This window comes from Cherax quadricarinatus, chromosome 2 (assembly GCF_038502225.1).
Source record: "Cherax quadricarinatus isolate ZL_2023a chromosome 2, ASM3850222v1, whole genome shotgun sequence".
In the NCBI taxonomy this organism is placed as follows: domain Eukaryota; kingdom Metazoa; phylum Arthropoda; class Malacostraca; order Decapoda; family Parastacidae; genus Cherax; species Cherax quadricarinatus.
This window is the reverse complement of record NC_091293.1, coordinates 43,373,534-43,501,274: the sequence shown is the minus strand read 5'-3', so window position 1 is coordinate 43,501,274 and position 127,741 is coordinate 43,373,534. Positions and strand designations below refer to the sequence as shown.

The 127,741-nt window shown below is 44.7% G+C and overlaps 1 protein-coding gene across 2 annotated transcripts; it reads left to right on the top strand.

Annotated features, from left to right (window-relative positions):
- Nucleotides 1-6,784: 6,784 nt before the first annotated feature.
- Nucleotides 6,785-70,366, top strand: LOC128706619 (uncharacterized). 2 transcript variants are annotated; one of them, XM_070088055.1, is made up of 45 exons: nucleotides 6,785-6,843; nucleotides 28,006-28,095; nucleotides 28,215-28,368; nucleotides 28,457-28,588; nucleotides 30,448-30,626; nucleotides 30,766-30,897; nucleotides 31,091-31,188; nucleotides 31,490-31,583; nucleotides 38,538-38,682; nucleotides 38,786-38,959; nucleotides 39,076-39,188; nucleotides 51,949-52,059; nucleotides 52,235-52,369; nucleotides 52,468-52,653; nucleotides 52,803-52,950; nucleotides 53,030-53,115; nucleotides 53,206-53,452; nucleotides 53,653-53,835; nucleotides 53,914-54,042; nucleotides 54,120-54,304; nucleotides 54,576-54,753; nucleotides 55,219-55,373; nucleotides 55,688-55,801; nucleotides 56,064-56,280; nucleotides 57,518-57,646; nucleotides 58,069-58,245; nucleotides 58,651-58,863; nucleotides 58,966-59,063; nucleotides 59,174-59,354; nucleotides 59,782-59,954; nucleotides 60,459-60,617; nucleotides 60,692-60,773; nucleotides 60,848-61,002; nucleotides 61,083-61,195; nucleotides 61,505-61,694; nucleotides 62,072-62,282; nucleotides 64,638-64,707; nucleotides 64,807-64,916; nucleotides 65,871-65,998; nucleotides 66,127-66,231; nucleotides 68,029-68,160; nucleotides 68,427-68,546; nucleotides 69,611-69,775; nucleotides 69,940-70,074; nucleotides 70,153-70,366. In XM_070088055.1, exons 2-45 carry the CDS (start codon nucleotides 28,030-28,032, stop codon nucleotides 70,330-70,332), a joined length of 6,387 nt encoding a protein of 2,128 aa, XP_069944156.1. In that variant the 5' UTR covers nucleotides 6,785-6,843; nucleotides 28,006-28,029; the 3' UTR covers nucleotides 70,333-70,366. The 2 variants fall into 2 exon arrangements, with proteins under 2 accessions (XP_069944156.1, XP_069944166.1); XM_070088065.1 differs by lacking the exon at nucleotides 6,785-6,843 and adding an exon at nucleotides 6,950-6,972.
- The last annotated feature ends 57,375 nt before the right edge of the window (nucleotides 70,367-127,741 follow it).

Genomic DNA, 127,741 nt, shown 5'->3' with positions numbered 1-127,741 from the left:
GAAGAGCATCACCATATCTGGTCTGGAGGTACGCCTGCGGGATGCCTCAAAATACTACACCTGGGTGAGGATCCACAACGTTCCTTTCGAGGCAGACGATGTGGATATCAGAAGTTTCAACGATATGGCGAGGTGCATGCAATAACTTTAGGCCGATGGACGGAGGGAATCTATGCAGGGATGCCGGCTGGATCTTACACTGTCAAGATGACATTGAGAAAACCTATTCCCTCTTATGTTGTCCTGGAGGATTTTAGGACAGATGTATGTGACCTACGCGGGACAACGCAAGACGTGTCTCCTGTACGGCGCTCTTGACCACATGGCGGCTGGGTGTGGTAAAGCAGCAGCGCCGCGGCCTTGGGAATGACAAGTAGTCACAGTCTCCCCGGCGGCACCTCTGCCGAAGACTGAGTGCAGCAGGCAAAGGTAATTGGGCGGACGAAGTGGAGGGCGTGGAAGAGAATTGCGTGACGCTACCAGTGGCTTCGGATGCTCAGCCACAGAGACCCGGGAGTTGAGCAGCAGCCTGTGGGGGTGGGAGAGGCCGGTGACCTACAGGAGTTATCTACGCCCCTACAGGAGATGATCAAGTCTTTCCTGGATGTGTCTGCGGAGGAGAACCCATCTACAGACAGGAGAATTCTGATGGTTGAGAAGGACTTGATTGAGCAGATTCCAGGGCCTCCGTGGTCAGAGTCTGGCATGTTTCAGTTGCTACAGGTGGAAGCAGAGGTGCAAAAGGGGAGTGGAAATACTGAAATGGAGTTTGAGGGTACATCTAGAAAGAGCTGAAGGCTCGTCGGATGAGGTTATAACACCAGCTCAGCGTTCTGGGAAGAAGACGTGGGCGGGAGTGATTAAGAAGGGGCAGGGTAGTGCACAGGGGGAAGAGATGGTCCAGGCGGGAAAGAGTGCATAGGAAAAGACAGAAGCAGCAAAAAGTGTAACAGACAGGACAGAGGAAAGCCACCCTTTCTGAATCTTTAAGTGTAACGATAAACATGAATGGCCTTAAAGCCGACTGTAAACGAGTATGGTTGGAGGATGTTTTGCGGCGTTTTAACATTGATGTGTGTTTTATTCAAGAACACAATTTTAAGTGTGGCAGAGAGTTGAGGCTGAATGGCTTTAGGATGTATGCTGGTAGTTCAGGGAAATTGAAGGGTGGGGTGGCAGTGAGTCCAGCCCATTCCACGTGCTCAAGTGGGAAGAGGGGGGGAGGGGAGGGGAGGGTGGTGAGGGTGGAGGGGATATGGGGCGAGATTAGAGCGTTTTCTGGGGATATATATGCCGGCAGATAGTAACATACGGGTAAAGGTGAATTTTGTAAGGGAGGTTTTGCTTTTCTACATGCGGGGTTTACCCATGGTTTCTATAATAGGTGGGGATTGGAACTGTGTAATCAGGAATAAGGATGTGGAGCCAAGAGGGGCAGGGCGTGTGCTTGGGGTATTGAGGGATTTGTTGTGGGATGCAGGGGTTTATGACAGTCAGGGGCGATGGGTGGAGAGTAGAGCACACGTTTATGCGGAGGGGTTATGCTGCCAGGTTGGATCATATATATAACTCGAGATATAACAGTAGAACGTGTAATGACGATAGATTTAGGTTTTTCGGACCATCGTGCTGTTTTGGCAGAGATGGCATGGGAAGGGATGGTTCGTAGGTATGTGGGTTATTGGAAAATGAATGCGAGGCTACTTCAGGGGGAGGGGGAGAGGTTGTTTTTTAGGGAATGGTGGAGGAAACTCTGGGAGGTTTGCAACAAAGAGGATGTCGTCTTGGAATGGTGGGAGAAGCATGCTAAATTGCAGATTAAGGAGTATTATCAGCATAGAGGACGGGATGAGGCGAGGTGGAGGTTTGGTTTACAGAAATATTTTGAGGGGCAGCTAAATGATTGTTATGAAGGGGGAGGGGGGCTAGACACTGAGAAATAGAGGTTTTAAGGGGAAGATTGAGGGATATACAAAATTCTCGTTTTGATACGATAAGTGTGAGGGAAGGTTTAGAGAAGGTTCTATGGGGTGACAAACCGTCAGGATGTGTTTTGAGGAGATTTAGTAATAGGCAACAGATGACCACGATTATGGGATTAGAGGTGTGTAAAGGGGTGGGGGGATATAGGGTGGGGCAGGTACTTAGTACCACCGATGGAATGAGCAATTATGCTGATTATTGGTTTAGGGATAATTTTAAGCAGGGGAGGGAGGAGGGAGGGAGAGATTCTAGGAGAAGGAATTCGGGGTATTTTAGGGGAGGAGGAGAGAGTGGTAATAGAGGGTAGGATCAGTGAGGAGGTGGAGGAGGCGGTAATGGGCTTGAGTAGGGGAAAAGTGCCGGGCATTGATGGAATTCCTAATGATTTCTGTATTACACATTGGGATTGTATGAAGGAATGTCTGGTCTCGTTTAACTGTATGAAGGAAAGGGGAGTGTTATGGGAATCTCAGGGCACGGGGGTAGTTGTTTGGGTCTAAGGGAGGAGTTTACCTGGAGAGAGTTTCGGGGGTCAACGCCCCCGCGGCCCGGTCTGTGACCAGGCCTCCTGGTGGATCAGCCCCTGATCAACCAGGCTGTTGCTGCTGGCTGCACGCAAACCAACGTACGAGCCACAGCCCGGCTGATCAGGAACTGACTTTAGGTGCTTGTCCAGTGCCAGCTTGAAGACTGCCAGGGGTCTGTTGGTAATCCCCCTTATGTGTGCTGGGAGGCAGTTGAACAGTCTCGGGCCCCTGACACTTATTGTATGGTCTCTTAACGTGCTAGTGACACCCCTGCTTTTCATTGGGGGGATGGTGCATCGTCTGCCAAGTCTTTTGCTTTCGTAGAGGGGGGAAAGACCTTGGGTGCTTTTAGGGCGATCTCCCTCATGTGTGCTGATTATAAAGTTTTTGCGAAGGTTTTAGGTAATCGTATGAAAAAGGTGCTTGACAGTCCTACACAGAGGACAGTGTGGGATTCCAGGTCGAAGTATGCGTGAGGGGCATGGAAGAATTAAGGATTTTGTGGAGGGTAGACAAGGGGGGAGGATCTTGGGGATTGATTGGAAGCAGGCTTATGACAGTGTAGATACACATGTGGAGTATTTTACAAAAACAGGGTTTTGGGGATGAGTGCGCGCTGGGTGACTTTGTATACGCCTGCGACGGTCAGGGTACAGGTTAATGGGAAGTTAGGGTTGCTGGTGCAGTTGGGGATGGGTTTGCGACAGGGTTGCCCCCTTGTCTCAAATCCTCTTTGCATGCATGCAGGACCCTTTTTATAGGCTTATAGAGGAAGGAGTGTGGGAACAGGGAGAGGTGGGTCCTGGCAGATGTGGTATTGTGGGGTATGTGGATGACACCACAGTTTTGGTGGGAGGGGAAATAGGATTGGGGAATGTGGGACGTATAATAGAGATTTTTGCTGGGGCGACAGGGATGAGGGTTAATGGAGCAAAGTCAAAGTTATTAGAAGTAGGCACGTGGGTGGGGGGGGGGGGAACTGTATGGGTGGAACGTAATGGATAGAATTAAGATATGTGGGGGTTGTGTATATGGCAGACACTGTGGAGGCGCAGAGAATAAATTGCGAGGAATTTGCGAGTAGAGCGACGGATAGGATGCACGGGTGGAGGGTTGGGGATGTAACATTGCAGAGGGTGGTGGTAGTTAACACTTGTGTACAGTGAAGTGTGGGGCGTGGCAGAAGTATATCCCCTGAGGTCGTGTGATATTCAGGAACTGGATATCAAAAATTACTATCAAAATTACTATCTATATATTGTTATAAGTTACTTATGTTAGTTCTTATTTTATACGTTTTAAGTGAAATGTAAGGTGTTGTGACGTCTAGTGCAAGTGGCATTTATCTTGCACTGGGGAAAAGGAAAAGTAATTTAATTATGATTGGATCATAACGAAACGTCACTGGATGTATGTACACTATTTAGAAGACGGGAAGGATTGTGAGGATTGTCAATATATGTATTAATTCTTATGTAAATTTCATGGAATTCAGCGTGATAATGTAAACCTATTAGTCGGATGATAAGTATTGATATGTTTATGCTTATTGTAATATAAATTTGATTGATGAAATGTATAATCTGGTATTTAGCTTTGGAGTAGAGATAAAAAGCATAGGGGATGGGGGATATTTTGTGTCAGCACAAAGATGAATCAGCAGTGTATTTAGAAAAGTGGAAAATTTTATTTATATGTGGCGGAGTCGATAAGGGGTTCTTATATTCCTTTATTTTATTGTATTCTAATGTATATTTAAATTCAATGACTGAAGGTGGTTATGAGTGGTGACGGCAGACTTACTAGGCATGTGGGGAAGGGGTTGATGTGTCAGCGGTAGTGTATTAAACCCACCACCGTGCACGATATTGATTATTATCATGGGGTATATGAGGGTTAGGGTGTGGATTGTTTAATGGTGGATGTGTGCCATCATGTTCAGACATTCCTTGTATTATAGTCAGCCTTTTAGATGGCTGGATTGTGTTTATATATGTTGTCAATGAAGTCCTTAATGCTCTTACAAATGTATAAGATTTGTCAGTGAGTATACTAAGGTGAAAGTGGTATGTTTTCAAGGGAGGGAGTGTAAGCATTACTAGGTAGGACTATCGTTTATTATAAGACCAACTTTTCACGTGAAGCACAGTACATAAGAGCAGTGTTTGATTGGAGTGCAGCAGCCAGTTCTGATATCATTATATAAGTGCTTCTCCGGTATTTGTGTAGTCTGCAGATTGTTTCACTGCCTGTATCTTGTTACATATTGATTATGTACCCATATATTTTGTACCAGAGTTTTAAATAAAATATAAAAAAAACTAGGTTAACTTTGATCACCGAGCGATCCCAGGAACGTAAGCGTCTCACACCCCCCTTCTTCCCCACAATTACTTCTCTGCTTCGATGTACACAGAAGGAATTTTAAGAGGATGTCAAAAATATAATGCAGCAAATATGCAAATTGGTCTGTATGTGCATACTTGTACGTACATAGTTAAATTTATACATGTTCACGTACATGGGTGTACACATGTGCATATGCAAAAGGGTGTACATACTGGCAAAGGCTTTGTGCAAATATATAATTTATATATACATATACATTATACAAGATATCTATCAATCAATGAGAGTATATGTATTTAGAGGGAAAAAATCATGGAAGTGAAAAGTATCTTTCAGCAATATCTAATTACATACGCCGCCAACGGTTGACTTAAAAGGTTAAAACCTGTTTACTAAAACTTAATAGCCGTTTTAACGAGTACCGCTACTTAAGAATACTCTGTTTAATACATTAAAAACCACGGAATACAAGTAGATGTGGCCTTGTAGGTACCTCTTCACGCGATCTACTCATTTCCGTATGGCATATCGACTAATTACATGTACTCATTTCAGTTAATTTAACCCAGAATTTTGTGAGAATAAAATGTAATTCCTTGGGCTTTAAAACTAGCCACTGCAAAAAAATCTGTATACTTATATACAACTAATCAACACTTAAATCCTTATTTTGCCTGGAATTAAATAAAATCTTCTTAACATCTACTATACCTTACACTGTGACCTCGTTAACAGACGCAGGAGAATAGGTTTAAGTTCCTCATCACTCCTCAAAAACTAATAATGAGCATTAAGAAAACTCACTTTGACATATCAGTTCATGGCATCAGGATAATAGTCTAACATTTAGAAAGTAGATGGCGGTAGGTTTGCATATAACTATTTACATCGCCAGAAAGATTCTGTATAAATAATATATTATTTTCTTCTAGATATGAGAGGCGTAATTTATTTTTGTTGACATATTTAATAAAAATATCTTTGCTGGGTAATTCTTGGATATTAAATACCTCTTATTCGCGGTGTCTTAATAGCGATAATGTGGAAGAAACAGTCTGGTAACAATCTGAATGCTGAGTATTTGTTTTGATGTCTTAAATCTATTTACCCATATATATATATATATATATATATATATATATATATATATATATATATATATATATATATATATATATATATATATATATATATATATATATATATATATATATATATATATATATATATATATATATATATATATATATATATATATATATATATATATATATATATATATAATATGCTTACAACAGTGGCATGGATGTAATATTAAATGCTCGTAAAAAACTATACCAGTGAAAAAATAATATAACACGTTGGTTCGTTGAAGCCTATCGGTTGTACGAGGTCCATAAGACTGCATGGAACCTGTTTACCACCAGTCAAGAATACTTTTCATCCCTGAAAAAAAAAACTTAAATTCCGACTGATAGACATAGACCTCTCAGTATATGAATAAGAAACAATATGTTCTGAACCATATATTCTGTCTTATTAACATACTTGTCGGTGTATATATCATTGTACAGAACATTACTACCTCAGCTGGTTCATGTTACCACACACATCGTCAAATTTCCTCTGAAGATATATGTAAATATATGTGCGAATACACGTAAGCACTATGCTATTTTTGTTTTGTGTTTAGCGCCGTGGTAGATTTGCGTAATTGCTTTCGCACTTTCATTGGGATTTCTTTCTTTAAATACTCATTTTCGAGAAAGGGACAAAATTGAAATTAATATGCAGAAATTCTCGTAGTGCCACGCCATCTGTTGATGAATTTGGCAGCGTCACCATAGGGACGCTAGGCGTCGCGGATTGAGGTTCCAAATGCTGCTAGACACATAATTTTTGTATTATTTTGCACTTGTCTTGCAGTGCTTTCCCTGGATTAACACACATTCGTTCCTCTGGCACAGTGGCAAGAGCACTTGTGGTTAGTACTTTGTATTTATAGATTTGTTTGGGGCTGTTAACCTTCAAATTTGTTTTATCTCGGATATATATACACACAAAAAAGTGTGCAGCTTTTAAAATTGCAGGATATTTCCTTGTTAATGCCCAGGTAAGCAAGTTCTGAAACAATTTCGGAAAAGGGCTCTTGGTCGAAGGAAGCAATACTTTTATAAACCTGGTTTCCTCCGATTTCGCATGCTCTCGTAGAATTCTACAGGTTTAGTGCTTACCCTCGTGTGTATGTGTGTATGTGTATGTATGTGTATGAAACTTTAAGTACATAATATATATGTCGAACATGCCTAAAACGACATTATTGTTGGTAACATATACTAAAGCTCCACCTCTCCAATAAGTAACAACAAACACGTACATAATAACGCTAAATATAATTCTCATTCGTACAACACCAGATCCGCACAGCATAATCAGCTGTCCTAAAAATACCATGATCACATTACTTCTCAATCGTGATGCACCAACACTACACGGATAACACATTCCACAAAGGCTCATCTCGTGCACACCACTTCCTAACTGCCCCTACAATGGCACATATCGTGTATTGGAAATTTGTTACAAATAAGTCGTCCTCCAACAAGTATGAAAATACAGTATAATTTTTTTTTACTTCATTGAAAACGATACAATACATTAAATAGATAAAAGAACAGTATCAATTCTTACACAAAATTATAAATTTCATTGTCTAAATACAGACGATTAACGTTGTGCTGTCAGTCCCTCATCCCCTATGCATTATATCCCATACACCTATGTTAAGCAAGGATACACAAGACATGACTATGCATTATTATTATAAGCAAAAGACTCAAACCTACAATCTGCATTATTTTTTCCACTGTTTTATATATTAATCCTTCATACAGAATTCTTACAAATGCCATAACTGATTCTGTAACTGTTAATTTTATATTTCCATGCACTTGTCACGATTACAGTTAATTTTGATAGATCTGATCCTGGCAAAAAAGTTTTTACTAATCTTCCTTCACCCCGAAGCAAAAATACTAATATCGCCAACAGATTGGGATATACACAAACTTTTACTAGAGTTCATCAAATGTTACATTGCTATTTTGACAATGGATTGTATCACCACCCCTAAAAAGAATTTACATTATATTTCCCTAAAAAAACATTTACTATACGTGAGTTGTTTAATAACCACTAACTTGTTTATCTGATATTATGAACTCAGCCATAAAGATAAATTAACCCTAGTCGCCAGTTTACTGTACATTGTATCATGTTTTCCTCATAATAACTCCAAACACAGGGAGCCTTCTTATCGTTGAGAAAATTACATTAATCACCACACTACATTTACACGTGCACCTCCATACCCAGAGCCATTCACACTTGAACACCCAGGTGTTCTTGTGCCATCCCTGCATCAACTAAACGTTGCACCATTACAAAAAAGTTAAACAAGCTAAGTGAATACAAAATTAAATATCTATAAAACTTTGTACACAAACACCACTTTTTATTCTTAATTTTTTGTGGCATATATACAAACTTTTACCATCATCCATCAGATGATACATTACTAATTTGACACAGGAGTGCCTCATCACTCCAAAAGTAGTTACATTAAAGTTAAGTTAACCCTGAACACCATTTTACCTGACATCTTGATTTCATCATAACACCACACACCGGGAGCTTTCTTATCTTAAAGAACATTACTTTTAACACTACATTCACACACATTCACCTCCATACCCAAAGCAATCCACACTTGCACACGGTTTTACTTGTTCCATTCCTACAACAGCAACCGAAATAAGACTAGTTACCACCCAACCATAATCAGTTACACTACATAGCATCCACCCATCCATGTCATTCGCTAAAACCATTCCCATACACGCCACCACCACTGAAAACCCGTGAAAACCCGACTACCAAAGAAAACCAGTCCCCTACATGGTTATCACTGTACCAATTGCAGGAGACGACTGACTGTAAGCTCTGTAGTTCTGTGAAAACAAGCTCCCCACTGACTCGCATAAATAAGTTTGTTCCTACCAGCAGTCCTGTATATATGCGCTGCAATTGCCTTAATTCGAATCCTACCCCCAGCATCTCTCATTCCCCAGGAAATACAGAAAATCCACTACCACATACATAATCGCCCTTTTTACCTCTCGTGTTACCCCTTTTACCTCTAATGTTAAAGCTCGCAGGGTCTCTACATTACCCCCATCTAACAGACTAAAAACCCTCGCCCACCACATCCGTACCTCCCTCAATTCTTCACAAAAAATAAACCGCATGAAATGCCGTTTCCAGCTCACCACACTGACTGCAGGACGGTTCCCTCACCAAACCCATTAAACTCAAAAACTGCTTTTGAAGCTATGATCCCCATCATGAATCTGTATACTAACTCGCGTACCCTAGGCATTAACCTGAGCCTACGGAAGTCTTCCCATATCGTCCCCCAATCATACAATGGATAGACCGATAAGCCCTGCAGGATTTCCGTCGTCCCACTCGATGATACCAAACGCCCCACTTTAAGTCGCTCAACATCTTTAACCAATAACAAAACCCTCAGCATATCCTCACGTTCAATTAACTCTTTACCTCCCCACCATCTCTGCACATCCCCCATCACCTTCCCCACTTTTACCCCTTTCCCCTCCAGCCCTGACGAATGACTGTTTTACATATATTGCTTTTACCCTCTGCCCCAATGCTAAAAGACCCACTCCCCCTCTGTGCACATTTGACATCACCACTTCCCTGTTCAGCCATGCCCTCCCAAAACCCCAAACATAACGTATAGCTCGTCTCTGTATTTCTTGTACGTCCTGTGTTCTCAAAGGATACACTTCCGCTATACCCTAAACCTTGCTGTAAACCAGCGAATTAACTATTACCGCCCTCTGCTGTAATGTGACATCTCCTGCCCGTAAACCCCTTAATCTACTCTTTCTCCTACCCTCTCTGAATTTACCTGCCTAGCCTCCTGCGCATTTGCCATGTATATAACTCCACATCTTCAAATTATCCACCACTGCCCACCCAAACTCCAACCCCAAGCCCCCCCCCCCACCCAAGCACCCACCTCCAGTAAACACTATTTCGCCCTATTTACTCTCATGCCAGACGCCTCCCCAAAAATCCCCACTGTACGCAGTCCCTCCACCCCTTCTATCAGGATAGTGGTATCATCCACATACCCCACAATGCCCGAGTGCCCTTCCCTCTCCCCATTTAATGCTCCCACCCCCTCAACGAGCCCATAGAACGGATGTTGCATGCACGCAAACACAATTTGTGAAAGAGGGCACCCCTGCCGTAATCCCATCTCCATTTTAACCAGCCTTCCCAATCTGCCATTAACTTGGACCCGTACCATAGCCGATGAGTATAGCGTATCGACCCACCGCGCCACTCCCAGTCCAAACCCCAGATGCAACAAACAAGTCCTCAAAAATTTTCTATTCATTCTCCCAATCAATACCCAAAAGTCCTCCCCCCCTCGCAACCCTCCAAAAAGTCCCTTATGTGCCCATGCCCAACTCTCATACTTTGTCCCGGTATACCCATCTGACCCCTATATACAACCCCACCAATTACATTCATCCTATTACCTAATATCTTTGCAAAAATCTTGTAGTCAGAACACATTAGTGAGATACCTCTATACACACTTAACACTCCCCACTTGTTTTTTGCGAACCAATACCACCACTCCAATACTTTGTCTGACTTAGCTTGCCCTCCTGCAGCATACAATTCATGACCTCCATCAGACAAGTCTTAATATGCTCCCAATGAACTCTGTAAAAATCATTTGAAATCCCATCGATGCCTGGTGCTTTTCCAGTACTCATGTTAAACACTGCCTCCTCAACTTCTCCAACACTAATCGCTCCTCCCATCTCCATCCCCTATACTTCTTTCTGCCCTAACCCACACCCCCCCTCCAACACTTCCTCAAAAGCATCGCCCTCCCCCCCCCCCTTTCTCCATTTCTCTTGAAACCAGAAATCTGTATAATTACTCGTGCCTTCTGTAGTAGTAAGCACCTGACCCTTATGATATCCACCCATATCCTCACTCACCTCGAATTGCAAAACAGACGACTCCTTCTGCCTTGCCCTAAAACGTCTTGAAACACTTCCCGAAGGTTTATCCCCCACAATACAGCCTCCAATCCTGCCCTCACATGCACGGCACCAAATCTGTCTTTGGGTATCTCCGCCAGTCTACCTTTAAGTTGCTCCACTGTCCCATACTGCCTCCCCACTTCCTCATAACACTCGTTCAGCTGACATTCCAAATAATTCTGTAACCCATACCTCCACCTGGCCTCTTCCCATCCCCTATTTTTAAAGAATCCAGCAATACTCGTCGGCTTAGCTCGCTTCTCCCACCATTCCAAGACACACGACCCCACATCCCTTGATCCCCGAAAAGTGCCACCAATCCCCAAAAGCCTCACTCACCCCCTCCCCCTTCACAAGTCTCACATTTAATTTCCAATAACCAGTGTTTATCCTAACCATACCCTCCCAATCAAGATCCGCAATAACCGCCCCGTGGTCCGAAAACCCCACACCCACATCGAAGGTCCTAACTCCCAGACCTCGTATCGCCTCCGTAGCAGAGCCTATCCAGTCGTGCAGCATAACCCCTTCGTACATATGTACTAAACCCTCCAACCACCCCTCCCCACTACATCTAAAACTCCCACATCCCCCCAACACTGCATAAAAACCCCAACACACACCCCGCCCCCCCCCCTCGGTTCCACATCACCCTGTCGTATGACCATTCCAATCTCCTCCTATTACAGTAACTAAAGGCAATCCCATCAAATAAAAATGCAAAACATCCCTCACGAAAGTTACCTGAACTGCTGCATTTCCATCCGCCGGCATGTATACTCTTATAAAACAAACCCTTGTCTCGCCCCACTCTCCCTCTACCCGCACCACCCTCCCACCCCCACCCTCCTCCCACCCCAACACACGCAAGGGACTAGTTTCCTTCACAGCCACAGCAACCCCCCCCCCCCTTTTAACCTCGCTGATCCACTCTCGTATAACTTGTATCCCTTCAAGCGCAACCCACATCCAAACTTGTAATTGTGCTCCTGTATGAAACACGCATCCACATCAAATCTCCTCAAAAACCATTCCATCCACTCTTAACCTCGGCTCTCAGGCCGTTAACATTAATGGTGACCACCTTGAATTATTACAATAAAGGCGGCTTTCCCCGCCGCTTTTGAAGGTTGGTCGAAAGATGTAGCTGTTGACTATAGCCACGTTTGTCACGATCTATCCAGACCTCCGATCAACCCCTTATACTTCGACCCTTGCAGCACCACAGAACCGGTGCCACCATTCCCCGGGAGCTCTAGCCCGGTCTTCCAAGGTTTCTTTCCAGATCTCTGCCCTGGCGTTAAGACATCTTCCATATCAGACGTCCCAGCTGCTAGCTTACGTGTGCCACCTCCACACGTTGCCTCAGCATCCATGTCCTCCTGGTGCACATCAACCACCACAGTGTGCTGCTTACTCTCGTTGCACAGTGTGTTCTCTCACTCCTGTGCAGATGCTACCCCCTCCAATACCCTCCCGTCCTTCTCCCCTTCTCGATTGTCTTCCACCTCTCCCAAGAAGTCTTTCAAGACCTCGTCCAACAGACCATCCTGTTGTAAGTCACTTCTATAAACCGTCGCATCTGTAGATGGTCGCTCAGTTCCCACAGGTAACGCGGTGCACGCTCCCAACTCCACTGTGTACTTCACTCCAACTTCCAGACGCGTGTCTTGCAGCTTCACCTGTCTCAGGTGCAAAGAGCAGCTGTCGTTCCAGTTGTTGGCGCCTGTTCCCTCCGTCCCTGCCTTTGACGACATTGGGCCACCATATGGTCATAAGATCCGCACAGACTACATGTCCGACGCTGTTCTGCATAATATGCATAAACCTGTGTTCTGAACTCTTCCATCAGAACGTACGATGGTATAGGTTGTCCTTCATCTTCAATGTGAAAGATCCCTCTGGCAGCCCCATATAAGGCCCATCCTTCCACACTCCCAACTCTGCCGAATGGATCTTGCCATACCTACGGAATACCTCCACATCATATTCCAAGGCCTCAAAGGGGACATTTCTCACCTTTACCCACGTTACATAGCTTGATACGTCATGTAGGCAGACCTCCACTGCAGAATTAACGGAACGTGTTGACTATGCTGGAGTAAAACCCAGCACTCTTGAACTTGAAGATCCTGGGCACTCCATTCACTGCTACACCATACAACTCTTCGTTCGGTATGCCGTACACATCGCGGATGATACTTGGCAGAAGCACCTGCATTGTAGAACTACTCAGGGCACCACGTACGAACTCCACACAGTCTTTACCCTGCGTCCATGTCTGTCCACCATTTTGATTGCTCAAAACGGGAAAACCGCAGAAAACCAGATTCGGGGGCTACTGCACAGTCTGTCCACACGGCCCGGGAGCGATGAGGACAATTACAGTATCATTGCTTGCACCCATAACGTGAATACCCCACTACCCCTGCAGAGTAACCTACCTAGGAGCACATACCCTACCCACGACAATAACAAATACAGTACCTCCAATGGCAGCAGTACTTGTCTGTCCAGTGTTACATAATAAATACTTGTCTATACATTAATACACCGGTAATGTTAAGACACAGCAATGTGACGTTAATACCAGCCTAACATTACACATCTTACCCTCAAATCTTACTTCCTCGCCGCACTATTGCGCACCCATTCCAATACATATTAATAAATCCAGTAGTATATTACATCCTCTCCGACTTGTACAGCATCCTTCCACCAACCACCCTTACAAAGGTTGTCAACCCATCCACATGGTGGAAGCACGCTCCACTGATGTCACCATTACTTCACACCCTTTAAACCAGTTATATTACACCTTGAAAAGCTCTAACCCGAGAGACTAACTTATCATACCACCTCCCCAAGACTCTAACCCCCCAGAACAGGATCCCCTGAGTCAAAGCGCTAATGGACCCCCTATGTTGATGTCCCCATAACCACCCAGAAGACTTGACCCCCACTTACTCCCATACATGACCCTATTTCTATACTTCGTTCTATAAATCTTCACTGCTAGTTTGACTTTCCAAATCCTAGTCTTCTCCCCCCCCCCCTAAACACCCACGTGATAAAAACAATCTGTAATCACGTACGCCGCTGCCCTCGCCTGACACCTCGCTAACAAACTTGAGCTCCATCAAAACTGACGTGCTTCCCCCCCCCCCCATTTAAAAAAAAAGAGCAATCACCCCCTTTAGCCCCTCAGGAACTCAGAACATGAAAAGCAGTCATCCTCCCCCACAATCACTCAACTGCTCACATTGGCGAAAACAGCCACACCGAAGTCTTTCAAAGTACCTCGTACACCTTCCCTAGGTACCCCTCCTCCTTTTCCTTAAATCTCTGGCTTGCATCACCATCCTTCAAAAATGTATGCACATCACCCACATACGAAGGTCAAACAATCCTAAACCACTACCTCTCGCCGGCAACATAACCACCTCCCTCTTCAGCCAATCACACATGGACACCCAAGAGAATTGAAATGCCCTCGCTCGAATTCGACCCATCCCTTCCCTAGGGAGTGGGTAAACGTTAGACCTAACAAGCCTTACTATACAGGACATTTGACAACGTTAGTGCACTCAAACGATGATAAACGATAGTCTGCAATTTATGCACTATGAATTAACCTCCCTTGCCCTATCCATATCGCCTGAATACCATATTCCACAAATCTTTAATAATCTATGCATAGTTTTTACAACAGTGCAACCCCCACACTTCATGGCCCTCCAACTCGCCATACCAGTCGCCCCTCTATACATCTCAACGACCCCATCCAGCATGTCCAGCTTCGTATATTTAAACAATGTGGTGTTGTCCACATAGCCATCAATCTCCAGATAAATCCTATCCACCCCCCACCAATATGCCACCTGAAATCTTTTCCTGCACAGACCTATAAAAGGAATCCTGTACACACGCGAAGAGCATCTGAGACAGCAGATACCCCTGCCTTGTTCTTCCCCATGTCCACAACTCTGCCCAATCTACCATTAATCTGAACCCTCGTCTTAAACCCCTCCCCCCAGTACAAGTCAACCAAACGGTTCTCCTCCAACCCCTGGCTAAGAATTCTTCGTATGGCATCCCTTTCAACAGACTCGTATGGCCTCCGCTCTAATCTAGGGCTAATAAAGCTCCCTTTCTCACCCTCCTAGTCTCCTACAAAATCAATGATAAAATGCCCAGAAAGTATTGACCTACCTGGAAGGCCTTTTTGTTCCAATGACACTTTCATGATGGAGCTGTTTCCCAACACCTTGGCAAACAATTTAGTTGGCACACGACAAATCTCCATAATCCCCAAGACTCCTCTTCCTCTTCCCCTTCGGCACCAACACTACCACTGCCGTTGACTGCACCGAGCCCAACTTGCCCGTCCTTCATCTCCTTCAGCAGTCTCCAAAAACCCAAGCAAAACGTTCCAATGTTGTACATAAAATTCCATTGGAACCCCCATGCAAGCCTGGGGATTTACCTTTTGCCCTTACCATCAAGGCACTCCAAATTTCATCAATCACTGCCTTCTCTAATGCCTTCCTCTCACTACCCCAGGTTGCACGGTATTCCCCCCCCCCCATACTTTCACCACTTCCCCTCCCCCACACCTTTTTCCACCCCAAAAACCCACATACCACCTATCTGCAAAAATTCCCATTGCCTCAGTATTGAGGAAGCTACCCCTCCCTGTATTGCCTAAATTTGCAATGTACCTCCAAGCTCGGTATGATAGTTTCCCATCTCTGCTGCTGCCGCCCCCTCAAAACACAAGCTGAAGGATTCTTCCCATAACACCACCTCTACCGCCACCTGGACACCTCACTGCACTTAACCCATTCCTTCAATCCCTCAATCTCATCCACAGGGTACACCCCTGTCACAGCCCCCTGCCTATGACATTGCCTGTCTTTCATATTAACCCTTCTTCCCTCACCCTCACAAAACTTGCATATCGCTGGTTTGGCTTGGCCACCTCGTCCCAACACCACAACCCCACCCCCTTTCTCGCTCTACCCTCCACCACTAGGCCCATCACTCAACACCCTTGTTTATTTTCCAATTCCCTGTCTAAAGGCCAGATACCCTCCCCACCTAAGCAATAACTGCCCAATTTTCGGAATAAGCAGCTGCTATTGTACTCTTCAAACAAGTTTCACGAAAAACTACATAAATCACATCCAAACGTGCTTCATAACTTTCCCCTTCCCTCAGAAGTATGATCTGGTACCACCAGTCATGTCTCGCACATCTTTCAAAGTTCACATTGTGCATCAATTCATTCAGCACTGGGAAACAATGCCCCCCCCTCTTAATAAAACTATTCTTCTATAGCCAACTGTCAGACCCAAGAAAATAGACTAATGAAGGCATTCTCAACCTATACATCCCCATCCACTGGCACCTACATATATGCTAAAGACGTACGTTCATCCTGCAAACTTCCATCTCCATTTTTACTATAGTGGTATACAAATGGGCTTGCTTCACTTACCAAATGGCCCCACTCCCTTTTAAATGCACAGTACGTACTGCATATACCACAACCATTTACTGTTAAATTCCAATCCTCCCTAATGTACTACTGCAGAAGTAAAACTTCCTCATGATTCCAAAGCATAAACCTCCCAAACCAATCACTTTGCCTTCGCACGAACCAATCACGTTGATCGTCATACACCAAAGGCCGGCAGTTAAAATATTGTTCCACATTGCCTGATGCAACCCTTCATTTTAGCACCCTTGACTGTATGGCTCACTTTACCCTTCACCCCCAAGCCTTGTTCATGTGAGCTCTTTAGCTTCCTGTTTATTCCTTCTGCTTCCTGTATCCTTGGCCACCTCCACCCACGCCTTTTCTCCCTGCCTTTGGGCAGGCATCAGGACATCAGATGCCATTGCCGTCCTTTTCCTCGTACCCATGTCTTCCACAACAAACATGTCCAGGTCTGCCTCCCAATGCACCTCCACTGCCAGATCTGCTAAATGGAATCCTCCTTCAGGCGCATCTCCCTCGTCGTGCTCGAGGGTTGCCACTTCCACTTCCACCTCACATCCACGACGCGACTTGCAATCCCACTACCAATGTCTCCGACGATTTCCCCTCCCATTGGGGAGGGAGAAACATACTCGGTAATGACTTTTCCAATTCCTGACTTAAGCCAACATCTTCAGCCTCTGGCCTTTTTTTTTCTTCCCCCCCCCCCCATGCCCCTCGTCCAAATGTTCCACCACCACCTCAGTCTGAAGCTCGCCATCCAGCTTACCATTTGATAGTCTTCTCATCAGTCCAGTTTCCACAGCCACCATGCGGGTCCATAGCATGTACCTTCCTCCTGTGTGACCCTGTGTACATCCTGGGGATATTCTCGTCCTCTGCACTCTGCCGCCACATGATCGTTCTCTCCACATATCCTGCACATGCAGTGTTCTCCTGAATGTCATCATACCTGTGTACGAGTCAGAAACACGTATGAAGGCACAGGGTATCACAACATCTTGAGGGGGAAAGTTCCTTCCGGCAAACCTGCACACACAATCAACCCAGTTGCCCTGTTGCACCACGTGCACTATTCCATACTTGAATACCTGTTTGAGATAAGTTTCGTCCACCTCAAATGGCACATTCTGCAACTTAATCCAGGTGTAAGGCTTGAAACGTCTGACTCTCCAGAACAGTCACGTCCATCACTACGTCTTGATATTTCTCTACAATCTCATACTTTCGTCGACAGCAACTTCACGTATAGGTGAACTGCTCCATTCAGAGCTACACCATACAACTCTTCTGCAATCCTGTACATGTCCGTGATTTTCGGCAATAACACTTACGACACCTCTGGGGTGATGGCCCCACGGAGCTGCTTAATGCCCACTGTCTACTAATGACCTGACGCCAGGTCATGTCATTTCCTTTCATCGAGGCCCTCGCTAACATCATAATCATTACATTTGAGTGCTAAACCCTCGGACTACACAGCACCTGGGGGGAATGGAGGGTGTTCAGGTTCAATCCATGGAATGGAAGAGCAGACCTAGCTCCTTTAATCCAGTCACCCAAACGTAAGTGGCAGTCGCACTTGAGTTTGCCCAGGCCGCCGTCCACGCAGCTGAAATAAGTGAGTTTTCGGGATTTGTAGGGTTTGCATCCATTTTAATTTAGCTCTGTTTTGAGATACTATAATTGTGGCTAAAATGTGTAAATTGTATACAGAAGGATGATGGGGTACTAGTGATGGGTAGCAGTATAAAGGAAAACGAAGTAATTTCAGATTTTCTTTAGTCGATCGTGTAATTATGGAACTGCGATATACTAGATGGGTTAATCAGGCCACATTGGTTTGATCAGTGGATGAGATCGTTACCTTAACGAATATAAATTTATTTTCCATGTTTAGTTTTTCCAGCAGTGTAACCAGCTTTAAAACTTGAAAGAGGTCAAAGTACTTGAAATGGCAAATTAAAGCTGACAGGGTAGCTCCTATATCTTGATGCTGGTTTACCCACTAGCCTTAAGGTAGCTTTGTCTGATTCTAGTGGCTATTTTTCACAGCATTAGTTCTGTCGAGATGATAGTTTCAAAATTAAATTCGGTCCCCTTGTTAAACAAGGACTACACATCCTTGACACACCCGTTGCTTCCTTCCTTGATCCACTACAATACTTTAACTGCCATTTCTGCCTGCTCTAGTTTGTCTTGTAAGATACTACTGCTTAATTTGCATTACCTTATCGAATACATAATTTTCTAGGTACTCTATTCTTCTCGTAATCTTTTATAACCTTATCAATATTGGTATTAATTTGTAAAATCTGACTCATAACCAGTTTCAAACTGGTTGTTAAAAATCACTGCTAGTTAAGTTCTTGTTCCCTTTTATGGAAACCGTGGAGAGCTGTTTCGACTATTATCTAGTGCACTTGATATTTTCTTCACATCCTCCAGTTTGTCAAATACTCATTGGTATACCCTCTTCGACCTTCAGTATTCCTGATTCCGCTGAGAATACCTAAAAATTTTTAGCTCCTCCAGACTGCTTGGTCATTCCTAAAGCTCTCCTCCTTCGTATTACCTGGTCCGTCAGTTTTCCCTTCTGTTGTCTGTACATTATTTTTTTCTCGTGCGCTTTCACTTACCTTTCCTCTTTTCACCTCTGGGGTGAACCATGGGCTTACTTTATTCTTTCCCATACTTCTGCATATGAAATTTTATTCTGGTATTTTCTAGATACAAAAAAAAATTAATTTGCTGTCTTTCATTTTGGTTGCGTTCCCATGAGCCTGCCTAGGAGTTGCCTTGTACCATTAGTACTTTTTAAACTTTCGTCCTTTCTCAATACTGTTCCTCATCGCATTCACTTCTACAAGGTATTTAAACCTCGGTAATGTAGTCTCCATCACCAACCTGCCCTCTGATTCGATATCTCCTAAACTGGCTGTTTATGGTGAACACCGGGTCCAACTTTACTGGTTTGTCCCCTCTTTGGTTGTCTTCGACGTGTTTACACAATTCAATCACTACCTCCAACATTGTTTCCAAGCATTTGTGGCTCTACTTTGCCAGTCTACTTCCTTATGGTTGAAGTTTACCCATGATCGGAAGTTTTACATTGACCATGTGGGATCTTCTTGCCACCTCGTATTCCTGTCCTGTTATTCCCTTTCCAGATCAGTAGTTATTATGCAGTCATCAGATCTCTTCACTTATTACATTACTCTTACAATCTCCTGGATCTTGATCAGCAACGATACTCCACCTGCTGTTTTTTTCCTTTCATTGCTTTATCGTATCTGCTTTAATTAGCCAGTTACTTCATTATTGGGGTGGGGAGGTCTATTAAATGGTTACAGGTGTATTTTTCAGCTTCTGGCTCTACTTTTTCGCCGGAAGAATTGCTTTCAGATAAATTTTATAAAGATTAATGTAACCAATCATTCAGTACCAGTTGCTGAACTGGCACACGTACCCCATCCCCCGGGAAAGGGGTGTTATTCTAATCGAAAAATTTCTTTTGCGGGTTTTTCCCATTGATTTGCATTCAATGTTTACTAATATGCAGCCCTTGTTTAATAAATTGGGCAACTTTTACATGGTGTCTTTTGCAGATTTCATGGATGACTACGTCTCGGGATGCTCTTTAAACATTGAAGAGAATATGATCAACGGTAACGCTGAGCCGGCCATAGCCCCGTGTTGCCTTAAACATGTTAAGATTTCCCGTAACTTGCCTAGTTTTTATAAATTATCTTTATTTACAAGTACATGTACATGGTATACAGGCTTAGCTGATCTATGACGTACTACTATACAGAAAGCCCCCCCTTGTTATGCTGAGCATTTCGCTCCAATTAGGTCAGTTTTGTCCCAGGATGCGACTCAAACCAATAACACCCAGGTACCCATTTTGCACTGATGAGTGAACAGGGACAGCTGGTGTCTTATGGAAACACCCCGGACCTCAGTGTGAGTGCGCTAGCGATCGAGCTACAGGACACCCTATTTTATTAATAACCCAAATTTGCGTGACTTTCTTTTATGGAGGATTGCTTTACTTCTGGTGCTCCTTCGCCCCGAATTTTCCCTGACAGCCAAAGTGCAAATGTATAGTGTACTGATTAACTAGCACTTTATTCCTAAAATGTTTAAGAATGTCTTTAGTGTTACACTTTAAAGATTGTTGGAAAATTTCTTTGGCTGAACATCCATAGTGTACAGAGGTCTTACTTATTGGCTAATATATGTAGTTTAATCCTGAAGACTAAACCGTTGATATATAACCTTTTGTAAAAGAAACTGCTAGTGTTACAGAACTTATCCACACTATGCACCTAATGTTGCACAGTGGCACCTTTCACGGCGATGTGATTTTAGAACTAATCTATGGATGAAATTAAGATAAACCTGAAATGAGGGAGGGCGGGGACCAAGGCGCTTCGCTAAAATAAAATGTAGAAATCAATGTAAGTCTTTACAAAAACTACATAACTACATGCCGCAATGTAGAGAGCTTGTGAGCTGCATGGTGGTAATTTGCTGTCTTCCACTACTGTGTATCCCAGGATGGACGATATACATGATTAGTGTTTGAATTCTAAAGTCTAGAACAATGTGAAACTAAGAAAAATTAAGTATCGGCTACGAGAGTTTAAGATTGTTAGTTTTACTTGTAATGTGTTCTTGGATAGTCACAGCACGTGCAGGAAAATTCAAGTTGCATTGTCCTGGGTCCGATCGTGAGCTTACGTAATCCTCACTGCTCTTGTCCTGATAGACGGCTTTGTTTGATATGGTCGGTACTCGGAATGCTAATGCCTGGTTTGTCCCATCTCAATGCTTTAGTCCTTTTTGTGGACCCAGTCAAATGGTGACTACACAACATGCCTGGCACAAGGATAAGAGTTGATGCCGGGGCGATATTGTTCCAGGCAGATGCCAAGATTACTGTAACCAAACCTGCACCTTGATTAGTGACTTTGAATCGCAAACAGCTCTATAGAATTTGTATAGTTCGGCAAGCCATAAGAGACTATACTTTGGAAAAAAAAAAAAAATTTGCAGACTAATCTGTTGCTTTTTTTTTTTTTTTTTTTTTTTTTTTTTTTGGGGGGTTGCTTGGCGGCGGCACACCTAGTCCATAGTTGTTAGTGCTCTGTACTTCCCCTGTAGCTAGTGTACAGCTTACTAGGTAACTCTTAATATACTTTTAGCATTGTCCTCTTCGCTTTCGGGCTGAGTGGACGCACTGCGCAAACAGCTCTTGCTTTCTCTGGTGCGCAACTTCCTGTTTTCACCAAGATGGCTGCCAGCTACCGCAGGAGGAGCAACACCGTGTGTGTTGACCTTGTTAAAGGGGCAATATACCCCACGAATGCCCCTGTTTTATTACCAACGATTATACGGGACACGTTTGGCATTGATGTTGAAGACTTACACGGAATAGCACTGAATGGATCATCACGAATCTTCATAAAGTTCTGCACAGTGGAGGCATATGAAAGGACGGTGACTCAGTACCAGGAGAAGAACATCATCGTATCATCTGGTCTGGAGGTACGCCTGCGGGATGCCTCAAAGTACTACACCTGGGTGAGGATCCGCAACGTTCCTTTCGAGGCAGACGATGTAGATATCAGAGACATTTCAAAGATATGGTGAGGTGCATGACATTACTTTAGTTCGATGGACGGAGGGGATCTATGAAGGGTTGCCGGCTGGATCTTACACCGTCAAGATGTCTTTAAGAAGACCTATTCCATCGTATGTTGTCCTGGAGGATTTTAGGACACAGCTGTACGTGACCTACGCGGGACAACGAAAGACGTGTCGCCTGTGCGGCGCTTTTGACCACATGGCGGCCGGATGTGGTAGAGCAGCAGCGCCGCGGCCTTGGGAGCGGCAAGTAGCCACGGAGTCTCAGGCGGAACCTTTACCGAAGAATTTGAGTGTGGCAGGCAAAGGTAATTGGGCGGACGAAGTGGAGGGCGTGTTGGAGAATTGTGTGACACTACCAGTGGCTTCGGATATTCCCCCGCAAGCGGGCCCGGGAGTTGAGCAGCAGCCTGTGGGGGTGGGAGAGACCGGTGCTCCACAGGAGTTATCTACGCCCCTACAGGAGATGATTAAGTCTTTCCTGGACGTGCCTGCGGAGGAGAACCCAGCTACAGACAGGAGCATTCTGACGGTTGAGAAGGACTTGATTGAGCAGATTCCAGAGCCTCTGGGGTCAGAGCCTGGCATGTTGCAGTTGATACAGGTGGAAGCTGAGGTGCACAAGGGCAATGGAAATACTGATATGGAAATTGAGGGCACATCTAGAAAGAGGGCTGGAGGCTCGTCGGATGAGGTTATAACACCAGCTCAGCGTACAGGGACGAAGACGTGGGCAGGAGTGATTAAGAAAGGGCGGAGTAGTGTACAGGGGGGGGAGGGGGTACAGGCGGGAAAGAGTGTACGAGAAAAGACAGAAGCAGCAAAAAGTGGAACAGACAGGACACAGAGACATAGAGGAAAGCCACCCTTTCTGAATCTTTAAGTGTCTAACGATAAACGTGAATGGCCTTAGAGCTGACGGTAAACGAGTATGGTTGGAGGATGTTTTGCGGCGTTTTAATATTGATGGGTGTTTTATTCAAGAACACAGTTTCAAGTATGGCAGAGAGTTGAGGCTGAACGGTTTTAGGATGTATGTTGGTAGTTCAGGGAAATTAAAGGGTGGGGTGGCAGTGGCAGTGAGGGAGTCCAGCCCATTCCACATGCTCAAGTGGGAAGAGGGAGGGGAGGGTGGTGAGGGTGGAAGGGATATGGGGCGAGATTAGAGTATGTTTTCTGGGGATATATATGCCGGCAGATAGTAACATACGGGTTAAGGTGAATTTTGTAAGGGAGGTTTTGCTTTTCTACATGCGGGGTTTACCAATGGTTTCTATAATAGGTGGGGATTGGAATTGTGTAATCAGGAATAAGGATGTGGAACCGAGAGGGGCAGGGTGTGTGCTTGGGGTATTGAGGGATTTGTTGAGGGATGCAGGGGTTTATGACATAGTCAGGGGCGATGGGTGGAAAGTAGAGCACACGTTTCTGCGGAGGGGTTATGCTGCCAGGTTGGATCGTATATATATAACTCGAGATATAACAGTAGAACGTGTAATGACGATAGATTTAGGTTTTTCGGACCATCGTGCCGTTTTGGCAGAGATGGCATGGGAAGGGATGGTTCGTAGGTATGTGGGTTATTGGAAAATGAATGTGAGGCTACTCCAGGGAGAGGAGGAGGGGTTGTTTTTTAGGGAATGGTGGAAGCAACTATGGGAGGCTCGCAACGAAGAGGAGGATGTTTTGGAATGGTGGGAGAAGCACGCTAAATTGCAGATTAGGGACTATTACCAGCATAGAGGAAGGGATGAGGCGAGGTGGAGGTATGGTTTACAGAAATATTTAGAGGGGCAGCTAAATGATTGTTATGAAGGGGGAGGGGGGGCTAGACATGGAGAAATAGAGGTTTTAAGGGGAAGATTGAGGGATATACAAAACTCTCGTTTTGATGCGATACGTGTGAGGGAAGGTTTAGAGGAGGTTCTATGGGGTGACAAACCGTCAGGATGTGTTTTGAGGAGATTTAGGAATAGGCAACAGATGACCACGATTATGGGATTAGAGGTGTGTAAAGGGGTGGGGGGATATAGGGTGGGGCAGGTACTTAGTACCACCGATGGAATGAGCAATTATGCTGATTATTGGTTTAGGGAGAATTTTAAGCAGAGGGAGGGTGGAGAGAGGGAGGGAGAGATTCTGGGAGAAGGAATTCGAGGGTTTTTAGGGGAGGAGGAGAGGGCGGTAATAGAGGGTAGGATCAGTGAGGAGGTGGAGGAGGCGATAATGGGCTTGAGTAGGGGAAAAGCGCCGGGCATTGATGGAATTCCTAATGATTTCTATATTACACATTGGGATTGTATGAAGGAATGTCTGGTCCGGTTGTTTAACTGTATGAAGGAAAGAGGAGTGTTGGGGGAATCGCAGGGCACGGGGGTAGTAGTTTTGGTCTATAAGGGAGGGGGGGGGGGGGAAGACCTTGGGTGCTTTTAGGGCGATCTCCCTCATGTGTGCAGATTATAAAGTTTTTGCGAAGGTTTTAGGTAACCGTATGAAAAAGGTGCTTGACCGAGTCCTACATAGAGGACAGTGTGGGATTCCAGGTCGAAGTATGCGTGAGGGGCATGGAAGAATTAAGGATTTTGTGGAGGGTAGACAACGGGGGGGGATCTTGGGGATTGATTGGATGCAGGCTTATGACAGTGTAGATAGACATATGTTGTGGTGTATTTTGAAAAAACAGGGTTTTGGTGATGAGATGGTGCGCTGGGCGACTACTTTGTATACGCCTGCAACGGTCAGGGTTCAGGTTAATGGGAAGTTAGGGTTGCCAGTGCAGATGGGGATGGGTTTGCGACAGGGTTGCCCCTTGTCTCAAATCCTCTTTGCATGCATGCAGGACCCTTTTTATAGGCTTATAGAGGAAGGAGTGTGGGAACAGGGAGAGGTGGGTCCTGGGAGATGTGGTATTGTGGGGTATGTGGATGACACCACAGTTTTGGTTGGAGGGGAAATAGGATTGGGGAATGTGGGGCGTATAATAGAGATTTTTGGTGGGGCGACAGGGATGAGGGTTAATGGAGCAAAGTCAAAGTTATTAGAAGTAGGCACGTGGGTGGGGGGGGTTTGGGGGAACAGTATGGGTGGAACGTAGTGGATAGAATTAAGATATGTGGGGTTGTGTATATGGCGGACGCTGGGGAGGCACAGAGAATAAATTCCAAAGAAGTAGTGAGTAGAGCGATGGGTAGGATGCGCGGGTGGAGGGCTGGGGATATAACATTGCAGCAGAGGGTGGTGGTAGTAAATACACTTGTGTACAGTAAAGTGTGGGGCGTGGCAGAAATATATCCCCTGAGGTCGTGTGATATTCAGGAACTGGAGAGGGTGGTTTTGAGGTATGTGTGGGGTTATGGGAAGCCATGGCTACGGAAGGAGGTGGTGACGATGGGCGTGCGGCAGGGTGGGCTGGGTCTTATACCTTTGGACACACGAGTGAAGGCAGTGTATGTGAAGCAGCGATACTTGAGGGTGGGAGGGGAGAGGGGTAGAAGGGTGGGAGAGGTCATGAAGGATGTGCGAAAATGGTGGAAGGGAAAGGAACTACTGGAGTGTGAAGATATGGTGCGAAATTTGTTGGCAGTAAGGGAAGCAAAAAAAGTAAGGGTAAGTAGGCTTGGGAGGATAGGTAGGCAGGGTACAGTGATACAGTGATACAGGGAGTAGCTACATACCCAATGTATGATTGGAGGGGCATTTGGGAAGACTTTCGGAAGATCAGATTAAAGCCAAGGGTTCGTGAAGTGGTTTATAGATTCTTTATGGGAATTCTAGCTACAAGGTCAGTGTTATATAGAATGGGTTATGTAGGTGCTGGCACTTGTTTGCATTGTGAGGAAGAGGAGACGGCTTTTCATGCCATATATTTTTGTGAAACCTTGGGTTTTGTAAGGGCTTGGTTAGCGAGAGTTCTGGGTATAGTGGCGGGAGGGGCAAGAAACATTTCGACTTTGAGGGCTTTGCATTTCGATGTGGGAGGGGTTTCCAAGGACATTCGGAGGGCAGTGATGTATATAGTGGCAGATTTTTTGTATGTGTCTTGGTGCATGCGGGAGGTGGGGGGTGAATATAGGGTGCGGGCGCTTGCGGCGAGTGTGTATCGTACAGTATGCAGAAATAGGCTACTATATGGGAGGTTGTGGGTAAATAGTTTTCCCTTGGGTTATCGTAATCTATCGGTAGGTGTAATGTTAGGGTTGGGTGTAGTTTAGAGCTGGATTGGGCTGGTTCTCCCTAAACTGGCATTTTTGTTCTTTTTTGAGATTAGTGGAGGATGGAAGGTGGAATAAAAGTGTGTGGTAGTGGAGCATATGGGTGTAAAGTCGTTAGGAAAGGGGGGGGGGCGTAGGGGGGGTGAACTGGTGACATTTGGTTGAGACAGGGGTTTTATGACTTTCGACGTCAGGTACGAACTTGAGCATGGAAGGGAACGTGAGTTTGTGTTTTTTTTTTAATACAGATAGCATGGGGTCAGGGGATGGCAGGGGGTGGCTTTCTGAAGTGTCTTTTGCCAGGTTGGTTTTGTTCATGATTGAGGTAGTACTGCCCGGTACATGTTTTATTAGGAGCCATAAGTTATATTGTGTAACTTAGTGCATGACAGAGTAAGTCTGATATTGCTCTGGAACATTGTTTAAATGGCTTTAGATTTAAAGGCATAATACATCTATAAGTTTGCATGAAGTGTATATACTAGACTTAGTACTGAATCTAACATTGTATAAAACTTTTATATTTAGCATAAGATGTTTTTGACGTTTTTGTATTGTGTAAAAGTTATTGTTGGTCCATTTATTTGAACAATTTTTCATATTTTGTTAGTTGTTTGTTAGTTTTTAGTTATTTATAACTTTTATAAAATGTAAGTTAGTAAATGCTAAGATCTGTTAGTTTGTATGTACTAACTGTCAAAAAAATAACATGATTCTTTTTGATTTAGGTTATACACTTTTGTCATGTCATGTGTATATATGTACATTGTTTCAGGCTAAGTACATGAAAAGGGGGGTTACCACTATTATGTGGCTGCAAGGGTTTATCATCCTGCACATTGAAAGGGATTGAGAGAGAGATACTATAGTGTAAGGGTTTAGTTCAATGGATTAGGTATATTTTGTGGTGAGATTATAAATTGTGTAAGTTTTGTTTTCTTGTCTTTTGACAAAAACAGTTTTTATGTCTATTTTGGTACCATGTAAGTTTTCAATAAAATATAAAAAAAAAATATACTTTTAGCCGAGGCCTGCTGACCTCTGAAACTGAACTTCCTGATATTAATTTATTTTAAATTTGATTTTTATTTTGTACATGTCAAAAGGGCCTAAAGAGCTACACTAAGTGCCCCCTCAAATATAAACTTGCATTCTGATGGAGCAAGTTCGGTTCCTATCACCTTTAAAGTTGTAAAGGGAAGCTCATGGGTATTGGCTTGGGATGCGTGCATCCTGAATGAAACTAGTATAATACTTAAAACCAAGTTAATCAACTTACTAACTTATTGACAGCCGCAGTCAGCACGTCCATAATGGTTCCTGACTAATGAAGGCATTAAAATTCTTCCCTCTACTATAACGGCACTAGACCTTCCTCAGTCAGCACTAGGTGGCTTAATTTTCTCGAGCTGAAGTCTCTTCACATAATCACTGAACATGTGTATCCTAAGCTTTAAATCTCTGCTTGGGTATTAGTTGCCTTTGAATATGAAGATTGCTTTAATTGGGATTTAATCCTAAGATTAAATGGACTAAACTGTTTTATTAGAAAGGTAAACTTAGTGTAGAAATATTTTTGCTGTAGCAACTGAAGATTCGACAGATTTTTTAAGCTTTTTCTTTTCCAGGATTCGTGCCAGCAGTACTTAATCATGCTTGCACGTACCGCTAAGGGCGTGCTGGCCTTGGGTCTGCTGCTCCTAGGGGTGGTCTATTCGGTAAGTACTTTGAAAGTCCTGAAGTCGCAATATAACAAGTTTTTGTAGCCTGAAATTTAGCAGTTTCTCAAATTTTGTTCATATATCCTTTAGGCCTGTATTAAATTCTTTAATTTCAGGTGGAGAGCGTACCTGCAAGGGCTAGGTTACCTGGTCACGAGAACCTCGGTGACGGAGCAGATGAAGCGGAGGACGCTGGGGTGCTCCAGAGGCTGTGGTCTGGCATCAGCACTGGGTTCGGCTCGCTAGCAGGATTTGGAAAAAGTGACATAGGCAAGTTTGCATTAGTTCAGTTTAATTTGATGCAATATATCTTTCAAAAGTAAACTACAGCATCTAATGAATTAAAATTTGATTGCAGAAGAACGTATGGAAAGATTCCAAAGTGATAGCCTGGATACACTACAAAACGAAATTAAAACATTACTGAAGGTGCACAGGAGGCAGCGGCGTTCCCGTGCCCATGATAAACCTCTCACCAGAGATGACGCAGGTAACGTCTGACTAAAATTTTCCTGAACCATTGTATGAATAAAATTATTTTTAAAACTTTGTACTAATCGATAAGCCTCCCTTTCCATCAAGGGATAGTTTGGCCTAAAGGTCACGAGTGGTACCCGTGAAAATAGGTGGAAACTCGGCGCAAATCTTTGATCTGCTTGACACTTCTACCTTTCAATTCTCACCAGAACAGTCAGAATGCACTGACGTTTCAATGCAGTTACCTGTAGATCTTGTGACAAACTCGGAGGAAGTATCTGAACTCCCTCGCTAATTTTTTTTTCTCCTCAAAGGTCGGGACTTCCCCTGCATCTAACTTTTATGGTAAATTTCCCTTTCCCCCTTCTTGCTACAAGGGATGATTATGGGAAAGGATGGAACTGCCATTTAGTCTCCTTGTTTTCAGCTGCAATAATCTGGAACATCCAAGAGGATATTCTGCTAGTGTGGACCATCTGATTGCACATGTGGTTGCTAGGTTGCTGGGACACCTAAGGTATCGAGGTTTGAATGATAGCTGCATTAAGAACCCAGTGCTCTTCCGGTCTCTTTCGGCTTAAATAGCCGATTCACTTCCTTTAGTCTACCTTCACCCCCGTGGGAAAAGAACTAGTAGCTAGGCTGCTATCCTTGGACTCGTGCCATTTACAATGTCGAGGTGGTCCACATCACCCATAGGGGATTGTATTTGCAAGGTGGCCCTTCTGGTGGACTACCTGGTAGTGCTCTGGGTAGTTCACCCCTGGCTATAGGTGGCGAAAGTTACAACCTGAAGTCTGATTACAAGGATGTTGACTGCTGGTGAGCAGCTCGCGGTTCTCTTGCAGGTTCGCCCTCAGTCATTACTAGTCGAATGCTGCGGTTGCCTTTGGCGCTTCTGACAGTCTAATACTTGGGAAGTTAGTACTGGGTCAGTTGTTTCAGGACTGACAGGATACAAATATAGTTGCCGCAAAGACTATCGGCACTGCATGTCGCATTGCAGGGCGAAAGGACTTGTAGTTGAGGGGAGGGGGGGGACCCCTTTTTTTTTTTTTTTTTTTTTTTTGTAGGGGGCAGTTGATGTCTTCAGGTTTGCTCTGCTCTTCTGTATCACATTTGAGGGAATGGAATACGGCGTTCCCTGGACTTTGAGATGTAACTGCTAATGACTCCTGCATGGACTTTGGCTGTCATTGCCATAGCCTGTGTCTGCCAGGCTTTCCAGTGTTATCTTGTCAGATATATCAGTGGGGTGTATTTTAACGAGTTTGTATTTTCCTCATTACAGGCTACATGGTTTTAGTTTCGTGCAGTCATTGTTCTGCGACAAAAATCTCATCCAGCCAGACTAACTTTGGCATGTCATCTCTACACTAGTACAGATAGCAGATTAAGTAGCAGTGGTGGTGGCGGCTCAGCCTCAGTTGGTGCTTGGAAGAAACTTCAACCTACCTCTCCAGGGCCATTGAGCAGGAAAGCCACTTGGCCTGTGTCAGTCTGGCTCTGACAGGCTGAGGATAAATTTGTAGCAGCAGTTTGAGGTACAATGTGACGAGTAGCATCCGCCAAATATCACATTCTGATGCGAACTTCCAGCCCTACGTGGGCTGGATCTCTTGTATCATGACCCAGTGGAGAATGCCCTAAGCATTTACTCCCCTTCGTCTGTGTTGCAAGTGTTTCACGGGTTAAAGGTTTGAAAATGTGTGGTATATTCTATCTTCTGCAACGGTTTTAAACTGTTGGCATTATACAATAGCTTAGAAGTTTAAACTTAAAATTCCAACTGGTTATAGCTAGAAGTTCTCTGGAGTTGTAATTTAACTCTTAAACCTGGTATTTGTAAACTTATAAAAGTTCACTTGGCAGGCTACTACAGACTGTTGGATATTGACGATAACGTTAACCACTACCTGAAAGACTTCACTGCACCTGAAAACCCGATCTCGATGGTGGTATTCGAACACCAGAACTTCATCTTCTGGTTTATTACAGACAGCTTCACTTCAAACAACCCGGGGCGATTACACGTTTATGCTCTTCAAATGGTATGACGCCTGAGATATTGTATACATGTATGCTGGTAAATCTAAACTCCTTTCAAAGTCCTTTGGGTTTTTGTCTTCGTGGGAGAGGACCACTTTGGTTGAAAAATGCAGTACATAATTTCTCATTTTTTCTCCACAGGGAAACTTCCTTCAGTACGAATCAGTAGATACAATGGGTGCCATAAAGTGTATGCCAATTCTCCTCATGGAAAGTTTTGTGGAGTTTGCATGTGTTGAATCCCAAGGAGAAAGAGCCACAGACAAAACGAAGGTTAGAATATTTGAGTTGTTGAAAAATCCATCCTGGAATTGTCATCTTCCATAGGGATACATTATATTTACAACTACTGTTGTCATTTAATGTAATGATTATTCATTGTCCACGTAATTGGTAAATTTTAGTGTACTAGAAGCTAGTACTATTTTGAAGTGGAAATCATAATTTTTTCCTTGGTGCATTCTAGGTTGGATGTGGTGTCTACAGGTTGACGTGGGAAGGTGGTTTAGCGGTAAATTTCCATCGTTCTCTGCGTACCGATGGTGCCCACGATGTTGCTATATGGTAATTGCTTTAACTTATATTTTGTGTAACAATGACACTTAAACATTAACTATTGGTCTGACAACGTTAACAATATTTTGGCCGCGAGAAACTACGGGGTATTAAATGGAAACTTCAATGTCATCTTCGACAAGAACTTGTTAGTAAGAACCTTTGATACACCATTATATTCTTTGCCTTTTATTACCCTCATCCCCTATAGGTTTGCACTGTCTAGTATACACTGAATTTAATTTACTTTTTTAACTCCCATAAAAGCACAGAAAAATCAGGGTGCTTTAAACCATCTTCCTTATTTCAGGCAACTTGGGAGCAACACTTACCTGGCATTCGCAAATTCATATAACAAGAGACTACAGACTGGAGAGATTTCGAACAGTTTATTTAAACTACAGGTACGTTTCGTGCTTTTCTTAAACCAGTGAAACGGAACAATTATAAATACACATTCGTCGCTCAACCTCTGGGACGAGCGGACGTGAGCCGAGCCTGCCCTCTGCTGTCAGCCGGTGACAACTTGGTTTTCTCAATGGCGCAGCAGGCAAGAAGGGTAAACACTGTCTGCATAGAAGTAGTGCGTGGGGCTGTGCATGCCCACTCAGCTCAAGTTTTATTACCTGCCATCATCAGGGACACATACGGCATTGCCAACGAAGAGCTGTATGGTGTAGCCTTGAACGGGGCATATAGAATTTTTGTGAAATTTCTCAATGCAAGTGTATACGAGGACAGTCGCCAGGTTCCAAGATCTTTGTGTACCAGTGAATCCTGCAGTGACGGTAAAGCTACACGTGTCCCGCCATTATACGTGGGTGAAGATCAGAAATGTACCCTTTGAGGCTGATGAGGCAGACCTACATGCCGTCTTCGAGAAATTTGGGACTGTTCATATGGCGACATTGGGGAAATGGAAGGAAGGATTGTATTCTGGGATGCCTGAAGGAAGTCTTTCCTTAAAAATGACATTGAGGCATCCTATTCCTTCCTATATTTTCCTAGACTTCAGGACTCGAGTAATGGTGACTTGCGCAGGGCAACGACATACCTGTCGATTATGCGGTGCCTATGATCACATTGCTGCACAGTTACACAACAGGGTACACAGGCGAAGGAGCAGCATAAGGAGGCATCAGAGGACCTTGAGACGTTGAATTTGGCACTACCTGAGTCGGGTTTCCTTGAACAAGGCTTGGAGTGTGGTCGTCGAGGAGGCCTTGAGGGAGGAAGAGTGTGACTCTCTTCAGAGAGTCTTGCACTGCCAGGCAGGCACGGGAGACCAAAGATGTGGTGTCGCTGGGTGAGGACAGGGCCGTGGAGGCTACCATTGATTCAGTCCTCCACGACCTGTTAGGGACCCCAGGAGAGGTCAGTTGAGGGGCTTGTGGGTGCCCTGGATGCTGCTGGGGTTCCAGGTGGTGAGAGGGGGGGGAGGCATGTCAGAGACCCGGGTTGAGGATGGGTTGCAAATTGTTATGGTGGTGGAAGTGCACGGGGATGGCTTCCGGGTGGAGGCGGGGAGAAAGGCTCGAGTGTCACGGAAGAGAGCGGCAGTGCCCTCGGACGTGGACGATGTGCTCACTCCGGCACAGCGTTCGGGCAAAAAGGTTTGGGCTGAAGTGGTTGAGCATGGACCTGGGGGATCCAGGGGCAAGAGGCATGTGAAAGCAGATCACAGAATGGTGATAGAAGATCAAGGGCGTATAAAAGGGAAGGGGGATAAAGGTGGTGCAATACGTAAAGGAAAACCTCCATCGACAAATTAGTCTCTATAAATGTTAATGGTCTGAAAAATTCTAGGAAGTGTATGGTTTCATAAGATGCTCATTAGGTATGGTGTAGATGTAGTGTTTGTGCAAGAGCACAACCACAAGCTGGGTTGTTTGTTGATTGAGGGGTATACTGTGTATGCGGCACACTCGACGAGATTGAAAGGAGTGGCTATTTTGGCGAGGGAGGCTAGCCCGTTTACTGTACATCATTGTGAGGAGGGGGTGAGGGGAGGGTTATAAGAGTGGATGAGACATGGGGAAGAGATAAGATGTCTTTTGTGTGTTTATGGTCTGGCGGAGGGGGACAGTCGAGTGAAGAATGAGTTTGTACGTGAAGTGTTGGTGTATCACTTAAGGTCACTTCCAGCATTAGCTGTGGTGGGAGGGGACTGGAATTGAGTTATACGCCGCAAGGATGTGGAACCTAGGGGAGCAGGATATTGTTCTGGCGTTCTGAGGGACCTGTTAACCGGGGTGGGGTTGGTGGAGGGGGGGGTGGCGTGGGAGGTGCAGCACACCTTTGTGAGGCAGGGGTATGCTGCACGACTGGACAGGATATACGTGACAAGGAAAGCAGTGGTGTGGAGTGTAAGGGTTTTGGATGTCTTTTTCTGATCATAGAGGTGTTTTGGTGGATTTGGGATGGGAGGGTCGGCCGAACAGGTACAAGTTATTGGAAATTGAATGTACAGTTGCTTAAAGATGTTGAGGGGAGGGTCCTATTTGCACAATGGTGGAAAGGCTTATGGGAGGGGATGGAAGTCAATGGGGATGTGTTGAGATGGTGGGATGTGATGGCGAAGACGAGGATTCGAGAGTTCTATGTCCGACAGGGAAGGCACGAGAATCGGTTGGCTTATGGGCTTATTAGGTATCTTGAGGGGCAGTTAAGGGAGTATTATGAGAGGAAGGGGGGAGGATGGGAGCCCAGTGGCTGACATAGAGGGAGTGAAGGAACGCCTAATGGAAGTGCAAAATGAGAGGTTTGATGCGGCAAGGGTTTTAGGGGGGTTGGAGGAGGTCATGTGGGGTGATAGACCATCGGCGTGTGTCCTGCGAGGGCAGGGGCACCGGCACGTTGCAATGGAAATGGTGGGTTTGAGAGTTCTTGAGGACATCGGGCTGTATAGTCCTTGTGGCTTAGCGCTTCTTTTTGATAATAATAATAATTGAGGACATCGAGGGGTATAGGGAGGGACAAGATTTGGTGATGACGGAGGGGATGGGAGGGTATGTTGATGCTTGGCTTAGTGCACATATGAGGAGTGTGGGTGTGAGAGAGGGGGGCTTTAAGAGAGATGGGGGGATGGGTGCGGTGTGTGCTGGACAGGGACGACAGGGAACAGTTACAGGGGCCTATTGTGGAGGAAGAGGTGTGGAGGGTAAGGCGCTGGGGGATAGATGGGCTGCCTGCGGAGTTTTACATACAGCATTGGGAAGTATTAAAAGATTTTTTGGTGCAATTATTTAAAATCATAAGAGGGGTGCGTTGGGACCTTTGCAGGCGACAGTGCTAGTAGTATTGGTGCCAAAGGGTGAAAGTCGGTGCAGTGAGAGATTACCGGATATCGCTCATGTGTGCAAACTACAAACTTTTTGCAAAAAATTTGGGAAATCGTATAAAAAGTCATTGGAAAGGTAATAGTGAGGGGTCAATATGGGATTCCGGGGAGATCAATGTATGAGGGGCATGGGGTTTAGAAAGTTTGAGGGTCTGCAAGAGGGGGAACGAGGGGTATTGGCGTAGGATTGGAGAACGGCATACGAGTGTCGAGAGGGAGGCTCTGTGGAGAATCGTGGAGCGGCAGGGGTTCGGGGAGGACATTGTGAATTGGGCACGTACTTTATATCGGGGAGCTGGGATGTGTACAGATTAATGGGAGGGTGGGGTTGCATGTGAAAATGGGTAGGGGATCGAGGCAGGGTTGCCAGTCGTCACAAATATTTGCATGTTTACAGAATCAGTTTTATAGGGCAGTGGAAAGGTGCATACAGGAGGGGGTAAGGGAGGACATACGAGGTGGGAGTCCCTGTATCATAGGTTGTTGATGACACAACTGTCCTAGTGAGTGGGAGGGAGGGATTGGAGGGTCTGGAGGGTCTGGAGAGTTATACATGTTTTTGGGATGGCAACAGGTATGGCAGTGAATGTGCATAAATCAAAGCTCATGAGATTGGGTGAATGGGATGGGCGGGAGGGCGAGGTGGAGTGTCGTGGACCAGGTGAAAATTTGTGGAGTTGTGTATATGGGTAATGCTCAAATGGCGAGGAAGAATAATTCAAAGGGTGTGGTAGATAGGGTATTGGGAAGATTGTCAGGATTGAGGCAGACACATCTTATGCTACACCAGAGGGTCATTGTGGTCAATGTGCTTTTGTACCGCAAAATATGGCATGTGGCAGCTTTGTACCCTTGGGTGTATGGGGATGTCCAGAGATTGTTGAGCAGAGTTTTCCCGTTTTATCTGGGGTTCGGGATGCGATTGGTTGTAAAGGGAGGTGGTAACACTTCCGGTGACCTTGGGAGGGCTGGGGTTAATTCATTTGGAAAGAAGGTTGAAGTGTGTATGTGAAACGGGTTGCTAAGGGCTCGGGGGGGGGGGGAAGGGAGTGGAGGGTTGGGGATGCTGCAGGGTGATCTTTGGAGATGGTGGAAGGGACAAGATTTGAGAGATGGCGAGTTGTTGTTGTTGCGACTATTGATGGTCAGAGCGCCGAGAAACATGAGGGTAGGGTCCATGGAGAGGAAGATATGGCCTAGGGTGGTAATGGCAACGGAAGGAGAGTACCCGATGTATGCATGGGAAGACATTTGGGGTCGATTAAAAGGGTTACGCATCCGGCCACACGTGAGGAAGGTAATGTATAGGTTTCTTCACGGAATATTGCCGTCTGGAGTTGTTTTACGAAATAGGCGAATAAGGGAGGGTGGGGAGTGTCAGGTTTGTGGGGTAGATGAATCAGCTTTTCGTGTAGTTTATTTTTGTGAAAACCTAGGGATTGTGCGGGAATGGTTAGGGAAAGTAATCCGGTATGTGGGGGGGGGGGAGGGAAAGGGTTGTCGGTTTTGAGAGCGCTCAGTTTAGATGTAGGTGGGGTTGGGGTAAAGGTTCAAAGGGCAGTGGCTTGCTTAGTGGTTGATTTTGTGTATACATCATGGGCAATGAGAGACAAAGGGGCGGAGGAACGTAGGATGGCCATAGCAGCATCCTTTTATAGAACAAAGTGTCGCAACAGGGAAATATATGGTAGGAGGTGGGAGAGGGATTTCTCGGAGGGCTACAGGGACTTTCTTTTGAGGGATTTATGGTCTTTATAAGCGGTCAGGGGCATGAACGGGCTGGCCTTCCCAGGGGGGTTGGGGGGGGGGGGGGGAGGGGTGTGTGATTGTGTGTGTGATTGTGTGTGAGAGAGATTGTGTGAGATTGTGTGTGTGAGATTGTGTGTGTGAGATTGTGTGTGTGAGATTGTGTGTGTGAGATTGTGTGTGTGAGATTGTGTGTGTGAGATTGTGTGTGTGAGATTGTGTGTGTGAGATTGTGTGTGTGAGATTGTGTGTGTGAGATTGTGTGTGTGAGATTGTGTGTGTGAGATTGTGTGTGTGAGATTGTGTGTGTGAGATTGTGTGTGTGTGAGATTGTGTGTGTGTGAGATTGTGTGTGTGTGAGATTGTGTGTGTGTGAGATTGTGTGTGTGTGAGATTGTGTGTGTGTGAGATTGTGTGTGTGTGAGATTGTGTGTGTGTGAGATTGTGTGTGTGTGAGATTGTGTGTGTGTGAGATTGTGTGTGTGTGAGATTGTGTGTGTGTGAGATTGTGTGTGTGTGAGATTGTGTGTGTGTGAGATTGTGTGTGTGTGAGATTGTGTGTGTGTGGGATTGTGTGTGAGGGGGATTGTGTGTGTGTGAGGGGGATTGTGTGTGTGTGAGGGGGATTGTGTGTGTGTGAGGGGGATTGTGTGTGTGTGAGGGGGATTGTGTGTGTGTGAGGGGGATTGTGTGTGTGTGAGGGTGATTGTGTGTGTGTGAGGGGGATTGTGTGTGTGTGAGGGGGATTGTGTGTGTGTGAGGGGGATTGTGTGTGTGTGAGGGGGATTGTGTGTGTGTGAGGGGGATTGTGTGTGTGTGAGGGGGATTGTGTGTGAGTGATTGTGTGTGAGTGATTGTGTGTGTGTGATTGTGTGTGTGTGATTGTGTGTGTGTGATTGTGTGTGTGTGATTGTGTGTGTGTGATTGTGTGTGTGTGATTGTGTGTGTGTGATTGTGTGTGTGTGTGATTGTGTGTGTGTGTGATTGTGTGTGTGTGTGATTGTGTGTGTGTGTGATTGTGTGTGTGTGTGATTGTGTGTGTGTGTGATTGTGTGTGTGTGTGATTGTGTGTGTGTGATTGTGTGAGGAAAGGATGTTGAGGTGATATTCAATGTGATATTCAATGTAATGTGTCTTGGTGTTATTGTGAACACCGATGATTATAATTTATCTAAGGATTCCTTCATGTTTGGTAAGGATGTACATAAGCATGTTAGTGTATAAGCATATTTTAACCTGTAATTATACATGTCTACCTATATATGAGCAATGTAACTTGTCATAATAATGAGGCATTCATACCTGTTTTTTAACTAGTGGAACGTTTTGGTATTGTATATAATGTAAGATCTTGCCTGGGGTGTTTTTGCTTTTATATTAGATTTTTTTTCACATTTTCATTATACATGTTCAAGTGAACGAGTTTTTGATCTTGTGTATAGCCAGGTGAAACTAGACAGTTTTTCACTTGGGGGGGGGGGGAGGAGTTTAAGTTCTCTGCAATAGCAGGTCATGTGACACACGTCATATTTTAGATGTCTAATGTTGTCCATTCTCTGTAGGATGTGATGTATAGATTATCTCCGGCAGTGTAAATAATGTTTGCAGGAGGGAATGTGTAAATTTATTTATTTATTGTGGTAGGTTTATGTGCATAGCGTGTTTTTTAGGGTGATATAAGACGCTAATTACCATCAATGACTGTTGGTGGTTGAGTGGTGACGGCAGACAGTTAGGCATGTGGGAGGATGGGTTGAAGCGTCAGCGGTAGTGTCTTAAACCCACCACCGTGCACGATATTAATTATTACCATAGGGTATATGAGGGTTGGGTGGATTGTTCTATGGTGGATGTGAGCCATCAGGTTCAGACATTCCTTGTATTAGTGTCAGCCGTTTAGCTGGCTGGATTGTTTATATATTTTGTTAAAGTTTTTAATGCTTTTACAATTGTATAAGTAAGATTTGTCACTATCTAAGGTGAAAGTGACACGTTTTCATGGGGGGGGGGGGAGTGTAAGCATTACTGGGTAGGTTCTATAGTTTTTTATATGACCACCTTTTCATGTGAAGTACAGTACGTACAAGCGGTGTTTGATTTGAGTGTAGCCAGTTCTGTCATTATATATGTGCTTCAGTATTTGTGTAGTCAGTTGATTATTGTTCACTGCCTGTATCTTGTTACATATTATGTACCCATATATTTTTGTACCCGAGTTTTAAATAAAATATAAAAATTATAAATACAAAAATAATTTTTTTTATTTGGCCAGATTACTACCCTTGGAGAGAAGGTTTACACAACCTACGATAGGCTGGACAGTGCTACCTTCGGAAGCATGAATGCTCGTGGTGTAGAAGCCTTCAAAATTGTATCGCGTCAGTTCTTGGCCGTCGCCAATCATGCTGATGACCTGGGTAGGTGGTATTACTGTGGTACTGACACTAGTTCTGAGCTTCGCTATCAGTTTTATTTGCACTTTAGATTGTACAGCCTATTTAAAATTAAATATTCTTCCAGGTAACGTAGAGATTGAGAGCGACATCTTCGTGTATGACGTGACCCGTGGGTCACTAAAACCATTTCAGCGCATTCGGACAAGTGCTGCCAGTGACTGGACAGCGTTCAGCTTTGTGTCTGGACCAAACTCAGAATATTTCTTAGCTGTAGCTAATGAATACAATTACGATGAAGGTAAAAATGTTGCATAATGCAGCCTTTCTATAATTATATATATGTATGTAATAATATTCACAACACTTTTACTAGCTTGCAGTTTGTACCAGTTTTAAAAATATTCTCCCCAACAGCTGGTAACAAGAACTTTGAAGTAGATTCTGTTATCTACAAGTATGACGATGGAAAGTTTGTCCCATTCCAGTGCATAAGAACCTTCGGCGCCAAGGAGTGGCTTTACTACCAGGTGAGTTTAACTACTTGCCTTTATCAAACTTGTTTTGCAGAAAACTAGCCCTTACCAGCAAAGGCTTTGTCAAAGCTTTTCTTTAGGGAAAATAATTGGTTCATACATGCAAGTCCTTCACCGCGGATTTCGTCCGTTACATCCAGTAAAGCTTTTGATATCAGACTGAAGGGCTGGGAAGTGAAATATACTTAACCTTAATGTTAGGTTCATATAAAGGGTAAATATCTAAAGGAAGGAGGGATGGGGGGGGAAGGAACTACAAATTACATGGCACGGTAATAAGCGAGTGTTAGGCCCTTCCTTAATCAGGATCTATCATTGACGTGGTTGGGTATTGAGGACTGGTCACAAATAACCTATTCCAATGATCCTGGCTGGCTCTGCTAGCTGGAGGCTGAATGATCCTGGCTGGCTCTGCTGCCAGGCGGCTGAATGATCCTGGCCGGCTCTGCTGGCAGGCGGCTGAATGATCCTGGCCGGCTCTGCTGGCAGGCGGCTGAATGATCCTGGCCGGCTCTGCTGGCAGGCGGCTGAATGATCCTGGCCGGCTCTGCTGGCAGGCGGCTGAATGATCCTGGCCGGCTCTGCTGGCAGGCGGCTGAATGATCCTGGCCGGCTCTGCTGGCAGGCGGCTGAATGATCCTGGCCGGCTCTGCTGGCAGGCGGCTGAATGATCCTGGCCGGCTCTGCTGGCAGGCGGCTGAATGATCCTGGCCGGCTCTGCTGGCAGGCGGCTGAATGATCCTGGCCGGCTCTGCTGGCAGGCGGCTGAATGATCCTGGCCGGCTCTGCTGGCAGGCGGCTGAATGATCCTGGCTGGCTCTGCTAGCTGGAGGCTGAATGATACTGGCTGGCTCTGCTAGCTGGAGGCTGAATGATCCTGGCAGGCGGCTGAGTGATCCTGGCCGGCTCTGCTGGCAGGCGGCTGAATGATCCTGGCAGGCGGCTGAATGATCCTGGCCGGCTCTGCTAGCCGGCGGCTGAATGATCCTGGCCGGCTCTGCTAGCCGGCGGCTGAATGATCCTGGCCGGCTCTGCTAGCCGGCAGCTGAATGTGACGAATGTTACGTTTGTCAGCAGTTTAGGCCTTCATTAATTGTTCTTAAATACCGGGGTGCCTGTAGCAACTATAGGACTTTTAAGCCTATTTTTTTAATTGCGCATTATGTTTTGTAGTAGCCTAAGTCTCAAAATTCACAATCACCAAAGAGGTGCGTTGATGCTTAATATATCTATGTAATGACTTCGTGCAGTTTATCATGGCTTACAAAATTGTAGATGGACATTTTCTAGGAAATCAGGTCAGGTCATAAGATGGAGTAAAGAAAATAAATCGAATTGAATTGCATTTGAGACTCGGTTATTGAAAAATCAGACACCCGGACTTTTACTGTCGCTGAAGAACACTTGGAATGCCTATAGATTGATCTCGAGGACTTCTAAAAGCCTGAAGTCAGTTTATGCGTGACCTTTTAATCAAAATGTTGCCAAAAAAAAAACAGGGTTTTAAAGAAATGTAAAGAGAAACTTGGCATACATTTGGCTAATCTTTTAAATATATCGCTACAAGCTGACAGTGCCAGACAAGGGGAAAAAATGGCAAATGTAATACTTTACAGGGCAGGTGACAGGTCCCTAGCTTCGAACTATAGACCAGTAAGCCTTACCTCCATAGTGGGAAGTTATGGAATCAGTAATTGCAGAAGCCATTCGTAGCCATCTTGGAAGGCATAAATTGATTAATGAATCTCAGCATGGTTTTACAAAGGGGCATTCTTGTCTTAGGAATATACTTTCTTCACTAAGGTATTTGAGGTAATCAAGGTATTGAATGTTGTGTATGGACTTCAGTAAGGCTTTAGATAGGTCCACATCAGAGACTATTGAGGAAACTTAAGGCACACAATTTTTTTTTTTTGGTAACTGTTGACAAATAGGCAGCAGTTTGCATAAATGGAGAAATCAGAATGGAGACACGTCAAACGGTGTTCCATAGGGGTTAGTTGGGCTCCTAGTTCAGTTTACACAAACGATAGATGAGGGAATAAATAGCGACAAAAGCAAATTTGCTGACACCAAAATAGGCCATCCAATTCATTCTAATGACATAGCACTCCAGAATCCGAGTACTGATACAGTGGTCGGAGAAGTGGCAGATAGTTTAATGTAGACAAATGCATGTTCTGAATGTTGGACAGGAAAATAGCCATGCCACAAACTAATTTAGATCTTAATATTACTGATTGCGAAAATGATTGTTCTGGTTAGCAGTAATCTGAAACAGACAACAGTGAATTAGTGTTCGCAATAAAGCTAACAAAATCCTTGGCTTCATATCAAGACTGTCATCAGGTTGTTCTTCTGTTAGGCTTCATTTAGATTGTGCAGTTTTGGTTACCATATTACAGAATGGATATAAATGCACTGGAAAACGTACGATGGAGGATGACGAAGTTGATCCCATGTATGACATCTTCCCTATGAGGATAGACAAGTGACCTGAATCAGCGCACTAGAAAGGCGTAGAATTAGGGGGGAATATTATGTATCAATGGAAAACAGGAATTAATAAAGGGGATGTAAATAGTGCTAAATATATCTATCCTGGAAAGGACTTGCAGCAATGGTTTTAAGTTTGAAAAATTCAAATTCAGGAAGGATGTAGGAAAGCACTGGTTTGGTAAGTTGTGGAGTGGAACAACCTCCACATTACCGTCAGAGGCTAAGACGTGTAGTTTTGAAAATATTAGATAAATAAGAGTGGGTGGACCCGACTAGCTTTCTTTACACTAGGTCAGATGCTGTGCTCCCTTGAGTGAATGTGACTGACCTGACAAGATTAAGGCATTGGCTTAAGCCGGTGGGAGAACTGGACTTGCCTCGCATGTCAGACCTGAAGTTTTTGTTCTTAAGCACGAGCAATCGATCAATAATCCAGCACCTCTGTTGCTGTTCCCTCCCCCCCCCCATTAACGCTGTCAACACTTAATGGAAAGTATTTGAAGTTCCAGGTTGTATCTGGTCAGTCTGATAATGTTCATTTAACTAATAAATTTTGGAACCCACCTCAAAGGGAATGCTTATGACCTTATCAAAAGACTAGACCCTCGTGAAGTTTAGAGCTTGGACTAATAATAACCAAAGGACCATGACTGTTAATTATAGGCATGCTATGGAAGTCCTGGAATTTAATTAGCGATAAGAATTGATTACAGCCAAACAGGTTTATAATTAGTTGACCTACCACCACCTTCCTCTTGTTTGCAAGATTTGCAAATTTCCAGAATATATCTGAACAGCAGCAGTGAGTTAGTCATCTTTGAACGTTGCCGGCAATAAGAGTTAGATCACCTCGTACAAAGGAAATTCAGACAACAGTTGCGCATTTGAATGTGCAATTTATAATTTGCTGATAAACTTGAATTAGCTAGCTTACAAATTATCTAAATGCAAGCAGTTGTGAAGAAATTCCGCCCAACAAATAGCAATTAAAGGCCCATGTATCCTCATTGGTGCCTGTCGGTACTACTTAATGACAATCTGCATATCAGGCTAAGAAATGGCTTCAACCACGAGAGTACGAGCTTGTGACGGGACACCATAGCCGTTACAAAACAGTAACTGCTCGCATGCAGCGAACAGTTAAAGCTCTTAAATATCTTTGGTTATTCTGAACATAATGTAGGAACACTGCAGAAGGCCTACTGGCCCATACGAGGCAGGTCCTTATCAAAACGACATCTACCTAAAGCTACCCAAGAAATAACTCCCGTACCCCATGACACCAATCAAACCCAGCCCCTCCCACTCGTATATTTGTCCAGTCTCTTCTTAAAGCTACCCAAGGTCCTAGCCTCTATCACCCCCCTGGGAAGACTGTTCCACAGGTGGGTGTCACCCTGTGTTGGTGACCACAACACTTCGTGCATTAACACTACCATGGAAAATGCTATAGTAGTAGTAGTAGTAGTAGTAGTAGGCTTTTTCCACAGTAATTAGGAAAAACACTCGGCTTCCCCCACCTCTTCTCTGAAGAGGGGGGGGGGCTCCTTGGCGTAATGAAAAAGCTCTTGGTCTGAGGAATTAGACCTATTGATCTCCTTCCTCAGACCGAACCTAATTACCCCTACCCTGTCCCATCATCCCTTTTCCCCCTTTCCTCCTCCCCATCCCTCTATTCCCTTCCTCTTTTCAGTCTTTGCTATTTTTCCCACAGGCAATCTACTTCCTAGGTAGGGGGGAGGGTACCGGGGTTCATTCCATTCCATAGGTCCTTGGCAGTGGTGTAGTTTGCCGTGGAATCTGGATCACCTGGGAATGTCCCGATCCCTCAAGTCTCCCAAGGGGTGGCTTTGGGTGTCGAATGTATCTCTGGAAGCTGCCGGTCAGATTCCAGGGGGTGGTAGCAAAAGGAGGTATGCTTTGTGGCGGGTGTCCGGCCGCCTTCTCTTGGCCACCGAGGTGGCTCGGTAGACGCGAGGTTCCTATCCTGGATTGCTGGTTTACTGGCATGAAGGGTAGGGTATGGCATGGGCTCCATGCTGCATCTGCAATAATTGGGGGTCGTAAGGTCCTCTTGGGCACAGGAAGATTTGCAGGCCTTTTTGCCTCCTAGAAGCTACTAAAGTTCCCCCTTTTTTCTAAAGTGATCTAACAATGGAGTCTCCAATCCATGAACCTGCTACCCTCGGGCCCCTTCTTGATACTGCACTCTGTTCTGACCCTGCCTCGTTTTTTGACCACTCTTTGAACATTTCTAATGCCCCTGTACCTCTTGCTGGTGGTGTTTCATCACCCACTCCAGGTAACAGGGTTTAGACTGACTACTTGCAGCACTTGCCTGTACTGCATCTATGCCTGTCACCATTTGTGATTTAAGACTCCCTAAGTGTTTTACAGGCTATACGAAAATTTGATACCTTAGGGGTCCCTGGTCATGTTTACGTACAGGGCAATGAATAGGCAGACACTGCTTCGCAATCAGCAGTACATGACCTCCCAGATTCGTATAGGAATTCCATTCACGCACTATTTTCCTGTAATTGATACCCACCTTCGCACCCATTGGCAACGTTGGTCAGATCTGCTCTAACAAACTGGCCATCTTGTCGATGTTAGGAGACTACTCTCTCCCATCTTTGCATCGGCTGCACTCGTCTTACGGGTATCTCGTGGAGAGACGCCCTGTTCCTCTGAGAATTGTCAAGTTCCAATGTGTTAGCCACATTGGACTACCCACTCTATCAACAAGCACACAGAATTTACCTCCAACGTCGCCTCTGATCTGCTGCTCTTTCTTCACCTTCCCTTCTTGCTGATGGACTCTCCTTCAATCTGGGCTCATTGACTTTTTTGACAACTGATTTACTACACAAACTCGTACCTTTAGCACTCCCCTCGGCCCTTTCTACCTCAATCTCTTGCTACCCTCTACCCATGCACTACCCACTGCCCTGCTGTCCTCCATAACCTACTAAGTGTGAGGGTGACGACTGGAATGTGTAGAGCGGCTGTGTGGAAGGAGACATGGCAACATGAAACAATGGCAGTGACATGAAGTAGAAGAGAAGGGTGAGGAGCAAGGTTTGCCTTATTCGACTCTGCCTACGCAAGGTGGGTCCTGGAGTGAGGAGGTCGAGTGGAGGAGATGGAGTCGGCAGGTGTGACAAGGGGGGGGGGACACCCCTTCAATGAACGTAGATCAGGTGTTGGAACAAAACACCCCAGATGTGAGTGATAGCGACGTGGAAGACTCATTAACAAAGTCTTTGAATGTGTTATTGGACGACAAGAGTATTGGGCAGGTGGAGTCCAGGCCTAGTTCTTGGGCCTGCTGTGGTTCAGGGCATGGAACAGGATAAGCATTCAGTGCAGTGTGATGTCTTGATGGTGCAAGCAGTGGAGGTCCACCGGGACACTAACAGACAAGATGCAAGCAGAGGGAGCGTCACAGAAGTGCGCTGCTGCGCTCTGACTCGAAGGAAGTGCTCACACCTGCTCAGCGCACTGGGAAAGTCCTGGGCGGAAATTACGCAGAGAGGACCCAGCGGCCCTAAGGGGCAGGAGTTGGTTAAGAGCGTTCCTAAAGGGGGGGGGAGAGGTGTCACGAAACTATCTGGTGGCAAGACAGTACCAGGGCCAACAAAAACCACTCTGTAGGCTTCAAGTGCATGACGTTGAACAATAATGGATTGCGATCAGTGTATGGTTTAGTGAATATTTGGTGCATAATAATGTTGATGTGGTGTTCGTGCAGGAACACGACTACAGACCAGGCTATGAGTTGAAGGTGAATGGATATAATGTTTGTGGAGCATGCAACAAGGTTGAAAGGAGTTGCCATCCTGGTAAGGGAAACTAGCCCGTTTGTAGTGAGGCATTGTGAGGATGGGGAGGGTGATGCGATTCGTGTGGATGGGTGGTGGGGTAGGGTACAGATGAGTTTGGTGTGTATGGTCTGGCTGAGGGAGATGTGCATATTAAGAATAAATTTGTGAGGGATGTCCTAGTATATTTGCGTGCTTTGCCAGGTGTAGCTGTAATTGGTGGTGATTGGAATTGTGATAAGGCGTAAGGACGTGGAACTTAGAGGGGCAGGGTATTGTTCGGGGATTTTGGGGGAATTAAATGGGGTGGGGTTAATGGACGTTGGGGGGGTTTAGAACAGTTTTGTTAGACATGGATATGCAGCTAGGCTCGATTGCTTGTACGTGCCCCGAACAGTAATAGTGAAGAGTGCGTGTGGTAGACGCGTTTTTTTCGGATCACAGGGGAGTACTGGTGGACATAGAATGGGAGGGATTGCCTAGAAGGGGTCAAGGTTATTGGAAGTTAAATGAGAAGCTGTTGCAGGGTGAGGAATGTCATCAGTCTTTTGTGCAATTGTGGGAACGGTTGGTGGATGAGGCACCTGGGGATGATGCTCTGGTAAGTTGGTGGGATTCTGTGGCTAAAACTCTCATCAGAGAATATTATATTTGTCGTAGGAGGGAATCTAATCGGTTAAAGTATGGGTTTCGAAGATATCTTGAAGGTCAGCTGCGTGACTATGCACGAGGAGGATTAAGCTATCCAGTGCAGGACATTGAGGGTTTAAAGGAGAGTATTAAGGTATTACAAAACAAGCATTTTGATGGTGCGAGAATTATCGGAGGATTAGAAGTGGTATGGGGTGATCGGCCGTCGGCTTGCATGTTAAGGGGCCAGAGAAAGAAGTGGCGACGTAAATGATGGGGTTAAACGTACATGTAAGGATGGAAGGGTACAGTGGTAACGACGGAGGGTACAAGTGGATATGTAGAAGGTTGGTTTGTCATATACGCAAAGTGTGGGCATCTGTGAAGTGGCATTAGGGAAAATGGGAGGGTATGTGCAGTGTGAGCTTCATGGTCAAGATCGGGAGGCATTAGGTGGTCCTATTACAGAGATTTGGCAGGCGTTGTCAGGGGTGAGCTTGGGAAAGGCGCTAGGTATAGGTAGGTTGCCAAATGATTTTTAAGTAAAGAGTTTGAGTTCTGAGGGTTTTTTTTAGTAAGGTTGTTTAACATACTTAAGGCGGCTGTAGTAATGGGAGAGCAACGGACGGCCATTGTGGTGTTGGTACTGAAAGGAGAGCAGTCAACGGTAATGGATTATCGGGCTCTTTCGCTTGTGTGTGAAGATTATAAATTGTTTGCGAGAACATTGGGGAACAGAATCAAGAGGGTGATAGGCAAGGTAATTGATAGGGGGAAATATGGAGTGCCAGGAAGGTCAATGTATGAAGGGCATGGCATGATTCGAGAATTTATAGAGAAACTGGGGGAGTTAGGTGATGGTGTATTGGCATTATATTAAAAGGCTGCTTATTATAGCGTGGAAAGGGAAGAGTTGTGGAGGTTCATGCGCTGGCAAGGTTTTGGGGGAAGAAATATCTTAGGCAAAATTATTGTATCAGGGGGCATCGATGAGGGTGCAGGTTAATGGGAGGCTAGGAGTTAAAATAGATGCAATGGGGACTGCGCCAAGGTTGCCCACTATCGCAACTATTGTTTGAGTGTATACAGGATCCATTTTATTGGGCTATTCGGAGGTGTTGCGGGAGGTGGGGAGGGTAATGAATGGGGGGTGGGGGGGGCTGGTATCGTAGGTTGTGGATGACACTACTGTTTTGGTGAGAGGTAATAGGGACTTGCTTAGGGTGGGTAAGGTGGTGGATGTTTGGGGAGGCTTCAGGGATGAAAATTAATGTTGAGAAGACTAAGTTTCTGGACCAAAGGGATAGTACACATGGGGATGAGGTGGTAGGGGGTGGGTGGAGTGTGGTGGATTAACTATTGATATGTGGGATAGCTTGTGAGAGATACACGGGCGGCTCAAGAAGCGAATTCGGTGTGAATAGTGGATGGAGTATTGAAAAGACTTGGCGACTTGAGGGCGGCACAACTAAGGCTGCATCAGTGACTAACATGCTATTGTACAGCAAGTTATGGCATGTGGTTGTCATGTACCCGCTGATGCAACGTGAGGTAAAAAGTTTAAAACATGATTTTAGGTTTATATGGGGATCGGGTTGCGAATGGTTAAGTAGAGCAGTGTTAACACTTCGGTCAGTTGGAGAGGGCTGGGGGTTGTACCTCTGGAAAAAGATGAGCTTTACCTAAAACTTAAGTGTTATAAGGAAGGGGGCGGGAGGGGAGGTGGACTTGAGAGTATGTAAGGATATGCAACGGTGGTAGGGGGGGGGTAGGGATTTAATAGTTGGTGAGGCCATGTTGAGGTTTTTAATAACGGTGAGGGACCAGTCATGTGTTAAATTGCGGGTCCTCGAAGGAGTGGAAGGTAGGTCAGTGGTAGCTGCTGTTGAAGGGGCATACCCTATGTATGCGTGGAGCAAAATACGGAAGTCTAAAGCAATTACGTGTAAAACCGGGTGTTCGGCAGGTTTAGATTTTTACATGGTATTTTGCCGTCTCGGGGTTGACCTATTCAATAGGAGGATAGAGGGAGGGGAATGTAGAGCGTGTGGAAGCATGGGGACAATTTTTCATGCGGTATATTTTTGTGACTGTATAGTTGTGCGGGTCTGGTTAGGAAAGGTGTTTAGGTTAGTGGGAGGGGGAGGGTTGCAGGTGTTGCAGGTGTTGCGAGCTTTGTTTGGATATAGGTGGGGTGAGTAAGATGGCGGAGAATGCAGTGGCGTATTTGGTCACTGATTTTATTTGTCATGGGGCCATGAGGTAGGTGGGCGTGGATGAAAGGATTAAGGTGTTAGCTACGACATTTTACAAAACTGTCATAATAGGGAAATTTATGGAGGGAGTTGGGAGAATGCTTTTACTGAGGGCTATCGGAGTTTTAGGTTGAGGGAGTTATGGTATTTACCTGTTATGTAAGGGGTTGCGGCGGGCTGGCTCCCCGATAAGGATGGTGTGAAAGGGTTTTGTGTGGAAGAGAATGAATATAGTACTGACACAAGTACCTTTGATTGTGATGAGCGGGTTGTTGTGAACGATACAAGTTCAGTTTAATTATTAATTGTGCAATTGTTAAAGGAAGACAGATGTCGTAGTGTGATGGAATATTATATATATATGAAACTAAATTATTGGTATGTGTAATGACATGACAAAGTGGGTGCACTGTGAATGCAAAACCTATTAGGCATTGTGTGGTAGGAAGACATCAGTATTTATCGAAGTGTGAAGGTCATGCACTGTTAGGTATTATGTAATAAGAATTACATCTTAGTAGTGGTTTTAATGAAGGGTTGAACTATTTTTTAGAAAAGCTTGACTCATCTTGTGTTTTCATTACATAGTTTTTTCATGGGAGCTCTATAGAACTTGGAGATGACATTTATTGTATGGTATTTGATGGAGGACATGGGATTGGGTCTTTTACTGATTAACTGCATGCTTCATATGTATCCATTTATCACCTTCCTCTAGAAGGGGGTATGTTTGGGTGTCTAGTAGATATGTTGTGCATGAATCTTGTAGAATTGATTTTTATATCTCAATATATTGAGTAAAACTGAACGTATGTTGTTCAGTATGGAATAATGCAGGAATTCATACAATATAAAGTTTAATAGATTGTCAGGTGGCTTGACACGAAAAAGGGGGGGGGGTATTGTTCAGAATGTAAGGTGTACACTCCGTGGCAGCATGTACAATCAGGAATTAATGTACCTGCCAAGGGGTCTTTAGGTTTTAGTGTTCCAGGCATAATGTCATTACTTCAAGGCTTGGAATAGTTATTGTTTACTGTACAGATTTGTCTTTCAGATGTACCATATCACTTGGAAAGTACATGTACTATGAAGAATTTTGCAACATATATTGTAAGACTTATTGTGGTAATTGAGATGTGTATAGATTTCTTTTCTTTTTCACCACTTCTCGCTATGTAATTTGTAGTTTTGCTTTTATGTACTATGTACGTCTTTTAAATAAAAAAAAAAATCCCTCTTGCTACCCGATACCCTCGCATCCTTCACTTCCCTGCCCTGCAGTGCTGTATATCCGTTGTGGTTTAGCGTTTTATAATAATCACCCTTCCCCTCAGACTCTGCCACTATGGGGTTAACATTCAGGAGCGTAGTAGTTTAGACGGACGGGGGCATCACATCAGAGCAGAATTAACAATGCTTGTTCCTCGGCCAAACTTACCAGTTACTCGTCATGCTTTACAGAATGGGCGACAACCTTGGATATTTTCCTATTTAATGACCCAGATATCCTTTGAGTAACAGTACTTTAAATTTTACTTAGCGGCATCTTGCTGCAAGATAAAACTGGGTTTTCCAAAGTCTTGGCAAGCAGTTGTATAATCTAGGTAGGTTCATAGGTTGCCTCTGCAACCAGAAAAAATTAGAGCAGTAGTGAAGAATTAGCTAACTGCTACCCGATGTTTAGGTATCACTGCTGCATTGAAGGCTAGTGTGGGGACTAGTTAGATTTAATTAGAAAGTCATCACTAGATCTGCTCATTGGCAGTGTAAAGTGTGCAGGAAGCAAGATTCCTCTGCTGCCCACGGCAGGTGGTAGCGTGACTTTTGGTGCGTGACATGGTCTTGCCCAGAATAGCTGCCAACCTCGCTCCCTTGACAAAAGTCTTGTAAGAGGACTGAGCCAGTGGACAGGTTGTGGAATCTGGTTAATATCGATGGCAAACTGTCTTTAGTACTACAACGAATACTTCACCAGTAACAAATGCCAGGGCGTTGTATATAGTTCTTATTTGACTAATAACTTAGTCGTTAGTCAGCGTTATGGTACCAGCCAGTGTTTAGCTTTTCGTGTGGGCTTCTCCCTTCTACAGGGCTGTTATCACTGAGCACGCTGGGCATTGGCTATTTACTAACTTTGTCCTTTATATCTGGCGCGTAAGACCGACCAGGTGGGTCTATGCTGCGTACGGTTGACTCTTGATCAACTTTAGGACTGACTCGTTAATTTGAATCGCCACAGTTTTACTTGTACAAGGCCTCTATCGACCTTCCACAATATAATGGCTTGCAGTCTATTTACTTCTACACAGCAGACTCCCCCCCAAGTTAGCTGTTGATGGGCCTAGGTACTTGGACAAACTCGTCAGTGACGTCTTTTCTCGGTTCCTAAAGGTTTAGTACTACTTATTGATACAATAATCATACGTGGATCTTGGTGCTTGTGTTTCTTATCTTTTACCCTTTGCATTTGACCATTGGATTTTGTTCTACTAGACCTTTGTGATTTTTCTACAGTAGCTGGGTTTGAAGAGTCAAGGTAATGATCACACTAGCAAAGTGACTCTAATCACAACCATATCTGATCTTGATTGATAAAGCATTACCTAGGCATACATAAAATATTTGTAGGGTTTACTGGTTCCCGACTCTTGGTCAGGGGTGATGAGGCTTGTGCTTAGGGGCCATTTTCTAGGTTGGTTGGTTCTTGAACTCGTTATCTATTTAGCAAAGTTGATATTTTCACCTCGTTTAAATTTACTTTTCAGATAAACGAATTATGGTTGAATTATGGAATGAAACTGAACTTTGGTTTGTAGTGATAATTTCCAAGATTGTGCAAATGTGACAGCTGAAATACCTGAAGTGCTGAATAACGTTCATTGTTTTGTAAATAAGCACCACTAAGTGGCCTGCCACCGGCGTCAATCTGCAATATACTTATAGCGGTGGGCTGCTTGTTTCCTAAATTTACCAGATCCCGAGTGATGCAACCTGTTGCTCGTGTGCTATGGTGTGGTTCCCTAAGAGCGAGTACAACTAGAATTGACTAGTCTTGTGCCAAATGAGAGGTACTCGCCATACCTTGAGGCATACAATGTTCTTCCAGTATGAGGCCTTCTGCCATTCCGTTGTCAGACCTATGATAGTCGCAGGTTACCCAATCTACCTGCAGCAGTTATGCTGGTGCCTGGCCCGTAGAGTTCTTGGCGGTTGTAGACTGAGGCTGTTGTAATAAGCTTACGCTCTAGCAAACTTGGCTCTGGCTTAGTGATCACATGGCCCCCATCCCTCTAGGGGCCCGGGGACAAGGGTAAGGAAGTTGTATATTGTTTACAGTTGCTGTTAGGCACTTAGACATAAGTCAACTGAGGATCGTACATGACAATATTCCCATTGCCACCTGGTTTGCCGGTCCTCGTGACCATTCATGCGTAACTTGTGCTGGAGACTTCGAACATTCTAACTAAGGTTTGTTTTCAGCAGTTTTTATAACTTGTACTACCTTATTAATATACCTGTTAAAATCTTTTTTTTTTTTTTCAGGGTCCACGTAGCGAATTCGTATTGGCAGTGGTGAACAGTCAAGCTGGAGTCTTCTTCTACCAGTATAATGGTTGGAGATTCGTCCGTAGCCCTTTCAAGGTTTCCACTGCAGTACGTAAATATACCAAATACCTGTGCATATTGTGCACTTTGCAAAGAATTTCTAGTTCTGTTGCACAATGTTACCTTTAAGTTAGTACCTCTTTATCTTGGCTAGGGTAAGTTGTATGGATGTCTAGGCTTACGTTTTATTAAAATGTATTCTATATTTAAAATTTTCTTGTAGGGTGTAGAAAGAGCATGGATCACTTACGCACCAGAGACGTTGAACAAAGTTATCCTCAGTGTTGTTAACCCTTTCGTAGATGGAGGCCAGCCTAGCGTGTTCTACCTAACATTTGAGCAACAGAGGCCACTATCTGTAACTATTGCTAGTACTTGTACTTGTTTAAGACTTTAATAAAAAAATAGGCTAATTTTCTTCGTATGGGCCGTCTTTAACTTGTATTTTAATTTCAGGTTTACCACGACGAAACCTTAGCATGGTGTGAATCCTATAAAGGAAGTTTATATAGCTTGAACACTTTGGTTACTAGTGTACGCAATGCACCAAGGATAGATCAACCATATAGCTTCAGTAGACCTGCGACTATTCATGGGAACCTAATCGTACCCGCAGGGGCTTACTTGTCAGAAGTGAGAGATGTAAGTAGTTAAATATAAGTAAGAGAAACCTTTGACTGCACTATCGAATATTTCTGTAACCACTACCTGATAAAACTAAAAGGACTTGGTCCAGTTTTTCCATTAACGATGTCCTTCCTGCAGTGTACAAAATGTTCTACTTTATGCAGATCCACGTCAGGATTCCGGACTACAGTGTGGATCATAGTTTCACCAATTTTGCAGGCCGCATTGATGGCGTCAATAGTGCTTTCGAGAGAGTTTCTAGAGCTAAAGTTACATTAATACAATCTAGAAAGCTCAACAGTCCCAATTTGGGTAAGTTAGTTAAAAGTAATTGATAAATTTCTATAATGCATTTAAACAGCAATGCTAAATGTGATTGTGTTTTTGACAGATGGTCTTCGATTCTCGAACGTGGAATTTAAATGCATGATTGGAGATCATACTGGCTGCAAGGTTGGAGACTTGCTTGTGAAGATGGTATGTATGAAGTCTAAACTAAAATGTAATGGCGCAGAAAAAAAAAATAGAACAGTATTCAAATCTGACTTCTTGCATTTTATCTTCCAGATAAATGGGATTAGTGCTTCCTTCGATGGAGCTTTAAGGCTGACAGATAACATTGAACTTGCCAACCAGAGTTTTGCTAACGTGGAAGTGACTGAAGGAGCCGTAGCTAGCGTTTCGTATGTCAGTGGTCCTGATTTAGCCTTGACTCCCACTTCAGACCTGGTTACCCTCAGTAGTAATCATAATATTGTTGGAGAAAAGACCTTTGGTGTTCTAAAAGCTAATAATCTGCAAGTGTCCGACACAGGTGAGATTATGTTGTATACCAGTAACTTAAATACAGGTGGGAGAAGGAATCTGTGGAGACTGGCTAAATTCAACTAAGCTTCATCTACACAGTAGTGAAAGGAAGTCAATAATGACTAATTAAAATTTCTTCCACGAATGTTCTTAGTTGAAATGGAAAAATAATATTCAGGTGGCTACATGACTTTAATTCTGTTTCAGTGGATTCGGTTCGTATTGATGAAAGTGAACTACTGCTCACTGTAGACTATCAGAAAATTTCTTCAGATATTACTATTGAATCTCTCTCGTCGCATAATATAGCGACTACAACGCTTAATGGCAGAGACTTCCAGCGTTTCCTGAAAACTCTGGTTCTCAACAACACCAGCCAACATATACTGGGTAAGCGCATGTTTCTTTAATATACATAAACATTTACTGAACTACTTTTTTTTTATAATTTTCATATTTACTTCGCAGGTTCTTTGGTGGTCAATGGAGACTTAATAACTCAGTCTATACAGGTTAACGTTCCAGCACCACTGGATCCTCTCTCGATAGTGAACCGGGCCCTCTTCCACACCACTGAAGACTCTCAAAAAATAACTGGTAATTGATTAACACGTATGAAAGATAGATAGGCTTCAAATAATTATGGCAGCACGAGTAACCCTAAATTTCTGCAGGTGCTGTCAAGATTGGAGGTTTGACAATACAACGTGGTCTGTCAGTCTGGGGCCGGATTAACGGAGCAATGATTCCACATGAAGTGTTCATGAGGAACTATGAAGAAACTATAAGTGTTCCGACCACCTTTGAGAGACTTCGTGCAGACACACTAGTGGTGAAACAGCAGCTTGGTAATGTCAAGGTTTGTAAATATCTAAGTAACTTTCTGTATGGAGTAAACTTTCAACCATTGTTTTTAAAGGGTAATAAACCATACCACAGGTGGGGGCTTGAACCCGCGGTATAGTTGGTCTGCAATAGTATCATTAAGATTTCGCGAGTAGTTAAAGGATAATACCCTGCCCCAGGAAGGTTTAAATATTCTCGTATTTAAATACTAGCCGATTGGCTTAACTAAGGTTGAGTAGGGCGTACCCAGAAAGCCAGGATTTAACTATCGCTTCTTATTACAGGTTATAAATGGAGAATTAGACCTATTATTTGTAAATGGTGATCAGGAAGTAGTTGGCAAGAAATCCTTCGTGAGCATGATTCTTCGGGACCATTCGTCTGTTGCACAGACTGTATCAGGATACAGACTAGAAGACTTCGGGAAGATTTTGTCTACAGATTTTGTGACTGGCGTGAACTGTAAGTTTCTCTTCATAGTGTTTGTATATAATTCATAGGTAATAGATTCATTGAGAACAATCACCCAGGGAGGTACTACCCTCCTGAAGTGTTCAACTGAATCCTGTAATTTTTTGCACGATGGTAGGTTTGCTGGGGTTTTTCTTCCACTAACTCGTGTCATAAGCACGCGGGATTCCAGGTAAATCTTGCTGCTTAAGTCACACTACACATAAATGTTCGCACATATATTTACACCAACTGCGTTTTTCTTGCATTTTCTTGAGTTTTTCTCATCTCCCTGGGGAAGTGGAATTGTTCCTTAAGCCATGGGTGTTGCAAGAGGCAACTAAAATGCCGAGAGCAAGGGGCAAGTAACTGTTGTATTAATTGCTAATTTTAAAACTTGCCTGTTTGGATCACCCTACCACTGTGAGATACTGCCGCTTTGTTGAAAATATTTCTTAAGGATTTTAACTTTTGCAGCTGGTCGGATGATAAACGGTTCTGTGGACTTCTTAGACAAACTATACGTGAAGAGTGGTATTGTGGATGGAGTTAAACTATCTGATATACAGAACAGTGCTATACCCCTTGACACTAGAATTTCTTCCACGTTCATATTCCAAGGCGCTGTAAAGGTAAATGTCGCATATTGCTATGAACTTCGATAACCGATTTGAATGTCGGTATCTAAGTTGTACTGGATTTATGTAGGCTTTCAAAGAATTTAAAGTAGTTTGGGTCTGAACAAGCCCATGTAATGGGTTTAGGAAGACGATCTCTGTATAGTAATGACATAAATAGGAACTTATAGAAAGACTGAAAATTCATAAAGGAAAATGTATGCAGATTAACGAGAGATGGACTCGTTGGGATATTGCGAACTTGCTTAGTATTGGCAGTGTACTGCAGGTTTTAATTAGAAGAGCAACTAACAGTTTCTATTTTGCAGGTCATTGGAGACTTTACTGTTGAATCAGAGTTAAATGGAAAAAAAACGGAGAACTTTGTTCGAAAAGGGATCTCTCACATTTTTACCAAAAATGTCACCTTCAATTCCGATTTAGTAAGTTCGTAAAATTCTTTTTAAGTTTAAAGAACTCTTGACACAAGCTACCTTCTAAAGCAGTTTTCAGCATGCTTTTCGTATTTAAAATTTATCTTCAAAAATTGAACTTCAGCTCTAGCTTGGAATTAGAAATTGCAAATTTTTAAATTAGCGTCATAATTGATGTTGGGCCAGAATGAGTTTGAAGTAGACGAGGCTACTGTTGGTACAGTCCAGGAAGCTTTGCCCAAAAGATTTAAATTAAACATTTTCCTTGCAGAAAGTAGAGGGGAATGTTCTCGCAGAAAGTGTAAATGGATTTGAATTCAGAAAGCTAGTGTCACGGTTCGTCCTAAAGGACGAGGCTCAGACAATTGTCAGTGATGTGTTCGTGCACAAGCCTGTGGTGAGTGATGTGATGGTCACGGGACTAGTTCTTATTGACGATGTTGACCTTTACGATACATTGCTGCTTACTTCTACAACTTCAATAACTGGTTAGTGGAAACAAAAATTTCTTTGGAAACATTAGCTCGTGTAATTACATGTAAAAATTGGTTAAACTAAAATCTTGAAACCTGTAGGCCCTTCTATAAAACTAAATACAGGTAACTTTACTGTTGTGGTTTTTTGTTTATCCCGTAGGATCGACTGTTCGGATTTCATGGAAATTCGTAAGTTGATGTTAAAACTGCAGTTACTTGTACTTTTCGGTTAATTGTTAAAAGGAAGATTCAAAACAGTTGATATAAACTGGTTTTAAAATTTGGTACATGTTAATTCAAAAGTTTAAAGGATTAGTGTTAACTGAAGGAAATGCACTTGGTTTTTGGTAGTACTTTCTCATTTAGAAAGTTTTCAGTTATGGTTAGTCGTGAATTTGTAAATTTGTAAGTTTAAATGTCTTGTTAAACTATTTTAATTATGGTTACATTCTACTTTATTAAAAGAATTAATGGCTGCTATTAAGTCTCCCCGAAAGGTAAAAAAGGCTGCTAGAAATTTTAGTTCATAACTTTAACTAGTACCATTGGACTCGGTCAAAACTTCATTGGGAATGGCTTAGTGACATTTGATAGAAAAATCTTGTGTAGGCTAACATGCGGACTACAGCGTATGCTAAATTCATTAATCGCTCGGATAAAACTTAGCATGGATGCACTTCGTACTTAAGCCTGTTGAGCATGTCTTAACTTTTCCAGAACGTCCGCAGAGAGTGTTAAGACTGGTACCTACTAATTTCAGTTGGCAATCTGGCTTGTCATAAGGCCTCTGCAATGGGCTTTGCATTTTAAGCTTGTAACTGGAGCTGTTGACTGAATCTGGACTAAAAAAAAAATCCTTTTCCCTCTTTACCGTTAAGTTTGAGATACTCTGCCTACGGCCTTGATTATAACTTACTTTTTATAGCAATATAGTGCCTCGATTTTGCAAAAAATGACTACTGCAAAGTATGTTAAATTATTGAAAATGGTTACTTAATGCATTGTCAGGTTCCTGAAATTTTAAATGTTAAGCGGGATTGGAATAACATAACCAGACCTCTTGCGAGATTTCAAGAAGTTGAATTTAGATTCGGAGACTCGCCAAATTTTTCAGTATTTTAGTCTACTGAAAACGGAAAATATAAGGTTGAAATGTGATTGATGGGCTTGCAGTAGAGTTTACTTCTGAAACGGAGGGCTGGAGTTGTCTTAAATGAATGATCATATAGCGCTAATTATTTTTTTCCAGGTGCAAAGACATTCACTACTCTGAAAGTTTTGTCTGGTGTGACTGCCGGAGCAGTGAACATAGCCCCTTTTGGCACTGTAGATGATGTTGATGTGGACGATCTCTTTGGTAATTCTCTTCAAAAATCCGGTAAATACTTGCAAAGCGGTATTTTGTTAGGTTTAGGCTGACTTTTCAATGATTATAGTTACAATAAAGATTACTTCAAATTAGTTTTCAATATTTTAGTGAATTTCTAACAAACCACCTGGAGTGGTTGCCTTAATTAAAACTTATTGATTTTGGAGAACAGACATAAACTTCAGTAACAAGACTGAATGATTCCAGTTAAACTTTAAAACATTATTAGAGGGGAAAAAAACTGATGGAAGAAACTCGAACCAGATGAGTTTCAAAAGAAGCTAAAATTTAGGTTCATCTGTTAATCATGGAATAAAGTAGCCAACGCAGCTTTGTGGTAGTGGTTGTATCCATACAAAGTACCACTGCTCAATTTGTCTAAAGTAAAAAATCTCAATTAGCCAGAACGTAAATTGCCTTAATGTCTTCAGGAACAGGTATACAGCATCTAGTAGGAAGATACATAAACAAGCTGACAGCATCTTCAGTCACTGGTACGGATATCGATGTCTTGGAGAAAAGTATAATTAACATGGACAGTAGTATGGAACACATTGTTGGATCCTTGACGTTCACTGGTTCAGTGACTGTCCTATCATTAACATTCAGTAAGTAATATTTAAAATGTTTCAGAATTGCAAAGGATTCTTTATAAAAGTGCACAATTAATGTTGGGGGGAGGGGAGAAAATTTATTCGGATGTAGGTACAGTTAAATCATCCAGCAGCACGTGTAATTACCTATTATAACCTGAAAAAAATCATTTCAATTCTTGATGCAGTGTATTTATAGAACTTCGTAAGTTCGTGACATTAACAGCACTGTTGGTGTAACTTCAGTTAAATTCCTCATCAATTCAAACTGAGTGTAATTTCTTATCTACATATTTGAATTCTGTTCTTGTACCAAAATTTATTGAAGTCTTTTAATTTTTTAGTTATCTCGTTAACTAGCATAAATAAAAATGCTAGTCAAAGCAGTTGTATAAAATAAAACTTGAAACTATTGTACAGAAATCTTCGATGGCGTGTCAGCTGAAGAGTACAGCTCCAGTTGGTTGACGAAGACTGCCAGCCAGTCCTTGACTGGTGTTAACGTCATGCAGAATGTTGAAACAGAAGACCTGACTTTCAGAGGAAACCTCGTTAATGGAGTAGACCTGGATTACCTTGTTAAGAATACAGCTAAGATTGATGAAGTCACAACTTTGGATCTGGTGTCCTTTGGTGAGTTTCTCCCTCTATGTAATGTTAGTTTGGCGAAGGCTTGACTTAATATGGAAAATTTGCTTGTAAACTTTTTACTTTTAAAATTTCGGTTTTTTGCAGATAAAATTGTATCTAATAGTGATGTGGTGTTGGATGGTAAAATACAAGGGTGGGATTTGAGCGAAGAAGCTGTAAGAGCAAACGTCTTTGACCAGAAGGTGAGCATTCCAAAATACTAAAGAAACCAGAATCTTCGTGTCACCCCTCGTACCATTTTTACTTTAAATTGAATATTAATACTCTCCCCTCCCCCACCCCTTTTTTATAGGTGAGTGGCCGAAAAGTGTTCGAGTCTCCCGTGCGGTACTCGGGCATATTCTCGGTGACTCGTGATGTGGTAGTGAAGAACTATCCCGATGACTACCCACTCGCAATTGATATCGGTGGCCTCTGTCTCAGTCTCGGTACACCAAGCACAGCTATCTACTTAAAGAACTGGACTATCAGGGGTTAGTGTTTGCTTACCTTCTGCAATTTAAGACTAATAGTCTTAAATTGGAGAATATTAAGAACATTAGAATTAACACTGCAGCAGGCCTGTTGGACCAGGCTGTCCAACCTATATTTAAAGCTACCCAGTGTTAGCTTGACCCTACAACTTCCTTGTGCCATACAACACTTACGAAATAAATACTTCCCTAACCCTTTCTAAATTTGTCAAACTAATATTGCCAGGTTTGTCTTCAGGCAAGTTTGGAACATTATTGATCTTCCCTTCATTACTGTTTGACACCTTTAATATCATCCCCCTAATTCACTGCCTATCCTCGCAGGAAAGCACATTTGTAATATAATTACTAGCAGAGCCCCAAAACTGTCCCCAGCTCACACCACGTATGAAGGCTCCCATTATCATTTTAATGCTTACACTTTCAGGTGATGCGTACTTTGGAGGAAGTGTAACTTTGACTGGTTCCCTCAATAGTGAAAATGTGGCTACTCTGGAAGATTTCTTCTGGTTGACAAATGTGCCGAATCAAATAGCTGCAGTTGGTTCTTTTGGATCTGTGATTCTTGGTGTCAATGCTAACCTAATGCTGGATGTGATGGTAATTTTTAATTTCTCGCCATTCCCTACCCCATTTTTTCTATAGTTGACAAAATAGCCCATCCCCCTGTAAGTTATACCTTGTAGACACTTGCAGCCTCTGAAATATTCTTAAGCATTAATTTTTTTCTCCGCAGTGTGAGACTTCAACCTCCTCCCCCCCCCCTTCCCCAGGCATTTGTAGTATATGCCAGTAAATACTGTAAAAGACCTACAGAGGGCATAATCAGTCCAGTGTTTCGTTAATCTGTGGGGAAAAGTTTAGTTAACTAGTTTTGAACGGTCTTTTACCGAAGCATAAACCTTGACTAAACTGGGGAAAACTTATGACAATTGTTTAGTACTGTATTAAAAAATTAAGCTGGTTTGTTTAAATTGCTATAATGTTACTGGGGCGAGTAGTGGCAGTTAAACCAGAATTGTGTATGAATTATTAACTTTTCGTAGAAAGGTGTAATTCTTTCAGAAGTTATAATTACTGTATTTTTCCCTTTAATGTTTTCAGGGTAAGATAAACGACTATAACTTCGATGCTGTTTGGGATCAAATGCTGAAGAAAGAATGCAGAGAGCAGATAGTGAACGCAGAATTCGCACTCGACACATTAATCACACATGTTCTGGCTACAAATATCATCAAAAATCCAGCTGATGATGTTGGTGTGGTATGTAACTAATGCAGTTAACTGAAATTTTCGAAACTGAACATTCACCTTTCTAAGCTTAACTTGTTTTACAGAATGAACTGACAAATATTTTACTGAAGGATGGATATCAAGAAATCTCTGGAAAACTACATGTACAAAGACTGGAAGCAAAAGGTTGGTATTAGTAATCCAGTGAAGGCTCGTATTAATAATCCATCTTAGCGTTTCAACTAAATAATTCTTTATAGGTGGAATTATCTTGAACGGTACTGTAAACGGGCTGAGGATCGACCATGACTTCGTTCAGTATGGGAAGGTGGCAACCATCATGGCTAGAAAAATCTTCCTTGAAGATCTCGTCATTAAGGGAGACCTGGAAGTGGTGGATGAAGGCACAATTCAGGTTTGGGGAAAAAAGTTTTTAACTGTGTATATTGATTTTTCATTAAAGTATGAAGTTACCGATGCATTAAATCTCAACAGGGCGTTGATGTGTCAGAGCTTGGCAGACTTTCCCTAAGAAAAACAAATGGCGAATACAAGATTCCTGGGCTTACTACTTTTAAAAGCTTAAGATATACTGGTCAGGATTTCTAGTAAGTACCTTCGGAAGATTTTTAGGAACATTCCATCGTACCCTTTCCTCCAAAGAAAACTTGTCAAAATGACTTTTCAAGACAAGAACACATTTTGGTTTAAAACTTTAAATTCACATTTTTAATTAGGAATTTTACTAATTTCTAATGACATTTTTATTTTGTAACAAGAATAACTTAGTTTACGAAACTGAATGTTGGTCATTAACCCACTTAGACTTAATGCTTAAACTGTTAACCATTTACGTTTAATGTATAATTTGTAAATTCTAATATGCTATCAAAGGCTAGCTTCTAACTTTATTACAGTGTGTATGGTAGTGTTGATGGCGTTCTGGTGAAGAGAGAGTCGCTACTATTAAAATCTGGCTACCAAGAGATTCTGGGGAGGCTGCTAATTAACGCTGGGTCATCTGGCATTGCTCTAGAAGCTAATTCTTTGGTTGTTCTAGACAATAGACTTAATCAAATTGACCTTAATAGGCTGATCAATGTGACGGTAAGAATACGCGATTCTGTAATTTGGTAAATTGATGGAAAATCAAACTGAAGTTTAAATTATAAGTGACTTGCATCTGATCAGTGTAAACAAACTATCAATAAATGGTTATAATAATTTTCAAATGGTAAGCCAGCAGAAGGCCTTTGTCAACGACTCGCCCTTCAAGCCGAGGGTCATGTTAAACCCAGCATCAGTTACTTGTCCCATTTCCTGACAAACCTTACTCAACACCCACTATAGGTGACAAATCTCCTATAGTGGGTGTATTTTTATTTGACACTTAATTTGGTAAATCAAATACCTTGGTTACCTTTTAAATTTCCACTCTTTAATATGCTTTATAAAAACTTGCATGCTAAATTTTTATCTTCTAGGTGAAAATGGACACGCAAAGCATAATCCAGCAAGAAATCACGTTTTTGGATATATGTTACTTCAACATTTTGACATTAGAGAACCATCTCATTAATGGTTACAATATTACTGATCTTGGATTGCTCATCAATGGCAACTACCTCGTCAACATGGGTGACCACTTGACTATTGCTCTTAACGTTGCAAGAGACACTAAGGATTTGCTTGCAGGTACGGATTTCACTCGTTTTCAGTGAAAATAAAGCCACTCGTGAAAGCTTCCTCTTCAAGGGGGGGGGGGCTCTTTGGCGTGGTGAAGAGGCTCTTGGTCTGAGGAATTAGACCTGTGGGTCTCCTTCCTCAGACCGAACCTAATTACCCCCCCCAATTCCCCCTACCTTGTCCCACCCCTTCCTATTAATCTTTTTTTTTCCACAGGCACGCTAGTTCCTGGGTAGGGGAAAGGGTACTGGGGTCCATCCCATTCCGTTGAGGTTCTTGGCGGTGTAGTAGTTTGCCGTGGAATCTTGATCGCCTGGGGATGTCCCAGTCCCTCTCAGGTCTCCCGGGGAGTGGCTTTGGGCATCTTTTGGGCAACGGGTGCATCTCTGGAGGCTCCCTCCCTGGACTTGATCCAAGCTGAAGGTGTCCCCCAGGGATGTGTTCTGAGCACACCACTTTTTCTCCTTGCTATAAATGATTTGGCCTCTAGTCTTCCCTCAAATATTTGGTCATCACTGTTAAGGACTTCTGTTGTCTGTGCAGGCGCTGACTGTCACCTCATCAGTTTCTCTCGAGCATGCGGTCGACAGTGCTTCCAATTGGGCCACCATGCATGGGTTTAAATTTTCCAGTACCAAAACTCGCCAAATTACTTTCGGAAACGCTGTCATCTCCGATCATCCTTTGTACCTCTATGGCTCCCGTATCCCTGAACGTGATAGTCAGGTTTCTGGGCCTCTTTGACCGTAGATGATCCTGGAAACCTCGCATTACCTCTCTGAAGGCAACTTGTCACAGCCGACTGAACCTTCTTAAAACCCTTTCTCATCTTTCATGGAGCTGATCGTCGAACTCCCCTTCGCCTACATTCCACCCTCATTTTATCGAAACTTGATTATGGTGACCAGATTATTCAGTGGCCTCTCCTGCTGCTACTCTAGCCTTAACCCCATTCATCACCAAGGATTACGTTTATGCCTTGGTGCTTTTCGCTCTTCCCTTGAGACTATGCAGAAGCGAACGTTCCATCCTTATCCGATCGCCATGATGCCCATTGCCTTCACTTATGTATGCTCTCATGATCTATGCAATCCTTCCATTTATAGAATGGTCACTGATATTAGTAGACATACTTTATTTGTTCGCCGCCCCTGTTTACTCCGTCCCTTCTCTCTTCGCCTACATTTGCTCTCGTCTTTTCAATTACCACCTTTCTATATTCATGTAGCATCTCACTTTTTCCCTACCCCCCCTGGGAAGTTCCAGTTGTTAGTCTGTTCTTTCTCTCCCTTGCTCGAAAGCCCAACTGTCGACAGTCTCTTCCTACTTTTTCTTGACCACTTCCACTCTCATTCTCATGCCATTGCAGTGTACACAGATGGCTCCAAGTCTTCTGACGGCGTAGGATTCGCAGCAGTGTTTCTGGACAGCGTCGTACGAGGGCATTAACTATCTTCGGCTAGTATTTTTACTGCTGAATTGTATGCCATTCTTGCAGCACTTACCCGTATTGCATCTATGCCTGTCATCATTTGTGGTTCTCAAGACACCCTTAGTGCTTTACAGGCTATACAGAAATTTGATACCTCGCCCCTTAGTCCTCCGTATCCAACTTTGGCTATGCCGCATCTTTACCAAGCATAGATAATTTTTTGTTGGGTCCCTGGTCATGTTTACGTACAGGGCAATGAACAGGCAGACACTGCTGTGCGGTCAGCAGTACATGACCTACCAGTTTCATAGAGGTATTCCATTTACGGATTATTTTGCTGCAATAGCTACCCACCTTCGCACCCGTTGGCAACAACGTTGGTCTACTCTGCTCTGTAACAAACTTCAATCTATTAAACCGAGTATAGGTTGCTGGCCGTCTTGTCACCAGTGTCGAGGTTGGGAGACTACTCTCCTGTCTTCGCATTGGCCATACTAGTCTTAATCATGGATATCTCGTGGAGAGGCGCCCTGCTCCTCTGTGAGAATTCAGGTTCCATTATCAGTCAGCCACATTCTGTTAGACTGCCCACTTTATCAATGAGCACGCAGAATTTACCTCCGTCTTCTTTGCTCCGTTGCTCTTTACCTTCCCTTCTCGCTGATGGACCCACCTTTCATCCGGACTCGTTGACTTTTTGACAACTGACTTGTTTCACAAACTGTTACCTTCAGCCCTTTCAACCTCAATCTCTTGCTACCCTCTACCCCCGCACTGTCCCCGGCCCCGCTGTTTTCTGTAACCTACTGATCATCCTTCCGCCCAATACCCTCGCTTCCTTCCCTACCCTGCAGCGCTGTATAGCCATTATGGCTTAGCTATTTTTGATTATAATCGTGAAAGCTTGTACAGTGTCTTTAAATCTCTTGCAGAAAAACCTGCAGAACTCTGGTATTTCGAAGAAACTTACATGGAGACGGTCTACAAAGTGTTAGCAGTGATGTAAGTAATGTATAACTGCCAGTCCTAGTTACTTTTACTTTAAAATTAATGGTAGTCCATGCATTACCCAGTGATCCGTAAATAAAATTTCCATTCCAGGTTACAAGGAAATTACCTGGAGGCCAAAACCTACGACACTCTAGTTGGACTACACAGGACTTTTAATTTGGTGTACACTTTCAGAATGGCTCCTGGCTTCCCTATGCTCTGTAAGTAGAGAATACCTCTGTTTTTCAGACTACATTTAAGATTGAAAAAAATATGAAGCTCTTAAATGTTTAATTTGTGGTATTAATACTGAAAAAATGGAAGGTGGGGAGAAATGATATAAATATTTGTTGGTTAACTTCTACAGAAATTAAAAACTTCAATTTAGTCTACAATTTTCTTTACAGCCCACAAATTATAATCAAAGCTGATGAAAGGAATATTAAGTAATGTACTACCTAGAAAATGGAGTTTGAAAATCCTTTGTTTAAAAAGTAATTCATCCGTTTCTATCTAAAGATAAAGGCGGAATGAAGTAGTATAAACAGTAAAGAATCTTTAATATACTACATTGACTTTACTGTTCGTATTTAGAATACTTGTTAACCTAAACATCATTGAAGATGGTAGGCTTTAATAAAATAAACAAAACAATTTGACCAGAACAATGTAGGTGATGAATAGTAATTGACGAACAATACACAAGTATCTCGCACACAGAAGACCAACACGTAAGAGTTTGTGGTAGGTGTAATAACTGGTCACACAGCGTCGTAAGTTTCTCCTATATGCGGATTATTTATGTATTCCAGGCAATTTTTTAAAGAATTTAAAATTTAATTTCTCAGAGGGGTGGGGTAAGACGAGAAGATTTCGTTCGGATTTTTAACTCCGTAGGGTTGTCCACCTAGGACAAGTCAGTGCGTCACCGAGGACCAACTTATTTCCATTGGTACTCAATCTTGTACCCCAGGATGCGACCCACACCAGTCTACGAACACCCAGGTACCCACTTGCTGCAAGGTGAACAGGACAACAGGTGTAAGGAAAAGTCGAAATGTTTCCACCCGCCGGGAATCTAGGAGGGCCCTCCTTGTGTGAAGCGGGAGCTTTAGCCACCAGGCTGTAGGAAAGTTTACTTATTGGGGCCTCCCAGCTTAGTTCAATGCTTTCAGATCCAGCTGTAAGTGTTCTGGAGCCCCTGAGCGCTGCTGGCCTAGGTAGTGGTCTACTTGCAACTTGCGGCGGTCAACCAATGAATGCTACTCCAGCGGGCGTCCCTGTTACGTCAGACTTCTCACTGGTATTTGCATTAGTTTGTGTAGATGAAATAAGTTTTAAACCAGGGAAGTTAAAATGTAGTTGGCACAATTTAGTAAGAGATTAGTTTTTGCGTACTTTGAGGCATACTAAATTTTTTTCCTGCTCCAGATTCCACTGGAAAGTGGGAGCCACAGCTATGGTCACATCTACTCTTCGGTCGGGGAAATTGGACTCGAAGCAGCATTTGGAATCGTCCAATGTAAACACTTGGTGGTAAGATTTAGTGAAAGTAAGCTGTGAAACTTATGTTTGGGACAATCTTAGTTTTTTCTTGCTGTCCACTACTTCTACTGTAACAAATGTAACTTTCAGCCGAGAGAACTTAAATTAACGAACTTGTATTTTCACTGGGGAAGGGCGTGGAAGTGGTGGAAAGTCAGTTGCTTGGTGAAATTTAACACCCCCTCCTTCAAAGTGCAGGCACTGTACTTCCTATCTCTAGGCCTCAAGTCCGGCCTGCAGTTTCCCTGGATTCCTTCATAAATGTTACCTTGCTTACTCTAAGCATAGTCTTAAACGATTCAACTCCATTCACTACCTAACAACCTCACGCATGCTTGCTTGAAGTCCAAGCCTCTCGCACAAATTTCCATTAACCCCGCCCCCTCTAACCTTTCCTAGGCCGACATCTACCCCCGCCTTCCCTACACTATTTATTCTCAATCATTCTATTTTGTTCCATCCTCTACATGTCCGAACCACCTCGACAACCTCTCCTCAGCCCTCTGAACAAGTTTTGGTAATCCCGCACCTAATTTCCAAACTACAAATTCTCTGCATTATATTTACATGGCACTCTCACATCTCCACTGCCTCCAGCCTTCTTGTTGCAACATTTACCAACCACTCTTCGCATCCATACAAGAGCGTTGGTAAAATTACAATTGTACATTCCCCTCTTTGCTCCCATGGACAGTTTTCTCATTACTCGGTAAACCACTCTCCTCCCCCCCCCCTAATTTCTGATTCGCCTCTTTCATGGACCCATCTGCTGACACGTCCACTGCTAAATATCGGAACATACTCGCCTCCATACTCTCCGTCTGATATCCAATCTTTCGTTACATAATTTTTTATCCTCGCCTTTCTTTCCTATACTTAAAATTTGGTTTTACATACCCTACCAAACTCTTCCACCAATCTCTGCATCTTCTCTTCAGAATCACCAAAGTCTCGTCAAAGAGCAACTGTGACAACTCCCACTTTGTTCATTTTTTAACCCCACACCTCTTGGCAACAAGCATTCGCTTCTGTTAAAACCTAATCTAAACATACTGAACCATGGTGACATCACACATCCTAGTCTTAAGGCCTACTTTTACTGGGAAATATCCCTCTGCTACATACTCTAACCTGGACCTCACTCCTCGTATTCCATACATTTGCAACATTTGCTACGTTATCTCCCTGTCCACCCCCTATCATTCACCTTTTCCAAATCCACAAATGCCACGAAAACCTCTTAACTGAATACTGTTCACCCGTTTCACTGAAAACACTTGGTCTACCCCCCCTACTCTTCCTAAAACCTTGTTCATCTGATATCCTGCTCTCCATCTTAATTGTTTCCATGTCTTTGTAACAATTAGCCCGGATTGTACACCATCAGTGCACTAGCAGACTCCATCCTGACCATACTCATCTCTCCGTTGACAGGGAAAGGCTGTCAAGTGATACTTCGCCCAGTACTTGACCCAACTACTAGCGCTAATTGTGTACTTTGATAAAGCCTAATGTAGGCAAAATGTGAAAGTGCTTTTAAAGATTACCTGCCATACCTCGTCAGCTAGACGATCAAACCTAGACTACAGGGGTATTTAAAGCTCAATTTAAATTTTAGCTATGCAGTGATTAATGAATTTTTCATAGCTTTAAGCAGTTTTTCTTGCTTAAATTTTGAAGCTGGTAAATTAAAATGTAGAGTAAAATTTTTAGGGAAGGTTTATTCTCCTAATGTAGTATACATTTACTTGGAAAGGTTAACCTATTGGAAAAATTTTCGTTTTTCAGAGTTTTAGACTTAAGGACAACAGGTTGTGCCTTGCTGTGCTAGACTATGTAGCAAGTTCGACAGTGCTGTGTGGGCTGCCGGCTTCAGGATTCAGCCTTATGAACTATTTGGATACAAAGCGGGCTGTCAAGGTAATTATCCCTGTCCCTAGCTTTTACAGTTGTAAGTGGTAATTACACGACTCGTGACTATCTTTTGCAAAGTTTTGCAAACCAGTGCCTTGAGCTTTTACTTTCCACTCTTCGTGCTTCAGATTCATACTGGACAAAACCCAACCTTTCAAGGCCGAGACTTGTGGCGGGGGGGGGGGGGTGAAGTTTCCACAATAGATACAAAGGTGTTGTACATTTTGTTCATCTTGGACTTAAAAATAAAATGCTGAAAATTCTACCTTCAGGGAGCTTGGATGAGCCTGGGACACCACACGTATCTGTTGGTAGCTGAGGAAGAGACAGACTTCGAGCCAGCTCGCCTGAAACTCTTCGAGCATAATGAACACTTCGATGAAATGAAATTGGTCAGTTTTGAGTAACAAGCGACGTCAGGGATAATTTACTTCAACTAAATTTTGGCCCTTAAATAAGCAGAGGTTTTCACACTTAAGAGGGGAAATATTTTCAACTTTAATTTTTAAAGTATGTAAAGGGGGGGGATAAGCATTAAACTGTCACCCCTCCTGTGTGCCAGACTGCTGGTGTTAAAATGCTGATAGGTCGCAAACCCTGGGATTTCTAACCTACTGTAAATTCCACTTGTCTGCAGCAAATTGGAACTAATAGTTTAAAGTAGTAACTTTAAATGAACACTTTACATGCTGTTTAATTTCATTGCACTATTGCCCTTTCAGTACAGAAATATGAAACTCCAACTTCCTCTTTGGAGTGCTGATTGAAAGAACTGCGTGCTCATTTCTATTGTCTTTACCTACATTCCCCTCTAACTGCAAACTACAATTTTTAAGTTGATGCCTGTACATAAATTTTAAACTGGCCCGTTCACACTGGGGATTTGGGAAGCAGCTTGCCAGTTTTTCTTCCAGGTGGAGGGGGGGGGGGCAGTGTTCCATCTTTCTCTTAATTAAAAGGTTAAAAAGGGCAGTTGAGGTAAATAAGTCTTGATTTATTTTCTTGAACTTGATTAAATCTATGATGAAAGCATGTCTTGGCATAATTTTTACTGGTTCATATTTGCCACTTTAGGATCCTAAAGTCCAGTGGCCCTGGGGACAAGCCGTGTATTTTCTTGCCCAGTGTGGCTGACGCTGCTGTATGTTTATTCTGTTGGAATTTTAAGTGTTGAGAGATGAGGAAGCAATGTTTTAGTTTAATGAACCATTTTCACCCTCTTCCCCCCCCCCAACCTCAATTTATTAAACCTGCAATGAACTCTTCAAATTTGCCAACAATCACCCCCTTTCCCCCCTTTTTTTTTTTTTATTTCAGCTTAATTAGCTAGGGAAATTTCCAGTAAATTCTTTTCAAATAGATTACGTACTGGGTTTGGAGTACAGTATGGCACGGTTAAAAGCTAGCTTCAGGATGAAAGGGATAGGTACTAAGAATAGCAATTTAACATTTTCAGGTAAGTAGTACAGAGGTTGCTGGTGCTTCTGACGTGGATGTGCTGGTACTGAAGTCTCTGGCAATTGTTGCAGTCACAACACTACCAAATCGCATCTGTAATTCATCTATACTAATCTTTAGCATAAAAGTCGATGTTAAGATCTTGGAGATGGAAAGCCTTCAGGTAATTCCAAGTCTTTGCAAACATTAAAATGTCACGGGGAAAGACTCCTGTACTAGATTAGAGCTATGGTTCATTATATATTTGCTAGGAAAAAAAAATTATACTTTAGCTGTTAAGCTCCGTCCTACCATAAATTGTCAAATAGTAATTAAATATTTTTACAGAAATTGGAAATCGAAGGGGCTGTACACAGCAGCCTGAGTCTCACTACAGTGGGTGACATTGCACTCTTTATACAGAGACGAGAAGACCTTCTCGTATACTACATGAAGGGAGTAAATTTCGTCTTCGTCAGGAAGGTGAGAATAAGATAATGTAAATAAAATATCAAAAGTTCTTGTGAGTTTTAAATTATTTATTTTTTTACTTTTTTTCAGATAAAAACTACACCTTCGTTATGTCCCTCATCTTTCCCATTCCTGTATGGCGAGCAACGAGAGTTGAAGATTGCCTATGCTGGTCTGGGTTGGCTGGATGAAGAATACCTTGAAGACAAACTTGAAATGGTGCCATCAGTAGTGTACACGGCTGTGTACAGAGGAACTCGTAATTTATAAACAGTTTAAAATTTTTTAATAAACCTCAGATGCTTGAAGACTTTTCACATCTCCTTAGTGCTAAGAATATAGGTTTTTTCAGGCGATAGGAAAATGCAGATACAGCATAGGTAATGTTACACGTTGTGTGGCTACCGATGATAGTTGAATGTAATGTTTGGATTAAATCTTAGTTGCTGTGTGGGGGAAGCTTCTACCAGAGTGTGCTGTCCCTAAGTGCTGAAGAATCATTAAAGGTATCCACATGAATAATCCTTAGCATTTTCAGATCTAAGACCCCTCCTATCACTTAGGTTCTCAAGAATGTATGCTTGTCAAGGCTTCTAAAGTTTCTCCCCCCAAAACCAATTTGCCCTAGATTCTCCAGATACTTCATAAATGGTTTCCCCATAATTTTTATTATAGAGTAGCTAGGAGACCTCCAACCTCGGTGGTCCACCCGCCTACCAGCTCCTCCGGTGGTGCCCGCGTTTTTCGGGGTCGCCCTCGACTCTAATTCTTTCGCGGTTTTGCCCTCTGAAACCATCTTGCTACTTCCTACCTTTACTTCATCTTCTCACCCACTAGTTTGTTTGCGAGGCCTCGCACGCCTACACCTTTTTCGCGCTTCCTGAACCTCGCGAATTTGAACCTCTCCTCGCATTCATCTGGTGCTTAAAATTCCCCCAACAGTTTTCCTCTTCGGTCTCTGTACCTAGTTCTCTCCCCCTTTCCAACTCGCATGAAGGTGGTCGTGGTGTTGGCGCCTTGCTTTCTTCAGACTTTGTTCAGGCCGAGGGAGTCCCACAAGCTTTTCCTTAGCACTTGAGTTTTTCTGCTGGCTGCTAATGATCTAGTCTGTTCTTCCATCGCATATTTGGTCGTCGCTTAATGTGGACGACTTCGGTATAGCTTAAACAGGCACTGACTGTGGCCTGGTAGCAGCCTCGCTTCAGGATGTAATAGTTTCCCATTGGGCAAAATCCCATTCCATTACTTGCCCTACATGCCTTCTCGTCCCAGATACTCCATTGTACTTGCATGGCTAGTGTATCCCAGAATGTGATACGGTAAAGTTTCTTGGCCTTAAGTTCGATCGCCGGTTGACATGGAAGCATCACATTTCCTCTTTGAAAGGTAGCTTGCCATAGAAAGCTAAACTTTAAAATTTTTGCGCATCGTTCATTGAGCGCAGATCGCCGGACTCTGTTTGTATTTCGTTCATACCCTGTTGAAAGCCTCTAAACTGAGGCGAATGTTCCTTCCTTAGCCGATCGTAGTGATGCTCAATGCGTTTTACTTTGTCTGCTCTCATGATCATGTTCCTTCTACTTGTAGGTTGGTCTCGGAGGTTAGAGACCCGTTATTTGATCGGCTCCCCTGCTTACTCCTTCGTCTCCACTCTGGTCTTCTCTCCAGTTGCCTTCCTTGTATGTTCATGTAGCATCTGCTTTTTCCCTTCCCCTACAGCTACTTCTCAGTCTTTTTCTTGATCATGGACGCATGCTCATGCTGTCAATGTTATATTGATGGCTCTAAATCTAATAACCGAGTTGGGTTTGCGGCGGTGCTCCCTGATGTTCTAGGTAATTTATTAAACTGCTAGTAATTTTTAAGGCAGTTATATGCCATCCTCGTAGTGTACTTCTCCGTATTACATGTCTTTCAGCATATGTGATATTTTTGGATTCCCTCGGCTCTTTAAAAGCCATTAAACAATTTAATTCCCCTCATCCAGTGGTTCTTCGTATTCAGCTTTGGTTGCTCGTATAACTAGCAAAAACAACGTAGTTTGTTGGGTTCCTTGACACATTGGTGTGCAGAGCAATGAACAGGCACTCTGCTTCAGTCAGTAGTACATGCTCTTCCGGTTTCCTATAGAGGTATTCCGTTAAGGGGTTATTTTACAATCTACCCGTCTTCGCAATCGTTGGCAATGACAGTGGTCAGATAAGCACAATAAATTACATTCTATTAAACCACGTTAGGGTTTGTGGCTCTTACCACAACTGCTGTACTTATGAGGCTGCGCTCTACTGTCTCTGCATGGGCCATACTCGTCTTTCCCACGAGTATCTCGTGGAGTGACATCCTATTCCTCCGAGATTTGTCGGGTCCCTATTTCGGTTCGTCACTTTCTTGTAGACTGTCCGGTTTACCAGCGATCTTGTAGAATTTTCATCCACCGCCCTACCATTGTTACTTTATCTTCCCTCCTTTGCCTCTTCAAGGGGGGGCTCCTTGGCGTGGTGAAGAGGCTCTTGGTCTGAGGAATTAGCCCTGTCGGTCTTCTTCCTCAGACTGAACCTAATTACCCCCCATTCTCCCCTCCCCTATCCCACCGTCCCCATCCTCCCCTTTTTCCATTCCTCCTCCTCCTCCTCACCCCTCCCTTTTGCCCTTCCTCTTTTTGGCCTTCGTGATTTCTCCCACAGGCGCGCTAGTTCCTAGGTAGGGGAAAGGACACCGGGGTCCATCCCATTCCGTTGAGGTTCTTGGCGGTGGCGTAGTTTGCCGTGGAATCTGGATTGCCTGGGGATGTCCCGATCCCTCTCCTGTATCCCGGAGTAGCTTTGGGTGTCTTTTGGGCGACTGGTGTATCTCTGGAAGCCACCTTTCGGATTCCGGGGGTGGTGGCTGAAGGAGGTATGCTTTGTGGCGGATATCCGGCCGCCCTCTCTTTTGTCCACCGAGGTAGCTCGGCAGATGTGAGGTTGCTATCCCGGATTGCTGGTTTACTGGCATGAAGGGTAGGGTATGGCACGGGTTCCATGCTGCATCTGCGCTACTAGCGGTGTCGAGTCCTCTTGGGCGCAGAGGGAGATTTCCGGCCCTTTCATTCCTCCTGGGAACTATTCCTCCCCGCTCCCCCCTTTTTTTATTCTTTTTTTTATTTTTATTTTCTTTTTTTTTCTTAAAAACAAAAAGCAAAGGAGTAACCTAACCATGGCAGCCCTAGTCCATGAAACCACTACCCCCGGGCCCCTTCTTGATACCGCACCCCATTCTGACCCTGCCTTGTGTTTAGACCACTCTTCGGACACTCCTGATGCCCCTGTACCTCTTGCTGGTGCTGTTTCCTCACCCGCTTCAGGTACCGGGGCTTCGACTGACTCCTTCGATTTGTCTGAACTCCGCTCTCCTTTGACTATGCTTCCGGCTTCTCCCTCTACGGTACGGCAATTTTCGAATCGCCCACCCATTTCATGCCGGACCAACTCCGGTCCTACTCCTAAACGCCAACGTCAATCTCCTGATGATGCTCCGTCGTTACCTTCCCATTCTACTCGGAAACGACCGACAAGTCAAGCACTCCCTCTCCACGCTCAGTTTCGGACCACACAATGGACTAAATTCTTTACTTTAAGACCAACTTCTGCCTACCTTTCTGACCATAGTATTGCCAAAGCGCTCCTGCGTCATGTTGGCAGAGATATTTCATTTCACGCTCTCAAGAGCGGTATGCGCATCGTCACTGTCCAGAATGCTACCCAAGCTCATGATCTTTCTCTCCTTTCGAATATCGATACTACTCCTATCACTATTGAAAAACATCTTTCTCTCAATTCTTGTAGTGGTACTGTCATTCTGCCCCATACCATAGTCCAACAGAATTTCCAGTCATGTGGCAATGACATTTTTGAACAGCTGGAACTCCAGGATCTCCCAATCCTCAAAGTAGACACTTATGTCCTTCCTGCCCGGGGGCAGAGACGTTACCCTTGCAATGTGGCTAGTTTAACTTTTGACAGCCGAGAACTCCCGTCCTCTGTATGTCGCGGGACATCGGTTACAAGTTCGAAAGGTGATACCTACACCGCAACAATGTAGAAATTGCTGGCGTTTTGGTCACCCAGCGAAATATTGCAGATCTATGGCCGAATGCCCAGTCTGTGGTGCCGACGACCATTCTAATACATCTTGCAGTCAACCTCCATCTTGCCTTAATTGTAATGAAGCTCACCCTTCGTACTCCCGCCGTTGCCAGGTCTACTTAAATGAACGTGAAATCCGTTGCCTCAAAGAGGCAGAAGGTCTCCCTTATGCTATGGCAGTTACTCATCTCCGCCTCCAAGGGAGACTACCCCGTGTTTCTTATTCTCGTGTTTCCAAACGTCCCCCCACTTCTGGGGTCCCATCTTCTGCAGCCTCCTCTGTTGTTACCCCTCCCATAGCCACTACGGCATCTAATCCTTTTGCTGTCCTTGGCTCTGACGTCCCGACTACAACTCAGTCTGTTCTCACATCTTTGCGTCCTTCCTCACAAGCCCCAGTATCGACAAGACCTCGTACGACACCTAATACCAATCGCTCCTCTACTCAGAAGTCCAAAAAATCCACATTGCTCAAATCTTCTTTGCCCCTTCCTTCCCTTCTTCCACCTCAACACTTTACCTTTCCAGTCTCTGTACCTAGTTCTTCCCCTCTCTCTGGCTCTATTACAAGTGTGGAGATTCACCCTCCTCCTCGTACTATGCCTTCCACCCCCGTCCCCTCCCAAGTTTCTCCCTCTTCTGTCACCTCCCAGGTTTCTGCCTCTTCTGTCCCCCCCCCACACTTCATCTCCAGTCCCTTACACTTTTCCCTCCCCCTCTACTTTGGTACAGTCCATTACTGTCCCAATCTTTACTCACCCTCCTCCTATCTCCAATATGGTCTCCCATACATCTTTGAATTCAGAAACACTTGAAGCCATTTCAGAATATATTGCAGAGACTAAACCTTCAATGGACACTGATTCACTTCCTGTTCCTTCTCTTCCCTCTCCTCCATCTTCACAACCCCATTCTTCGCAACGCTCCGTTCCTTCGCTACTTGAACATCTTCCAATGCCACCACACGTTGACTTTTCTAACCCCTCTAGTCCGTAGGTGCCTTTACCTACAGATTCCTGATATTTTCTTCATCGCCAATCATGGCCTATTTACAGTGGAATATCCGCGGCCTCAGGGGTAATCGGGGTGAGCTTCAGTTGTTGCTTTCCAGGTTTTCCCCTGTTGGTGCTTGCTTACAAGAACCAAAATTACATTCGGCTGTTTTCCAACCTATCTCAGGCTATAATTTATTGTATTCTTCGGATCCTTTCTCAGATGGGACCTTTAATGAAAGTGCCCTTCTTCTACGCAATGATATTCCGTACTGTCGACTATTTGTCCGTACCCCGCTGCATTACACTGCAGCCCGTATCAACTTGAATAAGTGGTTTACAATATGTTCTTTACATCTCTCTCCTTCTCGAGCATTTTCTATCCCAGACTTTGCCTTTCTTGTTTCATCCTTACCACCACCACTTCTGTTACTTGGTGATTTTAATGCCCACCATTTCCTCTGGGGGGGGTCTCATTGTGACTCACGTGGCATTCAGTTGGAGGCTTTTCTTGCCTCTCACCCCCTCCATGTTTTAAATACGGATACTCCCACCCATTTTGATCCTCGTACTCATACTCTCTCTTGCATCGATCTATCAGTCTGCTCTTCCTCCACTGCACTAGACTTCACCTGGTCTGTTCTACCAGACTTACATGACAGCGATCATTTTCCGATCATTCTTACTTCTCCTTCCTATTCACCACCTTTCCGTAGCCCTCGCTGGCAATTTGATCGGGCAAATTGGGATCTTTACTCACACCTCGCTGCTTTTAGTGAGGTTCCCCTCTTCAAGGGGGGCTCCCGGGCGTGGTGAAGAGGCTCTTGGTCTGAGGAATTAGCCCTGTCGGTCTTCTTCCTCAGACCGAACCTAATTACCCCCCATTCTCCCCTCCCCTATCCCATCCTCCCCATCCTCCCCTTTTTCCATTCCTCCTCCTCCTCCTCCTCACCCCTCCCTTTTGCCCTTCCTCTTTTTAGCCTTCGTGATTTCTCCCACAGGCGCGCTAGTTCCTAGGTAGGGGAAAGGACACCGGGGTCCATCCCATTCCGTTGAGGTTTCTTGGCGGTGGCGTAGTTTGCCGTGGAATCTGGATTGCCTAGGGATGTCCCGATCCCTCTCCGGTATCCCGGAGTAGCTTTGGGTGTCTTTTGGGCGACGGGTGTATCTCTGGAAGCCACCTTTCGGATTCCGGGGGTGGTGGCTGAAGGAGGTATGCTTTGTGGCGGATATCCGGCCGCCCTCTTTTGTCCACCGAGGTAGCTCGGCAGATGTGAGGTTGCTATCCCAGATTGCTGGTTTACTGGCATGAAGGGTAGGGTATGGCACGGGTTCCATGCTGCATCTGCGCTACTAGCGGTGTCGAGTCCTCTTGGGCGCGGAGGGAGATTTCTGGCCCTTTCATTCCTCCTAGGAACTATCCCTCCCCGGTCCCCCTTTTTTTTTCTTTTTTTTGTTTTTATTTTCTTTTCTTCTTTCTTTTTTTTTCTTAAAAACAAAAAGAAAGAAGTAACCTAACCATGGCAGCCCTAGTCCATGAACCTAGTACCCCCGGGCCCCTTCTTGATACCGCACCCCGTTCTGACCCCGCCTCGTCTTTGGACCACTCTTCAGACATTCCTCATGCCTCTGTACCTATTGCCGGTGCTGTTTCCTCACCCGCTTCAGGTACTGAGGCCTCGACTGACTCCTTCGATTTATCAGACCTTCGCTCTCCTCTGACTATGCTTCCGGCCTCTCCCTCTACGGTGCGGCAATTTTCAAATCGCCGACCCGTTCCACGTCGGACCAACTCTGGTCCCACGCCTAAACGTCAACGACAATTACCTGCTGATGATACTTCTCCACCTTCACCTTCTCGTTCTTCTCAGAAACGATTGACACGTCCTTCACTACCTTTCCACGCTCAGTTTCAGACTGAACAGTGGACTAAATTCTTCACTTTACGACCAACTTCCTCTACTGCCTATCTTTCTGACCATAGTATTGGCAAGGCACTCCTACGCCATGTTGGTAAAGATATTTCTTTTCATGCTCTTAAGAGCGGTACGCGCATCATTACCGTACAGAATGCTACCCAGGCTCGTGAGCTCTCTCGTCTTTCCCATATAGATACTGTTCCTGTCACCCTTGAAAAACATCATTCCCTCAATTCTTGTAGTGGTACCGTTATTCTGCCCCATACCATAGTTCAACAAAATTTCCAGACATGTGGCACCGACATTCTCGAACAGCTGGAACTCCAAGATCTCCCAATCCTCAAGGTAGACACTTACGTTCTTCCTGCCCGTGGGCGGAGACGATACCCTAGCAATGTGGCTCGTTTAACTTTTGACAGCCGAGAACTCCCATCCTCCGTTTATATAGCAGGACATCGGTTACAAGTTCGAAAGGTGATCCCTACACCACAACAGTGTAGAAATTGCTGGCGATTTGGCCATCCAGCGAAATATTGCAGATCTATCGCCGAATGCCCAGTCTGTGGTGCCGATGACCATTCTAATACGTCTTGCAATCGATCTCCCTCTTGCCTTAACTGTCATGAGGCTCACCCTTCGTACTCTCGCCGTTGTCAGGTCTATTTAAACGAGCGGGAAATCCGTTACCTCAAAGAGACAGAAGGTCTCCCTTATGCCATGGCAGTTTCTCATCTCCGCCTCCAAGGGAGACTCCCACGTGTTTCTTATTCCCGTGTTTCAAAACGTCCCCCCACTTCTGGTATCCCATCTTCTACACCCACCTCTGTGGTTACCTCTCCCATAATCACTCCTGTATCTAATCCTTTTGCTGTCCTCGGCTCAGACGTCCCTACTTCAACGCCTCAGTCTAATCTCGCTTCTTCGAGTTCTCTCTTACAAGCCTCAGTATCGACGAGACCTCGTACGACACCTCTTCCCAATCGTCCCTCTACTTCTCAAAAGTCAAAAAAAGGTCCGGTAACACCTCCTACCCATCTTCCACCTCCTCATTTTACCCTCCCTGTCTCTGTCCCTAGTTCTTCCCCTCTCACTGGCTCGGTTACAAGTGCAGAGGTTCACCCTCCTCCTCGTAATGTACCTTCCTCCCCTGTTCCCTCCCAAGTTTCTTCCTCTTCTGCCACCTCCCAGGTTCCTGTCTCTTCTGTCCCCTGCCACGCTTCTCCAGTTCCCTCCACCCTTTCGCCCCCCCCTACCTTGGTACAGTCCAATACAGTTCCAATCTTTACTCATCCTCCCCCTACCATTCCCAATATTGTCTCCCATACGACATCTCTGAATTCCGAAACACTTGAAGCAATCTCTGAATATATTGCAGAGACCAAACCATCAATGGACACTGATCCACCTTCCGCTCTTTCTCTCTCCTCTGCTCCATCTGCGCAACTCCTTTCTTCACAGCGCACCGTTCCTTCGCTGCTTGAACATTTTCCACTGCCTCCGCATGTGGACTTTTCTAACCCTTCTAGTCCGTAGGAACCCTTACCTGCGGATTTCAAGTATCTTTATCATTGCCAATCATGGCCTTTTTACAGTGGAATATACGCGGCCTCAGGGGTAATCGGGGTGAGCTTCAGATGTTACTCTCCCAGTTTGCCCCTGTTGGTGTTTGCTTACAGGAACCAAAATTACACTCTGCTGTTATTTCTCACATCTCAGGCTATAATTTGTTGTATTCTTCAGATCCTTTTCCTGATGGGACCTTTAATGAAAGTGCCCTTCTTCTCCGCACTGATATTCCGTACCATCAACTATTTATTCATACTTCGCTGCATTACACAGCAGCCCGTATCCACTTACATAGGTGGTATACGCTCTGTTCTTTATATCTCTCTCCTTCTCGGGCATTATCTATTCCGGATTTTGCCTTCCTTGTTTCGTCATTACCGCCACCGATTCTGTTACTTGGTGATTTTAATGCCCACCATTTCCTCTGGGGAGGGTCTCACTGTGATTCCCGTGGAATTCAGTTAGAGGCTTTTCTTGCCACCCACCCCCTCCATGTTTTAAATACAGGTACTCACACCCATTTTGATCCTCGGACTCATACTCTCTCTTGCATCGATCTCTCAGTTTGCTCTTCCTCCGCCGCATTAGACTTTACTTGGTCTGTTCTCCCGGACTTACATGACAGTGATCATTTCCCAATCATTCTTTCTTCCCCTTCATATTCGCCACCTCTTCGCACCCCACGCTGGCAATTTAATCGGGCAAATTGGAACCTTTACTCACACCTGACTGTTTTTAAAGAGGTTCCTTCTTCGTCCTCCATCGATGAGCTTTTACACCTCTTCTCGTCCTCCGTTTTCACCGCAGCTTCTCATTCTATACCCCAAACTTCGGGCAGGCATTCTCAGAAATGCGTGCCTTGGTGGTCTCCTGCTTGTGCTCGTGCAGTACGTTTGAAACGCGCTGCATGGGGCAGGTACCGGTACAACAGAACCACAGAGCGACTCCTTGATTTTAAACAGAAGCGTGCGATCGCTCGCCGTGTCATCCGTGACGCTAAACGCACTTGCTGGCGAGATTATGTCTCCACCATCACCTCTGCTTCCTCTATGAGTGCAGTCTGGAAAAAAGTACGAAAACTGAGTGGTAAATATTCTCCTGACCCGGCTCCTGTTCTGCGAGTTGCCGGTGTTGATATAGCAAACCCACTAGATGTTGCCAATGAAATTGGCAATCATCTGGTCCGTATTTCTCAGGGACTCCATCTATGCCCCTCATTTCTTTCCTCAAAGTCTGCCAGAGAGTTAGCACCCTTGGACTTTTCTTCTCTCAGAGAAGAACAGTATAATGTGCCTTTTACACTTCAAGAACTGGAGGCAACACACTCAGCTTGTCGATCATCGGCAGCTGGGCCCGACGACATTCATATTCGTATGCTACAACATTTACATCAGTCAGCCCTTGCAGTCCTATTACGCCTTTACAATCTTATTTGGTCACAAGGAGTTCTTCCACAGCTGTGGAAATCCGCCATTGTTCTCCCTTTCCGCAAACCAGGCACTACGGGACATGAAACCTCCCACTATCGTCCCATTGCTCTTACCAGTGCAGTTTGCAAAGTAATGGAACGTCTAGTAAATAGACGTTTAGTGTGGTATTTAGAGACACACAACAGTCTCTCCACTCGTCAATATGGCTTTCGTAAGGGACGTTCTACCATAGACCCCTTACTGCGCTTGGATACGTATGTTCGTAATGCCTTTGCGAATAACCACTCAGTTATTGCCATATTTTTTGACCTTGAGAAGGCATATGACACAACTTGGAGGTATAATATTTTAGCCCAAGTCCACTCCTTAGGCCTTCGAGGCAATCTACCATCCTTCCTTAAGAACTTTTTAACTGACAGGCATTTCCGTGTTCGGGTTAATAATGTGCTCTCCCCGGACTTTGTCCAAGCTGAAGGTGTCCCCCAGGGATGTGTTCTGAGCACAACACTTTTTCTCCTTGCTATTAATGATTTGGCCTCTAGTCTTCCATCAAATATTTGGTCATCACTCTATGTTGATGACTTCGCTATTGCCTGTGCAGGCGCTGACTGTCACCTCCTTACAGTTTCTCTCCAGCATGCAGTCGACCGTGTTTCCAATTGGGCCACCACACATGGGTTTAAATTTTCCAGCACTAAAACCCACCAAATCACTTTCACTAGACGCTCTGTCATCTCTGATCATCCTTTGTACCTCTATGGCTCACGTATCCCTGAACGTGATAGTCAAGTTTCTGGGCCTCCTCTTTGATCGTAGGTTATCCTGGAAACCTCACATTACCTCTCTGAAGGCAACTTGTCACAGCCGGCTGAACCTTCTTAAAACCCTTGCTCATCTTTCGTGGGGAGCTGATCGTCGAACCCTCCTTCACCTACATTCCACCCTTATTTTATCGAAACTTGATTATGGTGACCAGATCTATTCAGCGGCATCTCCTGCTACTCTCTCTAGCCTTAACCCCATTCATCACCAAGGATTACATTTATGCCTTGGTGCTTTTCGCTCTTCCCCTGTCGAAAGCCTCTATGCAGAAGCGAACGTTCCATCCTTATCCGATCGCCGTGATGCCCATTGCCTGCGCTACTATGTACGCTCTCATGATCTCCGCAATCCTTCCATTTATAGAATGGTCACTGATATTAGTAGACATTCTTTATTTGTTCGCCGCCCCTGCTTACTCCGTCCCTTCTCTCTTCGCCTTCATTCGGTCTTGTCTTCTCTTCAACTACCACCTTTCTATGTACATGTAGCATCTCACTTTTCCCTACCCCCCTGGGAAGTTCCAGCTGTTCGAGTCTGTTCTTTCTCCCTCCCTTGCTCGAAAGCCCAACTGTCTACGGTCGCTTCCCGCTCTCTTTTTCTTGACCACTTTCACTCTCATTCTCATGCCATTGCTGTGTACACAGATGGCTCTAAGTCTTCTGACGGCGTAGGATTCGCAGCAGTGTTTCCGGACAGCGTCGTACAAGGGCATTTACTATCTTCAGCTAGTATTTTTACTGCTGAATTATATGCCATCCTTACAGCACTTATCCGTATTGCATCTATGCCTGTGTCATCATTTGTGGTTGTCTCAGACTCCCTTAGTGCTTTACAGGCTATACAAAAATTTGATACACCTCACCCCTTAGTCCTCCGTATCCAACTTTGGCTACGCCGCATCTTTACTAAGCATAAAGATATTGTTTTTTGTTGGGTCCCTGGTCATGTTGACGTACAGGGCAATGAACAGGCAGACACTGCTGCGCGGTCAGCAGTACATGACCTACCAGTTTCTTATAGAGGTATTCCATGTACGGACTATTTTGCTGTAATATCTTCCCACCTTCACACCCGTTGGCAACAACGTTGGTCTACTATGCTCGGCAACAAACTTCAGTCTATTAAACCGAGTATAGGTTACTGGCCGTCTTCTTATCACCAGTGTCGAGGTTGGGAGACTACTCTCTCCCGTCTTCGCATTGGCCATACTCGTCTTACTCATGGATATCTCATGGAGAGGCGTCTTGCTCCTCTCTGTGAGAATTGCCAAGCTCCATTATCAGTCAGCCACATTCTGTTGGACTGCCCACTTTATCAACGAGCACGCAGAATTTACCTCTGTCGTCGTCTTCGCCCCGCTGCTCTCTCTTTACCTTCCCTTCTCGCTGATGGACCCACCTTTCATCCGGACTCTCTCATTGACTTTTTGACAACGACTGACTTACTTCACAAATTCTGATACTTTCAGCCCTTTCTACTTGTATCTCTTGCTACCCTCTACCCCCGTACTATCCCCTGCCCCGCTGTTTTCTGTAACCTGCTGATCATCCCCCCTCCCTTCTGCCATCCAATTCCCTTGCTTCCTTCCCTACCCTGCAGCGCTGTATAGCCCTTGTGGCTTAGCGCTTCTTTTTGATTATAATAATAATAATTAGTGAGGTTCCTTCTTCATCCTCCATTGATGAGCTCCTACACATCTTCTCGACATCAGTTTATACCGCAGCTTCTTATTCTATACCCCAAACCTCAGGCAGGCATTCTCAGAAGTGCGTGCCTTGGTGGTCTCCTGCTTGTGCTCGTGCAGTACGTTTGAAACGTGCTGCATGGGGCAGGTACCGGTACAATAGAACCGCTGAGAGACTTGTTGATTTTAAGCAGAAGCGTGCGATCGCTCGCCGTGTCATCCGTGAAGCTAAACGCACTTGTTGGCGAGACTGTTTCCACCATCACCTCTGCTTCTTCTATGAGTGCAGTCTGGAAAAAAGTGAGGAAATTGAGTGGTAAATACTCTCCTGACCCGGCTCCTGTTCTACGGGTCACTGGTGTTGATATAGCAAACCCTCTCGACGTTGCCATTGAACTTGGCACACATCTGGTCCGTATTTCCCGAGGGCTCCATCTATGCCCCTCGTTTTTTTCCTCAAAGTCTGCCAGAGAGTTAGTACCCTTGGACTTTTCTTCTCTCGGAGAAGAACAGTATAATGTGCCTTTTACACTTCAAGAACTGGAGGCAACGCTCTCAGCTTGCCGATCATCGGCAGCTGGGCCTGATGACATTCATATTCGTATGTTACAACATTTACATCGGTCAGCCCTTGTAGTCCTCTTACACCTCTTCAATCTTATTTGGGCACAAGGAGTTCTTCCCCATCTGTGGAAATCTGCCATTGTTCTCCCTTTACGCAAACCGGGTACTACAGGACATGATGCCTCCCACTATCGCCCCATCGCTCTTAAAAGTGCAGTTTGGAAAGTGATGGAACGCCTCGTAAATCGACGTTTAATGTGGTATTTAGAGACTCGCAACAGTCTCTCCGCTAGTCAATATGGCTTTCGTAAGGGTCGTTCTACCATAGACCCCTTACTACGCTTGGATACGTATGTTCGTAATGCCTTTGCGAATAATCACTCAGTTATTGCCATATTTTTTGACCTTGAGAAGGCATATGACACAACTTGGAGGTATATTATTTTGGCCCAGGCCCATTCCTTAGGCCTCCGAGGCAATCTACCATCCTTCCTTAAGAACTTTTTAACTGACAGACATTTCCGTGTTCGAGTCAATGTTCTTTCCCCGGACTTCGTCCAAGCTGAAGGTGTCCCTCAGGGATGTGTTCTAAGCACAACACTTTTTCTCCTTGCTATAAATGATTTGGCCTCTGTTCTTCCACCCAATATTTGGTCATCACTATGTTGATGACTTCGCTATTGCTTGTGCAGGCGCTGACTGTCACCTTATTGCAGTTTCTCTCCAGCATGCGGTCGACCGTGTTTCCACTTGGGCCACCACACATGGGTTTAAATTTTCAAGTACCAAAACTCACCAAATTACTTTCACTAGACGCTCTGTTATCTCCGATCATCCTTTGTATCTCTATGGCTCCCGTATCCCCGAACGTGATAGTCAGGTTTCTAGGCCTTCTCTTTGACCGTCGGTTAACCTGGAAACCTCACATTACCTCTCTGAAGGCAACTTGTCACAGCCGGCTAAACCTTCTTAAAACCCTTGCTCATCTTTCCTGGGGAGCTGATCGTCGAACTCTGCTTCGCCTACATTCAGCCCTCGTTTTATCGAAACTCGATTATGGTGACCAGATTTATTCCGCGGCCTCTCCTGCTACTCTCTCTAGCCTTAACTCTATCCATCACCAAGGTTTACGTTTGTGCCTTGGTGCTTTTCGCTCTTCCCCTGTTGAGAGCCTCTATACAGAAGCAAATGTTCCATCCTTGTCTGATCGCCGTGATGCCCATTGCCTTCGTTACTATGTACGCTCTCACGATCTACACAATCCTTCCATTTATAGAATGGTCACCGATATTAGTAGACATTCTTTATTCGTTCGCCGCCCCTGTTTGCTCCGTCCCTTTTCTCTTCGCCTACATTCACTCTTGTCTTCCCTTCAGTTACCACCTTTATATGTTCATGTAGCATCTCACTTTTCCCTGCCCCCCTGGGAAGTTCCAGCTGTTCGGGTCTGTTCTTTCTCACTCCCTTGCTCGAAAGCTCAACTGCCTACGGTGGCTTCCCGCTCTTTTTCTTGATCACTTCCACTCCCATTCTCATGCCACCGCTGTGTACACAGATGGCTCTAAGTCTTCAGACGGCGTCGGATTCGCAGCAGTGTTTCCGGACAGCGTCGTACGAGGGCATTTACTATCTTCAGCTAGCATTTTTACTGCTGAACTGTATGCCATTCTTGCAGCACTTATTCGTATTGCATCTATGCCTGTGTCATCATTTGTAGTAGTCTCAGACTCCCTTAGTGCTCTACAGGCTATACGAAAATTTGATACATCTCATCCCCTAGTTCTCCGTATCCAACTTTGGCTACGCCGTATCTCTACCAAACATAAAGATATTGTTTTTTGTTGGGTCCCTGGTCATGTCGACGTACAGGGCAATGAACAGGCAGACACTGCTGCGCGGTCAGCAGTATATGACCTACCAATTTCCTATCGAGGTGTTCCATTTCTGGACTATTTTGCTGCAATAGCTACCCACCTTCGCACCCGTTGGCAACAACGTTGGTCCACTCTGCTCGGTAACAAACTTCATTCTATTAAACCGAGCATAGGTTACTGGCCGTCTTCTTGTCATCAGTGCCGAAGTTGGGAGACCACTCTCTCCTGCCTTCGCATTGGCCACACTCGTCTTACTCATGGGTATCTCATGGAGAGGCACCCTGTTCCTCTCTGTGAGCAGTGTCAAGTTCCAGTATCGATTAGCCACATTCTGTTAGACTGCCCTCTCTATCAACGAGCACGCAGAATTTACCTCCAACGTCGTCTTCGTTCTACTACTCTCTCTTTACCTTCCCTTCTTGCTGATGGACCCTCCTTTAATCCTGACTCTCTCATTGACTTCTTGACAACGACCGATTTACTCCACAAACTCTGATGATACTTTTCGCACTCCCCTCAGCCCTTTCTGGTTCAGTCTCTTGCTGCCCTTTACCCTTTCACCATCCACTGCCCCGCTGTTATCCGTAACCTGTTGCTCATCCATCTCCCTTTTGCCACCTGATGCCCTCACTTCCTTCCTGCCCTGCAGCGCTGTATAGTCCTTGTGGCTTAGCGCTTCTTTTTGATTATAATAATAATAATGTGGAAATCTGCCATTGTTCTCCCTTTACGCAAACCGGGTACTACAGGACATGATGCCTCCCATTATCGCCCCATCGCTCTTAAAAGTGCAGTTTGGAAAGTGATGGAACGCCTCGTAAATCGACGTTTAATGTGGTATTTAGAGACTCGCAACAGTCTCTCCGCTAGTCAATATGGCTTTCGTAAGGGTCGTTCTACCATAGACCCCTTACTACGCTTGGATACGTATGTTCGTAATGCCTTTGCGAATAATCACTCAGTTATTGCCATATTTTTTGACCTTGAGAAGGCATATGACACAACTTGGAGGTATATTATTTTGGCCCAGGCCCATTCCTTAGGCCTCCGAGGCAATCTACCATCCTTCCTTAAGAACTTTTTAACTGACAGACATTTCCGTGTTCGAGTCAATGTTCTTTCCCCGGACTTCGTCCAAGCTGAAGGTGTCCCTCAGGGATGTGTTCTAAGCACAACACTTTTTCTCCTTGCTATAAATGATTTGGCCTCTGTTCTTCCACCCAATATTTGGTCATCACTATGTTGATGACTTCGCTATTGCTTGTGCAGGCGCTGACTGTCACCTTATTGCAGTTTCTCTCCAGCATGCGGTCGACCGTGTTTCCACTTGGGCCACCACACATGGGTTTAAATTTTCAAGTACCAAAACTCACCAAATTACTTTCACTAGACGCTCTGTTATCTCCGATCATCCTTTGTATCTCTATGGCTCCCGTATCCCCGAACGTGATAGTCAGGTTTCTAGGCCTTCTCTTTGACCGTCGGTTAACCTGGAAACCTCACATTACCTCTCTGAAGGCAACTTGTCACAGCCGGCTAAACCTTCTTAAAACCCTTGCTCATCTTTCCTGGGGAGCTGATCGTCGAACTCTGCTTCGCCTACATTCAGCCCTCGTTTTATCGAAACTCGATTATGGTGACCAGATTTATTCCGCGGCCTCTCCTGCTACTCTCTCTAGCCTTAACTCTATCCATCACCAAGGTTTACGTTTGTGCCTTGGTGCTTTTCGCTCTTCCCCTGTTGAGAGCCTCTATACAGAAGCAAATGTTCCATCCTTGTCTGATCGCCGTGATGCCCATTGCCTTCGTTACTATGTATGCTCTCACGATCTACACAATCCTTCCATTTATAGAATGGTCACCGATATTAGTAGACATTCTTTATTCGTTCGCCGCCCCTGTTTGCTCCGTCCCTTTTCTCTTCACCTACATTCACTCTTGTCTTCCCTTCAGTTACCACCTTTATATGTTCATGTAGCATCTCACTTTTCCCTACCCCCCTGGGAAGTTCCAGCTGTTCGGGTCTGTTCTTTCTCACTCCCTTGCTCGAAAGCTCAACTGCCTACGGTGGCTTCCCGCTCTCTTTTTCTTGATCACTTCCACTCCCATTCTCATGCCACCGCTGTGTACACAGATGGCTCTAAGTCTTCAGACGGTGTCGGATTCGCAGCAGTGTTTCCGGACAGCGTCGTACGAGGGCATTTACTATCTTCAGCTAGCATTTTTACTGCTGAACTGTATGGCATTCTTGCAGCACTTATTCGTATCGCATCTATGCCTGTGTCATCATTTGTAGTAGTCTCAGACTCCCTTAGTGCTCTACAGGCTATACGAAAATTTGATACATCTCCTCCCCTAGTTCTCCGTATCCAACTTTGGCTACGCCATATCTCTACCAAACATAAAGATATTGTTTTTTGTTGGGTCCCTGGTCATGTCGACGTACAGGGCAATGAACAGGCAGACACTGCTGTGCGGTCAGCAGTACATGACCTACCAATTTCCTATCGAGGTGTTCCATTTCTGGACTATTTTGCTGCAATAGCTACCCACCTTCGCACCCGTTGGCAACAACGTTGGTCAACTCTGCTCGGTAACAAACTTCATTCTATTAAACCGAGCATAGGTTACTGGCCGTCTTCTTGTCATCAGTGCCGAGGTTGGGAGACCACTCTCTCCCGCCTTCGCATTGGCCACACTCGTCTTACTCATGGGTATCTCATGGAGAGGCACCCTGTTCCTCTCTGTGAGCAGTGTCAGGTTCCAGTATCGATTAGCCACATTGTTAGACTGCCCCCTCTATCAACGAGCACGCAGAATTTACCTCCGTCGTCTTCGTTCTACTATCATCTCTCTACCTTCCCTTCTTGCTGATGGACCCTCCTTTAATCCTGACTCTCTCATTGACTTCTTGACAACGACTGATTTACTCCACAAACTCTGATGATACTTTTCGCACTCCCCTCAGCCCTTTCTAGTTCAGTCTCTTGCTGCCCTTTACCCTTTCACCATCCACTACCCCGCTGTTATCCGTAACCTATTACTCATCCATCTCCCTTTTGCCACCTGATGCCCTCGCTTCCTTCCTGCCCTGCAGCGCTGTATAGTCCTTGTGGCTTAGCGCTTCTTTTTTGATTATAATAATAATAATTCTCTCCTTTGACTTTTGATCACTTTTTGACTGTCAACAGCTTCTTTACTATACGAACTTTTATGTATAGCACTTTGCATCCCATCCAGCTCTTCTCTTCCTTCACTTCTGATTCAGTTTCCAACTAGCTGTTTATAGACCCAGCACTATTTTCTGCCCCACAGCGCTGCACGACCCTTGTCAGTTTAGCACTTTATTTAATTATAATTTTAGGGGTTCTTGACTACAGATATTCTTCTTATGCCTCAAGTGCTGTAGAACCCCAATGGGTTTAGTTTCGTCCTATACTGAGATTTGGGAATTTTTTTTTTTTTTTTTTTTAAAGATGGAAAAAGTAATTCGGACTTTTCATTTCAAGGATGTGCTAGGCCTACCTCCAGGTGGATGGCCTTGCATGTCCTTGGATGACTGAAGTATTTCTCTAGGCTTGGTATTAATAAAGAAGCGGCCAAAGAGTTGTATGATCGCTGTGGATTTAGCGATTAGTTTTGATTATAATCTGAATTTATAAATGAAAATCTTGGAAGTTAGCCGAAGATGAATACCACCTTAGTGCTGGCTCTGCCATTAAGTCGTATTGGCTTGAAACGTTCACCAAACTGGGCAGCGCTGTATAACCTTGGTGGTTAAGCGTTTAGTTTTGATTATAACAATAACTTAACTGGTGAAAACCTCTTCAAGGGGGGGCTCCTTGGCGTGAAGAGGCTCTTGGTCTGAGGAATTAGACCTCAGTCTCCTTCCTCAAACAGAACCTAATTACCCCTCAATCCCCCCCATCCCTATCCCATCCTCCCCTTTTTCCTTTCTTCCTCCCCACCCCTCCCTTTTGCCCTTCCTCTTTTTGTCCTTTGGAATTTTTCCCACAGGCGCACTAGTTCCTAGGTAGGGGAAAGGGTACCGGGGTCCATCCCATTCCGTTGAAGTTCTTGGCGGTGGCGTAGTTTGCCGTGGAATCTGGATCGCCTGGGGATGTCCCGATCCCTCTCCAGTATCCCAGAGGGTGGCTTTGGGTGTCTATCGGGCGATGGGTGTATCTCTGGAAGCCACCTTTCAGATTCCGGGGGTGGTGGCCGAAGGAGGTATGCTTTGTGGCGGATATCCAGCCGCCCTCTTTCGTCCAAAGAGGTAGCTCGGCAGATGTGAGGTTGCTATCCCGGATTGCTGGTTTACTGGCATGAAGGGTAGGGTATGGCATGGGTTCCATGCTGCATCTGCGCTACTTGTGGTGCTGAGGTCCTCTTGTGCACGGAGGGAGATTTTTGGCCCTTTCATTCCTCCTAGACCTCTTCAAGGGGGGCTCCTTGGCGTGGTGAAGAGGCTCTTGGTCTGAGGAATTAGCCCTGTCGGTCTTCTTCCTCAGACCGAACCTAATTACCCCCCCATTCTCCCCTCCCCTATCCCATCCTCCCCATCCTCCCCTTTTTCCATTCCTCCTCCTCCTCCTCACCCCTCCCTTTTGCCCTTCCTCTTTTTAGCCTTCGTGATTTCTCCCACAGGCGCGCTAGTTCCTAGGTAGGGGAAAGGACACCGGGGTCCATCCCATTCCGTTGAGGTTTCTTGGCGGTGGCGTAGTTTGCCGTGGAATCTGGATTGCCTAGGGATGTCCCGATCCCTCTCCGGTATCCCGGAGTAGCTTTGGGTGTCTTTTGGGCGACGGGTGTATCTCTGGAAGCCACCTTTCGGATTCCGGGGGTGGTGGCTGAAGGAGGTATGCTTTGTGGCGGATATCCGGCCGCCCTCTCTTTTGTCCACCGAGGTAGCTCGGCAGATGTGAGGTTGCTATCCCAGATTGCTGGTTTACTGGCATGAAGGGTAGGGTATGGCACGGGTTCCATGCTGCATCTGCGCTACTAGCGGTGTCGAGTCCTCTTGGGCGCGGAGGGAGATTTCTGGCCCTTTCATTCCTCCTAGGAACTATCCCTCCCCGGTTCCCCCTTTTTTTTTTATTTTTTTTATTATTTTCTTTTCTTCTTTCTTTTTTTTTCTTAAAAACAAAAAGAAAGAAGTAACCTAACCATGGCAGCCCTAGTCCATGAACCTGGTACCCCCGGGCCCCTTCTTGATACCGCACCCCGTTCTGACCCCGCCTCGTCTTTGGACCACTCTTCAGACATTCCTCATGCCTCTGTACCTATTGCCGGTGCTGTTTCCTCACCCGCTTCAGGTACTGAGGCCTCGACTGACTCCTTCGATTTATCAGACCTTCGCTCTCCTCTGACTATGCTTCCGGCCTCTCCCTCTACGGTGCGGCAATTTTCAAATCGCCGACCCGTTCCACGTCGGACCAACTCTGGTCCCACGCCTAAACGTCAACGACAATTACCTGCTGATGATACTTCTCCACCTTCACCTTCTCGTTCTTCTCAGAAACGATCGACACGTCCTTCACTACCTTTCCACGCTCAGTTTCAGACTGAACAGTGGACTAAATTCTTCACTTTACGACCAACTTCCTCTACTGCCTATCTTTCTGACCATAGTATTGGCAAGGCACTCCTACGCCATGTTGGTAAAGATATTTCTTTTCATGCTCTTAAGAGCGGTACGCGCATCATTACCGTACAGAATGCTACCCAGGCTCGTGAGCTCTCTCGTCTTTCCCATATAGATACTGTTCCTGTCACCCTTGAAAAACATCATTCCCTCAATTCTTGTAGTGGTACCGTTATTCTGCCCCATACCATAGTTCAACAAAATTTCCAGACATGTGGCACCGACATTCTAGAACAGCTGGAACTCCAAGATCTCCCAATCCTCAAGGTAGACACTTACGTTCTTCCTGCCCGTGGGCGGAGACGATACCCTAGCAATGTGGCTCGTTTAACTTTTGACAGCCGAGAACTCCCATCCTCCGTTTATATAGCAGGACATCGGTTACAAGTTCGAAAGGTGATCCCTACACCACAACAGTGTAGAAATTGCTGGCGATTTGGCCATCCAGCGAAATATTGCAGATCTATCGCCGAATGCCCAGTCTGTGGTGCCGATGACCATTCTAATACGTCTTGCAATCGATCTCCCTCTTGCCTTAACTGTCATGAGGCTCACCCTTCGTACTCTCGCCGTTGTCAGGTCTATTTAAACGAGCGGGAAATCCGTTACCTCAAAGAGACAGAAGGTCTCCCTTATGCCATGGCAGTTTCTCATCTCCGCCTCCAAGGGAGACTCCCACGTGTTTCTTATTCCCGTGTTTCAAAACGTCCCCCCACTTCTGGTATCCCATCTTCTACACCCACCTCTGTGGTTACCTCTCCCATAATCACTCCTGTATCTAATCCTTTTGCTGTCCTCGGCTCAGACGTCCCTACTTCAACGCCTCAGTCTAATCTCGCTTCTTCGAGTTCTCTCTTACAAGCCTCAGTATCGACGAGACCTCGTACGACACCTCTTCCCAATCGTCCCTCTACTTCTCAAAAGTCAAAAAAAGGTCCGGTAACACCTCCTACCCATCTTCCACCTCCTCATTTTACCCTCCCTGTCTCTGTCCCTAGTTCTTCCCCTCTCACTGGCTCAGTTACAAGTGCAGAGGTTCACCCTCCTCCTCGTAACGTACCTTCCTCCCCTGTTCCCTCCCAAGTTTCTTCCTCTTCTGCCACCTCCCAGGTTCCTGTCTCTTCTGTCCCCTGCCACGCTTCTCCAGTTCCCTCCACCCTTTCGCCCCCCCCCTACCTTGGTACAGTCCAATACAGTTCCAATCTTTACTCATCCTCCCCCTACCATTCCCAATATTGTCTCCCATACGACATCTCTGAATTCCGAAACACTTGAAGCAATCTCTGAATATATTGCAGAGACCAAACCATCAATGGACACTGATCCACCTTCCGCTCTTTCTCTCTCCTCTGCTCCATCTGCGCAACTCCTTTCTTCACAGCGCACCGTTCCTTCGCTGCTTGAACATTTTCCACTGCCTCCGCATGTGGACTTTTCTAACCCTTCTAGTCCGTAGGAACCCTTACCTGCGGATTTCAAGTATCTTTATCATTGCCAATCATGGCCTTTTTACAGTGGAATATACGCGGCCTCAGGGGTAATCGGGGTGAGCTTCAGATGTTACTCTCCCAGTTTGCCCCTGTTGGTGTTTGCTTACAGGAACCAAAATTACACTCTGCTGTTATTTCTCACATCTCAGGCTATAATTTATTGTATTCTTCAGATCCTTTTCCTGATGGGACCTTTAATGAAAGTGCCCTTCTTCTCCGCACTGATATTCCGTACCATCAGCTATTTATTCATACTTCGCTGCATTACACAGCAGCCCGTATCCACTTACATAGGTGGTATACGCTCTGTTCTTTATATCTCTCTCCTTCTCGGGCATTATCTATTCCGGATTTTGCCTTCCTTGTTTCGTCATTACCGCCACCGATTCTGTTACTTGGTGATTTTAATGCCCACCATTTCCTCTGGGGAGGGTCTCACTGTGATTCCCGTGGAATTCAGTTAGAGGCTTTTCTTGCCACCCACCCCCTCCATGTTTTAAATACAGGTACTCACACCCATTTTGATCCTCGGACTCATACTCTCTCTTGCATCGATCTCTCAGTTTGCTCTTCCTCCGCCGCATTAGACTTTACTTGGTCTGTTCTCCCGGACTTACATGACAGTGATCATTTCCCAATCATTCTTACTTCCCCTTCATATTCGCCACCTCTTCGCACCCCACGCTGGCAATTTAATCGGGCAAATTGGAACCTTTACTCACACCTGACTGTTTTTAAAGAGGTTCCTTCTTCGTCCTCCATCGATGAGCTTTTACACCTCTTCTCGTCCTCCGTTTTCACCGCAGCTTCTCATTCTATACCCCAAACTTCGGGCAGGCATTCTCAGAAATGCGTGCCTTGGTGGTCTCCTGCTTGTGCTCGTGCAGTACGTTTGAAACGCGCTGCATGGGGCAGGTACCGGTACAATAGAACCACAGAGCGACTCCTTGATTTTAAACAGAAGCGTGCGATCGCTCGCCGTGTCATCCGTGACGCTAAACGCACTTGCTGGCGAGATTATGTCTCCACCATCACCTCTGCTTCCTCTATGAGTGCAGTCTGGAAAAAAGTACGAAAACTGAGTGGTAAATATTCTCCTGACCCGGCTCCTGTTCTGCGGGTTGCCGGTGTTGATATAGCAAACCCACTAGATGTTGCCAATGAAATTGGCAATCATCTGGTCCGTATTTCTCAGGGACTCCATCTATGCCCCTCATTTCTTTCCTCAAAGTCTGCCAGAGAGTTAGCACCCTTGGACTTTTCTTCTCTCAGAGAAGAACAGTATAATGTGCCTTTTACACTTCAAGAACTGGAGGCAACACTCTCAGCTTGTCGATCATCGGCAGCTGGGCCCGACGACATTCATATTCGTATGCTACAACATTTACATCAGTCAGCCCATGCAGTCCTATTACGCCTTTACAATCTTATTTGGTCACAAGGAGTTCTTCCACAGCTGTGGAAATCCGCCATTGTTCTCCCTTTCCGCAAACCAGGCACTACGGGACATGAAACCTCCCACTATCGTCCCATTGCTCTTACCAGTGCAGTTTGCAAAGTAATGGAACGTCTAGTAAATAGACGTTTAGTGTGGTATTTAGAGACACACAACAGTCTCTCCACTCGTCAATATGGCTTTCGTAAGGGACGTTCTACCATAGACCCCTTACTGCGCTTGGATACGTATGTTCGTAATGCCTTTGCGAATAACCACTCAGTTATTGCCATATTTTTTGACCTTGAGAAGGCATATGACACAACTTGGAGGTATAATATTTTAGCCCAAGCCCACTCCTTAGGCCTTCGAGGCAATCTACCATCCTTCCTTAAGAACTTTTTAACTGACAGGCATTTCCGTGTTCGGGTTAATAATGTGCTCTCCCCGGACTTTGTCCAAGCTGAAGGTGTCCCCCAGGGATGTGTTCTGAGCACAACACTTTTTCTCCTTGCTATTAATGATTTGGCCTCTAGTCTTCCATCAAATATTTGGTCATCACTCTATGTTGATGACTTCGCTATTGCCTGTGCAGGCGCTGACTGTCACCTCCTTACAGTTTCTCTCCAGCATGCAGTCGACCGTGTTTCCAATTGGGCCACCACACATGGGTTTAAATTTTCCAGCACTAAAACCCACCAAATCACTTTCACTAGACGCTCTGTCATCTCTGATCATCCTTTGTACCTCTATGGCTCACGTATCCCTGAACGTGATACAGTCAAGTTTCTGGGCCTCCTCTTTGATCGTAGGTTATCCTGGAAACCTCACATTACCTCTCTGAAGGCAACTTGTCACAGCCGGCTGAACCTTCTTAAAACCCTTGCTCATCTTTCGTGGGGAGCTGATCGTCGAACCCTCCTTCACCTACATTCCACCCTTATTTTATCGAAACTTGATTATGGTGACCAGATCTATTCAGCGGCATCTCCTGCTACTCTCTCTAGCCTTAACCCCATTCATCACCAAGGATTACGTTTATGCCTTGGTGCTTTTCGCTCTTCCCCTGTCGAAAGCCTCTATGCAGAAGCGAACGTTCCATCCTTATCCGATCGCCGTGATGCCCATTGCCTGCGCTACTATGTACGCTCTCATGATCTCCGCAATCCTTCCATTTATAGAATGGTCACTGATATTAGTAGACATTCTTTATTTGTTCGCCGCCCCTGCTTACTCCGTCCCTTCTCTCTTCGCCTTCATTCGCTCTTGTCTTCTCTTCAACTACCACCTTTCTATGTACATGTAGCATCTCACTTTTCCCTACCCCCCTGGGAAGTTCCAGCTGTTCGAGTCTGTTCTTTCTCCCTCCCTTGCTCGAAAGCCCAACTGTCTACGGTCGCTTCCCGCTCTCTTTTTCTTGACCACTTTCACTCTCATTCTCATGCCATTGCTGTGTACACAGATGGCTCTAAGTCTTCTGACGGCGTAGGATTCGCAGCAGTGTTTCCGGACAGCGTCGTACAAGGGCATTTACTATCTTCAGCTAGTATTTTTACTGCTGAATTATATGCCATCCTTACAGCACTTATCCGTATTGCATCTATGCCTGTGTCATCATTTGTGGTTGTCTCAGACTCCCTTAGTGCTTTACAGGCTATACAAAAATTTGATACACCTCACCCCTTAGTCCTCCGTATCCAACTTTGGCTACGCCGCATCTTTACTAAGCATAAAGATATTGTTTTTTGTTGGGTCCCTGGTCATGTTGACGTACAGGGCAATGAACAGGCAGACACTGCTGCGCGGTCAGCAGTACATGACCTACCAGTTTCTTATAGAGGTATTCCATGTACGGACTATTTTGCTGTAATATCTTCCCACCTTCACACCCGTTGGCAACAACGTTGGTCTACTATGCTCGGCAACAAACTTCAGTCTATTAAACCGAGTATAGGTTACTGGCCGTCTTCTTATCACCAGTGTCGAGGTTGGGAGACTACTCTCTCCCGTCTTCGCATTGGCCATACTCGTCTTACTCATGGATATCTCATGGAGAGGCGTCTTGCTCCTCTCTGTGAGAATTGCCAAGCTCCATTATCAGTCAGCCACATTCTGTTGGACTGCCCACTTTATCAACGAGCACGCAGAATTTACCTCTGTCGTCGTCTTCGCCCCGCTGCTCTCTCTTTACCTTCCCTTCTCGCTGATGGACCCACCTTTCATCCGGACTCTCTCATTGACTTTTTGACAACGACTGACTTACTTCACAAATTCTGATACTTTCAGCCCTTTCTACTTGTATCTCTTGCTACCCTCTACCCCCGTACTATCCCCTGCCCCGCTGTTTTCTGTAACCTGCTGATCATCCCCCCTCCCTTCTGCCATCCAATTCCCTTGCTTCCTTCCCTACCCTGCAGCGCTGTATAGCCCTTGTGGCTTAGCGCTTCTTTTTGATTATAATAATAATTCAGACACTAAGGCGCCTGTACCTCTTGCTGGTGCTGTTTTGTCACCCACTTCAGGTGCCAGGGTTTCATAAGAACATAAGGAAGGAACACTGCAATGGGCCTACTGACCCATGCGGAGCAGGTCCATGTTCTCCCCCCCCCCCGATTATCCCAATGACCCACCCAGTCTGGTCATCCCCACTCAAGGACAGAGCACTGTACCAGACCCAGCAGCACAAGCTAGTCAGGTCCAACTCGCACCCACCCACCCACACCCACTCATGTATTTATCTTACCTATTTTTAAAACTACACAACGTTTTAGCCTCGATAACTAACTTTACTCGGGGGCTTGTTCCACTCATCCACAACTCTATTACCAAACCAGTGCTTTCCTATATCCTTCCTGAATCTGAATTTTTCCAACTTGAAACCATTGTTGCGAATCCTGTCTTGGCTGGAAATTTTCAGCACACTATTTACATCGCCTTTATTCCTGTTTATCCATTTATACACCTCGATCATATGTCCCCCTAATTCTACGCCTTTCGAGAGTGCAGATTCAGGGCCTTCAGTCTATCCTCATAGGGAAGATTTCTGATATATGGGATCATCTTTGTCATCCTCCTTTGTACGTTTTCCAGAGCAACCACCCCACTCACCACCGCTCAAAGCCACACCACAACAATAACAAACATGGCTGCCACCAGCCCATCCTCCCCTCTCTTCCCCGGATTCAACCTACCAGGTAGTATCTCAGGTATGACCAACGATCCAGATACCCTAGTCATGCATCTCCACCTTAGTTATTGAAAATGAATCTTCGAGAGACACTAACAAAACAAAACACCAGGATGACACAACTCGAAAACAAAATCCTGTGTCTTGAACAAAAGTTATCAACACCAGGAATGACTATGGCAAGACCATCCATCCAGTCATAGATAGCCATACAGAACAAATAATCTCAATACTAAGGTTGAAGCGGTAAAAGAATGGAAGAATAACTTAGATAACCAGTTCAGTGACTACTTTGCTCTCCAAGAAAAAACTGAACAAGATAAACTATCGGACGCAGTAATAGTTAACAGTCCACTTTTCCCAGTGATAAACACAGTAAATGACCAAACAAGTGTTATTGTAACAGTCAGAAATAAAGAGAGCCAGGTTACTAGGATCCCATGGTAGAAAGTGTTATGCTTAGATTCCACTCAAATGACAGGAAAAGACTTAATTGCATCTATTAAAGAAAAAGAGGTATACATAAGTGTCTTACCAAAAAACGTCAGAACCTCCTGTATAGTCGGAAAACTTAAGGCGGAGAATGACACAATACACCAATGCTTCACACGGGATGGGAAAATTCTAGTTAAGAAAAATGTAGGTCAACTGTACACAATCTCAAACGAGAATGATCTATCACGATTTCTCAGGGATACTAATCTTAGAGAATAACTAAATGTCCAACCTAAAAGCCTACGTAGTGTGTAAGTTTTGCTCCATTATTGTTCAAATTTCATAGTACAATCTCTTGGTAATTAAATAATCAACTACCTCATTGTGATTTTTCTCTTCAAGGGGGGGCTCCTTGGCGTGGTGAAGAGGCTCTTGGTCTGAGGAATTAGAACTGTCGGTCTACTTCCTCAGACCGAACCTAATTACCCCCCAATCCCCTGTTCCCTATCCCATCCTCCCCATCCTCCCCTTTTTCCTTTCCTCCTCCCCACCCATCCCTTTTGCCCTTCCTTTTTTTTTTTTTTTTGTTTTTTTTTCTCCCACAGGCACGCTAGTTCCTAGGTAGGGGAAAGAGTACCAGGGTCCATTCCATTCCATTGAGGTTCTTGGCGGTGGCGTAGTTTGCCGTGGAATCTGGATTGCCTGGGGATGTCCTGATCCCTCTCCGGTATCCCGGAGGGTGGCTTTGGGTGTCTCGGGCGACGGGTGTATCTCTGGAAGCCACCTTTCGGATTCCGGGGGTGGTGGCCGAAGGAGGTATGCTTTGTGGCGGATTTCCGGCCACCCTCTCTTTTGTCCACCGAGGTAGCTCGGCAGATGTGAGGTTGCTATCCCAGATTGCCGGTTTACTGGCATGATGGGTAGGGTATGGCACGGGTTCCATGCTGCATCTGTGCTACTTGCGGTGCTGAGGTCCTCTTGGGTGCAGAGGGAGATTTCTGGCCCTTTCATTCCTCCTAGGAACTATCCCTCCCCGGTCCCCCCTTTTTTTATTCTTTATTTTTTATTTTTATTTTTTTTCTTAAAAACAAAAAAGTAACCTAACCATGGCAGCCCTAGTCCATGAACCTGCTACCCCCGGGCCCCTTCTTGATACCGCACCCCGTTCTGACCCCACCTCGTCTTCGGACCACTCTTCGGACACTCCTCATGCCTCTGTACCTCTTGCCAGTGCTGTTTCCTCACCCGCTTCAGGTACTGAGGCCTCGACTGACTCCTTCGATTTATCTGACCTTCGCTCTCCTCTGACTATGCTTCCGGCCTCTCCCTCTATGGTGCGGCAACTTTCGAATCGCCGGCCCGTTCCACGTTGGACCAACTCTGGTCCCATGCCTAAACGACAACGACAATTACCTGCTGATGATACTTCTCCACCTTCTCGTTCTTCTCAGAAAAGATCGACACTTCCTTCACTACCTTTCCACGCTCGGTTTCAGACTGCACAATGGACTAAATTCTTCACTTTACGACCGACTTCCTCTACCGTCTATCTTTCTGACCAAAATATTGGCAAGGCACTCCTACGCCATGTTGGTAAAGTTATTCCTTTTCATGCTCTTAAGAGCGGTACGCACATCATCACCATACAGAATGCTACCCAGGCTCATGAGCTTTCTCGTCTTTCCCATATCGATACTGTTCCTGTCACTATTGAAAAGCATCATTCCCTCAATTCTTGTAGTGGTACCGTCATTCTGCCCCATACCATAGTTCAACAAAATTTCCAGACATGTGGCACTGACATTCTTTAACAGCTGGAACTCCAAGATCTCCCAATCCTCAAGGTAGACACTTACGTTCTTCCTGCCCACGGGCGGAGATGATACCCTAGCAATATGGCTCGTTTAACTTTTGACAGCCATGAACTCCCATCCTCAGTTTATGTAGCAGGACATCGGTTACAAGTTCGAAAGGTGATCCCTACACCGCAACAGCGTAGAAATTGCTGGCGATTTGGCCATCCAGCGAAATATTGCAGATCTATCGCCGAATGCCCAGTCTGTGGTGCCGATGACCATTCTAATACGTCTTGCAATCGACCTCCCTCTTGCCTTAATTGTCATGAGGCTCGCCCTTCGTACTCTCGCCGTTGTCAAGTCTACTTAAACGAGCGGGAAATCCGTTACCTCAGAGGCAGAAGGTCTCCCTTATGCCATGGCAGTTTCTCATCTCCGCCTCCAAGGGAGACTACCTCGTGTTTCTTAATCCCGTGTTTCAAAACGTCCCCCCACTTCTGGTATCCCATCTTCTGCACCCACCTCTGTGGTTACCTCTTCCATAGTCACTCCTGTAGCTAATTCTTTTGCTGTCCTCGGCTCAGACGTCCCTACTTCAACGTCTCAGTCTGATCTCGCTTCTTCGTTTTCTCTCTCGCAAGCCTCAGTAGCGACGAGATCTCGTATGACACCTCCTCCCAATCGTCCCTCTACTTCTCAAAAGTCAAAAAAAGGTCCGTTAACACCTCCTACCCATCTTCCACCTCCTCATTTTCCCTTCCCTGTCTCTACCTGGTTCTCCCCCTCTTACTGGCTCTGTTACAAGAGTAGAGGTTCACCCTCCTCCTCGTACTGTACCTTCCTCCCCTGTTTCCTCATAAGTTTCTTCCTCTTCTGCCACCTCCCAGGTTTCTGCCTCTTCTGTCCCCTTCCATGTTTTTCCAGTTCCCTCCACCCTTTCGCCCCCCCCCCTACCTTGGTACAGTCCATTACAGTTCCAGTCTTTACTCATCCTCCCCCTACCATTTCCAATATTGTCACCCATACGATGTCTCTGAATTCTGAAACACTTGAAGCAATCTCTGAATATATTGCAGAGACCAAACCATCAACGGACACTGATCCACCCTATGCTCCTTCTCTCTCCTCTACTCCATCTGCGCAACTCCTTTCTTCACAGCGCACCATTCCTCCACTGCTTGAACTTTTTCCACTGCCTCCGCATGTGGACTTTTCTAACCCCTCTAGTCCGTAGGAACCTTTACCTGCGGATTTCAGGTATCTTTATCATTGCCAATCATGGCCTATTTACAGTGGAATATACGCAGCCTCGGGTAATCGGGGTGAGCTTCAGATGTTACTCTCCCAGTTTTCCCCTGTTGGTGTTTGCTTACAGGAACCAAAATTACACTCTGCTGTTATCTCTCCCATCTCAGGCTATAATTTATTGTATTCTTCAGATCCTTTTCCTGATGGGACCTTTAATGAAAGTGCCCTTCTTCTACGCACTGATATTCCGTACCATCAGCTACTTGTTCGTACTTCGCTGCATTACACAGCAGCCCATATCTACTTGCATAGGTGGTATATGCTCTATTCTTCATATCTCTCTCCTTCTCGGGCATTATCTATTCTGGATATTGCCTTTCTTGTTTCGTCATTACCGCCACCGATTCTGTTACTTGGTGATTTTAATGCCCACCATTTCCTCTGAGGGGTCTCACTGTGATTCCCGTGGCATTCAGTTAGACTTTTCTTGCCACCCACCCCCTCCATGTTTTAAATACAGGTACTCACACCCATTTTGATCCTCGGGCTCTCACTCTCTCTTGCATCGATCTCTCAGTCTGCTCTTCCTCCGCCGCATTAGACTTCACTTGGTCTGTTCTTCCGGACTTGCATGACAGCGATCATTTCCCAATCATTCTTACTTTCCCTTCATATTCACCACCTCTTCGCATCCCACGCTGGCAATTTGGTCAGGCAAATTGGAACCTTTACTCACACCTAACTGTTTTTAGAGAGGTTCCTTCTTCGTCCTTCATCGATGAGCTTTTACACCTCTTCTCGTCCTCCGTTTTAATCGCAGCTTCTCATTCTATACCCCAAACTTCGGGCAGGCATTCTCAGAAATGCGTGCCTTGGTGGTCTCCTGCTTGTGCTCGTGCAGTACGTTTGAAACGCGCTGCATGGGGCAGGTACCGGTACAATAGAACCACAGAGAGACTTCTTGATTTTAAGCAGAAGCGTGCGATCGCTCGCCGTGTCATCCGTGACGCTAAACGCACTTGCTGGCGAGATTGTCTCCACCATCACCTCTGCTTCCTCTATGCAGTCTGGAAAAAAGTACGAAAACTGAGTGGTAAATATTCTCCTGACCCGGCTCCTGTTCTGTGGGTTGCCGTTGTTGATATAGCAAACCCACTAGATGTTGCCAATGAAATTGGCAATCATCTGGTTCGTATTTCTCAGGGACTCCATCTATGCCCCTCATTTCTTTCCTCAAAGTCTGTCAGAGAGTTAGCACCCTTGGACTTTTCTTCTCTCAGAGAAGAACAGTATAATGTGCCTTTTAAACCTCAAGAACTGGAGGCAACACTCTCAGCTTGCCGATCATCGGCAGCTGGGCCCAACGACATTCATATTCATATGCTACAACATTTACATCAGTCAGCCCTTGCAGTCCTATTACGCATTTACAATCTTATTTGGTCACAAGGAGTTCTTCCACAGCTGTGGAAATCCGCCATTGGTCTCCCTTTCCGCAAACCAGGCACTACGGGACATGAAACCTCCCACTATCGCCCCATTGCTCTTACCAGTGCAGTTTGCAAAGTGATGGAACGCCTAGTAAATAGACGTTTAGTGTGGTATTTAGAGAGAGACAACAGTCTCTCCACTCGTCAATATGGCTTTCGTAAGGGACGTTCTACCATAGACCCCTTACTACGCTTGGATACGTATGTTCGTAATGCCTTTGCGAATAACCACTCGGTTATTGCCATATTTTTTGACCTTGAGAAGGCATATGACACAACTTGGAGGTATAATATTTTAGCCCAAACCCACTCCTTAGGCCTTCGAGGCAATCTACCATCCTTCCTTAAGAACTTTATAACTGAAAGGCATTTCCGTGTTTGGGTTAATAATGTGCTCTCTTCGGACTTTATCCAAGCTGAAGGTGTCCCCCAGGGATGTGTTCTGAGCTCAACACTTTTTCTCCTTGCTATTAATGATTTGGCCTCTAGTCTTCCATCAAATATTTGGCCATCACTCTATGTTGATGACTTCGCTATTGCCTGTGCAGGCGCTGACTGTCACCTCATTACAGTTTCTCTCCAACATGCAGTCGACCGTGTTTCCAATTGGGCCACCACATGTGGGTTTAAATTTTCCAGCACTAAAACCCACCAAATTACTTTCACTAGACGCTCTGTCATCTCCGATTATCCTTTGTACCTCTATGGCTCCCGTATCCCTGAACGTGATAGTCAAGTTTTTGGGCCTCCTCTTTGATCGTAGGTTATCCTGGAAACCTCACGTTACCTCTCTGAAGGCAACTTGTCACAGCCGGCTGAACCTTCTTAAAACCCTTGCTCATCTTTCATGGGAAGCTGATCGTCGAACCCTCCTTCGCCTACATTCCACCCTTATTTTATCGAAACTTGATTATGGTGACCAGATCTATTCAGCGGCATCTCCTGCTACTCTCTCTAGCCTTAACCCCATTCATCACCAAGGATTACGTTTATGCCTTGGTGCTTTTCGCTCTTCCCCTGTCGAGAGCCTCTATGCAGAAGCGAACGTTCCATCCTTATCCGATCGCCGTGATGCCCATTGCCTTCGCTACTATGTACGCTCTCATGATCTCCGCAATCCTTCCATTTATAGAATGGTCACTGATATTAGTAGACATTCTTTATTTGTTCACCGCCCCTGTTTATTCCGTCCCTTCTCTCTTCGCCTTCATTCGCTCTTGTCTTCTCTTCAATTACCACCTTTCTATGTAGATGTAGCATATCACTTTTCCCTACCCCCCCTGGGAAGTTCCAGCTGTTTGAGTCTGTTCTTTCTCTCTCCCTTGCTCGAAAGCCCAACTGTCTACGGTCTCTTCCCGCTCTCTCTTTCTTGACCACTTTCATGCCATTGCTGTGTACACAGATGGCTCTAAGTCTTCTGACGGCGTAGGATTCGCAGCAGTGCTTCCGGACAGCGTCGTACAAGGGCATTTACTATCTTCGGCTACTATTTTTACTGCTGAATTGTATGCCATCCTTACAGCACTTATCCGTATTGCATCTATGCCTATGTCATCATTCGTGGTTGTCTCAGACTCCCTTAGTGCTTTACAGGCTATACAGAAATTTGATACACCTCACCCCTTAGTCCTCCGTATCCAACTTTGGCTACGCCGCATCTTTACCAAGCATAAAGATATTGTTTTTGTTTGGTCCCTGGTCATGTTGACGTACAGGGCAATGAACAGGCAGACACTGCTGCGCAGTCAGCAGTACATGACCTACCAGTTTCATGTAGAGGTATTCCATTTACGGACTATTTTGCTGCAATATCTTTCCACCTTCACACCCGTTGGCAACAACGTTGGTCTACTATTCTCGGCAACAAACTTCAATCTATTAAACCGAGTATAGGTTACTGGCCGTCTTATCACCAGTGTCGAGGTTGGGAGACTACTCTCTCCCGTCTTCGCATTGGCCATACTTGTCTTACTCATGGATATCTCATGGAGAGGTGCCCTGCTCCTCTCTGTGAGAATTGCCAAGTTCCATTATCAGTCAGCCACATTCTGTTGGACTGCCCACTTTATCAACGAGCACGCAGAATTTACCTCCGTCATCGTCTTCGCCCCGCTGCTCTCTCTTTACCTTCCCTTCTCTCATTGACTTTTTGACAACAACTGACTGACTTCACAAATTCTGATACCTTCAGCCCTTTCTACTTTAATCTCTTGCTACCCTCTACCCCTGTACTATCCCCTGCCCTGCTGTTTTCTGTAACCTACTGATCATCCCTCCTCCCTTCTGCCATCCAATACCCTCGCTTCCTTCCCTACCCTGCAGCGCTGTATAGCCCTTGTGGCTTAGCGCTTCTTTTTGATTATAATAATAAATAATTATGTGATTTTACTAGTAAGCATAAGTCACCTTATGTAATTTTCTTATTTACTATAGTTTACATAAATATTAGCTGAATTGATACTTTCTCTGTCCATATTACTACCTCATATGTTTTAAATACTATTAATTGATATTAATAAAATTAATAATTACCATTTTTACTACCAGTACAATTTACTCTTAACATTTTTGACATTTAATTACCATTACTTGTCTAATTACCATAACCTGTTTTAATACCACATTTACTATCTTAGAGTACTCTTATTTACCTTGTACTGCCAAATAAGAACATAACATAAGAATATAAGAAAGGAGGAACACTGCAGCAGGCCTGTTGGCCCATACTAGGCAGGTCCTTTACAATTCATCCCACTAACAAACATTTGACCAACCCAATTTTCAATGCCACCCAAGAAACAAGCTCCGATGTGCAAGTCCCTCTCAAATCCAACCCCTCCCACTCATGTACTTATCCAACCTAAATTTGAAACTACCCAAAGTCCTAGCCTCAATAACCCAACTAGGTAAACTGTTCCACTCATCAACTACCCTATTTCCAAACCAATACTTTCCTATGTCCTTTCTAAATCTAAACTTATCTTATTTAAATCCATTACTGCGGGTTCTCTTGGAGAGATATCCTCAAGACCTTGTTAATATCCCCTTTATTAACCTCTAGTATAACTACCAGTGCAATATTGAATGAAATAAACATTACTTTTTCACTTTTTTTGTAATCATTATTACTTACTAAAATTTTATTAAACACCATATTTACTACCAGTCAATATTACTTTTGTACATCAATCATTATTTTATACTTTTCATAACATTTTGTTGCCAAATTTTCAAGTTTCTTTATTCAACTCCAACCTTTATATTATCCTTTGTACCTGTGTATCTGTATCTGTGTACCTGTGCATCTGTGCACCTGTCTACCATCTTACTATCATATTATAACCAAGTCATTGCCATTGTTATTTTTTTTTACTTATTATTCTTTTGGTACTTTGATTTGTGAATTTTATTTTGTCAATTTAAATTTGTCAATTTAATCTTGTCAACAACCTATACCAGACCCTAGTGCAATTGTAAATACCATTTTAATTTATACTTTTTATTTTATAAGTTTATATTATAAGTCCTACTCTAAGATTATTTTCATATCTTAGTGACTATTTTGTGTGCAATTAGTGTATATTTCAATTATATTATTGTTCAAGGCCCTTAACTATCTTTTGCTAATTAGTACCAACTGCCTCATATTTTTTTTTTTTTACTTTATTCTTTTGCTACCTTATCTTGTCAATTTAAATCTAGTTATACTCTAATTCTTGTAAACAACTTATATAACACCTTAGTGCAATTACTTGAGTCTTGTGCCTTTTTATATCAGATTTTTTTTATATTAAAAACGCAATACACAATTATACATGTAGACAATGTAAACAATGAAACGTAACCATATTATATATAACAAAAAGCTCCACATTCCCTACCTTAGCACTAAACTTATACATAAGAAAACACACGTTTAACTAAAAAAAGTTTGATACCCCCCCAAAAAAAAAAACCATCACACATAACATACATTTAACTAAATTAAAGACAGCCCACAGCTTCAAATACAGGTGGGTTTATTACATCCAAAACTGCAGCCATAAACACAATATGCAATATAACCCAAAGAATGTCACAGGTATTTACATTTTACATAAAACTGTATGTAAGAAGACATTCTCAATTATCCAAAATTCTTTACTCACTTATTATTGTTGTATATTAAACTTCATATACAAGTACATAATACATAACACCTCAAAAAATTGCGAAACAAATAAAGGTTAGAAAATAACAATCTCCACACCTCACCACAGAAAAACTAAACACAGTATAATATAACAAATGATTCGTTCCACTCACTTCCATGCACTACATTCATCCCACAAGCGAACAAACACTACATCATCCCACAAGCGAACAAACACTACATCATCCTACAAGTGAACTTACACAATCACGTATATTTAGTAACATTTTTCAAATATAATTTCCATTTTTAAGTAACAAACTTCTTCTACCATATAATAAAATATACATAGTCATTACTATTAAACATTAACTTAAACAAGTACTATATTCTTATTCTACAGACCGCAGCATTTCTTGCCTCACCATCCTAACCCTACTTAACACATTGTACATGAACACGTCCTTATATACCCATCACGTCAATAATATTCATTGAACTTCACCGAATACTAATATACAACCCATACTGAGTACATGAAATTCTCTTACATACTGCTATATACACTTGATGTATGATAAAAATCACACACATTACATTATCTCATTATTAGCAGTACATTTGGTACACAGACATATTTATCACGCCCGCATGTTCTTTGATACAACCACCAGTCCTGATAATACATTACAACCTATTCCAAATTTAACTTATCCATTACATACATCAGTAAACCTTCCTGAGTATGACCGTATACTTTTCACATTCACACAAATATTGCTCATTTCCATGCCCATAAAAATCTTAACTTTTCCCTTACGAACCACCACAAACTTACTTAAAACACACTCCACAACTACGCTGCCATTTCACACCATATCAAGGAACTCCTCATACGTTCCCAAATTCTGAGACGAGCTCGGTGCAACCCCTGAAATTCCTAACACATCCCACCCCCCTTTTTTTTTCTCACTCCGCCAACAAACCTCTGACATTCATACTTCGATATCCTTCAGGAAAAGCCCTTTCCCATCTACTTCCGTATATCCCCCTATTACGACTAAGTGTTTTGTACATTGTTGCAGCCAATACCTTCTTCCGCACCACCCAATCCCCATTACCCCTCATGGCCCATGATACGAAAACAAAATCCGTTATGATGTACACCAAAGCACGCTGCACAGACTCTTCCACACCTCCCACATCTAAACTCAATGCCCTTAATACCGATATCCCTCCCCCACCCACCCTCCTCAAAATCCCACCCATCCTCTCCCGTATACACTCCAAATTTTTACAAAAATATACTACATGAAAAGCTGTCTCCCTATCCCCACAGGCCCTACATACATCCTCCACCATCAACCCTCTCTCCCGAAGCACCACACCAGACGGCAATATTCCATGAAGGAAACGAAACATTACCTCTCTCACTCTTGGTCTGATGTGCACCAACTGCAACCTTATCCAAATGTCACCCCATGCATACATTGGGTATATGCCCTCAACATTCGCAATCACCCTCACCCCTACAGCACGCTCCAGAACACCCACCAGTATCCTAGACGGATCTCTAACATACAATAAAGCTCGCAGCACATCCTCACACTCTTTCATCTCTGATCCTACCCACCACCTTCGTGCCTCCTCATATAATGCTTGCACACCCTTCCTTACACGACCTTCCACTCAGAGAAACTCCCTCTTCAAATATGTACACTTAACCCTTAATCTTATATCTATTAAACCCAATCCACCTTTGTCGACCGGTAGCATAACAACACTCCTACCCAACCAGTCACACCCAGAACCCCATATGTAACGAAAAACCTTTTTTAGCATTCTTGTTTTTATGTCCGGTCCTGCCAGCGGATATACTGCTGCCACATGCCAGACCATACTATATAACATTACATTCACCACTATTACACGTTGATGTATCGTCAAATGCATGGGTCTCAGAACATTTAACCTACACACCAACCTATCCACTGCCCTCCCAGAATTAACCATCCGTGCCTCCCCGGCATTCCCCATATAAATTATCCCACACACCTATAGTCTATCCACCACACACCAACGCACAGCTGTTTCCCATCTCGCCCTCCCTACCCAATTCCCTAAGACCAATAATTTCGATTTCTCCACATTCACTTTTAAACCTGTAACTCCTTCAAAACCACCAATCACATCCTCCACCTCATATAAACTTTCCTCCCTGCTCATTAGAATTGTTGTATCATCCACATACCCTATTATTCCCATCCCACCATTCTCCACACCACGATCCACCCCTAAACATTTCCCCACTGCCCTGTAAAAAGGGTCCTGTATACAAGCAAACAACAGTTGAGACAGAGGACAACCCTGCCTTATGCCTCTACCCATTGAAACCCACTATCCCAATTTCCCATTCACCTGCACACGTACACCTACCCTATTATACAAAGTCTCAATCCAACGCACCATCTCTTCCCCAAAACCCTGCCTCCGTAAGATATGCCACAGTGCCTCTCGTTCTACGCAATCATACGCTGCCTGCCAATCCAATGCTAAGACACCTCCCCCCCCCTTTATTCTCCCCCTCCATACTTTCCACAAAATCTTTTATTATTCCATGTCCCTCATACATCTTCCTCCCAGGCACCTCATACTGACCTCTCGCAACCACTATCACGCACTTCAGCCTGTTCCCCAAGATTTTTGCAAATATCTTATAATCAGCACATAACAACGACAACGCCCTGTAGTTCTGCACTGTAGTAGGGGCTTCCCCTTTTGGAATCAAAACTACTACTGCGGTATGCTGCAACTCACCCATCCTCCCCTCACTTTTCATCACATTCATCAGGTTCACTAAAAAATCCTTAAACACACACCAATGCTTCACATAGAATTCACAAGGTAACCCATCTATACCTGGTGCTTTACCTCTCGCCATATTCTCCAAAGCTCTCCATACCTCCCCCTCTTCAATATCCCCTCCCAATGCCATACGATCACTTCCACTCATCACACAAGATACATTCTCTCCCAATCTCTCTAAATCCTCACTGTTCACTCCTACACTCCGCAAATATTTTCCAAACCAACTATCCAGAAAACCACTCATACCCTCAGTAGTTCGCAACTCCTGACCCTTCGTATACCCACCTAAGTTCTCGTGTACTACCAGCTTATCAATCTCCATTGCCAACGTGCGTCTCCGCTGGCCCCGTAACACACAGGCTGACGGCCTGTCACCCCAAATCGCCTCCTCTAACCCACCTTGCACCCTCGCCTCATCAAATCTCTCATTGTGCATATCTCTTAATTGCCACTTTAATGCTTCAATTTCCTCCATTGGATACACACCTACCACAGCACCCCTCTCATAACAACCCTGCAACCGCCCCTCTAAATACTGTTGAAGCCCATATGTCATCCATGCCTCATTCCCCTTTGCACATAATATTGCCTGATCCTCCTCTTCGCAACCCCATCCCACCACCCCAATAAATTGCTTGCACTCTTACCCCCACCCCATAAGTCCTCCCACAAACTTTCAAAATCCCCTCCCTCCACCCCCTCACCCAGTAGTCGTACATTCAGCTTCCAGTACCCCAAATATCTTTTAGGCAAACCGTCCCAATTTAAATCAGCATAAACCGCCCTATGATCTGAATAAATGACATTCACCGTCTGCACCCGCGTCACCCTCACACCCCTTGTCACATACAACCTATCTAGTCGTGCAGCATAGCCCTTTCTATGAAATGAGTGCTCTATCTCGCAGTCCCCTCCATCAACTATATCCCTCAATCCCACACCTCTTAATAGATCCCCTAAACCTGCCAAAAAGCACCCTGCCCCCCTTGGTTCCACATCCTTCCTTCGCACCACACAGTTCCAGTCGCCACCAACTATTGTCACTGACGGTAATGACCGCAAATATACCAATACATTATTCACAAATTCATTCTTTACCCTTACATCATTTTCAGCCGGCACATACACACAAACTACTGCCATCCTCTCACCTCTCCACCACCCATCTATTCTTAACACACGACCTCTTCCCCCTTCACTCCTAAGAAAAACAAACAGGCTCGTCTCTCGGATCAGGATTCCCACCCCTCCCTTCATTCGCTCCGAATACATCACAAACACACTGTACCCATCCACCTCCAATTCCCTTCCCAGCTTGAAATTATGTTCCTGCACAAAAACAATGTCTATAGCATAACATCTTAAAAATCCCTTTACCCACAAACGCTTCTCACTCGCACACAATCCATTAATATTCACTGTCATGCACCGGAAACCTACTTATGTGATTTCACCCTCTGCCCAATTTCACCTTTCACTGACATGCTTCCAGTGTGTCTGCTTCTTCCACTTTTCTCTCCACTGCCCACTTGTGGCTTCCCCTGATCCAACACCGGACCAGGCGTACCTTTAGAGCTCCCATGCACCACATCAAGCCACGGCTTTTTCCCCGGTCTCTGTGCCAGGGTCAAAACATCATCCGAGTCGGAATATGTTGCCGCCCTCTTACGGTTGACACTCTCTGCATCCATTTCCAACTCACTGGATGCCTCCCTGTGAATCTCAGCATTCACCTCAATCACTTCCACCACTCCTGGCGAGTCATCTGCCATGTTTGCCAATCTTCCAAGTTGTTCATCTTCAATCTGAACAGGACTCCTCACCATCCTCAAGTTATCCTCAGAAACCTTCTTCTCTAAGGATTTTTCCTTCTCGTTCACCAGTAGGCCTCCCTCTACCCGCACTTCACCACTCTGCACAGTCTTCCCGGTCTCCAAGGCAGATGCCTCACATCCCACTAACTGTGACAGCGATGGGCTGGTACCCACCAGTGGCAGCTCACGCTTCACTTCCTCACTCCAGGAAGTGCCACTTCTATGTACAGGTGACTCATCAGCATGACCCACCTCCGGTTCTGGCTCTTTCACCATCTCACTACCTAGTTCCTGTCTCCGCTGTCATCTCCCACACTGGGCCGCCATATGGTCATATGCACCACATAACCTACACGTCTTCTGCTGCCCAGCGTAGTACACCATTACCTCCGTCCTAAATGCGTCCAGTATGATGTAAGATGGGATGGAATGCCTCGACGTCATCTTGAGCATGAACGTACCATCCGGCAACCCGGCATACGCCCCCTCCATCCATTTACCAGCCATAGCCAGGTGTACAGTTCCATACTGTTCAAATACATTCCGCAGGTCAGTCTCGTCCGCCTCAAATGGCACATTTCGGACTTTCACCCATGTGTAATGCCTAGACACGTCGATGAGTCGAACACGTATTGCTGAATTAACGTCCACACTCCCGTCCTGGTACTTGTCAACCAGCTGTTCATACACTCCAGCTGATCTCAACTTGACGAAAATACGATAGGCACCATTTAGCGCCACACCATACAGTTCTTCATCTGCAACACCATAGGTGTCATGGATAATTTGCGGTAAAAGCACTTGTGCAGACTGAGGCGTTATTGCACCATGCACCAATTCAAGGCACACCGTGTGCACACGCCTTCTCACAGACTGCACCATGTTGTGAAAATATAAGTCTCCTCCAATGGCCAGCAGAGGGCAGTAGTCACACGTCTGCACTCTGCTCAGGTCAAGCGGCGAATGTTCTATTCTATATCAGATTAAACTCAGTTGTACTATAGCTCATTCTAGCTCAATACATAGTCAATACCAAATTCACTATATTAGACCATAGTGCAATTACTAGTGAGAGACTGGTGCTATTTTTAATTTGTACTTTTATGTTATTAGATTAAACCTAGTTGTACTATAGTTCATTCTAGCTCAATACATAGACTATACCAGTCACTATATTAGACCTTAGTGCAATTACAAGTGAGAGTCTTGTGCTATTTTTAATTTGTATTTTTATATTATTACTTTATACCTAGTTGTACTTCAACACAGACAACATCAACTTCATTATGTGTATTAGTGACTATACTCTATATGACCAAAATACTCTAGCTATATACTTGTCCAAACTTCCCACCACTACAGATATCAATACTAAAACTCAACACACAACTCAGGATATAAATAACCATAATTTAAACCTAGAAGATGATTGATCACGTTGACCCTGATCTAAACCTCCATAATCTGACAACCAATCAAAACCTATTGGAAAGTAACTGCCTTTATTATGCAGCATCACAAGCCAGCACTATCCTAAACAATGCTAAAAGTCTATCAGTACTTAGCTGTATAGCCCTTGTGGCTTAGCGCTTCTTTTTTGATTATAATAATAATAATAATATCAGTACTTAACTACAACATCAGGTCCTTAAGCAAACACTATGATGACCTGGCACTCCTTGAATTACTAAAGACACCCTTCTCCTGCATTATTCTTACCGAGACCTGGCTTAAGCAGGACACAATAGATATATACCCTCTACCAGGATACACAGCAATCCACAACTGCAGACCATACCAAGTTGGGGGTGGTATTGCAATCTATTACTCTAACCAATTATCTTGTATTAGCACCACTTGCTTTAGTGATGAATATGGGGAATATATTTTTGCTAATTTTACTGTAAAAAACCTTAAGATGCCTATAACAATCGGTGCCATTTACCGGATACCCCACACAAACATCCCAAATTTCAGTGAGAAATTAAAGGCACTAATAACAAACATTAACATTCTCTACTCGTCTGTTGGTGTGAGCAGACGTACGCCTGCTGCCCTCTCTCGGCGATTGGAAGACTTCCTGCTTTTTTCCAATATGGCGCTGAGTGTAAGGAGGAGGGTAAATACTGTGTGCATCCAGCTGGTTCGCTGGGCAATTTCACCGCAAGCTGTTCCTGTGCTGTTGCCATTAATCATCCGGGATACGTATGGTATTCAGGATGAAGAATTGTATGGTGTAGCACTTAATGGTGCATACAGTGTGTTTGTTAAGTTGTTGAACACCGGCGTCTACGAGCGGCTGGTAGAGAAATACCAGGATGTTCGAGTGGACGTCAATTCTATGGCGAGTGTCTGCCTTCATGACGTCTCCAGGCACTATACATGGGTTAGTGCGAAATGTACCGTTTGAGGCTGATGAAACGGATATACGCAATGTTTTTAAGGACTACGGGACCGTTCACCTGGCACAGCCCGGCAAGTGGGTGGAAGGTGCATTCGTGGGATACCCAGAGGGCACGTTTTCACTGAAAATGACGATACGGCACCCCATACCGTCATATGTTATATTGGAGGCCTTCAGGACTCGGCTCATGGTGTCCTATGCTGGGCAACGCAGGACATGCAGGCGTTGTGGTGGTTATGATCACATTGCTGCATATTGTGAACAACAGACTCGACTCCATGGTGTTGAATGTACTGCCGCAGGGGAACCAGGGCAAGTTGGACATGCTCTAGAGATACAGGAAGGACGTGGTCGTCTGTGGAGTGAGGAGGTGGAGGAGGCAGAGGTAGAGGCAGTGGCGGGTGCGGACCTGACGCCCCTGTGGCTGGGGGCCCTGTGGGACCCATTTTGCCTGATGGTGGGGGACGGCATGGTTCGGCAGAGGAAGCCATTGACGAGGTCCTGGAGAATGTGCTCACCTCGCTGTTTCCCCAGTCCGATGGGGAGGACGAGTTGGTGACAAGGGCTGATGTGAGGAATGCTGCAGACCTGTGGACAGCAAACTGAGCCCATCGACTTGTTGGTGTCTCATGGGGCACTGTGCCCAGAGGGTGGGAAGGTCAGACATGTGGTGGAGGTGGAGGTTTACCGTGAGGTGTCACAGGAGGTGAGGATGGGAACAGGTGGAGTCGCGCGCAAGCATGAGGCTGTGACATCGGATTCAGATGATGTCTTGACTCCAGCACAGAGGACTGGCAAGGTGGTGGTGGTGGAGGAGGATGGTGGTGGTCCCTCGGGGACTTTGGACCTGGAGCTGGACCGGGGAGGGGTTAGGGCTGCCAGTAAGAACATGCATAAAGGAGGTCCGAAAGGACATGGTGGCGTTGTGAGGAGGGTGTCAAAGCACAGGGGAAAGAAACCACCGCTGGCCTAAGGTGTATGACAGTTAACATTAATGGTTTGTGCCAGGATGTGAAGCGTGCGTGGTTTGCAAGTTTCTTGTGCCGGCATAGAGTGGATGTTGTATTTGTGCAAGAGCACAATATCAAGGTGGGGCGTGTATTGGAGGTGAATGGTTATAGGGCTTTTGTGATGCAGACGGGACACTTGAAGGGAGGGGTGGGAGTCCTACTCCAGGAGGCGAGCCCATTTGTGGTTAGTAGAAGTGAAGGGGGGGCGAGGGGCGTATTATCAGAGTGGATGGATGGTGGATGGGCGAGCGAGTGGCGTTGGTGTGTGTGTGTATGCACCCGCAGAGAGTGATGCACGTCTGAAAGCGGATTTTGTGAGGGATGAGCTCGTTTATTTTTTCTGTTCTTTACCACCTGTTGCTATTGTGGGAGGGGATTGGAATTGTGTTATTCGCAAGGCAGACGTCGAGCCGCGTGGGGCAGGGCATTTTTCCACTATCCTAGGTGATCTTCTGAGAGATGTGTGTCTACGTGACGTATTTGGGGGTGGGGCTTGGCAGGTGGAGCACACTTTTGTTAGACAAGGATATGCAGCGAGATTAGATAGGGTGTACATTACAACGCGGGTTAGTAGAGTCCTTGCGTACGGTGGAGGTGGAATATTCAGATCACAGGGCGGTCGTGGTAGACCAGTGGTGAGATGGGCTGGCCAGGAGGTGGAAGAGTTATTGGAAACTAAACACAAGGATCCTGAGTGATGAGGAGGGGCAGGGAGGATTTGCGACGTTGTGGGCAGAGCTCAGTGAGGAACGGCGGGGCATAGAGGATTTACTGGGGTGGTGGGACGGGGTGGCTAAGGCACGAATACATAAGTTTTATGTGAGGGAAGGGAAACGCATGATGCAACAATCGTATGGGCTCCTTCAGTACCTAGAGGGTAGGTTGAGGGATTGCTATGGGAGAGGTGGACACGGGGAAGTATATCCTGTAGAGGAGATAGAAACGTTGAAAGGAAGGATTCGTGAGCTGCAAAATGAATGGTTAAATGTGGTGCGTGTGCAGGGGGGGTTGAGGTGTTATGGGGCGATCGACCGTCGGCGTGTGTTTTACGAGGTCAGCAGCAACGTCGGACGGCCACAAAGGTTGGTAGGTTAATCGTCCACTCTGAAGTGGGGGATTATCGTGAGGGGCAAGTGTTGAGGACGACTGAGGGAATGAGTGGTTATGCAGATGCATGGTATGAGCAGTATTTGCGACGTAGTGCAGTGGGAGGTGCAGCATTGCATAGTGTCTGTGAGCTAGTGCCATGTTCATTGGGGCGAAGTGATCGAGTAGCGCTGGGTGGGAAGATAGATGAGGGCGAGGTTTGGCGGGCATTAGTGAGTATGCATACGGGAAAGGCTCCAGGGATTGATGGATTACCCTGTGAATTTTACCTGCAGAATTGGAAGTTAATGTGTTGATTCCTGGTGGAGTTGATGAATATCATGAAGGAGAAGGGGGTGTTGGGGGAGTTGCAAGCCACAGCAGTGGTTGTTCTGGTCCCAAAGGGAGAGGTCCAGAATACCCTCAAGGATTATCGGGTGATATCTTTGCTTTGTGCAGATTACAAATTGTTTGCAAAAATACTGGGAAATCGCCTGAAATGTGTCGTGGGGCGTGTCGTATCTGGAGGGCAATATGGGTTGCCTGGCAGATCTATGGTCGAGGGTCACTGACGTCTTAAGGGGTTTGTAGAGGGTTTGGGGAGAAAAGGGGGGGCTTCCTTGCTTTGGATTGGCAGGGAGCTTATGGCCATGTGGAATGGGAGGCGTTGTGGCAGATCCTTCTAAAGCAGGGATTTGGGGAAGAGGTTGTGGAATGGGTGGAGACGATGTATCGAGGGGCATGGGTGGGTGTGCAAATTAATGGTCGCATAGGGGAAGCAGTGTGTATGGGGCGGGGTCTCAGGCAAGGATGTCCACTATCTCAAATCCTGTTTGCCTGTGTTCAAGACCCTTTTTACAGACTCATTGAGGCACGTATCTGTGGGGGGGTGGGGACAGGGAAGGTGGGGTGTAGGCCGGGGATTGTAGGATACGTCGACGACACGACGGTACTTGTGTGGGAGGGAAATAGTTTGAGAGAGGTGGGAGAGGTCATTCATACGTTTGGGGAGGCTATTGGGATGAGGGTTAATGTGGAGAAATCTTGCTTCTTAAAGTTGGGAAATTGGAACTGGCAGGGGGATTGGGATGCTGGTGTGGAGTGGAGGGTGGTGGATAGCTTAAAGATGTGTGGAATAGTGTTTATGGAGAATCAAGTGCGATCGAGAGAGGTGAACTCAGAGCGTATTGTGGAATGGGTGCACCATAGATTGGGGAGTTTGCGCCTGTATCATTTGACATTGTTGCAGAGGGCCATCGTGGTAAACACGTTACTATACAATAAGGTTTGGCATGTGGCGGCAGTTTACCCCTTAACGGGGCAAGGAATTACGAGAATTTTAAAGCAGGTGTTTAGGTTTATATGGGGTTCTGGGTGTGATTGGCTGAGGAGGGAGGTGGTAATGCTGCCGGTGCTGTATAGCCCTTGTGGCTTAGCGCTTCTTTTTGATTATAATAATAATAATAATGCTGCCGGTACGTCAGGGGGGGTTATGGTTATTGGATCTATGGCGTTGGGTAAAATGTGTTTTCTTACGAAGGGAATATGTACAGGTCGGGTGTGGGGGGGGGGGGTTAAAGCTTCTGTATGAGGGAGTGCAGAGGTAGTATGTTGGTGCAGAGTTGATGGAATGCGAGGAGGTGCTGCGTACCCTCATGGTCCTACGGGAGCCTGGCAAGATTCGCATAGAGATTTTGGTGAGAGTAATTGGGAGCCGGGTATGGATGGGGAGATATTTGGTGTCGTTTTCGTAAGTTGAAGCTCAGACCTCGGGTGCGGGAGGTTATGTTCCATTTCCTGCATGGCATTTTGCCATCAGGAGCGGTCCTGCGGGCGAGGCGAATAGTAGAGGAGAGTGGGTGTGGAGTGTGTGGTGGCGAGGATACGGCATATCATGCTGTGTATTTTTGCGAATGTTTGGGGAATGTTAGGGATTGGATGAGTAGGATTGTGAGGCTAGTGGGAGGGGGGGCATACCGGTATTGAGAGTGCTTGTTTTGGATGTGGGAGGGGTGCCAGAGAGTACACAACGCGCATTGGTATATTTAATGGTAGATTTCGTGTACGTGTCGTGGGGTATGCGTGGGAATGGGAATGGGGATTGGGTGGCTAGGAAACAGGTACTGGCAGCTACTTTTTATAGGACGGTTTGCAGGAACAGGTAAATATATGGATCGCGGTGAGAGGGAGCCTTCCCCGTAGGTTATCGTAGTTTAACTATTGGGATCTTACTCGCATTGTAGTGGGGGGAGGGTTGTCATGGCTGGGGCAAGGATTGAGAGTGTCATCCGGGGTTTCAATGGGCTCGTCGTCGGGTGTGTGTGTGTGTGTGTGCGTGTGTGTGTGTGTGTGCGCGTGTGTGCGCGTGCGTGCGTGCGTGCGTGCGTGTGCGTGTGCGTGTGTGTGTGTGTGTGTGTGTGTGCGCACGGTGTGTTGTGGGTGTATGGCTTAGATGGAAACGAGGGAAGGTTCAGTGTAGTTAGTAGGTGTTAGGAGGTACGTGTGATGCTAGCTGGATTAAGTGTGTGATCCAGTTTGATAGTGGATAATTTAGGTTTATATCTTTGCATGCATGTCCCATGGGATGACTGTATTACCCTCTGTGTATATAATGCCTTGCTATGCTTGGTCACTTACCATCACACCTCTGTCAGAGGGTTGAGGTATATATTAGTGTTTAGAGGTATTATATGCATGTATGCAGTAAGAATGCTTGGGTGTGGTTTGTTGTGATTGAGATACTGTTGCGATGTGACAGGCTTATATGCTCATGTACAGCTGGGAGACTGAATTACAGGGAACTGTATGCTGCCGAGAGACAGTGGTGGTTGCCTAAATGAGGGAGAAGAGGGGGGGTAATAGAATGTTTTGTTATAGGAGACAGCATTGAACGTTGCCCTATTAAGGGCTCATCTCTGATTGGAGGTTAATGAGATAGGATTATATACACATATACGGATTACGGGGTTATTTTCCAAATTGTTCATACTGTGTACCTTGTGTGTGGTGAGAGGAGGCACATATCAACTTATTGTTTAATGTCACTTTGTTTTATGTAAAAATTTATATATGTTTGGTTTTGGTACATTTAAAGTGTATATTAATTTAGGTCACAACCCTGGTACTGTTTTTGTTAAGTGCTATGTTCTTGATGCAAGTTTTTCATGTATGGTTTACAGTTACATATACAGAGTTTATACATGCAAGTTTTGTAGCATTTTTTGCCACATATATTCAGGTGTGGGTAGTAAATCGTTCAGTTACAAGGATGGTGTATTTCTTATTATAGCTTCATGTTTAGTGATTTCAGTTAATCATGTATGATTACATGTATATTGTATACCTGTGCTCTAAATAAAACATACAAAATTTGGGGATGAATAGCTACGGAATGTTTAGGTACATAAAATGCTAATATTACAATGTACAGTAAGAGGCCAAAGCATTAGTTTATATATAAAAACTTTTGTATATACAGTTTTCATACAAGATATGACTACAAATGTCAGTTTTGGCTAATGGCAATTTTATTATGTATGTTCAGGGATAGGTTGTCATCCGTTAGTTATAAGGACGTTTTTTTATAAATTGTTATCATGTATTGTGATTACGTCAATGTGTGATATGCATGTATACTGTATATTTTAAATAAATAAAAAAAAATAACAGACAAATGAATAAGCACCACCTTCTCTTAGCTGGAGACTTCAACATCAACCTTGGCCTACTAGATGATCAGCCTGTAACTGATTTCATCAACAATATGAACAACACACTTCTCATACCAACAATAACTAAACCAACCAGGCTCACTGAGACAAGTGCAACCATAATAAACCACATATGGACCAATATACTAGCCCCATCCTTAAATCAGGGATAATCACAGCACTACAGACCACTACCCTACCTTCCTCTTGACAAACATTAGTAAACCACCACTTGAATACAACAAAGTTTCATTTAGAAAGTTCACAGCTGACCTAGAGACTGTTGGCTGGCCTACAGAATTCTCCAAGGCCAATGGTATTGATGACTGGACAGACATTTTTCTTAACAAATTACTTAGACTATACAATAAACACTGTCCTATAAAAACGAAACAGATCACAAACAAACGGCTTGGTTGCCCATGGCTAACCAGCACCATTCTGAAATCCATTGATAAGAAACACCAATATGAAAAGCAATATAGACAGGGCTTAATACACAGATACCTCTTCAAGGGGGGCTCCTTGGCGTGGTGAAGAGGCTCTTGGTCTGAGGAATTAGCCCTGTCGGTCTTCTTCCTCAGACCGAACCTAATTACCCCCCATTCTCCCCTCCCCTATCCCATCCTCCCCATCCTCCCCTTTTTCCATTCCTCCTCCTCCTCCTCACCCCTCCCTTTTGCCCTTCCTCTTTTTGGCCTTCGGGATTTCTCCCACAGGCGCGCTAGTTCCTAGGTAGGGGAAAGGACACCGGGGTCCATCCCATTCCGTTGAGGTTCTTGGCGGTGGCGTAGTTTGCCGTGGAATCTGGATTGCCTGGGGATGTCCCGATCCCTCTCCGGTATCCCGGAGTAGCTTGGGGTGTCTTTTGGGCGACGGGTGTATCTCTGGAAGCCACCTTTCGGATTCCGGGGGTGGTGGCCGAAGGAGGTATGCTTTGTGGCGGATATCCGGCCGCCCTCTCTTTTGTCCACCGAGGTAGCTCGGCAGATGTGAGGTTGCTATCCCGGATTGCTGGTTTACTGGCATGAAGGGTAGGGTATGGCACGGGTTCCATGCTGCATCTGCGCTACTAGCGGTGTTGAGGTCCTCTTGGGCGCGGAGGGAGATTTCCGGCCCTTTCATTCCTCCTGGGAACTATTCCTCCCCGCTCCCCCCTTTTTTTATTCTTTTTTTTATTTTTATTTTCTTTTCTTCTTTCTTTTTTTTTCTTAAAAACAAAAAGCAAAGGAGTAACCTAACCATGGCAGCCCTAGTCCATGAAACCACTACCCCCGGGCCCCTTCTTGATACCGCACCCCATTCTGACCCTACCTTGTGTTTAGACCACTCTTCGGACACTCCTGATGCCCCTGTACCTCTTGCTGGTGCTGTTTCCTCACCCGCTTCAGGTACCGGGGCTTCGACTGACTCCTTCGATTTGTCTGAACTCCGCTCTCCTTTGACTATGCTTCCGGCTTCTCCCTCTACGGTACGGCAATTTTCGAATCGCCCACCCATTTCATGCCGGACCAACTCCGGTCCTACTCCTAAACGCCAACGTCAATCTCCTGATGATGCTCCGTCGTTACCTTCCCATTCTACTCGGAAAAGACCGACACATCAAGCACTCCCTCTCCACGCTCAGTTTCGGACCACACAATGGACTAAATTCTTTACTTTAAGACCAACTTCTTCTTCTGCCTACCTTTCTGACCATAGTATTGCCAAAGCGCTCCTGCGTCATGTTGGCAGAGATATTTCATTTCACGCTCTCAAGAGCGGTACGCGCATCGTCACTGTCCAGAATGCTACCCAAGCTCATGATCTTTCTCTCCTTTCGAATATCGATACTACTCCTATCACTATTGAAAAACATCTTTCTCTCAATTCTTGTAGTGGTACTGTCATTCTGCCCCATACCATAGTCCAACAGAATTTCCAGTCATGTGGCAATGACATTTTTGAACAGCTGGAACTCCAGGATCTCCCAATCCTCAAAGTAGACACTTATGTCCTTCCTGCCCGGGGGCGGAGACGTTACCCTTGCAATGTGGCTCGTTTAACTTTTGACAGCCGAGAACTCCCGTCCTCTGTATATGTCGCGGGACATCGGTTACAAGTTCGAAAGGTGATACCTACACCGCAACAATGTAGAAATTGCTGGCGTTTTGGTCACCCAGCGAAATATTGCAGATCTATGGCCGAATGCCCAGTCTGTGGTGCCGACGACCATTCTAATACATCTTGCAGTCAACCTCCATCTTGCCTTAATTGTAATGAAGCTCACCCTTCGTACTCCCGCCGTTGCCAGGTCTACTTAAATGAACGTGAAATCCGTTGCCTCAAAGAGGCAGAAGGTCTCCCTTATGCTATGGCAGTTACTCATCTCCGCCTCCAAGGGAGACTACCCCGTGTTTCTTATTCTCGTGTTTCCAAACGTCCCCCCACTTCTGGGGTCCCATCTTCTGCAGCCTCCTCTGTTGTTACCCCTCCCATAGCCACTACGGCATCTAATCCTTTTGCTGTCCTTGGCTCTGACGTCCCGACTACAACTCAGTCTGTTCTCACATCTTCGCATCCTTCCTCACAAGCCCCAGTATCGACAAGACCTCGTACGACACCTAATACCAATCGCCCCTCTACTCAGAAGTCCAAAAAATCCACATTGCTCAAATCTTCTTTGCCCCTTCCTTCCCTTCTTCCACCTCCACACTTTACCTTTCCAGTCTCTGTACCTAGTTCTTCCCCTCTCTCTGGCTCTATTACAAGTGTGGAGATTCACCCTCCTCCTCGTACTATGCCTTCCACCCCCGTCCCCTCCCAAGTTTCTCCCTCTTCTGTCACCTCCCAGGTTTCTGCCTCTTCTGTCCCCCCCCACACTTCATCTCCAGTCCCTTACACTTTTCCCTCCCCCTCTACTTTGGTACAGTCCATTACTGTCCCAATCTTTACTCACCCTCCTCCTCCTATCTCCAATATGGTCTCCCATACATCTTTGAATTCAGAAACACTTGAAGCCATTTCAGAATATATTGCAGAGACTAAACCTTCAATGGACACTGATTCACTTCCTGTTCCTTCTCTTCCCTCTCCTCCATCTTCACAACCCCATTCTTCGCAACGCTCCGTTCCTTCGCTACTTGAACATCTTCCAATGCCACCACACGTTGACTTTTCTAACCCCTCTAGTCCGTAGGTGCCTTTACCTACAGATTCCTGATATTTTCTTCATCGCCAATCATGGCCTATTTACAGTGGAATATCCGCGGCCTCAGGGGTAATCGGGGTGAGCTTCAGATGTTGCTTTCCAGGTTTTCCCCTGTTGGTGCTTGCTTACAAGAACCAAAATTACACTCGGCTGTTTTCCAACCTATCTCAGGCTATAATTTATTGTATTCTTCGGATCCTTTCTCAGATGGGACCTTTAATGAAAGTGCCCTTCTTCTACGCAATGATATTCCGTACTGTCAACTATTTGTCCATACCTCGCTGCATTACACTGCAGCCCGTATCCACTTGAATAAGTGGTTTACAATATGTTCTTTATATCTCTCTCCTTCTCGAGCATTTTCTATCCCAGACTTTGCCTTTCTTGTTTCATCCTTACCACCACCACTTCTGTTACTTGGTGATTTTAATGCCCACCATTTCCTCTGGGGGGGGTCTCATTGTGACTCACGTGGCATTCAGTTGGAGGCTTTTCTTGCCTCTCACCCCCTCCATGTTTTAAATACGGGTACTCCCACCCATTTTGATCCTCGTACTCATACTCTCTCTTGCATCGATCTATCAGTCTGCTCTTCCTCCACTGCACTAGACTTCACCTGGTCTGTTCTACCAGACTTACATGACAGCGATCATTTTCCGATCATTCTTACTTCTCCTTCCTATTCACCACCTTTCCGTAGCCCTCGCTGGCAATTTGATCGGGCAAATTGGGATCTTTACTCACACCTCACTGCTTTTAGTGAGGTTCCTTCTTCATCCTCCATTGATGAGCTCCTACACATCTTCTCGACATCAGTTTATACCGCAGCTTCTCATTCTATACCCCAAACCTCAGGCAGGCATTCTCAGAAGTGCGTGCCTTGGTGGTCTCCTGCTTGTGCTCGTGCAGTACGTTTGAAACGTGCTGCATGGGGCAGGTACCGGTACAATAGAACCGCTGAGAGACTTGTTGATTTTAAGCAGAAGCGTGCGATCGCTCGCCGTGTCATCCGTGAAGCTAAACGCACTTGTTGGCGAGACTATGTTTCCACCATCACCTCTGCTTCTTCTATGAGCGCAGTCTGGAAAAAAGTGAGGAAATTGAGTGGTAAATACTCTCCTGACCCGGCTCCTGTTCTACGGGTCACTGGTGTTGATATAGCAAACCCTCTCGACGTTGCCATTGAACTTGGCACACATCTGGTCCGTATTTCCCGAGGGCTCCATCTATGCCCCTCGTTTCTTTCCTCAAAGTCTGCCAGAGAGTTAGTACCCTTGGACTTTTCTTCTCTCGGAGAAGAACAGTATAATGTGCCTTTTACACTTCAAGAACTGGAGGCAACGCTCTCAGCTTGCCGATCATCGGCAGCTGGGCCTGATGACATTCATATTCGTATGTTACAACATTTACATCGGTCAGCCCTTGTAGTCCTCTTACACCTCTTCAATCTTATTTGGGCACAAGGAGTTCTTCCCCAGCTGTGGAAATCTGCCATTGTTCTCCCTTTCCGCAAACCGGGTACTACAGGACATGATGCCTCCCACTATCGCCCCATCGCTCTTACTAGTGCAGTTTGCAAAGTGATGGAACGCCTCGTAAATCGACGTTTAATGTGGTATTTAGAGACTCACAACAGTCTCTCCGCTAGTCAATATGGCTTTCGTAAGGGTCGTTCTACCATAGACCCCTTACTACGCTTGGATACGTATGTTCGTAATGCCTTTGCGAATAATCACTCGGTTATTGCCATATTTTTTGACCTTGAGAAGGCATATGACACAACTTGGAGGTATAATATTTTGGCCCAGGCCCATTCCTTAGGCCTCCGAGGCAATCTACCATCCTTCCTTAAGAACTTTTTAACTGACAGACATTTCCGTGTTCGAGTCAATAATGTTCTTTCCCCGGACTTCGTCCAAGCTGAAGGTGTCCCTCAGGGATGTGTTCTAAGCACAACACTTTTTCTCCTTGCTATAAATGATTTGGCCTCTGTTCTTCCACCCAATATTTGGTCATCACTCTATGTTGATGACTTCGCTATTGCTTGTGCAGGCGCTGACTGTCACCTTATTGCAGTTTCTCTCCAGCATGCGGTCGACCGTGTTTCCACTTGGGCCACCACACATGGGTTTAAATTTTCAAGTACCAAAACTCACCAAATTACTTTCACTAGACGCTCTGTTATCTCCGATCATCCTTTGTATCTCTATGGCTCCCGTATCCCCGAAAGTGATACAGTCAGGTTTCTAGGCCTTCTCTTTGACCGTCGGTTAACCTGGAAACCTCACATTACCTCTCTGAAGGCAACTTGTCACAGCCGGCTAAACCTTCTTAAAACCCTTGCTCATCTTTCCTGGGGAGCTGATCGTCGAACTCTGCTTCGCCTACATTCAGCCCTCGTTCTATCGAAACTCGATTATGGTGACCAGATTTATTCCGCGGCCTCTCCTGCTACTCTCTCTAGCCTTAACTCTATCCATCACCAAGGCTTACGTTTGTGCCTTGGTGCTTTTCGCTCTTCCCCTGTTGAGAGCCTCTATACAGAAGCAAATGTTCCATCCTTGTCTGATCGCCGTGATGCCCATTGCCTTCGTTACTATGTACGCTCTCACGATCTACACAATCCTTCCATTTATAGAATGGTCACCGATATTAGTAGACATTCTTTATTCGTTCGCCGCCCCTGTTTGCTCCGTCCCTTTTCTCTTCGCCTACATTCACTCTTGTCTTCCCTTCAGTTACCACCTTTATATGTTCATGTAGCATCTCACTTTTCCCTACCCCCCTGGGAAGTTCCAGCTGTTCGGGTCTGTTCTTTCTCACTCCCTTGCTCGAAAGCTCAACTGCCTACGGTGGCTTCCCGCTCTCTTTTTCTTCATCACTTCCACTCCCATTCTCATGCCACCGCTGTGTACACAGATGGCTCTAAGTCTTCAGACGGCGTCGGATTCGCAGCAGTGTTTCCGGACAGCGTCGTACGGGGGCATTTACTATCTTCAGCTAGCATTTTTACTGCTGAACTGTATGCCATTCTTGCAGCACTTATTCGTATCGCATCTATGCCTGTGTCATCATTTGTAGTAGTCTCAGACTCCCTTAGTGCTCTACAGGCTATACGAAAATTTGATACATCTCATCCCCTAGTTCTCCGTATCCAACTTTGGCTACGCCGTATCTCTACCAAACATAAAGATATTGTTTTTTGTTGGGTCCCTGGTCATGTCGACGTACAGGGCAATGAACAGGCAGACACTGCTGCGCGGTCAGCAGTACATGACCTACCAATTTCCTATCGAGGTGTTCCATTTCTGGACTATTTTGCTGCAATAGCTACCCACCTTCGCACCCGTTGGCAACAACGTTGGTCAACTCTGCTCGGTAACAAACTTCATTCTATTAAACCGAGCATAGGTTACTGGCCGTCTTCTTGTCATCAGTGCCGAGGTTGGGAGACCACTCTCTCCCGCCTTCGCATTGGCCACACTCGTCTTACTCATGGGTATCTCATGGAGAGGCACCCTGTTCCTCTCTGTGAGCAGTGTCAAGTTCCAGTATCGATTAGCCACATTCTGTTAGACTGCCCTCTCTATCAACGAGCACGCAGAATTTACCTCCAACGTCGTCTTCGTTCTACTACTCTCTCTTTACCTTCCCTTCTTGCTGATGGACCCTCCTTTAATCCTGACTCTCTCATTGACTTCTTGACAACGACTGATTTACTCCACAAACTCTGATGATACTTTTCGCACTCCCCTCAGCCCTTTCTAGTTCAGTCTCTTGCTGCCCTTTACCCTTTCACCATCCACTACCCCGCTGTTATCCGTAACCTATTACTCATCCATCTCCCTTTTGCCACCTGATGCCCTCGCTTCCTTCCTGCCCTGCAGCGCTGTATAGTCCTTGTGGCTTAGCGCTTCTTTTTGATTATAATAATAAAGTCACTTAAAAATAACTCGGGGAATCTGTCTCGTGTCCCACCATTATTGTATAAGCGAGCGGCCCATGTCCTTTCACATGCTATTTCATTACATTTTAACAAGTCACTAGAAATTAGCACCTTCCCGAAACAACTCAAGACGGCAAGGGTTACACCAATACATAAAGGTGGTGACCCTACAGATTTAAACAACTATAGACCAATATCAAACTTACCATTGCTATCCAAAATCTTTGAGAAACTCGTGCACAGGAGACTATACTCGTTTATAATGGCACAAAACACTCAACCCCTGCCAGTTTGGATTCAGGAAAAATAAAAGCACTAATGATGCAATCATAAAAATGCTAGATCTGCTTTACACAGAATTGGAAAATAAGGAATATCCACTAGGAATTTTTACTGACCTAAGAAAAGCTTTTGACACAGTAGACCACAGCATCCTACTCCACAAACTTGACCATTATGGTGTAAGAGGCCATGCGCTTGCATATTTCAAATCTTGCCTTACTAATAGGTATCAGTATGTCACCATTAAAGACACAGCATCAACAACACGGCCACTTGATACTGGAGTTCCGCAGGGAAGTGTCCTTGGTCCCCTGCTCTTCCTCATATACATCAATGATCTTCCAAACGTATCCCAACACCTGAAACCCATTCTCTTTGCTGACGACACGACTTGTGTCATCTCACCCTAATCTTGCCACCCTCAACACCATTGTTAATGAGGAGCTGATCAAAATATCGACTTGGATGATAGCCAATAAACTTACGCTTAACACTGACAAAACCTACTACATTATGTTTGGTAGCAGAGCAGGAGTTGCGCAAATTAACATTAAGATCTTAGCGCTTCTTTTTGATTATAATAATAATAACATTAAGATCGACAACACTCTAATTGCCAGACATAATGAGGGCAAATTCCTAGGCCTATACCTCTACAACAACCTGAAGTTCAGCACCCATTTTCAACACAACCAAAAAAGTATCCAAAACAGTTGGGATCCTCTCCAAGATACGATACTACGTGCCACGAAATGCCCTTCTCACACTGTACCACTCACTTATTTATCCATACCTCACCTATGCTATTTGTGCTTGGGGATCAACTGCAGAAGCACACCTAAAGCCAATAATAACCCAACAAAAAGCCGCAGTAAGAAAAATCACTAAATCCCATCCCTGGCAACACACCCCCCCCACTCTTCATAGATCTAAACTTACTCCCTGTTCAGTACATCCACACTTACTACTGTGCAATCTACATCTACAGGACCTTAAATTCCAATATTAACTTTGACTTAAAACACTTTCTTGATAGTTGTGACAGAACCCACAGGCATAACACCAGACACAAACATCTCTATGACATTCCCCGTGTCCAACTAAACCTTTACAAAAATTCAATGTATGTCAAAGGCCCTAAAATCTGGAACACCCTACCTGAAAACTCTAGAACTGCAGACACATTCACCACCTTCAAAACTACCATTAGAAAACATCTTATCTCCCTGATACACCCTGTCAACTAATTACACGAATACCACCTTGAGGTTCACACTTAAACTCACTCACCCATTTGACCATAAAAAGAAATATCCATCTCAATCTTAAAATAATGAATCCTAACTAGTCATAAGTTGGCCTGTGATACTCCAATACTGAAAGTATGTATTGTGCCAAAACAAAAGCATTCACATTGCTAAACTCACAAACTAGTATTTAGTCAGCCATAATACCAACTTACTTCATACTTTGTAATATTTTAAATTTAAGATTTAAACTAAGTTTGCCCGAAATGCTTAGCCATGCTAGGTGTTCT

Excerpts from the sequence above, each read along its gene's own strand:
- LOC128706619 (XM_070088055.1), top strand. The coding sequence starts at position 28,030 with ATGCTTGCACGTACCGCTAAGGGCGTGCTGGCCTTGGGTCTGCTGCTC. Across the intron at positions 61,003-61,082 it reads TGGATGAAGGCACAATTCAG|GGCGTTGATGTGTCAGAGCT; the intron begins GTTTGGGGAAAA and ends AAATCTCAACAG. Across the intron at positions 65,999-66,126 it reads TTACGTCAGACTTCTCACTG|ATTCCACTGGAAAGTGGGAG; the intron begins GTATTTGCATTA and ends TTCCTGCTCCAG.